Raw genomic sequence first — 144,179 nt, forward strand, 5'->3', positions numbered from 1 at the left:
AAGACAAGACATACTACAAAGGTAATCCAAGTCTCAGCATTTGGAACATTTGGGTGTACAGTAATGTTCAAGGTACCAGGTGTAAGAATAGGAGTGTTCTCAGCACCTCCCCCACCCCCAGCATTCCCAATCCATAGGCAAGAGGCACATGATTAAGGAACACCAGTGGTTGATACAAGAGAGTTTAGTCTGAGTAAAGACAAACTTTGGAGTGGTTGTACTTTAGTTCTGGGTCAGGACACTACAATCAGAGGCCAAGGACAAAAGGAGAATGGTTAGGGATGTTACAGACACTCAGGGTGTGGAGGATGACATTCAGAGGTGAACAATATGGAGGAAAAGAACTCCCAAGGGGCATGCCCAGGGCATAGTGATGAGAGTTGGGTGGGTTTGACAGTTTAATACAGCTAGAGGTGGGGAGAACCAAGTTATACATTTTCTTTAATCTCTTACACTGTTCCATATACTGTGCTCTAGATCACTTATGTCATCTGGTTCTGAGGACAACCTTGTGAATTAAATCATTAATAATCTCATTTTATAGATGAGGAGGATGAATTCAAAAGAGGTCCAGTGGCTTTCTCAAGGTCACTGTGCCACAAAGCCTCATAGACAAGCTTCAAACCAGAACCTTGCTAGCATCTTATAAGTGTGGGCAACAGGACAGTGAAGACAGAGGAGAAAAAAGACCTAGGACGTACACAATAGGCTCATCATTGTGTGCTTGGTTTGAAAGCCAGCCTGCTGCATCTACTGAGACAAAGCAGAGGCTCTCTTTGAGAAAACTGGGGATCCCCTCCTTTCTTCTCTTTAAGATAGCTCAATATCGAAGAAGTTACCAGAACTCTGCAGAAGTTAAATTCACCACCCTACTCATAAGCATGGAAAGACCACTCCACTAATCATTTAAACACCTTCTACCTAAGGTCTTGTAAATCAAATACTTGGTCATTAGGCCCAGGCTCATTGCCGTCTATCAGACTGCTGGAGTCCCATCTGCATGTACCTCATCATGACTCAGCACTCCAGTCAAGGTCATCATGGACAACTTCTTGCTTCCTACCACTGTGTACATGGTTTGCATTTTCCCATCCCACACTCAGTAGTGGTCTCCTGTCACCTCCTGCATGCTATTATTATGTTCTTCAAAATGCTGACTCATCACAGCCAACTCAATTTTACCCTTGGCCCTCTTTGTATTACCCCGTTCTGTTCTTTCCCTGGGTTTTGCTGACATGCCTCAGAACACCACTGCCCAGCAGCCATCTTCCATAAAGCTGTTTTCCTCTGGGTTCCCTACCACTGCCTTGGAAAAGTACTTCTGTCATCTCCTGGAAAGCGAAAGGGTATTTTGAGGTTTCTGCCCTTTGTCCAGACAATCCTCATCCTAAAATGGTCACTGACTCATAACCATGTCTTCATTCACTAGCTACTGGCCTGCAGGGTTCAATCCCTTCCACAAAGACCTCTCCTACCTTTCTCTTGTAGTCAGGAAGATCTCGTCTCTCCCCCAAGAGTCCTCCATCTGCCTGAGCTTTTCATCCTATACATGTATGAAGAAAGTCCAGTCATCAGTTCTCATATTTTCACCAGGCTTTTTCCATCCTGACTACCACCACTAAAAGGTTCAGGCTTTAATGCTGATCGGCTCTACCTCTTTAAGAGACAGACCCAGCCCCCTGACAACAGTCAGGACACGCACAGGAAAATGTGCTATGTCATCACCACGTCACCCACCACACATTACGTCCTGCGTGAGAACTCTGGGCATGCATGGAACCTCGGTGCACATGTGCAGTCTTCCCTTTAAAAGTTCCAACTGCTTCACTCTCTCTCTGCTTCTTCGCTCCGCTCTTCTCTTCTCCCACCTACACGCTTTCTCTGCCTCTCTATGGTGACCAGCCATGGAGGTCAGCCATTACCCCTGTTCCTGTTTTTCTTTAGTCTCCCTACTCTGTCGGGGCCTATAATAAATGATTAATATGTTTCATCTTGCATGCCTCCTCTTTTTCTACAAAAACATAACAACCACCATCAACCTGTCTTCTGCAAAGAGCTTTCCTGTCGGTGTTCTGAGCCCTCACCAGAACCTCAGAGTTCCCCACCTTAAACCTTAGGTGGTTGTTTTGGTTTGAGCATTCTATGGTTTCTCATAACCCTTTGGCTACAGATTTGAGCCCTCAACCCAGCCTACAAAGGCCTGCCGGGCCAGATCCCAGGTACCTATCACACTCATTGCTTCCCACTTTACTTTTTCACTTCAAACCCCCACTACCCTGGTCTTCCACCATTTCTTTTGCCCTGTCTTGAACCTTGCTTGGCCCTAATCACACAGGTCCCTTTTCCATGCTATTCCTTCTGCTTCATTCATCCCTGCCTTCAACCTCTGTCTGGTCAGGGTTACAATTTTGGGAGAAAGTAGATTGCATCTCCTCATAGTGCCTGTCAGGTTTTCTTACAAACACTGTTGGATGGTGGTTTAATTTTTGTACCCTCTAACCTTGATGTACTCATTACTGCAAATAAGACCTCATGTGTGCTTTACACTGAGGTATAACATTAAGCCTAAAGGACAAAAGGATCTGCCCCGTAGATCTGATAGTCTAGTGGAAGGAAACACCAAATAATCCCACTACCTCAGAAAAGAGGACTGTCACAGCTTAGTGATTAACACTAAGGGGAAACTAGAAAGAAATGTGGAGGAGGCCAAGGTGTGTATGTACTAAGAGTTGGGATGGTGGGTGACAGTCTAAAAAGAGATGTCAAGAAGGATAATAAGACCACGGAGGAAGTAAGGGTTGTGGAAACTCCAGACAGATGTCTAGTAAGAATAAAGGGTAAAAGCAGTCCAGTGCCTTCAAAGTTCACATCAGAACACAACTTTCAGTCACAGGCACTGGTAAGTAGAATAAAGGGACAAAGATAGGGTCAGAGCTGACATCAGACAGTAGAGGAAGACGTAAGAGGGAAGCCTCATTGAGAACTTGAGGGTAGGAACCAGCCTACTAGCCATAAGACCTGGACAGTCACTCAAGATGTCATACTCAAGAGAGCTCCTGGTCTAATTAGTAGTCTTCTCTCATCATCTTAAAGCTTTAAAATAAGTCCCTATAAGCATCTGAGTACCATTGGTCCCTCCATCAGGCCAAGCCTACTGAAGATCTTAGCTCTTCCTCTGAATAATATAGAATTAGTTAGCTGAAGGTTTGAAGCTAGCTCTCTCTCTCTCTCTCTCTCTCTCTCTCTCTCTCTCTCTCTCTCTCTGTGTGTGTGTGTGTGTGTGTGTGTGTGTGGTATTGAACAACACTGTATTTTAGCAAGGTAGTAAGTAGTGGCTGTTCTATTAAGAAATGTTAGCCAATGGTGGGTGTGGAAGCTGAGAAGCTGTGAGGAAGCTCTTGCTATAGTCTGAACAGGGGAAAGCTACAGGCAGTTGATAGAAGCGACTGCATCCAGGTTCTAGAGATCACTTAGATTGCGGTACCTGACGTGCGGGCCATGAAGCACGAGAAAAGGAGGCAAATCAAGGGTAGAGTGGGTGATTTCCATTGCCCATCTGCAGGATAAAGTCATCAGGGTTAAATCTTGGGGGATTGAAAGGGATGATGTATGTGGGACAATTGGAAGTTCCCTTTTGGACATCTTACCTTTGAGATACTTGTAAGTCATCCATGTGGACAATTTGAGGTGAGGTACATCTTGGACTCTAGATGAATGGGTTCTGCATTCAATTTCCATGCTCATTAGGTCTTTAGAGTTGAAGTGATATAATGACTGCCTGTTACTGGCAGATGGCAACTGTTTCTTTCTTCTTTTTTTGCGGGGGGGGGGGGGGGGTGGGGGTGGGGTGGGATGGGGGGAACTGGTGAATGAGTGAAGCAATCGAGAACATTAGGAGAACTGGCGCATCCAAATGTTACACGTAGAGAATGAATAAACAACAAGCCAAAGTTCATTCATAAAATGAGATTTCCCCTTTTAAGAGAATCTGTTTCTTAAAGCAAGGTTAAGGGAAATCAGGAGAATTAGCCCAACCTCAGTTGTTCACATACTCCAGAAGCAAGTACAGGTGATGGTGGCACACGCCTTTAAGGGGTGCCTAGAGACTGCAGTGTGTAAGCACCATCTTCTACGTCCTCCATGAGTCCTTCAGGCAGGTTCATCCCCCAGGTCTTGGGTAAGCATGAAGCCAGGAAAAGTCAAACCTGTTTGCTGGCCACAAGGCAAGTAAGTAGTAAGCAAAGAATTCCAATGACCTCATCCCAACACATGCAAAGGCAACTTGTTATTCCCTGGGTTAAGTCCCAAATACCTCAGAAATGTGATTAGAACATTCTTAGGAAAACCATCTTGGATTTTCATGTCCCCTAAAACAATACTTCCTCTATAATGTGCTTATTTTAAATTTTCCCACAAAGTTGTTTGTCCTTTTAGATAACTTGAATGTCAATCCCATGGCCTTTTTCACTTTATTTTCAAGGACACATTGAGTAATTCCTTTCAACTCTATTCAATGTCTTTCTACTCAATGTTCCTTTAAAAAGTAAGTAGACAGGATGAGGCTTCCTGTGCGCTTTTAAATTTTTTTACTGTATTTATTTATGTATTCACGTGTGTACTGTGCTTGTGTGTGTGTGTGTGTGTGCCAGCACATGCCAGGGCTCACTTAGAGAGAGCAGAGGACAACTTACAGGAGTTGGTTCTCTACTTTCACTGTGTGAGTCCTAGGGTTCAAACTGAGGTCATCAGACTTGGCAGCAAGTGCCTTTGCTCACTAAGCCACCTAGTCAGCTCTGGTCTTAGCTCTTTAAAGGAACTAAAGCTGTCTGTAGAATAGCTTCCAAATTTGTAGAAGATTTGTTCCGGGATCACCATGGACGCCAAAAAGCATGGCTATTCAAACCCCTTGCATAACATGGCACATTATTTACATACATGCAACGTGCATCCTCCTGCATACTTCACACCTTTACTAGACTGTTATTTATTTAGAAATCCAATGCATAGAAAAAGTTTTCACACCACATGAGTTAGGTAGTAGAGGCAAGAAGAGTCTGCATATTCTGTACAGATAGAAGTTTTTAAAATATCTTTTCAGTCCATGGATGGTTGAATGTGCAGGTACGAAGCCCATAAATACGGAGGGCTGATGATGCATCATGACTAAAAGTACCCCCAGCAACTATGTTAATATTTTTTCCATTTTTTTTCTAATGATGTGTGTCTCAGAGATATCAAATAATTTTCTTAAAATCCTAGACCAATACATCAATCCCAGATTGATTCCCAATCTTGTGAATGTCAGGACATCCCCACTGAACACCAAAGAAGGGTTTATCACGCTTCGAGCCCACTCCTTACCTGCCATTAGAACTACAGAATCAGTCACAGTTCAGAAACTGGATGGCATTTTTCTGTTTTAATATGCCAGGGACTTCTCCCCCCCCCCCTCAAGATCTCACGGTGTAGTCCAGGCCTGGAATTTACTCTGCAGACCTGGCTGGCCTGGCAGATCCTGCCTCCCAAATTCTGGGATTAGAAATGTAAGCCTCTAAACCCAGCCAGACAAAGATTCCTTTCTAATCAAATGGGACCGAATTTAAGAACTCACTTCTGTTCCTTCTGGAATCAGCTTGTGGCAGAACCTTCTGGATGCTTTTTGAAAGGCTTTCTGTGTGAGGACCATTTTGAATTACCTCACATTCTATCTACATCCTCTGTTAATCTCCCCATCATTCTTACAGATGAATGTAGGCAGACGGAAACTACACAAAAACACAGGAGAGTGCCAAGGAACTTACACTTGTTCTCCCAGAATAAGTGAAGTACAAGGGCTCTGCAAAGCCAGAGGAAGCACGCTTGAATTGTGTTTAAAATGATGCTGAAGAAATGTCTCTGGTGTTAAAAGTACCTGCTGCTTCCACAGATAATCTGGGTTCAATTCCCAGCACCCACATGGCAGCTCTCAACCCCAGTTCCAAGATATCTAACACCTCTTCTGGCCGCCATGGGCACCAAGCACACCTGTAGTGCACATTCACAAAACAAGCATGCACATAAAATAAAAATAGATAAACCTTTAAGGAACAGCACTTGTAAGATGTTTACAGTTTTTATAATTCTAATCCAATGTAAGCATTTAGCCCTGTGTGGAATAAGTGGGAGGGAGACAGACAAGCAGGACCAAATGGGAAATGATTAACCAACAAGAAGTAGAACCTGAAACAAAATGTGGAGAAAGCAATAAACAATAAATAAAAGACAAAATTTTATAATGTTACAATGTTCTAACTAACCTCAGAAATGTAAGCAACTCTCCTTTATATGTGTTCTAGTAGTTCATTTTACTGTGATGTTGCTGGGGGTTTCTTTGTGTGTGTGTGTGTGTGTGTGTGTGTGTGTGTGTGTGTGTGTGTGTGTGTGTGTTTATTTTGAAAAGCTAGAATTTGCTCTGAATGCCAAGGCAATTTCAGCTCTGGAAGAGAAGGCAGCTGAATAGATAGCAAGCAAAATGCAGTCTCTATTATTCTTAGCTTTAAAAAAATTTAAATACCCTCTGAGGAATTTGCATACTAGTCAGACTTCAGTGCTGAAGTGGGTGGTTCCGGCTGAGGGCTGAGAGCAAGCTCTATTCTGGGATGTCTGTGATGAGGCTGAGTAGAACAGAGATTGCTCGGTTCTGCTATGGAACCTATGAAACTGTAGAGTCATTCCTTTTAATGGGGTTCACCTGTCAAGTCAAATTTCCCAAACCTGTGCAAAAAGCTCTCGTAATGAGACATGCCATCTCTTTTTCTTAGCAAAACTCAAAAACTGGACTGTTTCTATCAGTGAAATGGTGAAATGTAGTCTTTCTCTCCTATTAATAGGGTTGATTTCTCTCTCTCTTCAGAACCAAGGCTCAGGGATTTTTCTTTCTTTTTTTAATCCCCTCTCTTTCACCTCCAAACCCACCCCCACTCCTTTTGTTAACAAAAGTGTGTCACAAGTCAACATACTTTCCTCAAGGCAAAACAGGTGCTTTTTTTTTCCTTCTTTGAGTCACAGTGTTATTATGTAGCTGGATTTCAGGTTATGTGGCTCTTAACTACACAATGTCAAGCCTTCATCATTCTGTTACTAGGCAGGAGCTTTTGATGCCTATTCAAACGTTTTCTATTTGAATAAACTCACATCTAAAAGGCAAAAAGACTGTGAAGTTGCCAACATCCCACCTTTCCTTCTAGTGTTCAAAACTCGGGATTTTAGAAATTGAATAAATAAAATAAATTGGATTAAAGCTTTAGTTTTTCTATATAAACTTGGGGAACATGAAACTAAAAATTTCTCATTTTGATTATTATCTGAAACTCTGATTAGCAATCAAAAGGGTATACACTTTTTGTTTGGTTTGGTTTGGTTTTAATAAAAAGGTTATATTTTCTTGGGAAGATTTTAGTCTCTTAATTCTTGGGAAATATGAAGACAAAACTGAATGAAAGAAAGCAAGTGTGAGTTCCACTTAAATGATTCAAATCTGGGTAGATTAACCTGCCTCTAGTCCCTTGGCATTTTAACACACTGACCTGAGGGAAGTAAAAAAGAAAAAAAAAAAAAAAGATGTATTAGGTAATGCCAGTTGATTTATATGTAACATTAAAGTGAATTTCCTGAATCCGAAGGAGAACCCAGGGGGGATATAAAATTATTTTCTAACAAAACAAATTCAGAAATGAATGTGATGTTTGCATTTCAGAAAAATATGGAAGTTGCAGGTAGGTAAGATACAAAGACGTATGTATCCTGTTTTGTTTTGTTTTCATGAATACAGTTACACTAGGATTCCCCCCACCCCCACCCCACTGTGTTCTTTTCCATCAAATTCTCTCTAGGAATCTCCTTGAATACAGATGTGGTTGGAAACAAAAGGCTCCAGAGTGGAAACGGCTCTTAATAACATGGAGACTAGAATGAGGAGGAATGGACTGACCTAGCCAGGCTATGAGATGTCATATACTCGTTTCATATACTGAAATTTTTGTCCTTAAAGAGTCAGAAAGCATATAATCTCATGGTGAATAATGGCTTACTTTAAAACTAATGACTCACCAAGTTGTCATGAAAACCTTCTATAATGTTCTTTTCCCTTCTCCATTAGCAGATATGGTTTTGAAAGAATGACACCCTAGTTAAAGAGCCAGCCATTGCTAAATACTTTAAATATCAAGTGCTTGGAGGAAAAAAAAAAAAAAAAACTACTGACAGTTTCAAACGAAGCAAAACCATAACTCCTACCAGTGGGGCATGGTGGCACATGTCTTTAGTCCCAGCATTTGGGAGTCAGAGGCAGGCAGATATCTGAGTTTGAGGCTAGCCTGATCTACATGATGAGTTCCAGACCAACCAGGACTGTATAGTATGTTTGTGTCAAAAAAAAAAAAAATACTCCTAGGATGAATCCCAAAACCACTATAATGATGCTATCTTGTAAAATTTTAAGGTTATCCCCTGAGAATCCAGTTTTCAACATTGTGCAAATTAGTTAAAATAAATCTCAACTGAAATACATCTGCAATGTTATTGTTGAAAGGCTGAACCAAATCAAAATGATGGCAGTGGATCTCCACAATCTTAAGAGACTGGGTAACAACCAAAATTGAAAGTTTAGTCAGTTTTCTAAATAGATCTCTTTCCCAATAAATAACTGTAATTTGCTGTATGTCAAACTCTGACATCTAGAAAGGAATCATATAAAACAGATGTTCCACTCAAGGCCAATTTTGGTGATGAACGTAAGTTGCAGTGTTGTGTGTCTCGGTAATGAACCTGTGTTCCAGTTTGCTATGCTAGGTTACTCAATGAAGTTTAAAGCTCTGGGATGCTCAAGGAAAGCAGACTCTGGGCATCTGGGTATCTAGAACCTAATAGCTTGCCCAAATTTGACAGCCAGAGAATGTCTAGACCATGTCAGGTAGTTGATAACCATGTCCTTATGGTCTATCCAGCCTGGGTCTTGAGTCTAGAAAGCAAAAGAGGCTCCAAGAAACTGAAGAATGTCCCTGCATTTTTCTAAGTTCCTCCTCCTTCAATGGTTGGAAGTTGCCTAAGGGTGACCTCCTCCAAGCTTGAGGTCACATCAGAGGGTCCCAAGATGCAAGCCATCACCCAGCTCTTGTGGGCCTGCATCTACCACCAACATTCAGAGGTAACATCAGCTACCAGGTAGGACCACCAAAGAGGAAGAACAAACCCAGCAACCTTGGAAACACTCATTTTGATTCGTATTCACTCCCCCCCCGCCCCCGCCCCCGTCAAGATACACACAAACATCTAACGAACGTGAGCCCTAGAGCCATTCATGCTTCAGAAAAGATTTTGATGGCCAAGTTAATGAAGCAAACATGAGAAGTTCACAGACAGCTGGGACTTTCTTTATACAGCCTATGCACTGATGTGCCTTCACTTTATGTGATTAAGGAAGGAAGAAGCTAGGTTAGTCCCAATTTAATGTGAATACCCGACATTATGCCCTTCCTATCAGAGACAGTCATTCCCATGTCCTAGGTTTTCTGCTGAATATATCAGTTTCAAGCATTTTTAAAGAATGATAAAATTAAATGTCATGTATGAGATAATGGTTAGAAAATAAGAGAAGAGGTGTAGCTCAGATTTGAATGGTCTTATACCAACATCCTTCAACTCTATACATAAAATGAAATACGTCTCCTTATTTCACTTATCCCATCCAGGAACTTAGGAAGATAAATATTACCCTGAGAGCTCAAGTTGATTGTTCTCACCCAAAAAGCCTGTGGACATTTTAATTAAAATGGTGGGAGGAGAAAGTGAATCTATTAAATATTACTTCCACCAAGCATTTTTATTGCAATAAATGAATGCCATTTAATATTCATAACTGCTTTGCAGTCATCAATAAAAAATAATTGATTTTTAAAAAAATAAGTCTTCTTTTTGATTTTAAAGATAGTCTGCAGTTTTAGAAATGTCTTCCATAGCTTGTTGAATCTGTCACCTCCCTAATACCCCACCCCCACCTGATTTTATATAATTTAGGACAACTGGTCATGCTCTGGACACCCTCTCCACCCCCACTATTCTTACCTAAAACAGTTGTCAGGTGATTAATGTTTTTACATAGTTCATGTGTTCTGTTCTTTCATGCATTAAGAGTTCAAATTTATTTCATTTATAAAAACAGGAACCCCAAGAGCTACACATGTTCAAGGGCATGTACTTAAAAGGTACATTAACTAATTCAATATCACCATTTCTGTTTCTCCAAGTCGGGTACTGGTTCCAGATACTCAGAAAATATCTGGGGAGGATCTCTTTCCTCTTTGTGTAGCCCACAGGAATGGAGCCAGGCTAATTCAGAACCACAGCATCTTGCACTGTCCATGGCCTCCGCGAATTCTACAGGAAACCGTCTAAGTGGCACTGGAAATATGAAACTGTTATTCATTTTCCTGGGCATTTCTCTGATTTGAGTCTGAGAAATCTTTACAGTGGCTAGGCTTCTTTATGAAAAGTCATTTCTATTATCGGATTGGAAAATTACTCTCAGAGATCCAAGAGACAGTCGCTGCTTTTCCTTACTCTCAAGAACTGACTCTGCACAGAAGCCGCCATCCTCCAGCCTCTGTTCTACATGCAGAAAGGGGGTCCCTGAGCACACAGGTGGTCACTACCCCGTGGTAAAGATGGCTCTCTGGTATGTGCACTTCTACGTATTTCAGCTATCACAACGTTCTTGACTTAGAGGTCACAAGGTTTATGGTCCCTTGAAACCGAAGCGAGGGAGATCTGGAGAAGGTGGAAGCCACTAGCAGCAGAAGGGCATGCAGGCAGCTTTCTCTTGATGGCTATCCCATTACCTTCATGGTATTCCTGATCCCTTGCCTTGTTCTGCTATCATTTAAGCTGAAGGGGAGCGGGGGCGGGGGGGGGGGCGGAGCGGCAGACATAGATGCTAGTTCATGGCTTCACAATTTACACACATAGGATGTTCCTATAAGATCAAGTTTTTCTTCCCAGCCTTCAAGAGATAGCTCTTAGGTGTCATTTGATGTTTCATTCAAAATATTCGCTCTTTTAAAGTATTAATAATTACATCTGCCCTATCATTGAATGGGAATCCATAGAACTTTCCCCTGTTCACCTTACAGCATGACGGAACTGCACATTGACGCCATTGTTTGTGGTGGCTTGTTTGGTTTCTAAAGACAACAGTCAAGAAGACTTAAGTTCCTGCTTCCTGCCTTCATTCACTCATATTGAGAAAAGAAAAGCACCCATTACAGACAAGTAAGGGTAAAGAAAGCCAACAGTCTTCGCTACTTTTTAATTGTTTAACTTTATTACTGTTGCACCATTTATACAATTACATATAATTTCAATGCATCCATTGTACATTTTTTTTATTTTTTGTTTTTTATTTTATTTTCCATTTTCCAATGGGTGGTGTGTTGGTGTCTGTGACACAGACGGCAGAAAACTGGAACTGCAATGAAGGCAGACTTTTTTTTTTTTTTTTTCATTTCCACTGACCAATAAACAGAACTACAGGTGCACCCAACCACGGACATGCATTAACTCGTCATGAGAAATCTAGGTAGGCTAAGTATGATGAGAGAATGTTTGTTACTCCCAAAAATATCTGGAGAGGAAGAATGGAGGGTTGGTGTCGAGATACATGTGGACAAGCTAAGTGGGCTCCGTCTGAAAGTTGGCATTCATCCACAACGTTAAAAAAAAAATACCAAAATAAGAAAGGCTGTAAATTAAAAAGGAAACACAGAAAATACTGCTTTCATAAAGATCTGATTGCCTTGGCACTGGCCCTGTGGGCAAAATCAAACGCTACCCTCCCCAGCTGCATGGCAGGAAAGATGTTGGGATTTTTGGGGTGGAGCGCCAGGGGACAGCGGTTCAGGTACAAACGATGTACTTTCAGACAGTGATCTCTAAACTCCAGGACTGACTGGTCAAGTTGACTGAAGGTATATTAGATATTTCCCCACAAAAATACTATTTGGATTCTCCCCACCCCCTCCCTCCCCTGATGGGACACATCCTCTTATTTTATTATTATTTTTCTTCCTTTTTCCTTTTCCTGTTTTTTTCTTTTTAATCCCTTGGGCAATACATATCCTGACTTCCAATTTGAAACGAGTTAGTTATAGGATAGAGAGACAGAGAGAGGACAAGAGTGAGAGACAGAGAGAGCGTGAGACAGGTCGTTTGCAAGTGGCCTCGTCGGTTCTGGCTAGGCTGTCCCGGTGGGGTGGGTTACTCTTTGACGGCCACGCTTTGCTCGGAGCTGGCGGTGGCTGCAGCGGGGGGCGCCTCGCCCTGCGGCTCCGGGGTGGCAGCGGCGGGGGGCGCGGCGGGCGCGGGCGCCCTTGGCCGCGGAACTGGGTGCCTCCGAGGCCGCGGGGGTCTCCTTGGACGAGGGCGCGGCCTCCGCGCTGCTAGGTTTAGAGTCTGAAGCCGGGGCCGCTGGGTCGCTTTTCGCCTCGGGGCCGGCGGGAGCCTCAGTCTTTTTGGCCTCGCCCTCCTCCTTGGCCGCGCCTTCGGCCGCGCCCGTGCTCTCGCCCGCGGTGTCGCCGGCCTTGGGGACCTCGCCGCCCGCAGCGCGGGCCCGGGCGCGGCCGCCTCCTGCTCGGTCGCCGCCGCCGGCGCGGGCTCGGGCTGCTCCTCCGCGGCGCCCTCGCTCTTCTCGGGCTCGGCCTTGGGCGCCTCCTCCTTGGCTGCCGCCGCCGCCTTGTCGCCCTCCTTCTCCTCGGCCTTGGCCTCGCCGTCCGCCGCGTCCTTGGGCTTCTCCTCCGCGCTCTCCTTGACCTCTCCGGCGTCGGCGGCTGCCTGGGGCTCGCTCTCCTTCGGGGTCCCCTCCTCCTCGGTGCCCGCGCCTTCAGCCTTCTTGTCTTTGTCCTTGGCTTTCTCGTCGTTCACATTGTAGCCCTTCTTCTTCTTGCTCAGCTTGCCTCCCATCTTGGAGTTCTGCAAGGAAGCACAAGGGGAGACAAAGGGGCGTTAGGGTCGGGCAGGCAAACTTTGCAGGAGGCCTCCCACCGAGTGAAGAGTCAAGAATCCCAGTCAATTGCGCAGGGGCTGCGGAGCAGCCTGGATGTCGCATGCATTCTGCCACACCTTAGAAGTAATGCATGGAGACAAAGAACAAAGAAAGGGAAGTCTCAGCTACCAAGCCTGCAAGCCAGTAAGTGGAGGGACTCTTAATGGAGGAGACAACGATTCAATGAGTGGGCCCAAGCTACCAAAAGGGAGTACAGGTGCCATGGTTTCTTATCTGTCTCCTTATATCCAGAACTCAACACGGCATCACAAAATGGCAGGGCCAGCCATTTTAGAATTACCGTGTAGCTGGTTAAAAAACAACAACAAAACTTCATAATGTATCAACAACTTTCTGAAGAATCCGCACAGCATACATGACAAATCTGTCACCCATTGCTTCTGGAAGCACGTTTTTAGTAGCATCATACGCCTGCAAGAAATCACCAACATGTTGCATTCTTGAGAAATTGTGATTGTTTTTCGTTAAAGACGGCAACTTTGAAACGCTAACACTCCAGGGCCCCTGTTGGTCCCCACAGGAAGTGTAGTAGGTCAGAGGAGAAGCACAGTGCAAGGCCACGGGACAAGAGTAGAAACTCTTGGTGAGCTCACCTGCTTTGCTTACTCCCGGCGGGACCCTGAGCTCTCTTCACCCAGCTATTCCCCACCCCTTACTATCATCCATTCAGAACAGAAAATGTGCTTTTTCTTCACTACACCTCTTGTGATCATGATTCATGATAGTGAAATAACCCACATTTTTTGAAAGTCAGGTGTCGCAGAGTACTATTCTTCAGTCAAAATGTGTCTCGCCGTTCTATGCTAATTTCCTGTCTGGGTTGACTTTAAGAGTTGGAGGAGACAAGAAAAGAGAAACAAACACAAAGATGACTAAAATATTCTTCCTATTTTCAAGAAAGGTCTTTATTGTGTCATCCAAGAATTGCTGCTACGTTTCTTAAAAGGGAAAGGAATGGCTTAGAGTCCTAACTCACTTGGAACAATGGGTCCCATTTTCTGTTGGAGTAAATATATGTGGTTGAAACCACAATTAAAAATATTTTACCATTAAGAAATAAATGAAAACATGAACTTGAATGATAAATTAAATTGTAATTTGTAACACCTTCATCAAATTCTTAGAAACGTTACAAGGTGTTGATATTACACATGACTTCAGCACCTATACTCCAAGTTACATTTTGATGCATTAGGTTGAGTCAGGAAATAGAAACTCTGACAGTTCTACCTTGAGATTCTTCTCCCAGTTGTATGACAGAAATCCATACACCAACCTAGGAATTACAGTTTAGGAACAAAGAGTAAATGTAGTCTCACTGTGAACAAAGAATGGAGTTCTGGGTTCTGACACCCACTATATGAAATTCTATATAGCAATCTCCAGAGGTTTAAAGTCCTATTGGTTTACAAACCTAAAATCTAGGATACTAAAATTGGTTTTCTGCAGCACAATTAAAGCCACATTCTATTCTTTGTCTTCAGCCCAGCTGTGACTCTTTTCTGGTAGAAATCGAACACACACAATCAAGTTGTAAGAGAATGTGTCTCAATAATGTCCATTTTTTAAACACAAACAGCCGGCGCTTTCAGCTGATTTACCTGTGTGTAGCAGAGCAGAGTGCCAGGAGGAGGCTTATGAAATGCACTAGAGGTCCAGGAAAGCAGCTGTCTGGCTATTTCCCACAAGAATATGAGTGAACACCTACCTAGCACCCAGAGGGGTAAATTAGAGTTACAAATTAAAATCAAAGGTGGCGGGAACAGTCCTAATCCTAAACACTTTACCTAAATGTTTCACCTTCTCAAGAGCATCATACAATGGTGTGTCATTAACATCCCCCTTTTACTGAAAAGGAAATCCTAACTAGCTGAGTTCCCCCCCAAGCTGTGCAACAAAACAGAGATCAAAGCCAAAAAGAATAGAATGTGTTAATGGGAGAAGCACCACCTGGCAGGTGATGGGGGAACTCAACCCATTAAGAAGCTGATTTGGCAAGGGAGCTGTAAACCTAGGAATGTTACCTTCCTGGATTCCGAAGCAGGACCTCCCAGAATGGCCCAGAGCTCAAGACTTTGAGAGGATACAGGATACAGAAGAGGCTTCCTAGGTAATCTCTACCCTAAGCTTCTCCTCCTATTTGCTAGTGAAGCTCTTTTATTAGATCATTAAGACATGACAACAAGCAAGGAACATGTTCACAGAGTGAATGAGTCCTCTCCTTTCTATGACTTCCAGTTTTGAAAGAAGTGATTTTGTCTAGAAAGTTGGAACACTTGTGTTTTAAAAAAAGTAAAGATAGCCAAAGGGCTAGAGAGATGACTTGACAACTTAAAGGTGCTGGCTGCTTGTAGGGACTGGAATTTGGACCCACAGCCCAGTAAATATCTGTAATTCTAGCACTAGGAAGGTAGAGACTGGGGATGTCTTGAGCAAAGATAGCTAGACTGGCCTTCCCAACCAGCTTCTGGGTGCCATTGAGAGAAGCTGCCTCAACCAATAAAATGGAGAGTAAGACTATCCAGAAAGACTCCGGACAACAACCTTGGGCTGTCACACAAATGAGCCAGCATTTGCACACACACATATGGACACAAACATTTGCATACACACCATACACATACACACATGAGTGGGGTGGATGGAGAAACAGGTATCTTGAGCCAACAAGTAATCTGTCTTGGAAGTTACTTAAGCCTAATCCAAAGTGGCATCCAACGCACCCAGCTTGTCTTCGAATTTCCTCAGTTAGGATGAGTAGCATTCAAAAAAGCATAGGCAGATGCTGAATGCATGGAGTGGAGCTTTGTATGTTGTTATGAGAACAAACACTAGAGTCCATCACAGTTATGATACCTCCACAGGGAGCACCTTCTACAAATTCCAGTGAAAGGGCAAGAACATTCTCTGCCACAAGAGCCAAAACTACAGAATCACAGTTTGAAATACACATTAGGAAAAAAAAAAAAAAAAAACTAGCAAGAAATTGCAGAGGGAGAAAGAGTGCTGGATTCACTAATATAAATAGTGGTCAAGAATGTCACAGGACATTTGGACATGAGGCCATAGTTGATCCACGAATCCTACCTCCAAGATACACCTTCCTTGAATGCTACAAGCTGGTTAACGGACCTTGTTGTGTCTCTATGTCCTGTAAAATAATAAATGAGACAACAGTACAGTGTTTGACATGTCAGAGGTCCACCGAAATCTTGCTTCCTCTCCCCAGTGCTTCATTTTACAATTCCCAGGGAATTCTGCACTTACAAATGCGAACGGGATAGCAGAAATTAGGTTCTCCATAAATGAGTTTTAGAAACACTGGAATTAAAATATTGTTTAAAAAAGCAAACACTTTTAAAAAAATGTCAACGGAAAGATGTTTGATGCTTATGCTCCAAGCAAGCTCCTGCTGTCCTTGCAGATGTGCAGAAGTTTGAACAGGATGCCTGATACCAGAATCAGTCTACCTCTCTGCTTAGAATACTTTAGACATTCAAAATTTTCATGATGTTACAAGTCTTTCTAAACCCACCAATAATCCATTATACTGAGAAATCTGTTTCTAAACAAAGATTTGTAAAACCAAAGTTAGAAGTCAAGCGTAGGTTGTAACCCTGACACCTTCGAAGCTGGGGCAGTGGTGTCTTGTATTCCAGGCCGGCCTGAGTTATATGGCAAGATCTTGTCTCAAAAATAAAACAAAACAATTATATATGCATTATAAATCCATTCCTCAAAATATGAACTAGTCCTGAGTGGTGATAAAGAAAGCATCATTTCACTTTCCACTATGTTCTCAGCACCTTTCCTGTCAGTTATTTCAAGGAAACAAGAAATTCCACTTTTTTACATTAGAATGGAAAAGAATCTACATTCTTTACTTAAAGGTCATCAATTGCTTCAAATTTATATATAAAGGACAAAGAAAAAATCTCTCTCTCTCTCTCTCTCTCTCTCTCTCTCTCTCTCTCTCTCTCTCTCTCTCTCGGTTTTTCTAGACAAGATGCTGGAACTAGCTCTTGTAGACCAGGCTGGTCTGGAACTCACAAAGATCCCCCTGCCTCTGCCTCCCACCTCCCAAGTGCTGGGATTAAAGGCTTTTTTTTTTTTGGTGATTTTCAACACATGAATTTTTTTCTGCAATATCAAAAGATAAAGCAGTGCTTTAGTATGTTTAAATCACTAACATATATATTTGAATATATGCATATATATAATACATTCTAATCTCTCATGACTGTCTTCCATTTTTCCTCTCTTTAGAAACTTACCACTTATTGTCAATCAAAAACTTTTCCTAATGAATGCTTATTTAGGAATTTTTGTGACATGTTCGAGAGAGAGAGAGAGAGAGAGAGAGAGAGAGAGAGAGAGAGAGAGAGAGAGAGAGAGTGTGTGTGTGTGTGTGTGTACAGGTACATGTAAAAATCACAGAACAACTGTGGTGGTTTTGAAAGAGAAGGGCCCACATAGTCTCATGTGTTTGACCACACACCACCATGTCTGGCTTTTTTTAAACCTAACTTCTGAGACGGAACTCAGGCCCTGGTAGCTGACTTAGTGACCTCCCCAGGCCCTTTTGTGACCCATCTAAAGCCATATTTCTTTAGCTTCTTCACACACAAGAAGGCTCATAAAGAAACACCTTCCTAGCCAAATAGATTGGGTACGGTGATTTCTTTTGCCCTAAAAAACAACTGGAAAAAGTAATAAATATCCTTTAAGAACTATGCTTCAGTTCTTCCTCTAAACCAAGTATTAGAGCTTCTAAGGCATTGACATGTATATCTCACACAGGGGAAAAACTATTTAAAACTAATTTCAATTTCATAGGGAGGAGAAATGTGATCTTTTATATTGGTACTACAGCAAACCTGAATGATAAATTGGTTCTTGATCCTGAGAGTTTAAATTCAGAAATTTTATAGCTATACAAAATTTGAATGGGTGCATAGATATTTATCTTTTATGTTTATTTGAAACTCTGGGAGATTAAAAGTGACAAATAATTCAGAACTTATAATCAAGGCATTCTTACAGAGATGGTCTGAAATGCTTTTCCTCTCCAGGAAGCCTGCCAGAGAACAGGAAAATATACCCCTTAGCTGTTCACATTACATAAGTTATGCTTATTTTGTATACATTCCCCAGGACACAGCAGGCCCCAATCGGCTCTGTGCAATTATCTCAGAAGTCCATAAAACCACCCTAGTGCTCACCAACTACAGTATGATTTGGGTGCTGACAAAAATCAGCTCATCCCAAACATTCCTGAGCTCAAATTTTATTTTAATCTTAAAGTAAGCTAGTCTATCAGTGCAGCCAATTAAATTAAAAATTACTTTTTCTGTCTTGAAAAATAAAGGTGGAAAGATCAATCACAAAACAACTTTTATGGAAAAAATAATAAACTATACTTATTTTCTTTAAGACATTCAGTATGAAGTTTGCTAAAAGTGGAAAGACTTAATTATTGAAATTTTACTGTGAATCTGAGCAGGGCATCTTCCCTCTGGATCTCAAATTCTCTGTCAGTAAAATGATGATATTGAAAGTTTATTCAATTCTGACATGGGTTGAGAGGGCAGTATGGATGTTTACAGCACTATATGAAATGCTATTTAGGATAAAAGCATGACATTATGAAGTTCTAGGTGCCTGTGATCATAAATACAAGGCCATTTTGTCCTTAAAAAATTGAACTGACATCCACCTGGGTTGTCACTGTGATATTTATGACACTTGTTAAAACTAGAAATAAGAAAAACAGCAATTTTGGACTATCAAAAGAGTTAAAAATATAGCTATATACATGATCTTTAGAGATGATCTTTACCAAGTACGGACTAAATAATAGAACTTTTAAGGGAATCTCCATTACACACGGGAGATATTTTAATAATGTATCAGCTTGCAAGTGAGTCGGAATGGGAGTTCACACTGAATACATCACAGATGGAATCATAACTGACAGAAAATACAACTTTGATTAGCATCCCTGGCATGGGGCTATTGACAGTGTCATGGTTATTTATAAAAGACAGTTGTTTCCCTTTTCACTACTTCTGGTGTGTCATCTACCACCATCTAAGTTCCTACCCAGCAAGATTCACCCTCTGCCAAGGGAAGGGACATGCCAAAGCATGTGTCCATCCTGTGTCATGCCATATCCTTTCAAAACCAGCTTAAGTGGAAGGATGGCTAACACAATCCCACAAATTAGCATGGCATTCAGCTTAATGTTATATTAAAATGTTAAGAAAAAGTAAGCAGGCAGAGGTTTTGACTCCTAATTCCTATAATGTATCCACCTAACTCTTTCTCTCTCTCTCTCTCTCATAAAGAAAAAGAGGCAATAACTGCTAACCTAATAGAAACAAAGAAATGCAAAATAAGGATAGAACCTGGAAAGCTAAATTAAAACAATTTCCTTTACCCACTCTACATCCTATGAGAACCATTTAAATCTATAAGGTCAGTTTCCAATAATCTAAGAGGAACTAAGAAATCTGTTTCCTGCATATAAAATACACTTGTAAAACATGAATCAACTCTTGTGAATTAGGAACTACCATGCTACCACCACTTCCTTCACCACATCTTCCAGAGTAGACATTAAGGAACTTGTGACCCATGCAAAGAGAACCGGTGTGTTTTCTGAAGGGGGAGGGCACAGTTGGAAATTACTTTCTAAGGGAAAAAATATTCATTTCTAAATACCCATGGCTTCTCTAATAGACTTGAGAATAATGAAATTACCTAAGAAATTCTTATCCATTGATTCTTTTCTCCCATTGGAAGGATAAGTTATTTCTATGTTCACTAAAATGGGAAAGCTACATCAAATGAAACAAGGACACATTGCCATTTTGATAAAGTTGTAAAAAGGCAACATTTTAGGGCTGAGACTGCACCTTGGATGGTAGAGATTGCTTAATCTCTACAGGAGGCCCCGTGCGTGGTGGCCCATACCTACAATCCCAGTACTCAGGAGGTAGAGGTACAATCGTGGCCAGCCTGGTATAGAGAAGACCATGTCTAAGACAAACTTTCTTTTTTAAAGTTTTTAAAAGACAACATTTATTAAGATTTTGTTTGGAATATAAGTCAAAGATTTTGAAGACCACTTGTGGCTTCTAAAGTCAGGGGCCTTGCTTTGGGAAGAGCCAGGCGAAGTCACAGGGACCTGAAGCACCTATCCTTTATTCTCGCCTGAAACTCAACAAGTGAGAATGTCACTGGGAGAGCAGAGTGGGTGAGAGAGCCAATTGTCCACCCCTCCAGATACTGTCTTTGAAAGAGCTTCTGCTCCACACCCAGTCCTCTCTCCTATGTTTACCTTACGGAAACAGGAGTCCCATGTTTACCCTAAAGACACCGTCAGAAGACATGGAGCAAAAGCATGAGGCAGCAGATGGTGGAAGCCTTGGCTCCCTTTCTGACAAAGGTAAAAGCGGTGGTGTAATGGATCAGGGGGTGAACCAGGGTCTTGTCTTTCTTTCTAGGGACCCTAGCTGTGGACAAATTGCTTTGGGAATGGAAACACTCTCTGACTCAATTTCAGGGGTAAAGGACAGTGGTTGTGCCCTTTTCAGAAGACTACACCTGGCAGTAATGTGGTTCCTCAACCTCTGCCAGTAATAACCAGCTAAAATGCATGGCCAGCCCTACTACCTCTACACTCTTTTGGTTTTAGTCAAAAGTAAGTACAGTAGGGCTTTGCACAGCAGGTAAGTGCACTTACTGAACAAGCATGAGGATCTATATCCATATCCCCAGAACTCAACTAAAAAGCTCAGAATGCTTATACACGTGACTGTAATGCCAGACCGTCAGGGCAGGGTGAGAAACAGGAGGATTATGGGGGATTGCTGGCTTCCAGCCAAATTCCAATGGCTGACTGTGTCTCCAGGGAATAAGAAGAGTGATACAGTAGTGATGTCTTCCTCTGGCCTCTTTGTATGCAAAGGAGCATGTACACCTGCATAAAAATGTGTGTATACACCACATGTGTGCAAGCATACTCTCTCTCTGTTTCTCTGTCTCCCCCCCCTCTCTCTCACATACACCATGCTTTAAAAAAAAATCAGAATTTTATGGCTTTAGAAACAAAAGAACTACAGTCATTCAAAACTCAAGAAGTCGTAGCCCCATGTACTAGGATAGTATCTGATCCACATGTAGGTCACCATGGAAGCTGTTCATGTGGTTTCCTGATAAAATGTGACTTTTGTGGGGCTCTTGTTACCGTGTCATTTCTCTGTTCTTTAAATTAAATACATTTAATGGTGTGCCTGGGTGTAGATGAAGGAGAATGGGAGAACTCCAAAAGAAATCAAGCTGTGAGTAGGAGAAACAAGAGTTTTATTAATTTAACAATCCTTCAGCCCTCTGAAACAGGTCTGAATAATGATGTGTGATCAAGCTTCCTCAAAGACCCTTGCGCTGACATGGGTTATCCCATGTGATCCAAAAGCTAATATATCTACTACTTCCCAAGCTATCTCTATTTGTGTCTTGTCTTTGCACTAATAGCATCTAAGCATTTCTTACATAAAAAGCCACCAAACACTGTAAAATTCCTATTTTGAAAATGCAAATTTGGATTAATTGGCCATTTCATCTAGAATCAGCAGAAGAGAGTTCTTAAGTATGATATCAAACATGATTATGCAGACAACTGCATATTTGCAGCAAAACCCAACATGAATATACAACATCCTGTTCAGAGACTAGAGTATTATTTCAAGTTCATCACTCAGGACACACAAGAAGTAATCTTCTAATTGTGTTTCTATATTATAATCAGAAGAAAATATGTATGCCATGAAAGGATGCTAGGCCCCAATCCTCCATTCTTGACAAAGTTTGCTACATGGCTACAGGAAACTACTTCCTTGGACAAGCAATTGTCACTCCGTTAACACAGAGCTGCAAAGTTAAGCAGTTTTAGATACCAGGAAACCAACTATTGACTTTTTTGAAAGCAACATAAAGTTACAATTGGCCCATGAATCTCATCTGCTGACATATTTATCACTAGATAAGTTGGACTTGTAATTACTCAAGATGGAAGAATCTAAGCTATTTGTCAAATCTAGTTATAACTGGGTGTGGTGGTATAAACATACCTATGATTGCAACACTGGAGCTGCTGAGGCAGGGGGATTGAAAGCTCAAGGACAAATTAGGCTACACAGCAGAGATTTCTCTCTTACAAGCATCACAAACCATCACCCCATCCCACCAGTACCACCACCACCACCACCACTGCACTCATGTATGTGTACATGCACACACACACACACACACACACACACACACACACACACACACACACACACACTAGCTGAAGCATGTTGGGAGGGAGTCTCCCCTTACCTTAAAGAAAGAATTAACAAAGAATGAAGAAGCAAAGAATGTTTTTAGTAAGTATAAATAGAAGAAAGTGCCTGTCTAAAATAGATTGTCAGGCCCACCGATTTCTATTTTGAACAAATGACTGGTTCCTTTATTTTAAGTTCTCGAAACTTTTATTCTAGAATGGGGAAATGAGGTGAGGACAATGTAGCCTGCATATTTTGGGTATCCTCACCAGTGTGTGTCCATCACAATGATTTGCTATCAAGTTTCTTCAATGCCTGGTGAGAATCTCCATTATTATTAGACTTACCGTTTGTCACTGTTGGCTCAGTCTAAGCTTCTGTTCAGCAATTCTAACATCACTACCATTCAGGGACAGCAATGTTCTCCAGGGAAAGAGAACTGTATTAAGAGTTGTCAACCCAGTCTAAGTTCCCAAGGCAAACCTTTGAAATATCATCAGTAAAAACTGAGAGAGAGCATTTTGAAGACAAATTATTCCCTTGTCATGATAAAATGTCCCCAGTGTTATGAAAATATATTGGGAAGACAGGGATAGAGGGAAGGAGGGAGTGGGGAGGGAGGGAAGAAGAGAGGGAAGGAGGGAAGAAGAAAGATGTATACATTCATGCTTCTATAACTCAATTTTTTCAGGCAGATGACCAAGATGAATTTTTTTTCTACAAAATCTCAGAAATGTACACAAATACAGAAAGCCTTTGCAGCACAAAGAACAATGGCGTACAAGTGACCTCTCAGTTGTAACTCACCCATCCCAGGCCACCCTACAGAACTTACAGCAGCATATTCAGGGCATCTCTGGGAATCTAAACAAAAGGAAGGAAGGAAGGAAGGAAGGAAGAAAGAAAGAAAGAAAGAAAGAAAGAAAGAAAGAAAGAAAGAAAGAAAGAAAGAAAAGCCCAGCATGCAGGGGAACCTGGAGAAATTAGTATGATTAAAACAGTCTAGAAAAATACATTAATCCAGATGGAAAAGGAGCTTTATTTCAAGCAAATGAAACAAAAGGGAATAAACTTAATATCCAGAGAGAAAGCATATAAATACCATGAGAGTGAAATACAAGAGGTGACAGGTGAGGGCAGAGAAAAAGCATCAAAATTACTTACATATATTTTATTTATTCTCCCTAAGATGATTTTAAAGGTTGATCTTTGTATACATCAATATAGTTACTGTTCTATAAGGAAGAAATTATTACTAGTCCCACCTTACGATGAAGAAATTGATGCAATTTGACCAGGTCAGGGAGCTGTGGACTACTGCCGTCTCCATGACCTTGCTACTGACAGGGCAGGGGGATGGGGACGGTGGGAGGTGGGAGGATGCTTGACTCTCGGGAAGGCCCGGGATAATATCTGAGCAGTATGAGAGGACCTTGCCTCAATCAGCACCAAGAGTCTGAGCAAAGTGATTCCAGGAATCAAGACTATTGGCAAGGCTGACTTCTCTTTTGCAGTAGAGATTTGGGAGGACTGGACACACACACACACACACACACACACACACACACACACACACACACACACACACACACACACAAACACAGTATTAAACAAAGAACTAAAGTGGGAAGATGAGAAAGTATTAATGGAGGAAGGTTCTAGAAGACTCAGAGATGTGTACCTAAACTAAGCTTGTTAAAGAGAGACTTGCTATTTAGAAGGTGGAGGGAAAGAGAAGTAAATCCAACTCTAATGGTTGTTCCCTCATTCAAACCCATTCTTTTCTAGATGACTAAGTGAAATATGAACTATTCAAGGCAAGCACTTCACAAGATTTCTGGATAGTAATGTTTCTCTCAGAGTTTTACCTTCTCATTTGGCCAGACATTTATCCTCTTGGCTCTTTCATATTCAACATAGAAGGCGTTAAGCACAGGGTACAAAGGGGCAGGCAATTCCTCCAGCTGAAAGACTACACAACTGACCTAGTGACCATAAGACATGGGAAGGTCTTGTGACACAGTGCACCAAGTAGCAGCAGAGTCACAGCATTCCCCCTGGTTTCATGGGCTTCTCAGATTTGAAGGCACTAAGCAAAAATTAAAGTGTATATTTTCAAGCAAGACCAAAGGAACTTTGGTTCAGGGAACCCTTATTCTCCTTTATTACAAAACCTGGTTTGGGTCTAGATAAACTATTCATCTTTAGTCATTCATCATTTGATTGTTTAATCCCTTCATATTCTGCTATATTATGTTGAAAGTTTTAGCAGTCAAATAGACCTGAGTAATGACCTAAAGCCTTTCTTCAATATTTATCCAAATCCATCTGATGTATGTAGAACAAAGGTTTTTTTGTTTTGTTTTGTTTTTTTGTTTTGTGTGTGTGTGTGTGTTTTACGGTAGTTACTGTTCAATAAGAGCTTGATAAATACTATAAACTCACTATACATAGAAACATGAACCTCTGGCTATAAAACTGTAAGATGAAAAGAATCAGTACAATGATGTTTACACACTGAATTATGTAAACCCTTTTTCCACATAGCAGTAGAAAAATAAGTATGCTAAGCTACATCAGAGACTTCCATTCCATTAAATGAAACATGACTAGGTCCTAGGCAACAACCATGGCAGCAATCTCTGTCACTATGACCCACAGCACAGTTAGCAAGAAGAACAGACATCCTACAAACAATTATGTCATGTTTTCCCACTTTAAGTAACAGTGTGTGCATTAGTACAATTCTCAAACTGTGCCTTCTCTAGCTGATCTACACGTTTTTAACCATAACAGTCTGGGCTGACTATTGTGCTGCTGCCATGACACTGGCAGGTGAGGCATCTCTTTGAATGCAAAGGTTGACTGGCTTCGGACATCATGCAGAGCCTCTCTTAATACATCCTGCCACATGTGGCCAGCACTCTCAGAACTCATGTATTATGCATCTCCATCATTCGTGGAATACGCTTTTAGAGTCCACTGAGGCATCTCGTTGTTATTTATTTGCACTTAACGAGCAGCCCTTCTGAGAGCACTGGCTTCAGCATCCTCACACAATTCTCTATGAACCACCTGCGCTTTCAGTCAATACGGTAAGTGGACCACAACCTCAGGAAGTGCAGGCGGCTGAGATCATTTCTAAGCCACATTTCCCTGACAAAGACTTGGGAAGGCAGTATGGCATATTACCACAACTAATTTAGAACTTTCAAACTGAATCAGAAATAAAGTATGGGGAAAAATAACTAATAGCAGTTGAGATATTTTTTGCTGCTTATTAGTGGGCTAGACAGGACTTGATAGGTTTGGAGCCATGACAGTTTCTCTCACTTGTAGCCTCCTGACAAAGAAGGAAGGTCCACCAACACCAGGAATAGCTACAACTTATTTCCAATGATCCCTACCCCCAGATATAAATAAACAAATCACACATTTTATGACTGCCTAAACTGGACATGTATTGATATTTCAATGTATCTTTTTTCTTAACTCAACAAGTCTTAAAACCACTTTTCTGGTTTTAATCATTGTCACAGAAAAACATGTTACAATTCTTTATACCTATCCTTAATTATCTAAACAAAGAATGCGCTTTTCCTTGGCATCTTGAGGCACTTTTCTCTCAATTTTCTAGGTAAAAAAAGGAATGGAAAGTCCTCAAGCAAACAGTATGTGCTAGGCCCACGTCTAGGAAAATGCAAAGCTAAGTTCAGATCAGACAACACAGTGCACCATCCGGTTCTTTCTGACAGTTGACATGGCTTTCCCCACATTTCTTCGTCGGCACTCACATTCTCCTCCACACTGTCACCTCCTTCAGATTTGAGCCTCCAAGCTACCTAATGAGACACCATTCAAGGAAGAAATGTTCCAGTGTGCTGTGAGATTTCAACCAAAATGAGGCTATTGCTTCTCACCCGGGGAACCCTGGTGAAGGCCCTCCATTCAGATCACAGCACACAGCTAAAACTCAGGACCACTTTCTAAGGGAATGATGGGAATGGATGCTAGCAGGAATAACCAGATTTCAGTATAAGTTGGAGCATCCCCCTTCAAACTCTTTTACTTTGCCATCACTTCAACACAATGTGTCCAACAATAATAGGACTAGCATGTACCACAATCACTGAAGAGCTAGTAAAAACAAAGGCAGATGGTGGGGTCATAGGGACGTCTCGGGAGATTAACCGGAGGGCCTAGACTGGATCCTAAGAACCTGTTTATGTATTAGTACACAATATAAAAAGCCTAGCACATGGCCAAGGGTACACACTGAGAAGTCCAGACATGGAGTATAAGAGGACATTTGCATCACCCGTACATCCTGAAGCAGCAAAAGAAAACTAGTAAGATTGATGGTAGCTACAAAGAAAATTAAAAATAAATAAGGAAAAGTGAAAGCTAGGAAACCTAGCCTGGTCTAACCCAGAAATGATGAGGGTACATAGAATGTAGTGATATTAGCCCCAGGGAGACATCACCAACTCTTAGGATATCTTACCTAAGTACTTTCTGCAGGCAGAGCTGCAGACACAACACAATTACTATAGCATGTTCCACGATCCAAAAATCCTCCAGCAGCCAATCCCTCTCCCATCCCCTGCTCACGCCCACCCCCCTTGCCAACTCCTTCAGTCAGTGCCACAGTTTAGCTGTGGACACATCATCTTTGCTGAGCAATGCCCTTGACCACGGTGCCGAGAAACCCAGTCTGCATGCAACAGGATTTAGGCAGGGTCTTGTCACCCCAACAGCTTCATCCTTAGTCATGGAGGGTGCAGGACAGGTGTAATTTGGTTTTGAATGATCCCTTCTTACATAAGCCAAGGCTTCGATTGTTGTTCAAGATTTGCAGCCTATGCTATGAGTCAATACTGTTCTCAGAAGCATTTACTTTATGTAATTAGGGTTTGTGTTTCAGAAAACAGGTTTTTCTCTTTTGGTTCAGATAGAACTTCAATGGCTTGAACTCTGACTGGGTATACTCTATACAAAAAAATGTGGGGAATGAGGCCAACAGACCCCGTTGAGATATAAGACTTTCCAGGCAGGAAAGTCAGCCTCCACAAAGCCAAACTTGGCTGAAGAAGACGGGGTCTGCCAGTCACTATGGCATCAAATGCATTTTCTGTAGGGAAGGGAATGAAACAAGCTCATGACACACAGTCGGTCTCCAGTCCATTTTTGTTTACATTCTTCTACCTAAAACAAAGTCTCTGTTGTATTTACATGTAACAGAGTCAGACTGAAATTCAAGTTACCCCTAAAACCCAGAAGAAAATAGCAACCAGACAATTGCTGCATTCACAACTGAGAAACAGAGAGCATTGACTCAATTATAATAAAATAATCACCTTCCTCGACATTATAATTCTAGGTCAGACACAGCAAAAATGCACAATCTGTTTTGTACTGTAGGATTCTAAAAGCAGGTAACGTAAATAAATCTTCCAAGGATGGAAACAGACAACCCACACCAGGAAAGGATGAATACAGTCCATAATACCAAATGGCTGGAGCCAGCATTTAGGAAAATGCCCCCCCAGGCAACAAGAAAGAAGGATTTCACTTAATATGGTCTCAGAAGACAGACTGCTTTCCAAGCTATTTCCATCTTTCTTACTTCAGGTTAGATTAAGTGGCTGTGGCAAAAAGCATGTAACTAAACACCATATTTTCCTGTGCTCAATTCACCTGTTTGAGGTTCAGAACTAGTTTTTAAATTGAACTATTTTTCCCACAAGAAGATTTTATTTTCCATCCAAGGCTGTAAAGCCATATATTTGAGCACTAAGTCTGAAAATAGCTAACAGAAACCTGTTGTCAACCTGTACTAACACAAAATCCAGGACAAAAATCGGCCAACACCATTTTTTCTTACAGGTTTAGAGAAAGCAAGTTAAGAAACTGAGCTTGGAAGCCTCATGTTGCTATGATGGTTCCACTGGAACATGGGCTCCCTGGTTGTTCAAGATATTCAATAGCACCCAAGTTACCCTCCACAGAAAACAAACTAATTTTGTTCACTACATGGGGTTTTTTAATTTTTAAATTTAAACATCTGCTCAGCTAAGGACTGTGCCTCACCACAGCCACGATACTAACCGTTCAGGTTAAATGGGCCACTTTTAACTTCCCAGGATTGGTTACAACAATTGCAGTATAAATGTCCATAATCTCTTAGCTCTATACATTGGTCTTCATAAAAATGTGTGATAGTATTAAGTGTGTCTAATGAGAATGTCTTACAGATCCAAATCCACCTACAGACTTGTTTCAACAACGATCTGAACATCTGTGCTATACCTTGGCTGCCCACTGAAACACAAGGTTAGCCCTGACCTCTCCTAGGTATTTCTTGCCAGTATCACCAGTAAACTCTGCTTCTTAAAGGGTCAAAGGTAATAGAGCAAATGTCATCCCAAGGATCAAAGTCAGAGAAAGCAGCTTAAATTCTTTGACCAAATCAACTAGAGTAGAAAGCTGATTTACTTTGCAAGACCTAGAGTAGAAAAACACATAGGAAGGGTTTCTTCATTCTCTCTTCAAACTTGTGGTTCACTGACTCTCGGTTCCTGGACCAAGGTGTGAGTTGCTAATAAATGGGGTACAATGAGGTGATGTGGGAAGTATGAGGACAAGGGAGCCATAATTGAGTCCCAATGCCAGTAACAGTGCATCTCCAGATTCATTGATCAGGCACAAATTCTTTCTAATGGGTGGAGAAACTCCTAGGCACTCAACCATTTCTCCTGCATGTGGCTATGGCACATAGCCATTCTTGCACCATTCCAACTCCCTACCCTATTGTACTGGCCTGAGTGGTGGCTTACAAATTACATTTCCCTATAGGCCCAACGAAGCCAATGAAAGGCAAGAGATTCAACACAGAGAGCAACCGCACACTGACACAGGGACCAGAAATTTCATACACCCTTCAGATAGTGAGGGAAGCACAGAGACAAGCCTGAGAAGGAGTACTAGTGTATGACTCAGAAGCCTGTCTTAAGGGGGGAAACTCTAGTGAGCCTCTTATAGTATTAAGTGAGTAGATTGTTTCACTGTGTCATTAACAAAAGACAAGAGGGCCTAAAGTAAATTTTTGAACCAAATTTTTGGGCCAAAAACCTAGGACCTGTCTCTCACATATCCCTATCAGCACACACAAAATCTCCTCTACAAAACAACCAAGCTACTTCACTTCAAAAATCCCCATGGATCAAAGACACAATTAGAATAAATATAAAAATTTGGTTTGACTTTGTTACATGCAAGTACAACAGAGCCACTGTTTCCGGTAAAAGGATGTAAACAAAAATTGACTGAAGACCTACTGTGTGTATCATGAGCTAACTTCCGTCCCTTTCCTGCCGACAATCCACTTGAAGGTTCAAACTGGTTACAAGTTTGGGAAATGGATTTCAAAACATTGCTGCTTAGAATTATCACATAAAGCAAGGGGAGGGACCAAAGCAGCATCTTCAGTCAGCTGAAACAACCAAGAAGGTGAACTGAAATTACCTAAGACCATGCCTAAGCCAGGGAACATCTATAGAGATAGCGATCAGACCCAGAATGTTACCTCCTTTGGCGCCAACTGAAACAGGCTGTACTGTGTGATAGCTACTGAAATAAAGATATCTAGTGGTGATGGCACTAAAGATCTGCTTTCTTCATTGGCAATCTCAGGTTCCATCCATTTTCCCACAATAACATAATTTGTTGTTTACGGCTGAATAACACTTCCTGGTCTCTCTCTCTCTCTCTCTCTCTCTCTCTCTCTCTCTCTCTCTCTGTGTGTGTGTGTGTGTGTGTGTGTGTGTGTGTCTTTCTAATATCAATGTACAGATATCTTTGTGGTATGTTGTCTTAGAGTCCTTTTGGTATGTTTACAGATGTAATATGAATAGATCACATGATCATTACAATTTTAATCTGATTGTGTGTGCGTGTGTGTATGTATGTGTTGTGTTGCGTGTGCATGTAGATAACGTGTGTGCCACAGGGAGTGTGGAAGCTGGATAGCGATGCTCAAGAACCAGGTCTCTTTTTCTACCATGTATTCTGAGGCTGAACTCAATTGACAGGCCCCCATGGCCAGCACCTTTATCTGCTCAGCCATATGGTCAGCCGCACTTTTGAATTTTCTAGGAACTTCCATACCGATTTCCACCGTGGCTGAACCACTGTACATTGCTGCCATCCTCCCAATAATGAACAAACACGCTTTAGCCCTGTGTTCTCACAAGCTTTGGTTGTTTGTTTTCATAATCACACACCTTCTGACTGAGGGAAGATATTAAAAGAAGCCAACTCAGAAGACAAATGACATGTTCTCCTCTCGTATGTGGAATATGAATGGTACACAGTGTGATATGAGAGTAGAAAGAGGACACTTTGGGAACAGGAAATGGACAAGTGGGATCATGGACAGGAAAAAAATTATTTATTCTCTCCATTTTCCACTGGTCTCTCACCCACCCCACAAAATCCTAACATGTCTTAGGATTGGAACCAAGTGAGATTTAGACTAAACTGTCAGTGGACGAGTCGAACAGTTCACATTTTGTGATGGCTTCCACCTGGGACTTGCACATTTTGTCAAATTAAATTCTGAAAAATAAATGACAGTTATTTAAACAAATCATCAAGATCTCACTATATACAAGCACTAATCAAACTACCTCATTTTACTTTTGCACCCAGACTGATTTCATCTAACAGTGTGGCCTGGAAAACACACTTAAAAAAAAAATCCACAAAATCAGAACCATCCTCATGGACAAAACCTCGCCCCTGCCCTTAGAATTAGTGAGTAGAACACACCTGGAACATTCCCAGCCTTAGCAGGTCTTCCCACCCCTCCCCCAATCATTCTGCCATGCAGAGGTCATTCACAAGAGAACATTTTTATGCATTATAAACAGGAGTGACACCCATGGCTAGATACATACCCCTACACCCCAGCAATGCATACAGTCTTTTGAAGGGAAAGTAATTTAAAAAAAAAAAAAAAAAAAAAGAGCTTGAGCTAAAGTTGTTTTCACAGAAACTTACTTTTTCAATTACAAGTAAATGTGAATCAACTGCTAACAAAGACTAGAGAAACTGCCTGTGAGTCTTTTAAAAAACGAATTGTACTCATTTTTCCACAATCAGAGTTTATTTGCATAGAAGATACTAAAGTGCTAGCTTGCTCTTTTCTTTGAAAAAGAAAAAAGCCCCTTCAAGATTTGTCTAGCTCAAAATACTAAATACTCTAAAGTACAGTACAAATAAAGACTTCCAATTAGAATACATTGTCAAAGTGCCCAAATGCAGATCCCTTTTATAATGTTTTTTTTTTCTCAAGTAGCCACATACATCCTTACGCACTACAAGCAAATACAAAGCAGCATATGTAGTAATTAACCCTGAAGGATTCTTATGTTCCATAAAGCGTCCTGCATGAATTAGTCATATTCTCACTGCTGGTGGATAGAACGCACACCAGTTGACTAACATTGTGAGAAGTAGAGTCTTGCCTCGACCGTGGATCCCAGCCTGTCGGTACACAGGCATTGACTGACACAGATGTGACCATCAAACTTGGCCTCATGGTTTGGAAATCAATTGAATTCGAAGGGAAGTTTTGAAAGATAAGGTTCATTTTGAGCTACTTGGAAGTTCGGTAGCTCAAGTCTATCGAAAGCAAGCGAGAGGAGTGAAGATGCAGAACCAAAGGACCCTCTCACTTCAAACTACAGCTGTTCCCCTAAAGCAGGATCCACCTATGGAAGGTGACATTGCAAAGACAAAGGATTTTCAGAAACTCAGCTAAGTCCCCTGAATCCTGCAGAGGAAGAATGGCAATGACGGATTTTCGGTTTTGTCAGGTGATTTGATTTGTCTAGAAATTCCAGAACTTAACCTCTTCTTTAAGAGCAGCAAGCAGCAAACTGGAACTCAGGCTTCACCATTCACTGACACTGCCTGTTGCTCCTTCACATCCCAAGGGCGAAGCTGAACAACTGAGATGGACACTGTGTAGCCAGAACACTAAAATAGTGCCTGTCTGGTCCTTTAAGTTTGCTAAGCCAGGAGTGGTGAGAGTGGTGACACATTTGTCATCCCAGCTCTCAGGAGGCTGAGACAGAAAGGTCTCAAGTTTCAGGTCAGTCTGGGCTACATATGCAAGCCCAAGATGATAGGAAAGTGAAGGAAGTAGATTAAAAGGGTTTGCTGAACTGTCTGTCGGTCTTGGGTGAAAGTTCTCTACCCAGTGACCAGATTGGAATCTGATTTGAGTGTCCTGGAGGCTGCAAAGATGAGTCAGATACTAGTTGCCTTTTGAAGGGACTATCATCAAGGGATTCATGCAGACTGCGGACTGGGAAAGAAGGTAGTCGGGGAAGGGGGATGTTTATGTTTTAATGGTATTGTTTTTGTTTGTTTATAACTCAGACTTCTTGACAGCAAAGAAACATAGGATGTAACAGAAACACAGGTCTTGCAGGTCAACACTCTGGGCAAGCCATAGGGGATGTCATATGTGAGAAGTTATCTCTAAAATCTGAAGTGACAGATTTTTAAAAATACTCTCTTTGAACAGAGAATATGTCCTTGTGGGCTGTTGTGATCATATCATGCCTGACCTACTCCAAAGTTAAAATATGCATCTATATGACATTGCATGATATCAACGAATCATCTAATAAATAGTGAAAGGGAGAGAGAAAATGCTATCTGCCTCATACTGTGAGTTTCTTCCCAGATGACTCTCCTCCATTGCTAAGTCTAGCCTGGTCTAGTCTCTCCTGTCCAGGGCTGGATCCAAACATTCCTGAGAGTATCACCTTGGGTTGCGCTCATCCAGTCTTTCTCTTGTTAAGACATTAAGCCCCTCCCTCTGAGTTCCAGAGCCTCTGAGATGCTGTGAGGTCCAGACCACGCTCAGGCTTCACATTCAAACACAATGGTATACCAGATGGACAGCTGTCAAAACACTCCAGCTCAGAGTTTCCCCGAGGGAGAAGACTGCTACCTTCCTCATCTACTTGAACCTGTTCTTTCTCATGTGGTCAAATCTAAGGGATAAGAACCACTAAGCACTCTGCTACCAGCCAGAAATGTTGGGATCTCACTACAACATTACTACCCTTGCATGCAATCTCCTCTCACTTAAACTGCATGTGATCTCCTCTCACTTAAAATCTTCTTGCAATTCTATTGCAAGATACAAAAAGAAAGGAAGGAAGGAAGGAAGGAAGGAAGGAAGGAAGGAAGGAAGGAAGGAAGGAAGGAAACAGGGCATGGTGATGCACACCTGCCATCCCAACAATTGAGAGGGGGAGGCAGGAAGATCAGGAGTTCAAATTTAACACAGAGACTTCAGGGCCAGCTTGGACTACAAGGAGAACTAGTCTTCCAAGAACAAAGGGAAAAGAACAGAAGACAAAGAAAGGGAAGTGTGCTTATATATGCTGCCAGTTTCACTACATATGATTTTTTTATTAGCTCAACTGAAAACACTTACACAACCCCTTTCTCTTCTTAATGTTCTTACTTTGACTCTACCTTGATTGAATAAAGCAGAAAATATTAAAGTAGTAACTCCAGCTGGCTTTTGAAACTTCTCATTAGTTAATGACATCCATCAAGATGTTCCTTGCCCCACAGCTCAGGAGGCAAATGCCACCCCAAAGGCCTGAGAGGGGATGTGCTAGTCATTATGTGGATGAAAGAAAATAAGAGGGAATAGGAGTGCAATAAGACTGACATTGACTGTACCCCACACAGGTTCAGCCCACCAAGAGAAGAGTGGAGCCAAGACCAGCAACAGATGGGATCTGCGTAGGCAGGGAAGAGTGGCCGAGCTCACAAGCATGCTAGAAAGTGGGATCTCCAGTCAGTAAATAATGCCCCCAAACCATAAGGATGAGGACCTCCAGATTTTAATTAGTGTTCTTCTGCAGTAATAGGTATGCCAATTAGTTTTACAAGTCAACAGATTCCTAATTTTGCAAATTAGGTTTAATTTAGGATGTGAGCATATGTTAATGCTTAATAAGATATTAAGCTAGGCTTCCCCCCAGGAGATGGTAGAGCCATAGAACAAGGAACATGAAGTGGGGAAAGGAATTCAGAAGTCCTAAAATAGGTGCACTGGTGTATATGAGCAATATATATATATATATATATATATATATATATATAATATATATAACCGCCAGAGACAGTCCTTCTGTGCCATCTCGTTTGATGTGGACACACGATGACATGCTTGTTTTAAGACCTGGTGTCATCTTGCAGGCGGGAAGTCATTTACATTGTACAGTAGAGCATGTTGGCTTCTTGCCTTCAGAGTTTGAAAGGGCACGGTGGTGTGTGAATTTGGTTTTATTAATGCAATGAGAATGTGAGGACATTGAGTCCTGGCATGGCATTGGGCCCTCATAGAATAGTGACCAGTAAACATCATCACTCCCCAGACTACAACTGAGCTCAAGCTGGAGCGGGTACCTTTGGATGGTTTTCTGCAGTAGCCTTCCTTCAGTTAACAGCAAACTGGATTGATGGTCCAATACAGAAGTAACATGATGATATGCTAACACTTGGAAAAATTCCTAATTGCTCACAGAAAGACAACAGATAATGAGAAAGGAGAACCAAAAGCCTTTTGTAGAAGTATGATGTCACTACTTTCACATCAAATGAAGAAGACTAAAGTCAGGATAAAGGCTGCCTCGTAGAACAGGTACTGGGTATAAACTGGGTCCTTTAACTGTAGCATTGGTCAGGGACAAGGCTAAATCTTCAAGTAAGCCAAAAAGGTTGCTATGGTTACATCTGAAGTGAGAATTCTGACAACACATCTACACACATCCATGTAAGTAAGATGTGATCCCTGACTACAGACTAGCCTGGAAGCATCTGTCCACAAATATCTGGGTGTTTGAGAGCTGCACTAAAATGACAAAAGCAAGTAAAAACAAAATAGCAAGGCTGCTGAGTGTGAGTCTAGGACTTCGTGGCAGCCTGGGATACAGAAGGAGGCAAGGCACCACTGGACAGAATACAGAAATGCCAATCATGGCTCAAGTCCCCTGTCAAACATTCATCCCTTGGTTCACATCACATGAAGTCAATTGTGAACTTAGACATGAAGAGCCAGAGCACTGACTTGGCCTTGCTGCTTATCTGCCACTGTGTCACAGTGAAACCAGGTTCCACAAATCTGAGAGAGACAGTACGCCAATTCAAGGCTGGCTTGAAGGCTGACCCAGAAACCTAACAGGCCACATCAAAGCTGGTCCCCAGCCTCAGACACCATTTGAAGAAGCAACTTCTGTGGTGAGGATATAACTTTGCATCAGTCTCAAGGCCCCACAGGGCACAGAAAACACATTTGTTGGGTTGTCTGGTAGTTAACCTACTTCTTCATAATAAATGAAACATCTATACTTCCAATCCTTTAAACTAACGGAGGACTTAAAAATAAAGACGAGCCTGACATATATAGAAGTTGTGACCCATAGCCCCCAAACTTCAAGGCACATTCACACACAGGGTCACCTAGATCCAAAGTCTGACACCCAGGGGCCACTACCTCAGATGTTAAAATTTTAACAGGCTAATGCTCACAAATCCAAACCATTCATACAAGGTAATCCAAGATTAGACTAAAAATTGGGTGATTCTCAGGGTTCACAAAAAGTTCACACAGGGGCTGGGGAGGGGGATGCAACTTTTCAAAGACCGTTAACAGAAAGTTTGGAAAAGCAAATTTGGAAAATTTATGAAAAATGTGGCCACTCCAGATGTTTCCAAGCTGTCATGTCCTTACAAACCTGTGCTTGAGAGAGATGGTTCACCCAAAGTATACTTCGAGGCCTCCAGTGCTGACTGATATTTAATAACGTTTAACTTAAGTAGCAGTAATGTAGGTAATAACCCGAACTGCATTATAAATCTAGGTTACACTTCTCAAGTTAATTAGACCGTTGTCTGTCATCAACGAGCACACCCTTCTCCCTACAGGATCTCAGGAGTCTTTTGTAGATTGGGAACCTTGGCTCTATTCCATTAGTTGGTAGCCAGGATTTGATAAACAATCAGTCCCAGCAGCTTCCTATCAACACTATGCCTGATCTTTTCAGGGTTGTCCCAGATTCTGCAATCTAGAACCTGTCCACTTCCTGGGAGTTTCTGTGCCTGTTGGGGCAGTTTCTGATGTTCTCCAAGGGAGCCAAGATCATCCCCACAGACTGCAGCCAACTTCCAGCAGAGAAGTATCCCAATGATAACATACTTACCATCTTCATAGTGGGAGAGTGCAAACATTGATTTTACTATTTCTTATTTGATAGCCACAATGTGGGGAGGTTTTATTTCTAAATTGGTTTGGGTATAAATTTTATAAACTAGAGAGAGATAGAGAGAGAGAGAGAGAGAGAGAGAGAGAGAGAGAGAGAGTTGCCTGAAATGATAAACAGTAGGAAATGACTCTCAGAAGTCCTCAGAACATGCCCAATGTCAGTCACCAGCCTTTGTAGTAATTAACTAGAACATAGACTCCTAGATACTCAAGAAAATACATACATACACACACACATACACACATATATTCACAGACATACATACTAGCATACAAACACACATGCATACCTACACACGTCCTTCAAGTAGAATGTGTTTTCCTGTCTTATATCTCTTAGTCATCTTTAAAAGTCAATAAACATTTTACCTGTACACAAAAAATAAGCCAGACAAAATGACACCATTCCAAATCCTGTGTGTAAAGCAGATCATGCAGACACACAAATCTAATTATTAGCATGATATAAATTACTTGAATGACAGACAGTCAGACCCATACCAGACATTGACCAGCCACTCACCTCATCTGTCTCCAGACTTTGGAAATGTGTAATGTATTCATTCCTATCAGAAAGGATTCTGCTTTTAGAGTCTCATCACATTGAACTCTATCTCCCAGTATTTGAGAACATGAGACATCAGTTATGAATCTCTAACTCTGCTTCACAGTTTACATTGTAAATACACACAAAGAACTAACTCACTCAGTTCCTCAGTACCCAGAACCTGCTGTGTGTGTGGCAAACACTTTGGCAAGAGCTACGGTGCTCTTCGTTGGCAGTGGTCAAATGTCTACCGAAAACCAAGTTGCAGGGTCTCCAAGGCACAGCCATGAAGACAAACACAGGGCCTGATAGCCCAGTGCTTACACTGCAGGCTAGGGAAAAGATGGTAAGTCACACAACAAGGCAGGCTTTCCAACCCCAGCAGCCTGCAGTTGCCCAACCAAGAAAGACCAAGTTACCAACAGAATACTCAAAGTGTGCCACCAGTGCTCCAAAGAAAGCAAAGACCCAAACTGGAGGAGAGAGCAAGGAAGTCAGGAACAGCACCCTGCAGGCTGTGTGCCTGGCTTATCTTTACAACAGCATGAGGCAGACACCACAAAGTCAACTGGGAACGGCTAACACAAGCAAAGGAAGTGGGGTGGGCTCATACCAAAGCAGATACAAAGAAAGGATGAAACAGCAGCTTACAGCCAGGTGGGTTTATCATCATCAACCACAATAGCCTGATGGAGACTATATATTATAAGTGTTCCAGAAAATTCCCTTTTACATGAGACATAGAAGCTACTCTACAACCCAGATTTCATGAAGCGCACAGGTTTATAGCGTTGGAAACACTGACACAAAGCATAAGCACATGTCCGCTTACTTAGCTACTCCCTAAAATAAATCACTTTAAAAGGCAAATAGGGTGGGTGTGTGGGTGTGGGTGTGTGTGTGTGTGAGAGAGAGACAGAGAGAGAGACAGAGACAGAGAGAGACAGAGACAGAGAGAGACAGAGAGGCAGAGAGACACAGAGAGATACTCAGAGAGAGACACACAGAGAGAAACAGAGAGAGAGAGAAAGAGAGAGAAATTGAGATAGAGAGAGAGATGCGTATTACTGGGGTTAAGACCTAGTATTCTATGGATGAGCTATATTCTCAGTCCTTTTATAACTTTTAACATTGAATCAACCAGGACCAAGTTTCCCAGGCTGGGCTTGACCTTGTTCTGTGGCCTAGGCAGGCCTTGGACTTGCTGTCCTCCTGCCTCGGCCTTCTAAGTGCATACTGTATATATGTCTGGGCCAGCAGCCCTGAGTGCCTTTTGTTAACTAGGCTGACTTGTTTCTGATTTACCACCACCCTAGAAAGACATGAGCAAGTGCAGCTAGTCTGTGCTGTTTACAAATAATGCTATTGTCTGTGATGGGAAGCCGTAATTGGAAACAGCACACATTCTTTAAAGGGGCATAGCGACCTAACAAATGCACTTAAAACCATTTAGCCTCTCTTAAATTAAATGAGCAGTCCCAATGTGAGCATTTATTCCGAGACAAGCATCAGGAGATGTAACTGAGCAACACACTTGGCCGCATGTGCACGACCCAGTCCTCTAGCCCCAGAACGGTAAGAAAAAGAAGAGAAGAAAACATGGTGGACATGTAATAAGCTTGTTATAACCCACCCAGTGTACAAGAGTAAACACCAACTCTACTGAAAGTATGGACTTAGGTTGTTTAGCATGCATCAGTGTAGGTGTGGCAAAGTACCACTCTGGTAGGGAACGTGGAGAATGGGGGAGGCTGTGCATGTGTGGGAAGGGAGAACATATGGCAAGTATCTGAACCTTCTGCTCAATTTAGCTGCGAAAATGAAACTTCGCTGGAAAATGTTATCAAAGAGGAAGAGAGAAAAAAACCACCAGGTCATTCTTACCTCTGCTCGTTACAGATGAAAATACCCTCAAAAACTTCCACCGTTTCCTGCCTTTTTTCTCCTTTGCCTTTTTTATTAACTGACTCATTGACAAAATTTAGAAGCAAAAAAGAAACTACAGATTTTCTACAATTCCCTATAATTGTTAAAACTATCACTGTAAGAATGAGAATGACTTCCTATTCCAGGGAACAGCATAATAAAACTGTGTTCCTTTCCCTTCAATCAAGAGATTGGGAGTGAATGAGAGGGGTGATTTCTTCTAAAGATACCCACTTACCCTTGAAATGTGGTACTGCATTTAACAGAGGTATAGTGGCTCAACATCCCAGTTCAGGTACTCTCTCAATTTGATTAAAAACAAACAAACAAACAAAAAACTACGTCTCAGAAAGCCTGAGTTTTTAGGTTGCCTCTAGGTGCTAGTTTTCTGGCCTATTCTTAAATTGTCCAGCCTCCGACCTGCTTCTGTGATGTGCCTGCCCCATGGGCCAGATTCCCACCCATAACAGTGCAATGGTCTGGTGAAAAGGGCCTCATTGGGAAAGCGCATCACTTGAGTTCTGACACTGACCTAAAAATTCTCACCCCCAGTATTGCAGCCAACATATAGCACCTGCTTAAAGAATCAGAAAGTTTACTTAAGCTGGGAGCAGCAAATTAAACTTTACTTTTAATTGACTGGAATATTGCCAATCAATGAAAATCATAAAGTAGGATATCTCGGTCACACTGACTATGACTCCCAGTTTCCTCCTCTATACAAAGAGGCTGTCTATCGATAGAACCTGCCTCCCCAGCTGTGCATTCTCTTAAACCATGCAAGACTGCTTAGAACACAGAAAGCACAAGGCAAGGGTATGTCCCACAGACTACAAGACTTTATTTTATTACATTACAATTAAAAGAGACCATACTTGTTTCTTAATTCTATTTTAAAAATAAATCTTCGACTAGCTTCAATTTCCCTAAAATAGTAGTTTTATAGTATCTGCTTAGGATCAAAATTATGACAACCTGGCCTCCTTATCAATCCCTTGTCTGTCTTCTGTCTTAGTCTACTCCTATGCCTGTAACAAAATCCTTGAGTCTGAGTAAATTATATTTCTAATACTCTCAACGCTGTGACATCTACAACAGAGAACAAAGAGGAGAGGATGTTCTTTTTGACCTCTGTAAGAATCCTCATCTCCTTGGTGAGGGTGGAGACAACACACATCCTGTTATGTCATTGGGTACCAGGCTCCAGTGTATAAGTTCTGGAGAGAGACAATACAGTGAAAGCACAGCACAGGTTCAATTGTTTACCTGGTCTCTATAAACGGTGCTTATTACTACTGAGACTACTCAAGAAAGAAAGCAAATATTACCCTCCTACTATATAAAGACATCCTTTATGGTGGTTTCCAGACTACTCAAGAAAGAAAGTGAATATTACCCTCCTTCTGTATTAACACATCCTTTATGGCGGTTTCCTGAGAAAAAGGTTTAGGTCAGTATAAACAGATTCAGACCAAGAGTCTTTATAATCTGTTATTAGGGTAAATTAATCACAGAGGATGATGGGGGCCTAGAGAGATGGCTCAGTGGTTAAGATCACTGGCTTCTCTTCCAAAGGTCCTGAGTTCAATTCCCAGAGACCACATGGTGGCTCACAGAGGATGATGGATTGATTTCTTGTGACATATTCATATCTGTATGTCATGCTCTGGTCAACTCACCACTCCCCATTACTTCCTCTTCTCCTCCCTTCCCACAGCAGAGGAGTAGCCTCATTTCACCAACTCAAGTGTGTGCTGCCAACCCTGAAAGGACACCATCACAGGCAAATACAGCACACATATCAGAATCCCTGAGTCGCCAACAGGCTCAGCACACTTCAAGCTCAGCAAAAGGAGAATGATAACTAGAAATCTTTGAACAAGTGCCAAAGTCACTTCTGCTGCACACACTGAGCATGGGGCCATGACTCTCTCCAAATTTATGGCCCTCTGCTTTGTCTACTAACAATGACCTAGTTTGCAGAGAATGGTGGTGCACGCCTTTAATCCCACCACTCTTGTGCTAGAGGCAGGAGGATCTCTGTGAGCATCAGGGCAACCTAGTCTACAAAATGAGTTGCAAGACAGCTAGGGCTACACAGTGAGACACTGTCTTAAAAATTTAAATAAAGGCCTACTTTAAGCATACTCCATATCTTCATTCAGAAAGCGCTGAAGGCCATGTGTAATATTTAGACATGTGCTGACTGATTATTCAGATAAAGAAGAGTTGTGTGGTTTTAGTTTTCAGTTCATTCACACATTCTACTAGGTGAACCAAGCTAAGCAGCCTTCTTCCATGACTAAGAGTGGGGACTAAACCAGTTTTTCTTCTTTCCTAACCACGTATTATCGGAGATGGGAAGTCCCCATTTGGAATGACAAGGAAACTTCGATGAAGATTAAACAAGGCTAAACAGAAGATAGGTGTGAAATAGTTGACACCTCCCTCTAAGGTAATTCTACACAGTCTTTGAAAACTCATGAAGTCCTATCACTAACTAAATATAGGTCACAAGTCACACTAGAGTAGCTTTATACCTTGGGTCCCACATTACATATTCATCAGCAGTTCTGTCCAGTTCACAGTGCTGGGAAGGAGACAGCATGGAAGACAACAGAAAGGGGTGGGGGTGGGCAGTGAAACGTCTTAATCTCAGATGGGAACTAACCATGGCAAAGCTTTAGACATTCCACTAAGGTGACCTGGGGACTAGACAAGCATTTATATCCCAGCTCTCACAGGTTCCACAGATCTTTTGAGTGTAAAGTCTCAACACAGACTATTAAAAGTCTATCCACATTGTCCTGCAGCTGGCAGGAATCTCTATTAACACACTTAACTACAGGTTTCATCAAATAGGCATCATATTATTTCCAAGACAAACATCAGGAGGTGTTAGTTGAAAGGGAGAGAAGGGAGGCCCCGGGTTCTTCCAATTCTTTGAAGTTTTATTTTAGTGAAATAAAAACTCAGGGTGCCAGCCATGAAGTTGAGTTGAATGGAAACAACAACCACCTTTACCTGCAGAACTCTGAAATAGTGAGGAGAACCAATGAGTTGTAAGATTTAGAGAAAATCCCATGCTGTTCTGAAAAAAAAAGAGAACAGCTAAAACACACACACACACACACACACACACACACACACACACACACACACACACACACGGCAGAGAGAGACAGAGAGAGGCACCTAGACAATGGGTTAAATATTGTTCACAAAAAATATCCTAAGTCAAAGCCCACACAAGATGTCCTGGGGATTTCCAACTGATGGGTGATTAGATCACTCAGAGAAGGAACACTGCTCAGAGCAAGACAAGTGCCTGATTCCCGAATAGATACTTAAGGAATGGCAGTGTCCTTTTTGTCTCCATGAGGCTTAATGACACCAAACCATAAGCACTCCATGTCAGGAGACAGTCGCATGGAAGAGGCAGGTTACAGACCACTGGAGTCCCTCATTCCCAGAGTCTCCAGCTGGAGACTTGGAGAATGGTCCTCGTAACTGTGCAAGCCCCTAAATCATGTTAAGAACAGACCTTCAGTATGTGCCTTAGTTCAGAAAAGCATCCCAGATGAACTCTGAGAGTTTTTTGGTCCAGGCTAGACAGGCTGATCATTTTTCCTAATTTCATCTCCATGAAGAATTCTTGGTTGTCTATTGCAGTGTGGGCTGGAAGATTCCACTAGGGAGCTTGCAAGGTATGCTGAAACATCCCAGGTTTTTTTCAGTTCCAGAATTACACACTAGCATAAGCAGATTCTTTGAGATAGAGAACTGTGTGCAAACTAGAATGATCTATTAAGAAAACAATGAGGATCTATTTGAACTATTCGAGTTTCATATATCAGTGTCACTAGATGAATCTTTCATCCCTATTATTAAACTATGTCTGCTTCTTTTCCAATAATGTTCAGGATGTGCTTTCAGGGCATAGTAACCATGAAACTACATAGCACTAATCTCCATTTATCAATCTGGAAAAAAACACCAGATGATTTGCCCATGGTTCCCACCAGTGTAAATAAAGGAGTAATAATAAGTTGGTTTTGCTTTTCTTCTAGCAAGGTAATAAGATTGCCTTAAAGTTCACATTAAACAACTACACTGGGCCAAGTGCTATATGAGGTTCCAGGGAAGAGAAGACCAGGAAGACAGCATTAAACATACAGGAGTTTCTCTACAAAGTCAACCCACTTCAGATGACAGGAAATAGAAAGCAGAGTAGAAGGTGAAGGCTATACCACTAAGAGCCTGGTTACTAACTTCTCTCCAAATTTGATGAGAAATTAAAAGAAAATAATGCATGACCAAGAGACCAATATGAAGTTATTCTGAAGTAAAATTAAGCCAGCACGTTGTTATGAGAGAAATCACACCACATCTGTCTGGACCCATACAAAGTGCATGTATGGAAAACAGTTGTGGGTCATATTCTGGTATCAACACTAGCCTTGCAAAGAAACCTACATGGACAGTCTCAGATCACATTTTATCAAAATAAAAAGCTCCCCTTGTATAGACACCCTCTATCCTTATAGGTCAGAGTCCTTTCCACAGCCCCAGCCACTACACTTTCGTCTAGATTCAGAAGAAAGAACAAACATTATTCATTCCTTGGATTTGATAAGAACATCTCTACAGGAAGAAGTTGAAAGATCTTATAAATGATTGGCTGCTTTTCTTAAAATTTTGAGGGTTGGAACCACAGCAATTTTTCCTGTTTTCCAAACCAAGTGGCCTATCACCTGGAACGTTTAGGGACACTTCCTCAAGAAATCCAACAGCTCCAAGAATTCACTGCCCATAGATAAAGCACGCTGTCACTGTGGTTTGATATTGGCAGGCTTTTCCTTCTATATCTAATCCCCTAAAGGTCTGAGTTTTAATGGAAACTTAAGATACTTAAATGTCTTTTCATTTCTAGTGATTAAGACCTTTGAATTAAATGGAATCAATTCAGAATTCGCCTGCATTGTCTAAAGAGCTCTTTACATTAAACTCTTCCAGTAATAGATAATTGAACTTGGGCTATCTCTGGTGGCTTAAGATCCACAGATAGCCTGCAGCAAAAGAAGCAGGGCAAGGTTAGTGACTGACAGAGTTGATTTAAAGCCTGTTCTAAGGTGGTGTCTAGTAAATCTATAGGCTGATACTAGTCTCTCTGTAATTGCTGGCTCACTTGCTTGCCTGTAAATTTCTTTTTAAAAAAAGATAATAAATCATTATGTTTCCCAGATCCATCAACAAATAAAAATTAATTCCACAACATTTTACTGTGGTTTGTATCTTCCCATGTTGAAATGAATAGAGTAGAGACATTTCTTCATCATAGATTTCCAGGGCAGACTCAGGAAACACAGGGACCCTTTTACAACTGCGATTCATCTTTAATGCAGAAAGGGAATTCATTACCAAAGTAAAGTTTGCAATGTTTAGCTACATGAGAAACATGTTTACTTATAAAGTCTCAAATGCTTAAGTGTGTACCATGTTCTCCTGACCCAATGACAGTGATGAGTAGGAACAGGACAATCTTCCCACATTCAAAGTGAGGAGAAGGATCTTGGCTATCCTACCAACAGACTGAGGCCTGTCCATGGGGTTACCAAGAGGGTAGATGCAGCACAACCTTAACATCCACACTGGTCATGCCTTCAGACCCCTAGTGGTCCATGGTGGCTTTTCTTGCTGAATTCTCCAATTTTAAAACTAAATATCATCATCAGAAGTTTAAAGATGGCAGGATGAGGAACGAAATGAAAAAAAAAGAAAGAAAAACTACCAGATGCCTGGAAATAGATGTCAAAAATGGACTTGTCACCCAGATACTAGCTAATGTTATTATCTGCAGCTCAACCATTATATTGTGTCCTTCCAGCTCCTTAGACAAGTGTAAAAGCCATACGAACCAAGAACAAATAACATACATGGAACTTGGTATATGAAGAATCAGGAGAAGGAATGGTAAGTCAGGGACGCTAAGCCTAGTTAGGATAAAATACAATTAACTATAAAGAGCTATCTGCTCTATTGCCTCCATTTTCTCTTTTTATTCTATTAGTTTAATCAAGCAGACTTGACCCTATGCATTAGAATCAAATGCATAATGATTAGATGATCATTGATCCCTTTCCCCATGAGCAGCTCCTTCAGATCTATCCAGGGAGTGTCCTGAGATGTGTTAGAAGAATACCAGAAAGGAGGAAGATAAAGGAGTCCCAGTGGAAGACACAACTGGACAGTTTATGAACTGATCTCATTTCCAATGACACAGTTTTAAGAAAAGGTATTGATTTAATAAAATACCAAATGTTTGTTTGTATAAATTATGTAGAAGTCATGAGACTGTCTTGTACCCCCACCCTACAGTTACATCAAGTACAACTACAGTCTTTTTACTCAAAAAAGAACCAATTCAATTGTTTAAAGAAAGTATCTAGAATATGTATAAAGGGCATCCCTAGAAAAAGCACATCCACTGAAACAAAGCGCTGTTATTCTTCAACCAGAAATTACTTCAGAAACCAAAGCCATGCCACAGTTTTAAAAGCACAAAACTACTAATATCATAAGCACTCCGCTGATAAGAATAAGCTTAAGAAAACTAGACATAACGGATCTGAAGAGATGGCTCTGTGGAAAGAGTATTTGTTGCTCTAGTAGAGGACCACGGTTCAGTTCACGGTACCTATGTTGGATGGCTCACAGTCACCTGTAACTCCAGCTCTGGGGTGTGTGTTTGGGGGAGAGGGTGCCCAATGCCCTCATCTGGCCTCTGCAGATACACTGCATGCCGCAGACAGACACATGTACACGTAAAGAATATTTCTTTAAAAAAAAAGAAAACTAGAAATATTCTGTGATAGTTTACAGGATAGACATAAAAAAATAACTTAATCTCTAATAGTTAAAAGTAAAGCCAGTGGTACTTATGAATAAAACAATGGGAAAAGCATCAGGGCAGACTGTCAGGGAGCACATCAAAACCAGAGAGGAAAGGGACAAATCACAAATGGCCTTCTGTTTGTTTGAAGTAAAGCCAAGAACAGCTTTCTGCGACAAGCCTTGTTGGTCTACCCTGATGTATGTGGCAATGAAGCATGCCCTTCCATGCACCCAGGCCTTTTCCAGGCCACAGGTGCCGTTAGAAATGGACTCATAAAGATGTCATGACACCGTCTCAAAACTACAAAACTGGCAAAGTCCTGACCTTGAAGAACTCACAAACTTTAGAATAATCAATCCTAGTGTGGCGTCAGGGAACAATCATTGTTCCCTTAGTAGGTTTGGAAGTGACAACTGCGTAACAGTTTCGAATCACATGCTCATCAGCAGGCTAACACTCCCGTCTTTACAAAGGCTGGTTAAATTGCTCAGTACTGATCGGCCCAAAGCAAACGAATAACACTCAGTGATTTGGAAGAACAACAAGCAATGCCCATGCACTCTGCCCCAGCTCTCACTGAGTTGTGCTGTGCAAGGTTCCCACAATGCAATATTATTTGTTGCCCACAAATAGCAGTTTTATTCTTCATTTGAGACTACCTTAGGAGGAAGCGCAGATGCATGAACCATCAACACTAATTACTTGTAATGTCTCAGGGCTTTAGGACAATTACTACTGAGGTTACTGCCTGGAAACAGAATAATTATACTAATTGGAGTTCATCAGCTATTCATCTTCATAGTAAGCACAACTGATGAGGTGAAATTTAGTGTCTCTATATGGATGTCATCTCAGCTGCTGTGAGCAACCGGCTGAAGACATGTGCCTGCCACGAATATACTGCATGTTGGACAAACGCAGAGTGCTTGGGGTGTACCAAATCCACACAGGATACTGTAAGAGTTAACGAGAGTGGCACATTTTTGCCTCCTGGGTATTTTGATCTAGAGGAGGAAAGACATCAAATAAGCACAAAAATGTCCACAGCACTCTGAGAAAGTGTCACTTAACCTTTCAGTTGTGGAAAGAATATCTCAGGCAGAGGAAACAGCAGGCACAATCTTGGAGCGAGGTAAGAACTTGAGTAGGCATTGTAGCCAGGCCACTGAGAGCGGATGAGCGTGCAAATGAAAGAAGTCAAAAAATAAACATACAGGGCCTTAGAGATTGGACAAAGGCCTCCAGGTTTTACTCAAGATGCAACAGAGAGTGATGATTGTGAGTATGGGGTGGAGAGATGTCAGGCTGGAAAATCTGGGTTGCCGTCCTACAGAAGGATGGGCACTCCACACCAGCTATGGCTCAGGCATACGACAGTGGGCAGATGTGAGAGGCCACGGTGCTTTGGTACCCAGGATGGGCCTTAGAAAGAATGGCAGCTCTTAAGCCTGAATGGAAGAAGAAAATCCACTTCAGAAAGTGCACACTTTAAGAGGACCACTGTGGTGGCCTAAAAACAAACATTGCATACAGTGAAAATGTTGAAATTTTAAAATAATAACATCAGATATTTTCTATGGGAGTTAATCTACCTATGAACTTCTTATAAAAGATACTAAGTAGAATCACCTTTGAAGGGCCCTGGGCTTGTGTATTCCATGTAGTAAGACTAAATTGTCACCCCTGGTTTCACAGTGGGCTAATGAGGTCGTATTTGCATTCCTGTAGTTAAAACTACCTGAAATGACTTGAGATGGAAAACCAGTAACTAATGGCTGACTCACTTGAGAAATCACCCTCCTCAGCTGCAAACTTCTCTTTTAAAAAGCGCAAGTGGGAAGGGCAGACATACCTGCAGCTGCACCTGTTGAGAATGCCCCTCAGAAAAACCCCTTTATGTATCACCACTTGTTTTGTCACATGGAAAGGCCCCAAGTTTTATTAGTCTTGGTTTGTGTCATCATTAACATAGGCCACAATGTCCCTATCTTAATGTCTACTGATCTGAAGCCTGCCATAAAATCCTAGACTCTTCCTGATACCTGTTTTGGCTAGAGTCCCCATCTTCCAAAAATAAAAAAAAAAAAAAGATCATCCCCCAGTAAAAATAAGTCTAGTGAATTCCTACCAATAAGCACAGATGGTGGGGTGGGACTGGAAGTGGCTCACATATCTGCTAAATATTTCTATCCCCACCACCACCTCTGCTGATAGGACTTTACAAGGATAACCCCGTTCTACTCTAGAAAACTGAAGATTGGCTCCATCTACCCACACTGAGAAATCCCGCCTCTTGTCCTTTTTCTAGTCTCTTGCAGTGAAAAGCTTTATAATACAACATCAGGAGGAAAACTAAGTTTTACTCTGTGTTCTAGATAGCTACTAGGAAATGTCAGCTGCCTACAGCACTAGGTTAAGATTCTGAGGCCCCTCTGGCAGTGGAACCAGGATGTATCCCTAGTGCACGAATGGACTTTGGGAGCCCATTCCCTATGGAGGGATACTCTCTCAGCCTAGATACACGGGGGGAGGGGTGGAGCCTAGGCCCTGCTCCAAATGATGTGACAGACTTTGATGATTCCCCCCCCATGGGAGGCCTCACCCTCTCTGAGGAGTAGATGGGAGGTGGGATGGGGGTTAGTGGGGGGCATGGGAGGATGGGAGGAAGAGGGAACTGGGATTGGTATGTAAAATAAAATTGTTTTTAATTTAAATAAAAAAGAAACCCTGTCTTAAAAAACAAACAAAAAAGATTCTGAGGCCCTTCCTGTGCCCAAGTCCTTCCTGAGAATGGTACAGGTAATGGGACCTACACACCTCATTTACCATCCTTGGCCCAGTAGTCTAGGAACCTGACTCTGAATCCTAAATCAGTTTTGTTCAGTGATGAGAACCTGAGGAAAATGACTTTTCCTTCATCCCATTTGGTGCATGCTTGGCTCCCCCTGAAGAGTCAACCAGGGCTCTAGCTGCTTCCTCTTGAGACCCTGAGCTTCCAATGGTTTCCATAGAAAGTCATCTGTTTTGAGATAAGTCAGGAACTGTCATTGGCTGAGTTATACACCCCTAAAATTGCTAAGTTGATGCCACACCCTCTGGTATTTTAGATTGTTACTGTAATGGAAAACAGGGCTATCATGAGGTAGCTCAATGAATACTGGAGCTGGTAAGGCAGAGTGTAATTCAGTCTGGCCTGGGCCCTTACCAGCTTCTTGATCTTGGATGCCAGTGTCCAGGAACCACAAGGAAAGAGCTTTTTGCTGGTGAAGTGACCCCAGTCTATGAAGCCTTGTGCTGGCTGCTAGAGAACACTAAGAGGAGAGCAAGGCACAGATGCTCCCACTCCCCTGATGTGAGTCTTCCCACCCTCCCTCCTCTCTCCTTGGCTCCTCCCCTGCCCTCCTTTATACTCTCCCCTTTCCTTCCCTGCAGACACTATGAAGAGCCAATGGTGGTGCTGAAATCCCAGAAGTCACAGATTGCTGACATCAAATGATGTAGTTTTGCTTTCTATATTGTACTTATCAGAAATCCTGCCCACATTAGGGGAATCCAGGCACTTCTAGAAGCAGAACAGAATGGCTTTTCCCTCTCCCCTCCCCCCCATCAGAAATGTGGCTGCAGAAGTACCCCAGCTCAGACTTCCCTCATGTTGAGCCATTTCCTCCTTTGCAGAAGGGGTTTTACCAACATCTCTATTTACAGAAAAGCCCTACTACTCATAAGGCCTCTTCGCCCCCTCAAGACTGGAGTTGTAGGGTCAGCTGTAGGGGCAGATAAATGTGCTACCAGAAATAATCATGGAAAGACATCCCAGCCATTAAATGTGACACTAGCCTATGTACACTAGTATTCTAGAACAGTTTTCTGATTGTTGGCTATTTCCTCTACTAGGTAAACTAAGCAAACTGTGGCTAATATGTCAGGGCATGCTGGCTTGCCATGTGTGCGCGACTAATATTAGCAATTGTCTTAATACCCTAAAGACTTTTTTTTAAAGATATACCTCCTCCAGTTCTCACCTTCCTCCAATAGAAATCACACCCAACTCAAAACCAGCTATGGTTTCACTCCTCCTACAAACAGCAATTCACTTGGGGAGGCGGGTGCTACAGTGCATCCTCTGGACTCCTTTGCCATTTTTCTAAGCTTCTCAGCTGGGTGAATTCACTTAGTAGAGATGACAAAGGCCCCTGTGATGGTGTGCCTAGCCAAGCAGTATCAATAGAGGATGGAGATCCATCAAATCCCACCTCTTCCTGCAGAGAAACTCCAGTACCACAATCCATTGTCTCAATCCATCAAATGCCTTATCTTTCCCGTCCTTTTCTCCTTAACAGCATTTGTTGCTAGAAACAAGGATACAGTCAAAGAATGTGCTGCTGCTGGCTGCCTTAGTGTTTCAAGAATAGCAAAGTGATTTTTGTTAGCTAACAAAAGTGATTTTGTTATCCCTTGAGATGAGAAGCTTGTTGACTTTTGCATTTGTTCTGTTGTTATATTGGTTTTTTGTTTTTTTTCTGTTTTTTTTTTTTTTGAAAGTCTCAGCTTTCAGGGGGTCATCAGCTAAACATAACCTTAAGTAGCATCAATAGAGTTCCTTTTCCTTGAGCAATCACAGCTGCCTTACCTTAGTGAGATCAACTGCTAGCCTCCTGTGGCATCCTTTACCCTGCTCTGCACTGTAGTCTGGTGAGTTCACCCATACCCTGCACATCCGACACTTCAGTGCAGAGGACTTCAAAGCCAAGCTCTCTAGATGGCAGAAGCAGAGGCGGTCAGAACCAAAAGGCAGTGCTGGGCTAAGTAAACAAGTAATGTTTTTTGGGTTTTTTTTCCTACCTTTGGTTCATCCACCAATGAATGGATACCAAACCTTCCATGAGGCTTTTCATTGGTTGGTCATTGAACGGCAGGAAGGAACAGAGTTCACATTCTGTTGTAAATTGGAAGGAACATACACCATGGAGACTTCCATCAATCAGATGAACAATACTTCTAATTGTTTGCAGAAAAACAAATCACCAAGCTTCTAAAGTCCAGTTAAGTGAGTCCTGGGAAGTGAGAGCTTGGAGTGTCAACAAAAGATCACCAGAGTTACTGAGGAAGCCCTGGTACCATCATAACCCCTGTCAACAGGGTGCTACTGGGCATGTTTATCTAAGGTTGTGTGGTTAAAAACTCCAGGAACTACAGTCACCACCAACTGTTAACCCAGATTCTTTGCATTGTCCTTGAGAACATGAGTCATGCAATTTCAAGATACCTTAGGTGATCACGTTAGTGTCTTTAGCAAACATCCAAGTAGCCCCCTAACTTCACCCCAACCTATCCATGAAACACAGGACAAAGGCATGGGCTAACTGTGCACCTATAAGTCACAGATTTCTCCCTCTTTTCCTTCTTTCCAATAATATTTGAGGATCCTAAAAGCAAATACAGAATGCTGACACTGTTCCCCATCTGAAACAGCTGGGGACATCTGTAAAGGTCAAAGACAGCAAACACCCCCACACTACTCTCAGTCTCTGAGCCAATCTCAGATGGCCTAGGCTATGGAAGTCTTGTGAGACTCAACTATCCAACCAGAACTCAGTTCTCTGTATCATTATGGAATAGGAGCAGGGCACCACTGTTTTCCCTTGTGATATACTAACTCCCCTGAATAGAGGTTGTTAGTATTTAACTCTCCTCTTGTCTTAGTCTGTGGTAACAGTGTTTTGAATAGGTCACCAATGGGAACTAGCTGTGCACCTTTTCAAAGCCACTCTACCAGGCAATCCAGGAAGATCATAATACACAAACTTCAATCAGCCAAGCTTTTCTTGTATGCCCATTTCTTCCTCAACTTTGAATAAAAGTTTAATTTCAGTTTACACTAGGAATACATTGACTTCCAAGGGTGCATGAATAAGTGATTAAAAGCACAAAACATTCTAAAAGCTGTGAAGTCACTTACATACTGAAGACTTCTCTGGAAAAAGTGCAAATTCCTCAAAGCTCCAGTCACACAAACTTCTAGACTGTTTTAAATATGAACTTAAGAGTTTCCACCTAACGGTTTGTACAAATCTGAATACATGTAAACAAAAGTTGCTAGAAAAAAGTTCCAAACACTCCAATATTGAGCTCCATATTAAGTTCCATATTTAACAGACTACTTCAGAGTGCCATAGCTCTTTCAAATCCCTAAATCAGCTCAAATAGCATAACTGGGAATTCTAAAGAAAAGCTAAGCCTCTTGTTTCCTAAGCCTCCAAGTCAGACCACACCAGCAATTGGACACAAACACATAACCTGTCTACAAAAGTGCACATACTGGATGTCCCCAGAGGCCTTGAAATGTTTCTACATCATTTTGACTCAAATGTGTACCTTCTATCTACCACTTAATCCTGCAACTGTTATTCACAGGGGAGACATGGGAGCAAAGTCTGGTGTTATGAGTCACTCTGGTGCACGATATTAGTCTTTGGAATATGGAAAAAAATCACATGCATAGAGTGCAAAAAGTAGGGACAAGGAAGCTGAAGGAGATGGATGACAATGGGAATAGAGGAATAACAGGTAGTTTCTAGAAAGTTCCCCATGTGGGCAAATGTGCTGTAACAAAGGTGGGAGGGCCCCTTTAGAGAGAAACAGAAATACAGGAACCCAACTGACTGTGAAACAATAGTAAAAGGGCAAAAGAAGTGGTATGAATTTTTTGTCCTAAGTTTCAGGCCATGAAGATTGGACATTTTGGTTTTTCCCTGCCCCACTCTCTCAGTTTGATGGGATACCAGAAATGACAGCTATATTGGGAAATAACCTGGCTTCCCCCTTAGCCACTAACCAGCTCATGTCACCCGTGTGCAAACCACTGACTTCTCCAAGACCCTTTTGAGTTCCCAGATAAGCGTTTTCAGTACTGAGCCTTCCAACCTTCTACTCCAATGAGGCAAGCATTTACAAAGAGCCGAGGTTTGGATAGTAACTAGAGGCATCCGGGGAGTTTCTGTATGTGTATCCTGTGTGAAGGCAGATGGGCTAATTCTAACATGGTAACCCTAAATGCACAAATGGAGACAGGTATGGTACTTACTACTCCATCCACATCTCCAGAGCCAAGTTCCAGATAAGATATTTGAGATATTGCTTCAACCTGTGAGGTAGAAGAAGGCAAGGGAGCCTTCAGGTGAATCCACACTTATTGAAAGCCTGAATAACAGCAACCATCATCATCACTGATGTGTGTAGGACATCAACCCCTACACACACGATGACAAAGGCACTTCTAATCAATAGGCCCTACCTGTATCTCAGCTTGAATATGTAAACTGTTCAGTAGATTTCTTTTCATTGAGAAATTTAGTCTCACTCACTTTAGGGGAATATTGAGGGTGTTCGCATGTTAAGAATTACTTAGCTCTAAGAGTCTGTATTACATAAAATAAAATGGCCAATTAGCCCTGGTGAATGAACCAGGGCTGAAAACCACAGATCTTAGGCACACCATTTAAATCTCTACTTTCCATTTATTTACAGGTGAAATACATATTACAATTAGTCTGAGGGGATTAAAATTCAATTATGACATGCTTCATCACAATGTAACATCATCCTGGAACTAGGAAGTGTTCTAATGGCATACTCAAGGAACTATAGCTATGAATTTTTGGTTTTGTTTTTTGTTTGTTTGTCTGTCTGGTTTTTTAGTCATTGATTTCTAAGTTCTTCCAAAGACTTCCCAAGGCATCCTCAGGGGTCTGGCTTGTAACACCGACCTCGTTTGTAGAAGCATGTGACTAGCTATCGACATAGACGATGATGTAAAGGAAATGGGTGTGTCCGCCACTTTAGAGTGAATGGGGACTCAAAAGACATGCTGAAGTTGGATGCGCCATCATCCTAACTTGATAACTTCCTCTCATCCTTACAATAACCCTGTATTCCATTCTCTACTTCCAAGTTAGGCACACTGAAGCTAAGTATTTTGCTAAAGTTCACCTAAGTAGCAAGGCCTAAGGCACCTGAGACAGGATTCTATGCAGGTGACCACAACCCCAGCCACACCAACCTATAGAAATCATATTCTCTAGATACCATATCCCATACACAATGCCCAAACTAATGCTGAAATCTGTATTTCAGAGAAAGGTCTTTTTAAAGCTACTGAAGCACAGGTCCTCTCCTCTCTCATCCAAACTGAACTTTTATTAATTCAAAGTTCATAAAGTGCTTTTAAGTGACAAGGAGAAAACACCACACAAAGGTTTTGCCTTCTCCACTCTACCCCACATTCCTATGTCATCCTGAAGTATTTCCTGGTGTTCGAGTCTCCTGTTGTGCTCACAAATAGGTTCTCTTTCCAAATTTCCAAAGCTTGCAGGAATGCCTTCCCACACTCCACTCAGTCATGCCCTGTCTGCACCAAGTGCCTACACTGCTCAGACTTCTCTATGTGTTTCCTTGGATTGGTACCTGAATCCTCTTGGGCACAGAGGGAAAACCCACTACTGGGCTCTCTCTGCCTCTTACTTCATCCCATGCCTAACTTCCAGAGGGAAAGGGAGAATGCTGTTTGACACCTTCTGTTTCCTACATTGGTGTCTCCTCAGAATTAAAATTGACCTGCACCCTCGTGAGAACATGATATGATTCTATTTGCTCTCAAAAGATTCACCATACAACCTTCTCATGTGACATTTATCTGCACATCTGTCTTTCTAGCTACAGAAGGATTGACAGGTAACAGCAGTTCTCCTTTGGAAGACTAGCTATGGCTGTGGTTTTGGGACACGAGAGGGGTTTATGTAGTTTCTCAAAATAACCTAAATGGCCTTCTTGGTTTTCATAAGCAGCTCTGGGATCAAAGGGGCCGGGCTGAGACCATGCAACCCACTTTGGAGAAAATACACACAGTGCCCACAGAATTACATACATATATCACTCATATGTATATATCACATATGTATGGTATTTACATATGAAATTTCTGACCCTTTCAAATTGAGATGGGCTGTTTCTGGTTGAATATCACTAAGTATTCAAGTATTCATCTGCCAGCCTGCATCAGAAATTCGTCTCAACATGGTAGAAACTGGTGAATAATGTCAGTTCCATTTACTACATCAAACATCACAGATAGATTAAGGAACCCTCTAGAGCCAGTCACTATTCTTAGCCATTAATGAACATGTGCAATCCTTATTGTAACTTGAAAATGGACATTACTATCTCTATTCCACAACTGAAAGAAAAAAAAAAAGGAGAATTCATCAAGATGTGACGTCATTTGTCTCCAGTAGACAAGCCACTGTCTGAAGACCCTCCCACACCCAGTTTCTTTCCATTAAACTCTGGGGAAACCTCCCTGCAAATTTTCCCCAAGACACATACTTTTATCTGTAAAGCAATTCTGCCTGTTGGCAACTCTGTGGTTTCAAAGAGTAAATCCCATGCTCCCCGGATTTGCTCAAGTGTTGGGAAAAGAATGAGTTGGAAAGGACTGAGTTGAGAGAAAAGTTGAGACGGTGCCTGTCCTGGAGAAGGCCAACTTGTCCGTGCCCTTGCAGGCTATCTTCAGCAGCTACCTAAGCTACCAGCTAAGACCATCATGGTGAAAGCTGCCCCCACCAGCAAAGGCCTATGCAAATCCAAAGACCCAGATACCAGAGCACCTGCTTTGACGTAGTTCTCAGGACTTTTTTGGACAGCTTTTGAAAACAAAATTTTGTAAGAGATCACAAAAATAAGACCAAAAAAATCTGTATTAAATCCTTTATTTGGTGGTGTTTGTTCCAGCCTTTACAGTCTAATGATCGTGAAAGTGAGTTTGAGGCCTGCAAATGAACATCTTAGCTAAACCCAATGCAAACCATTTTAGAAGTATTGGTAAGGAGTGTGTTTGTAGTCTACTATGACTTCCCCTTTCAAATGTGTATTTATAAAGACAGAAATCAATTGTTTTCCAAAGACTAATATAAAACCACTGCAAAATAACATTCTACACCAACCCATTTAGTATTGTCATTAATAAGATAGCATAGGGTATACATGTAAACATTCATGTATACATTTATGTGTGCATGTGTATACACATGCTACTTGAGTTGTTTGAAGAATGATTCTCATGTGCAATGTTTTACAGAACTAGCACGCATAGCACAGACATCTATTTTACAATGAATAATATTCCCAAAAGGTAAGCTTTTCTCTGACTTCATGCACCATTTATCTTAACCATGAAATGCAAATGGCTTGATGTTAAAGGGAAATAAAAATAAAGAAAACGTAATTAGTACATTTAAAACCATAATGTGATTTGCTCTGAAAAATCCTGGAGGATTATAAAGAGGCCTCCAAGCACAGGGAACCTAAAGCTGGGGACTCTTCTACTTAACATTTAAATTAGGGTAATGGAGGAAGATCCGTTTCATAAGCCACGGACAGCTTGAACACCAGTTAAGGAACATAAATGCCTCTGTCCAGACAGTCAATATAGTCAACTCCTGGTGCAGCATATCAGGATCTTAAAGAGTTCCCTTCTCCATCTACTAATGCTTGGCAAAAAAAGCTGGCTAAAGAAAAAACAAATAACATAATATTTTTAATTGATTTTAAAATTATTTTGTTTAAAAATCTAAAACTCACTGACTTGAAAGCTATTGATTTTAGAATATATTCCAGCACTGTCCTCCAAAAACACTACCTGGGGGGGGACTTTATTTAAGTACAGATAGCCCTCTAAATTATACTACTCAATTCATAATTCATACAGAATGATAGAGAACTCTAAATACATAAAACTCATTGCTAAGGATAAGAGGATAAAACCCTTGCCACTTATGAGTCAGCCAGACACCCTACCAGTTAAAAGCTGTGATATAGTAAACTCGGTCAATATTTGAAGGTATCTTTGGTTCTTTAAAGAACAAAGGGGAGGAGGGGAGGATTGCCGTTTTCTGCCACGTGTTATTCCACCAGGACATACTGGAAACCCTTTAGCATGAAATCCTTTCAAACACAACCCACCATAGCAAAAATAGAGCATCAGGCATCTGAGCATCTGATATGGACAGTCAGTCCTATTTTAAATAGTGGAGGTAAACCAGCCCCCCCCCTCAAAAAAATCTGAAGGGCCACAGGCTGGGAAATAGATGATTTGAAAGACAATCTGCAATCAAAGGACTATCAAGGCTGGGGTGGAGGGAGGGGGAGGGGGGTGTACTATGAACTTGGTGCTTCGCCATCTTCTTCCCAGCAACCCTAGCTCCAGTCTTCCTCTCCATCTCAGTGGGGTTTGCCTCTTGGAATCCTTAATGAAACAATAAAGTAGGAATCAAGAGAATTCGGAAAGGCTTAGACTGATGAAAAGGTAACCATTTTCTCACGCTGGCTTCGGTAGGCCATCTTGTTCGTTTAAATGCCAAGATGTCTTAATCTGTCCCAGGTGGTATCACCACGGGCAACACCATGGCTAGTCTGAGACTAATGTTCCTTGGTCAAATGACCCGCAATAAAGATCTGTCAGGCAAACAGTTAATTGATGCAAACTAAGAAAACCACCATCCCTGCAGCGCAGCGCGATATATGGGAACAGAAAGAACAATGGACAGTTCTAGAAAGAAAGAAAAAAAAAAAGCAGTGTGCGTTTAAAAAAAAATAAATCCACAATTTCCCTCGCTAGAAAAGGCTGATGTATTGGGGGGGGGGGACTGAAATCTATAAGAATGGGTAAGATGTGATGGCCTGGGGGGGGGGAGAAACACGCACATGACCCGGGCGGGGAGGGGGTGTCTTTGGTGTCCAAGGGTTTCATGAAACATTTAGGGCAAACGCCTTTGTTCCAGGGCTCGAGAGAGGAGTGGGTGGATGGATGATGGGGAGATCAGATGGGGCTGCCTGGCCCTCCACACCCTGCTCTCCGGCGCATGCGCGAGGCCAAGACAAAGGAATAGGTAATTACAGTCCCGATTCATTCATTTTGCCCGCAGTACAGGAGGTCTGTGAGCCCTTGGTAGGTTCCCAGGGGTGGAGGCCAATCCACACCCCAACAGCAGGCCCTTTAATACATGTGTTTTATTTTAACACCGCCACGCAAGTGGCCAGTGGTCTTGGCCAAGACAGAGGTGTGTCAACCCCGGTGCAAAACACTAAAACTGCACCCATGTGCGTTGGGCTCCTTTGCTCAGAGAGAAAATCACTGGGGCAGAGGCCGTCCACGAGTTCGTTTCAAGGCGGAAACGTCTCGGGGGAAGCAGATTAGGAACAGGGCCAAGCGTTCGATGAATATTCATGAAAAGAATGCGGTCCCCAGGCACGCATTGTGTGCCATCGGACCCAGGCATTCTGCAATTTTTCTCTAATGGTGAGGGGAAGCGGGAAGCGGGCGGTGGGTGGTGGCGTTTGAGCTGCGGGCAAAACCTACAGAGATCTTGTCTGGCCGCAGGGCTGAGCCCGTTTGGGCCGCGCGCTGTCAGGTTCAAGCCCACACCCCCCAGGCTGGGCGGCGGTGGAGGCGCAAGGCGCGTTCTCAGAGCGCAGGGCTCAAAAGAGAAAATGCTGGCGATGTCTACAGGTTAGTGGGAAAACAGCTCAGTCGCAAACCGGCCTGGGGCTTTGATCTGCCCGGGACGTGCACACCGCCTGCTGAACCTCGTGTTCCTCGGTTACCCCAAATCAAGATCCAGGAGTCCCGCGGGCGAAGCCAGCCCCCGCCCCTTCTGATCGGACCAGATTCCGTGTCTTCGTTCTCCCTCCCCACCCCACCCCCATCCTCCATCTTCCGCTGCTGCGCCCCTCAAACCGAGCGCCGTCTCCGTGGCTGTGCGGGTTCCGATGACACAAGGCTGGGTTCAGCCCACAGAGCCGTGGCTGGTGGCTTCGATGCGTTTGGAGGGTTTTGCATTCGGTATCTCCCGGTCACCAGCAGCTTCCCATCCTCCACGCCCTCCCTTCCGAACTCGGTTCATCAGCCTAGCCACCACCCACCCCAAGCTCCCCACCCTGCGAGAGGCCGAAGCCGTCCACCTGGGATGGGGGGACGGCATCACCCTGGATCCCCCCCGGTGCCACAGAGCACCATGGAGAAGCCCCACGCCCACTGTGTCTAATCCCGGCCGCACCCGCCTGCACCGGTGGAGAGCCCCGGGCTCCGGGGTGGGGCGGGGCCCCTGGGAGCCGATGGCCCCGAGTCCGCCGTGGCGTTAGGGACCCACGGCGCGTCTCCTTACCGGCTTCGGGTGCCTGTGCCGGCCCTGGGTGAGCGCGGTGCCTCCAAGGGGCCCGGGTGGCTGGCGTCGTCCGGCCCGGTGCTTGGCTGCTGGGCGAAGGCGCTCTCCCGGCTCGACGGCGGAGCCCGGAGGAGCGTGGAGGAGCGAGTTGGAGCGCTGCCGCCGCCGTCGTCGCCGCTGCCGCTACTGCCGCCGCCGCTGCAGCCTCTGCATTTCTCGCTCGCTCCCCCTCCCCTTCCTGCCCAGCGCCCTCCCCCCGCGCGTGCCCGCCCGCCGCTCGCCGACCCCGCCCGCCTCGCGCCCGCCCCTCCTCGCCAGGCTCCAGCAGGGCGTACCGAGCCCCGCCCGCTCCGTTAGCGCCCCGCTACCCGGGGGTCCCCAACTTCTCTCCTCCTGCTGCAGTCCCTGCGCCCCGAGATGCCCCGTGATCCAGCGCCACCCCCCTCCGTCACCACACCCGCACAGTCACCCCCACCCTCTCTCTGTTTCCTTCATCCAGATCCCTCCCCTCCAGCCCTGTGCCATGCCCCCCCACCTCCCCAACAGTTTCTGCGGGTCCCCCCTCCTATCCCCTCATTGCACGCCCCTCCATCCCCCCCCACCCGCGGCGGGACCGTCTGTGGATTTTTTCTGCTCTCTCTGTCTCACACACATTTTATTTGAAAGCATTGAATAAGTAGCTCAGGCTGCCGTTCAGACTTAAGGGACTGAACTACGCCCCCGCTGCAGCCCTCTTTCTCTGCACCCCAATCCAGCCCGCCCCAGACGTCGGGCTGAGATTCTGCAATCGCGTAGGCAGCCAGGCTGGGGGAGACGCGATGCTTCCCTTGAAACCATCAAAGCAGATGTCCGCAGGTTTTAGGGTGTTACCCCCCCCCAGGCAAGCACATCTGGGGCGTCTCCGGGCAGATGCTCGCCCTCGGGGCCGACCAGGAGGCTGCAGCTTTGCCCCGCACCACCACCCAGAACCCAGGTCCGGGTAGAGGGGTGGACGGCACCGCCCCTCGGGGGATGCTCTCCCGACTTCGGAGAGGAAGAAAGGAAGAAATGCTTCGACGTTTTGTGTCTGTGCTTTCATGGAAGTCACCAGCTCTCGGGCTGCCTAAGATGCTACTCAGAAGCGAGCGCACCCAGCCAGGCTGTGGCCAGCCTTGCAAAGTCCGCGTGTCCCTGTCGGCGACCACTTAGGGTAGCACCGGGGTACACAGCAGCCATCAGGTTTAGGAGATATGCTCGTCGTGCTTACCTGTTGGCAAAAAAAAAGGGAGAAAGAAAATGCAAAATAAAATTTTAAATTTGGAAAATAATACATTGGTGACATCTTTGAGAACCACGGCTTTCTTCAGACAAAAGCCAATTTTAACCATCCCGAAACCCACGGAGCCCTGGAATTTCCTTTCGCGGCACTCTGGCGCCCTCTGGTGGTGCTAGCGTTGCTTGTTTGTTCTGCTTCTTCCCAAAGAATAGGGGAATGGAAATGCATGTTGTTCTCTTGGTTGGATCTACCCACAGGAGAGGAGCAGGGATTCGAAAGGAGCTTGCCCTCCAGGGTCGCGATGACAAAACATAACCAAATTTAAGGAAAAAAATGCCAAGAGGTAAGTGCCTGCCATCAGTATCTCACCTGGGAAAGATAAGTCTCTCTTGACAGGAAAATAAATACTAGAACTTTAATAAGAGTGGTGATGGAAGTATCAAATTGTAACCGAAAAGTGATGGGGAAAAGGTGAAAATGTTTTGTGATGACCAATTCTTCTTCTTCTCTTCTTCTTCTTCTTCTTCTTCTTCTTCTTCTTCTTCTTCTTCTTCTTCTTCTTCTCCCTCCCCCTCTTCCTATTCTTTTCCCTCTTTTCCCGATCCTCCCCATTCTCAGCCTCCTCTTCCATCCCTCTCTCCATCTCTCTAAATTGATAGGTAGATAGATAGATCTTTCTTTCAACATCTCTCCTCTCCCTGCCCCATCCTCCTACTACTTAAACTAATTAAGAAACAAACAGCACAAGAACAGGAAATCAGATCACCAGTGAGATTTGTTCAATTACACATTTCTTTCTCTTATGGCAGTATACCACCTATGAAGCTAGACCTATTTGGAGTGCTGTGGTTCCCACACTATAACCAATTATTATAACCAAAACTGTTTCCAGGTATGGCCTAATGTCCTCTGGAGGCAAAAACCATGCCAGGTTGAAAGCCAACCAATGAATTATTTTTGTAACTCTTAAAGCAAGCCTCTGTTTCACTCTGTTTATGAGATGAACACTTATAATTTATGATATTTACCATTTGCTAAAGAAACTAGGTATGTGGAGGTGGGGTAAGGTCAGTGGGTGTTGCACGGTACAGCATCACACCGTTAGGATTCAGGTATGTTTTATCTTGATGATCATCTTAAAATTAATAGATATCTCTACTATGTTTTCAGGATGAGCCTCTAGGTATTGTCTTCCTTTGTGTATCCTCGTGTTTAACTTTTTTAAAGTAACAGATAAGGTAATTATTATTCAACACCTCTGGTGCTTATGGCTAGGTTTTTAGGATGGAGAGAGAAAAACAAGCCTTCTAAAGGTGTGACTGGAATACAGATCACTGGTTTCCATGGAAACAGGAGGCCAAAGCTTGTACCAATGAACAGAATTGCAAGTCTCTCTTCTTGATACTGTCTCGAATTGGATTTAGCTGTTCACCCCTTTTTAATTAAAAAAATTACAAGCAAAGAAAAGGGGAGAGGCCAAGGGTGTGGCTCAGTTATGGAACACTTCCCTGGGATGCTGGAGGCCCTGACTTCATTCCACAGTACGATACATGTGAGTGCATGTGCTCACGGATGGGGGAGATTGCATACAGACAGAAAGGACAGTGAGGGTGGATTAGTTTCATCTTTAGCAGCTCCTCTAACATCTCAGGACATATTATATTCAAAACGTCTCTAAAATACACTCAGGGAATTAGCAATCAAGTGTATGAAACTATGAATTTTACAAAACCATTGTACTACCAGTTGTGAATGTTACAGACCAATGAATTTGGGAGCCTAAAGGGTTAAGGATATAGTTAATGGTAAATTTAAATAACTTTCACCATCACAGCCATGAAAAGGGGATGTTTTCCTTTCCAAAAGAACGAATGTTAAAAGAGCAAGGCTAGACTACACAGCTCATATACTGAGTCACAGTCATTTAAATTGCCTATATAACTTGTTCCAATAAGCCGTAACCTACATTGTAAAGGTTTTCATCAAAAAAAGACAAATTGTTCCATAACTATTTATTTTTGCTAAATGACTTGCCACAAAATTGCTTGCAACAGAAGGGACTCTTTGTCACTAAAATTATCCAGTTTCCAAAAAAAAAAAAAAAAAAAAAAGTCATCCACGTTTATTCCACTTTTTAAAACCTGGCTATGCTGAATTCCTGACAGACCTCATCTCACCTCCCAGCCTCACCTGTGACTCCCTTTCCTGCCTTCGCCACCACCCACCAAGGCCGTTTCCCAAACAAAACAAGATGCTTAAAACAAACACAGTGACAATAGTGTTAGTCCAGCCACCTTTGTGTGAAGTATCTTTGAATTATACCTGTCCATGTCACTAGAGTGACCCAACCCCCCACCCAGAGACCCATTTTGAAAGTGTATTCCATTCTACTAGTATAAAATTCAGCCACAGGACTGACAGATCCATCTACATATTGCAAGCAAAAGGTTAGTCAGTATTATACATGACAGTGCCGGCTCTTTCCCCCTACATACATTTAAATTTTTCTTCAAAGGAAAATCAGTGTGTTGGTTTCATCCTTTTTCATTTCCCTCTCCATCCTCAGCCTCACTGTCCATGTGACCATAGGAAAGGGTGTCCTTGATTTAATAGGTGCTATGAGTTGTCTTGCTTCCCAGATAACATTTGGCAATATCACCTGAGAGTTGGAGGGATGGAACTGTCATATAGTTGATAGAGGCCTGCAGACAGTCCCACAACAGTTATCCAGCCCAAAATATCAATCATTGTAATAATGAAAAGGCTGAGAAACTCTGCTTGAAGATTGAGTATGATGTTCTACCCAGTTGGGCAAGGCAAGAAATTTTTCTTTAAATTTTGGTTGGATTTGTTCGATTTTGGTGATCCTGGGCACAGAGGACGCTGCTTTTTCGCAGTGGTGTCTTCCCCAGGGCATCACAAACAGACTGGGGCTGGGCTTCCAGTAGAGAGTTCCCTTTACCAGCCCTTCAAAGCCGCCTCCATCCTCTGTCTGCAACACAAATCAGGCAGGTTGCTTCAAGAACGAGGGCAAAGATTACCACTGAGGAATTTGAATTCCACCCATGTTACTACAGACTGGGTAACTGAAAGCAAACAGCTTAACTCCAACTCTCCATTTTACCTGCTCTTTATGTTTGTAAAAGGAGAGCCGAAAACCTGAGTAGACACTTGTTTACAGGGAAGCACGGGGCTGAAAGTGGAAGAGGGAGGGACTGGCTGGTGTTGGTATTGTGCTAGCAAAATTTTCTCCAGATGAAAGAAACCTGATCTCCCCCTACACCCCCCCCTCCGCACAGTTCTCATCCCCTCCCATCGCCCATAATTCTCCCACAAATCCCTCTGTTCCCAAGTACATTCTATTCACCAGCACTTTGTATGAACAAACCATGTAAAACCAAAGGGAAAACAGGGTCTGCTTGCCAATCAGCAAGGGCTCTTCCAAGCAAGGCATGCCTGTTGCCACAAGACGCCAAGCAAGGGATTAAAGTGCAAGGGCTTTAGTCTGGGAAAACAGTCCTTAATTTGGGGGCTCCCTTCCCCCTTAAATCCTGTAGAGGATAAGCTATTGTGGCATAAAGAATGTTGTAAACCATCCACCAGCTTTTCTGAGACTGTTGAAGGGGCCTGGAGCACGGAGAGTGGGACCTGCTTCTAATCAGACCAGCTCCCGCAGGGTTAAACTAAAGAAAATCCTTCTGATTTAAAGCCAGTGCAAGGAATGGTGGAAGGAGTAAATCGGTAAATGCAAAACCAAGTTGCCAGCAGAACGTGAAGGACTCACCGTTCTGTCATAAGCAAATCAGAGGGCGCTGCATTGCCCACATGAAGCTCAAGCACTGCCCAAGTTGCAGTGTCTGCCTGTCTCTGCTCGCAGTGGATCCCAAGTTTCTATAATGCTCTCGCCTCTCAAGCCCAGGCAGCTCCTACTCAAATAAAGCTGAATGAACATGAGAATGAAGACTTTTTCTCCAAATAAACAAGAGGATATGAAACAAGAGAGCCAGGCTGAAATGAGTGGAGGGGAAGCAAACCCCGTGTGTGAAAATGAAGTGGATATTTGTATGAATGTACCCGGGGAACTTAACACAGTAGAAGAATCTTAGGCCCCGTGCTAGAGTGTCAGTGTTCTTGGAAGACTTTTTTTTTTTTAAGTTTAATTTCCTTTATTGATTGAATCAAAGCCAAGCACAAATAAAGACATCAAAAGCAAGCCATCGTGTTCCTAAAGCCAATTGCTACACAACGTATTGTCCCATTGAGGTTATAGATAAATATGGGGGTGTGTCTGCAGGGTTTGTCCCCAGATTATTGACAGTGGAGCTCCCTGGGAATTGATGTTACTTCTGAAGTGGGGTGGTGGAAGGTAACTTAGAATTCTGTGATGTCTAATTTTATGTCAACTTGACACAAGCTTGAGTCATTTGAGAGAAGGGAATTCAAATTGAGAAAGTGCCTCTGTGAAATGGGGCTGCAGGCAAGCCTGTAGGGAATTTTCTTAATTAATGACTGATGGGAGAGAGTGCAGCCCATGGTGGGTGGCACCACTCCAGGCTGGGGGATCTGAGTTCTATAAGAAAGAAGACTGGGCAAGCCATAAAGAACAAGCCAAAAACAGTACCCCTCCATGGCCTCTGCATCAGCTCCTGCCTCCAGGTTCCTGTCCTGTTTGAGTTCCTGCCCAGACTTCCTCTGATAATGAACAGTGATATGAAGTAGTAAACAAAATAAACCCTTTCCTTGCTTTTGGTCAGTACGTTTCATCACAGCAAAGTTACTCTAAGACACTTTTTAACGCCATGTTATAAAATTCTATGTGTAGTGATGAAATTTTGCACTCGATCGTTTATGGCTTTAGTGACTAGACTATGAATAATTGGGGAGTAACTCAGGACTAAGAAATATCTGCTAAGAGCCTCTCTTCTCATCAGCTCTTCCTGCACTGACTTTTTCATGTCATGCCTCCTACATGTTTCTGCTTCACTTGAATCTCTCTGTCTCCACCTGGATGAAGAATGTGCCTCATTCTGACCTCAGAACAGGAAGACCTAGCTTGGCCCCTGGACTTCCAGAGCAAATGTTCTCTCTCTCCCAGCTTTTCTTGGTTTTAGGGTGACACATCAATGAACAGCAATTACAGGAACAAGGAGTTTTTAGCCTGAAGTTAGCCTTTCCTATTCATCTACATATGAACCTTTTTTGTTGATGAACCCAGAACACAGCACAATGTTCTGCTTTCTGGGCAACAATTTTGCTTCTTCTTAGCACTATCTGAATGGACTATTAGACAGAATCTCTGCCAAATCAGAGAAGTTCAACGCTGTATATTGGCAAGCCATTACTTCCCTCTTTCTTGTTCGTAATAACCCAGCTATGACAGCTTTAAACTTCAAAAGGTTTTTTTCACCCTTTGAAATAGTCTATATACGGGTCTGGTATTGAGTCTATCAATCACAGCTGTGTTGATTTTTATGGTTTCTGCCCTCCAATAAGATTAAACAAATTCAGTACAATCAAAAGAACTTAAGAAAACCAGTTTATCCAGAACTCTTCTACCAATACAACCAACCAGTAACTCTTCATAGGTACAAAGTGGTTTTAAGTTGCTTATATTTCTTTTTCCTTTGTTTACTGATTCTTGAAGAATTTCCTACAATGTATTTTGAGGATATTCATATCTCTCCCTCAAAGCCTCCCAGATCCATTTCTTTCCTTACTCACCCAACTTTGGGTCCTCTTTTTGTTTTCTTAAGCCCATCAAGTACATCTGTGTTACACATGTACTCCTGGATGTGTGGCCTTCTACTAGAGTGTAGACCACTGACTGCCAGAGGTCACACAAGGAAAACTCACTCTTCATTTCACAGAATATATCATTGCCTGTAGTTCCTTGGTTATAGGTAGGATTTCATGCCCACCCCCAACTCCATACTGGGATTTTGTCTAGCCTGAACTTGCATAGGTGTTGTGCACACTTCCCATACCTCTGTGAGTCCATACACAGGACCTGTACTGCTGTGCCTATAAAATACTGTGTCATTATTGTCACCCACTGCCTCTGTCTCTTACAGTCTTTCTGCCCCCTCTTCCACAATGATCCCGGAGCCTTGGGGGGAGAGGATGGGGTGTAGTTGTCCTATTTAGGACTGAGTGTTCTGCAGTCTCTCATTATCTGAACCTTGACTGTTGTGGGTCTCTTTTAATTACATCTATTGAAAACAGAAGCTTCTCTAATAAGAGATGAGAGATTCACTAGTCTATGGGTATAACAATAAGTCATTTGGAGTCGGTTTCCTTAAGCAGCTAATAGTAAGAAGTTCTTCTCTAGAGACCATGACCTCACTACCCACAGGTTCTTGGCCCCAATAATTAGTGACAGGAATGGGTTTCACCTTGTGGAGTGTGACTTAGATCCAATCAAAGAGTGGTGGGTTGCTCTCTGACATTCATACCACTATTGCGCCAGTAGGCATGTCTTACCAGGCTAGTCATTATTGCATCTCTTAGAATTCACAGCTGAGATTGATGGTACATTTCATTACCAGTAGATGAGGCCTCATTTTTCCAATGCTGATTCATTATTTGCGCCTTACTTAGCTTAATTAGTAATCTGAGTCTCTTGTGAAAGTGTTCTTACCAGTTCGGTGAATCAAAAATTTCTAACTGTCCATCCTTTCAATCATCTTTTTCAATGGCAGAATTGATTATATTTATACACAGTAGTTCTCTCTCTCTCTCTCTCTCTCTCTCTCTCTCTCTCTCTCTCTCTCTCTGTCTCTCTGTCTGTGTGTGTGTGTGTGTGTGTGTGTGTGTGTGTGTGTGTGTGTGTGTGTGTGTAAAGAGTGGCTCTCTGAGATACCCACTCTTCTCCATGAAAGCATGGCTAGAGAGATGGAGCATCTTGGGACTTAAGTAAACAGGTTTGGCTGTTAGAGGATGAGTTAAATCCCTAATTTAGCCTCTGCTTTCTAGATTTTCAGCTTTGTGCAAATTCCTTCTGCTGTATGACAAAACTTCTCCTGGGGAGACGCAGCATAGGGATTCCATGACAGAACAAATTATATAATACCAAAGTCCAACTTGGCTAGCCAATGAGTTTTATTGGGGTTACTTACAAAAGTACAGGTGATGATTTATTTACAGGAGTAAAAATGAGGCAAAGAGAGCTGCATCACCAAAGCCCCACCCAGAATGGGTGACATCACAACATCCGGGAACCTGGAGCACAGCCTGCAAGCAGTTCAACAAGTTAGAGATTATCCTTTCCAAATTCCTCTGGTCTAAACTGCTTTCCCACCCACCAGTTCCCAAATTACCAACACAGAACCTCAATATTAATTATAAATGCTCACTCATTAGCTTGGGCTTATTACTAACTAGCCCTTACAACTTAAATTAATCCATTTCTATTAATCTACATTCTGCCTCGTGGTATTACCTCTCTTTCAACCTGCCCCTCCTATTGCCTCTCCGTGTCTTGCTGGTGACTCCTCTCATTCTGCTTTTCTTTCAGTGCACTTAGTCTGGTTCTCCTGCCTTTCCAGCTATTGGCCAGTTAGCTTCTTTATTAAGCCAATCACAGTGTAATTTACACCCTGTACAGAAAGATTATTCCACACCATTCGCCCTTTTTGTCTAAATGAAAAAAGGAAGGTTTTAACTTTGACATAGTAAAATTTTATACAACAAAACAGTTATCAAGTGAGAAGTACAGTTATAGTAGCCAATCCATTTATATTTGATGAAATCAGAGAAAATATTTTATTACCTATCTTATTTTGTGACTCTAAAATTTCATGTCTAACTTACCTTCTTATCATAACTAAGGAAAACTTAGTTATGAAGTTAACTAAGTTTTATTAGTTAAGGAAATTAGTTAAGGAAATTAGTTAAGGAAAATTAATTATTTTGTTTTTAACTCCATCAACGGCTCCAGAATGGTGAAATGTTACCTACTGGCAGGGACCTCTGGCTGCCTGGACAATTACCCTAGGTTCTTTTGTAACATTGGGGCATCTAACTTTGGCCTACACGCCTCGTATATCTGACAGACATTTTCGAGAAGCAAGGAATGTTGAAGGACTTTCCTACCTTGTCTTGACAAAATTTGGCAGCTACTTCTTTTTTCCATCCTGCTGGTCCAATTTGGACAGTATAATGTCAGCAATTGAGGCAAGGGCAGTTTCTTTGCCCAAATGGCTAGCTTTGCCATAAAGAAAGTAAACTCTTTACGGTGGTTCTTTGATGTCCATCATCTTCTTTTGAAGTAAATGGGTGCTGTCAGGAATAGATGTGTCTCACTGTCATGAAAAGCCTTAAGTTATTAAGCATATTAAATGCCATATTCTGTGGGTCTTTAAAGTGTTTGAAGACCAACTACCTAAATATATGTTTAACCTTGAAAACACACCAATATGAGTATAAGTTTGATTATTATAGATGATTAATATTAACCTGTATTTTTTTTTCTTTTTTTCAAGACAGGGTTTATCTGTGTAGCCCTAGCTGTCCTGGAACTAGCTCTTGTAGACAAGGTTGGCTTTGAACTCACAGAGATCTACCTGCCTCTGCCCCCCCAAGTGCTGGAATTAAAAGCATGCACCACCCAGGTTGTATTTCTTAATTATATGTTACATTTTTAAATAAGTTGCATAAGCACAATACCACAAACAAAGGTAGAAACACACACATATATATATTATAATATATATAATAGCAAAAATAAGTTTAAATTTGTATCAATAAACCAGAATCCATACCAATGTAAAATTTTTAAGACTAGTAGTTGTTCTTTTAGTTTAAAAGTAGATTGAATAATCTACCCCCTTTTTTCCTTTAGAAAGAGATCTTTGAATTTAACTCTCAATTAGCTTTCTCTTTTACTAAGACCCATAATAATTTGTAACTACTCCCCTTTAATGATAGCAAACATCTATAACCAATCTTTGGGATATATGGGAGTTGTTTTTCCTCAACTGCTTTCTGTTGTCTGGGTGCACTGGAATCTTTAAAGAAACCTTGAGAAAAATCAGGATAATTGTTAAGTTTTGGCTAGAGTAGTCTAAGGCTGAATCATCTCAGCCAGCAGCCTTAAAACTGTTCTGGATGCAAGATCATCTGGGCAATCCATTTTTATTGGTGTCTGGTCCCCTTGCTCTGAAAATGCATAAACTTTTAAAAGTAATATGCATCTCTACATTAATACAAGTATAGACTGGGCAGTGATTACAAGTCAGCCAAAGATGATTTTTGTTGTTTTGTTTTTGAGCAGTTAAAATATTCAATCTTGCTTGTAATTCAAATATATAAAAAATAAAAAACTAAAAAAATAAAATATACATCACGTCTTGTAGTTCTTCTAGGTTTATTTCTTCATGCTTGTAGTCAGGATTTTCAGGGGAGTCTTCCAGAAGTATTTTTTAAGGGACATTCACTAGCTGGATGGACTCAGAAGTATCCTAAATACCTTTTGGGAACTTCGAGATCGAGGCTGGAAGATAATGAATCTATCATCCCTGTGGAGCCCCCTTAGCATAAGGGATGCTACAGTGCTCTTAGAGAATGGAGAATAGGGACACACACACACACACACACACACACACACACACACACACACACACACACACACACTTTCTCCAATGAGAAGAGGAGTGTGGGCCAAGGAGATGCTGAAAAACGACTATAGAAGTTTTGCAGGTACTGCCTCTACATAAACTTGAGATGAAGCTAATTATTTAAGTTGCCTTCTTTACCTACTGCCTTCTTTCATGGACTGCATCCCTCAGAACCATATGCCAGATATAAGCCATTTCTCCATTGAAGTTGCTTTTGGTCATGGCATTCTATCACACAGTACCCAAAAAATAACTAAGACACCCACAGATGAACTGAGGTGATTACTACCATATGGATTTTGAGAACACACAAACTGAATGTGTCTAGAGAGTCAGAAACTAAGGCTGAACAATAGAGATTCAGCCATCACCAAGTGGAGAAGGCTCTTGCGGCAGTGAGGTCATTCCCAGATAGTCATTTCTCTCTGAGAAGTGGTGGACATCAAATGGGGAGCCAGTTTGTGATAAATGCTCAGGGACAGCAGCATCTCCTAGCATGAAGCTGATGCCCGACTGAAGAGAGCCATCCCTGTAAGGATGCAGAGGAGAAAGCAGATGCTGAGCACAGGGGACAAGCATTCTGAACCTCTAAGGCTCACTGGAGCGAGGAAGAGAGGAGCAGTGGTCCTCTAAGTCCAAAGCTGAGAAACAGGATGAGCTGAAGAAAGGAAGGTTTGGAACTAGAGGTGATGAGTGGATGTGGGAGGGCAGTTTCAGAGGAATGCAGATAGCGGAGGCTGTGGATGAAGGAGCTCCTGAGGACCTGCCTCTCCCTAAGGAGGACCTGCCCCTCCCCAAGGATCTAAAGGCAGCTAAGATATTTGCTTAGGGAGTGTGGCCATCAGTAAGTTCTCCATGTTCCTGTAAGTAACCCTAATTAAAGCATAATAATAAAAGAAAAGAGTTGTTGCTTCATCATGGACTGGGGTTTGTATCTGGCAATCACGGATCATGAGGGACTCAGAGACAATCCCCGCCCTCTCCCCTCCCCTCCCTTCCCTTCCCCTCCTCTTTCCTCCACAATCCCCTCTAGTGGATTCTGAGTGGAGAGGCAGCCACTATCTTCACCTGAGTGCCAGGCTCAAATGAGTGTATGGCCACAAATGACCCTAGTTTAACTCAGTGTGTCACAAGACAAAACAAAAAGACATGACAATGAGATCTCTGTGAGTTCAAGGCCAGCCTGGTCTACAGAGTGAGTTCTAGGACAACCTCCAAAGCTACAGAAAGACCCTTTCTGGAAAAACAACAAAAATTGAAATTAATTATTACATACATGTTATTACATATTTGTTGTAACCAATAATATTTCTAGCATTTTGTTTATTTGTGTATGTACTTGTTTGGGGTTGTTTTTGTTATTTTGTTTTGTTTTATTGACATAGGGGCTCACTCTTAGAGATCCACCTGCCTCTCCATTCCAGGTGCTCGGATTAAAGGCATGCACGGCCACACCTGCCTTCCAGCTTTCTTTTTTAATCCTAAGGGCTTCTTTTGTTTTCCTGTGCCAATCTTCTGGCCTCACCAGCGGAAGCTTGAACAGCAGCAGTGGCGGTAAGAAGTCTCCGTTTGCACCATCACATTTCAGCTCATGTAATCCATGCCCTAAGCTTCCTTCGTGTAGAGAACTTTACCAGTTTGGGAGCCCTGCGCTCCTCAGTTTACAAACACATCTATTTCGGACTGGTTCCCTATTTTCGTGTATGGATCTCATTTACCCGGGCTGGTTTTCCAAACAGCCACGAGGTGGCAGACTCATTCAAGAAATACCACGGGCACTCATTTGGTTGGTTTCTACCCTGTAAAGAACACTAAGCCAGAGGAGTGTTCTCATGAACAATCTAAGAACAATCTAACAATCTAAAAACAGCAAGTGTCAGAGTTAAGATATGTCCTGTGACCAGCAATACCTTGTGCACAACCATAGGAAGGAAATGTGCTTCTAGAATTCATGGGGAACGTAAAAGCTGTTCTGTTGATAGGAAATCGTTTCCCCTTAAGAGATTTCTAGGCTTAGGTTTCTCCTGCAATAGATGGGAACAAATTCAGAGGCTCATAGGTGGGCAGTGAGCAGGGAATGAGAGACCCTGGAACACTCAGTCTAAATGGGATGTCTCCATCAAAACCGTCCCCTGAGGGCTCAGAGAATGCTGTGACAGAGGAAGCAGAAAGACTGTTAGAGCCAGATTGGGTGAAGGACACTCTGGGAAGCAAGGTCCTCTAGACACAGCAGGACTGATGCTGTGAACTCACAGATTGTGGCAGCATGCACAGGGCTTATAGAGTCCCCCACCCTTAACTCAGAAGTTAACTCCAATGGATAACCGGTCACAAAGGAAAAATTAGTTTCCACTCGGTATGCAAACCACACTTAAGGCCAGGCCCGGTGACAAGCAGTAAGTAGATGGCCAACAAAAACTTGGTGGTATTTTGGGAAGGTTTTTTTGGTCCCACAGTGCTTTGTCTGGTTTTTGTTGTTGTTTTGGCTTGGATTTTTGTTTTATTTATTTATTTGTTTGTTTGTTTATTTTCAACCTTACAGATTTTTTGCTTACATCTTCTGGTTTCCAATTTTGCTTTTATGTGTTTTCTGTGTGTTTGAATGTGTCTGTCTCTGTCTATGTGTGTTTCTTGTGCTTCTTCTTTGGCGCTCTCTCTTTCTCTTATTTTTTGCTCTATTCTGTTTTGTTTGTTTGCTTGTATTTTTATTTTTGGAGTTTTTTTTTGTTTTTTTTTTTTTTTTTGAGACAGGGTTTCTCTGTGTAGGCCAGGCTATCTGAGAACTTGCTCTGTAGACTAGGCTGGCCTCAAACTCTGAGATTCTCCTGCCTCTGCCTTCTGAGTGCTGGGATTAAAGGCGTGTGCCACCATGCCTGGCTGTTTGCTTTTATTTTACCTTATTTTATTTTGTCATTATGACTATCTTAGATGCCTGTTTGTATTATAATAAGAAAGAGAAATAAAGGATATGGTTTGGGTGGGTGGGGAAGATCTGGGAGTAGGGAGAAGAAAACACAATTGGAATTTACTGTATAAAAAATCTATTTTTAAGTAAAAAAAGAAATTTCTCTCCTTAAAATAATAATGTCCTTTTCTTCTTGGCTGAATTTCATCGACTTGGTAAATTTCAACATTGTGTCATAAATCTAAGAGACAAGAGATTCTCCAGTGTGAACAAGACACTCTACGAGTCCTCTTTGGATATGAGATTTTTGAACCTGAGTTTTCTTTGTATAGAAATGATTAGGTTGGAGGGTGGTGGTAGAACATGTGTATGGCATGCCAATGGCCCTAGGTTCAATACCCCAACAAAAACAAAATAGGATCCCACACAAAAAAATAATAATATTAATATTCTGTTTTCCTTCTTCAGTGAAGTAATGACCCTGAGATAAAAATTGTTTGTTCACTTGTTTGTTTTTCTCTCTGAGAAAATGTGGCATGCAGGATTTGACTCCAACAGCTTTTGAGATTACATCTACTCTACTGCAGCTCTGTTTTCTTTGACTTTGCTTGCATTTGTTTCTGCTGTTTTATTATTTTGTTTTATTTTTGAGACAGAGTTAAATATGCATCCCAGGCTGTCCTGGAACTCAGACCATCGCACAACAGCCTCCTAAACACTGGAATTGAAGTATATCATGTGAGCATCTTTTAAAGGAGATGCTGTGCCATTGCTCAAAGGCACTGCTTGGCTCTGATTCCTTTTAAGACATCACTGTTCCATTCTCAACACTCCCTAGCACTTTGTTCTAGAATTCATGAGGCTAAATAAGTCTATTTCTTTTCAGCTGGCTGATAAAGACACACAGGTCTCCAGTGCTTGACACGAACTGGCAGTCATAACTGATAAAGTACCACATGCCAACCCATTGCGTGACTGAAATTCCATGAAGAAAATGCAATGAGTAAAATGCACAGCCTGACTGAGGTTAATAACTCAAGATGTGGGGCTTGGGAGGACACAGCAAGATGGCACAGGGGTAAAGGCACTTGCCACCAAGTCTGATGATATGAGTTCCATACCCACAACCCACATGTGCAACAAAAGATCCAATTCCTGCAAGATTCTCTGGCTTCCACATGTATTACATATACATACTTTCACACATACATACATACATATATGTAATAATTGTCTAATGTTGTCAGTTGGAAATAACATCAAATATGAAAATTATGACCGTCAGGTATCAGGAAATGTGTGGAACACAGTCTCAGAACATTGAAGACTCCTGCAGCCTTCTGTGGCTGCTGTAACAAGTTCCAGCAACTTGGTTGCTCAAAGCAACAAAAATATTCCCCCAGACCTGGAGGCTACAAGCCAAGGTGTCAGCATAGCTGTGCTGGAGAAAATGTCTCCTTCCCTTGATGGGAGATGTCCTTCTGCATATATGTTTCCATTATTAGTTGTAAAACACTGTTTGGCCAATGATGGAGGAAGATTGTAGGGGAAGCTGTAGCCACGCCTACTTAGGGGCTGGCTACAGGTGTGCCTGACCACGATTGCAAGGGAGTGGTCAGGGTGACGTAGAGCCATACTTGCATGGGACTTCGTTTTCTCTTTCGGTTTCACTTTTGTACTTGCTGGACAGACTGCTGCCACGCCAGCTGGCTAGGTTGCTCCTCTGTAAGTAAGGCTTTTCCCTATTAAATACCCTTATATTTCTACTTTGCTCCGTATTGGTAATTTCCCACTATAGAAGATAGGCAGGACAAGGAGACAAGGAGAATTCTGGGAAAGGTAGGCAGAGGAAGACCATGAAATAGTCGCCATGTGGGGACCAGGAGGAGAGGATGTACCAGGTGTCCTCTGATAAGATAAGGCCATGTAGATTAGTAATTATGGGTTAATAATTAAGACAGAGTTAGCCAATAAGAAGCCCTAGTCATCGGCCAATAGTTTAATAACTAACATAGTGTCTGTGTGTTTATTTGGGACTGAGAAGGGCAGCAGGACCTGGTGGGGACCTGGTGGGACAAGAAACCTTCCACAACATTACCTCTCTCTCATTAACACTTCCTGGCCATCAGTATTTCCAGAAGCCATCAGCATTTCTTGGCTCCTGGTCACACCAAGCTGATCTCTCCCTCCTTCATGTCACAGTGTCTTTTATGAGGGTTCTTGTCATGGATTTAGGACCCACACAAGTTATCAAGAATTTGGGAGCTTTACTGGTCTCGAGAGTGAGTGCCAGGATAGGCTCCAAAGCTACACAGAGAAGCCCTGTCTCGAAAAAAAAAAAAAAATTGGTAAGCTCAATTCTTTACGTTTGCAGATGTCCATGAATTCTGGAGATTAGGCTGGGGGCATATCTTTAGAGGGCATGTTCAACTTTCTATATCTCTGCTATCTGAAACCAGTAGCCAAATGACTAAAGACAAATTCAGAAGTTCAGGACACAAACAGCAGACTGAAGGACAGCATCTGCATTCACACGAGAGAAACAAGAACATTAACCCCAAAGGCTTTGCTGTGTTGGTCATAGAGTTCTGTAGACCAGCTGAAACAAAACATGCCAAAAGACATCAAGTCTAGAAAAATGCCAAACAAATATATTTAGAATAAAGCCTTCTAATTCTTTTTTATCTTGTGTGTGTACATATGTATGAGTGATGTGTGTGGACATATGTTTGCATGAGGGAAGCATGAATGTATGTGTAAAAGTCAGAGGTCTGTGCCTGGCAACCGGCCCTGACTCCTTCCTTCATGAGACAGCCTCCCCTTGTTGTGCTCTGTTGCAAACACAAAACCAAATGACCTGAAGCTCCTCGGAATCCTCCAGTCTCAGCTTTGCATCTTGCCCTGGGAATCTGGGGTTACAGATAGCCTACTTTTCATGACCCCTGGGGGATCCGATATCAGGTCCATGAACTTTCAAAGCAATCACTGAGTCCCCTCAGCCATCTCCACAGCCCAACAAAACCTTTAAACAGTGATAAAGAGTGTGAGCCTGAGGGGGAAGAGGTTGACCATCAAATTAAGGGACTCAAGTCCAACCAAGACTCTCAAAAGGGGAACTGTTGATATTGACTCCTCTCAGGACAGGTAGGCACACTATTGACATTACCCGGAGATGTTATGCTTTACAGGATGTCAGGGTGTTAGGGTTAGGAGTGACACGCATGGAGTCCCAGATCACCTACCCACCTACTGGGACACTGGATTGCATGGCTCATACCTACCATCACCCTTACAGTCTCGATGAACCTCCAGCTGCCCTTTGCCTCTTTGAGGCTAATTATCAATTTTGTAACACAAGAAATTCAACCACGTGATTTTATCATCTTCCCAGGTCTAACTCGGTGAACACAGGGGGTCTGTAAATTTCCTTCCTCGGAGACTGCGAACTCTTTCGCCTGAAGTCTCGAATATGAGACACGTTCCAGCTGTCTGTAGGGATTCACATAGGGAGGGCACATGCTGGTGTGGGGGCGGGTACCAAGGGTCTGGAAAGCCTCCACAAACCGAGGCCAGCAGGGAACACAACATCCCCTTACACACAATGTCCCCTCGGCTCTGGTTCTAAACACACGCTTTTACAGAGGTGTCTACACAGCACGCCAGAGACACAAGGGTCTGCTCCCAAAAGCTCGTCCATTTAGGTGGTCAGTTCTGAATCTACATCATGCCATCGCATCTCCATGGCTATGTCCTCACACACCCATTTCCCATTTCCCATTTCCTTTCTCCTCTGAGGAGGAAGATAGATTTCAGGGTTTGTGCATGGAGTTTTACATCCACACACTTCAATCCTGAGCAAGTCCACTGCTGAGCTATACTTGTGGGTAAATGAAACTAAAGCAAGAGGCAAAGTCTTTGGACCCAATGTAGCCAAACCATGAAAAATCGATCATCCAGAGCAACCATGAGTACCACAGATGCCGCTAGGGGGAACTGTAGTTTAAAAAACCCTCCACAACAAAGTCAAAACCCCTAATTTGGGTAAACATGAGTCATCTTACTAACTGCCCAAAAGGAACTGTTTCTGAAAAATGACATGCCAACGTGCCTCAGACTTAGCAAAACGATTTCACAAGGAACTCCTGAAAAAAAAATCATTTTCTGGCCTCAGTAGCTAAAAAGTAGCTGACTCAAGTGTGCAGATTTGGCCCCAGCTAAGGTCAGTGTGGATGCCAGCAGGAAACCCAAGCCAGCCCAAGAATGCGTGCAAGACTTCAGGACCGAGATAACACAAGGGTCTTGTAAATGTCAGATTTGTGGCTCTGCCCTGGTGAAAACAGCCTGCTCTCAGGCTACCCCCACCCCACTGTCACCCCACCCCACCTCTGCTGACACTAGAAAACAATAAGACGTAGACAATTCACAGATACTTAAAAGTAAGGTTTAGGAGTGGAGGGGGTTTCATTTCAAATGTGTCTGTCCCATGTTGCCAGCTGCAGCTGAGTGAGGACACAATCTCCGTGTGGAAAGGGTTGCTGTGATGGGAAAAAAAAAAAAAAAAAAAAAAAAAAAGGCCAAGTAGGCACTTTCCTTGTAGCTGAATCAGATGCATGTGAAGAAAAATAGCATGCCCGAGACAAAAAACTCATGCTCTGATTCAGTCCAAATTGGGGTTTTTTATTAGTCATTTTCAAAACATATAAATTATTCGTTAAACTAAAAAATAAATTCTTAGACTAGGAGTTGAACGCCCAAGGGCCAGGACAAGAAAAACGGAAACCAGGATAGAAATGCCACACAAAGCTCATGCTATGTGCGATTGAGGATGCCACAGAGCTTGCTGTTGGCTGGCCTTCCCTGCCATTGGAGGCATTGTTCTCACAGAAAACTTCCCAATTCTCCGGGGCCAAGGGACCATTTCTGTTCACCAGAGCTGTGGTCTGGATAGCATTCCAAACAGCACGAACACCCCAACTGCCCCGTCCTGTGAGTGTGGTGCTGTTTGGAAAGAGGGTCTTAGCAGATGGAATCAAGTTAAAAGGAGGTCGTGGAGAGTCCTGGTCCCATGTGACTGCTGTCCTTCTGAGCAGAGGTCATTTGGAGAAGCAGAGCGATATGCCATGGAACAACAGAGGCAAAGACTGGAACGTCAGGTCTCTAACACAAGGATTGCTGACAGCCCAGTGGTGTGTTGGGGGGGGAAGTGCAGACATAACCCTGCCTTCGAGCCTCCAGAACCATCCCTTCCCGTGTCTTCACCCAGTGTCCTAGCCTCTGCAACTGTGAGAACGTACAGTCCTGTTATTCCAGCCACCCAGCTTGTGGGATTTGTTCTGGCAGCCCCAGAACAGTCTCAACAATGTCAGAAAAAGTCAATGGAATTGAGGAACCCCTGTGAAGAGACACTTCACTAACACAAGGTACTGGGAAATTCTCTCTCCCTGTTTCCCCTTGTCTCTATTCAACCCCAGTCATTTTTAATAGAGGGCATTGGTTTTAGTTCTCCCCAAGTGAACCACTCTGGGTGATTTCTGGAGCCATGTGTGTTACTTTGCATATCTCCTTAAAGACCTGAAAACCACGAAGTCTGGTGGGCATTTTAAATGACTGTGCTCCCTTGAATCATCCAAAGTACTTGCTCTGTTTTTTTTTTCTTTTTCTTCAAAAAGAGAAAAATAAGAGGAAGGTATTTCAGACATAAAGCAAAAGATACCAAGCCTACAATCCATAACCCCAGAGAAGCCAGAACCCTCTTCCAGAAACAGATGGAAGCAGATGCAGAAATCCACTACTAACCTTGGACCAAGCTCCTGGAGTACAATCAAAGTGAGGGAGGAGTGATAATATAAACAAAGGAGTCAAGACCATGATGGGGAAATCCACAGAATCAGCTGACCTGAGCTAGTTAGAGATCACTGACTCAGGTCTGACAAATGGGAAACCTGCATAAGACAGAACTAGACTCTCTTAATATAGGTGACAATGGTGTGTGACTGGAACAATATATGAGACCACTGGCAGTGGGTCCAAGATCTAACACTAATGCACAAACTGATTTAGTGGAGCCCATTCCATATGGAGAGATACCTTGCCCAGCCTAGACACAGGGGTGTGGGGTGGAGAGGTGCCTTCGTCCTGCCTCAACTAGATGATGGGACAGACTTAGTAGACTTCCTAGGGGAGGCCTTACCCTCTCCATGGAGTAGATGGGAGGAGGGGAGAGTGGAGGATTTGGGAGGAAAGGAAGGAAGGGGAACTGGTATTGGGATGTAAAAAATTAACTTAAAAAATGAACAAAAAAAGAGGAAGGTATTTAGACTGTGGCTATAGGTCATTGGCAGAGTGATTCCCTATCAATCTGTTATAAAGGAAAAACAGGGAGGGAGGGAAAACAGAAAAAATACAAAAGAGCTCTGAGAGTGCAAAAGAGATGAGTTTCCTAGTCACACAGTCTTACAGTGGCTGAACAGAACAGACAGGTTTTCCAAGCTCCCCATATCACACAATTATGCTCTATTCTTAATTTCCTTTAGTAAGAGTGAATGAGTGTTCCAAATGACAGACAGTAAGTAGCAGCCTCTAGGAACTCCTTTGTGCATGGTAACATGCCACCCGAGGACTTTTGTTGGTGATGAAATGGCAGATGGGTGCAATGGGTGTCCCATAAGACTCAGTGCCGGAGGGAAAATCCGGCATCCTAACAAGGTATTTCCTAGAAAGCATTTAGGTATGTAGCTTAGGCAAGCCTGTCTCTGGCTTCTGAGAACTCATAAATCTGAAACAGAATGGTCTGAGGACATGGCCATGCTCTCATGTTCTGCCGCCTACAAGAATTTCTCTTGCTGCCTATTCCATTCTGCAGGAGAGCCACTCCACCCAGAGAGCAATAGGAAGCAGCAGGCACAGCAGAGACAGAGGAGTCCTTAGCCAATATGTCTAGGCTTATCTCTGTACCACAGTCACTCAGAACTTCTTAGCTGGTGCTCCGCATTCCCTCTCCCAATGGCACTCTCTCCGAGAGGAATCCTGTCTTAGAAGTCTGACCCAAACTAGAACAACATCCCTTGTAACAGCCTCTCCAGATAGGAGAGTCCCTTGTCCTTGCGGGCTTCTGCAGAGTTGCAGCACACTGGCGTTTCTAAATATTCTAGAGAAAATTCAGGAGAAATTGGAGAAAATCATAGGAATGCAATCATGTGCTGAGTTTTCCCACAACTCACAGGGCCTCTGCCATTTCTCATCCAAACTCAACACACAACTCAGACAGTAAAAATGCCTATGGAAAATGCCATCTCACCTCCTCCACCAAGCACACACCCTTTGCAACTCACCCCATGTGATCAAAGGCATTGAAACCTAGGGCCTAGTCTCCTGATGAGTGGTAGATGATCAGATTCTTCCCACATCATCAATGTTGGGGATTAGAGAAGTAGCTTTGGGGAGTGGCTCAGCCCCATACAATCCCATATAATAGAATAATTACTAGCAATGCAATCACAGAATAGACATGACACTCAGGCAAGATGAATCACAGACACATCATAGCCTCTGTTGAAGTCAGTGAAAGCGAACTACCTGGCAAGATTAATGATGCAGGATGAGGCCACAGAAAGATAAGGATACAAGGAACAGGAGACAGTTGCTACCAGCAAGGAGAAGAAATGAGATTTTAAAACCTGTGGGTAAGGAGTTAGGCAGCTGTTAGAAAGTAGCAAAGACTTGTGTGAGAGCTGCCTGTCCTAAAAATAAGGAAGGCAGCAACTCTCATGAGAAACAGTTGTGTTGGGGTCATCCAGATAACACACAAGCAAAGACGTTTGTCACCATACCTGACAATCTGAGTTTGATCCCCCAAACCTGCAGCAGGTTGGCAGGGGATAATTCCTGCAAGTTGTCCTCTGCTTTCTCATGACCACCATAACACACTTGCACACACACACACACACACACACACACACACACACACACACACACATTCACACATACACATATCACCACCACATTCACTAAATGGTACTAATCTCATACAGAGTAGGGGAGAAGGGTCTCACACATAGTAGAAGTGAAGGGTCTCACACATAATGGGGAGTGAGCAGTGTAACACATACTGGGGGTGAAGGGTATGACTCATAGTGGGGGTGAAGAGTCTCATACATAGTGGTGATGAAGGTCTCACACATCATGGGGGTGAAAGGTCTCACATATAGTGGGGGTTGAGGTTCTCACACATAGTGGGGGTGAAGGTTCTCAAACATAGTGGGGAGAGAAGGTTCTCACACATAGTGGGGAGTGAAAGTCTCACACATAGTGGGAGTGAAGGTTCTCACACATAGTGGGGTTAAGGTTCTCACACATAGTGAGGGTGAAGTTTCTCACACCTAGTGAGGGTGAAGGGTCTCACACATAGTGGGGGTAATGGGATACAAGAATACTCACAAAGCATAAAAGACTCAACAGAGCACATACAGTGCCAAAACAAGGAGCATGTTAGACAGGATGTGACCATGGATTGTTGCTATAATGCACTTACCCAGCCCCGTGGGGGAAATTTGGTCAAACGGAAAATGGGAGCGTAGACAGAAGGGACTTCAGGTAGACTGGGGACAGTTAAGAGATTACTCCCCAAGAAACAAAGACCCCAGACAGATGGCTGGAGAGGAAGAGTGTCAGGATTCCCTAGGACAGCAGAGCTGTGACCACTGAGGGATTGCAGGACTCCAGTAATTCTTGCTGGGGGGTGGGGGACAGGAATGAGAAAGCCCAGAACAACTCACCAGAATCCAGAGTCACTCACGAGTCCTGTTGCTTCCTTGTCCCTTGAGATGCCAGGACACTGCAGCACTCATGGGCCAGTGGATGGGTTAAAGGCAGAAGAGGAACGCAGGGCCTCAGACTCAAGGAGGAAGGAAGGAGCATTGATCCCCATTGCTGGTGGCCTGGAGCTGCCAAACCTCAAAGGAGAATCAGCTGTCTAGGAAGCTCACCCTGGTGCTCACCCTGGTGCCGCAGGAGAGGAAAGCAATCTGCCTAGAGTGCATTCCTCTTTTCCCCGGAAAATCCAAAACAGAACCATTTGCTTGGAGTGTGGTTGAACATGCTGCTTATTTGGAATAGGTAGGACAAGACACTCCCCCCAAAGAGCAGGGCCTACTAATTACAGTGTCAAAAGCCTCAAACTAGATCCACAGCCCCTGGGAAAGGTGGGAAGTACGTGGCGACCGAGTGAATCATCTCAGAATCACCGCTCTGGGTCTAGTCTTCTGTCTCCTGACTGTCTCTTTGGTCAGATTTCGATTTGGGAACTGTCTCACTCACCCAACCACTAACCGTGTATCACAGACTTTCCCAATCATCTTGTACTCCCACCTCGTCTCACCCCTGCTGGACTGGAACATGGTAAAAAACAGTTTGTGAGAGTGGTTTGAAGGTTCCAGGAAAAGGCTTTGTGAAAGAGTCTCCAAGGAAAATGCTCTTAAATTAGATGCCATTCGCCTATTCTGTTCCCTTCTCCTGGATGGCTCTTTACAATGGAGAACAACCACTCAATGTTAACACCACTAACATTGCAATAAACTGATCCTTCTTCTCGGCTTCTTCACCAGTCTTTGCTTTCTCTTTTCTCTTTTTTGTTTTTTTGTTTTACTTTTTTCCCCCAGATTTGGAAAGGAGACACTTTTTGATGGAAATGAAGCAAAGATTTACCCAAATAAGCAAACTATCTAAATTTGGAGACGATCCCTCTCAGCAGATGGGTCTGTATAACTGAGGGGGATTCCATAGTTCTAAGACATGTTTGACCTCAAGGAATGACAGGTTATTTTTATCTCTATTTGATGCAGGCCCCTGTATCATAAGGATCATTCCTGCCTTCATAAAGAATGGGGATCACCTTGAGTCACTATGGTAAACTATGACCCTGACAAATTATCTTTTCTTATTATTGTGTCAAATGTATACAATAAAACAAAGGGGAAAAAATCGTTAGTCTCTGTCCAGTGTCAATAGCCAGCAAACATCCACTCACTGTGACTACTGTAACCAGTAGACATGGGAAGGAAGAAAGGGATGGAAATAGAAAAGAGCGAGGGAGGGAAGGGGAGAAAAAAGAGAGCCAAGTTCATTGCAAGCTACAGCACAGTCCCTGCTCCCACCATGTTTGTTCTCAAGTTTCAACCCACCCTGAAATGGTTTCTATTACAAATTACATGCTATTCGTCTGGCAAAGCTCCTCTAGAGTAATCATTTCAATTAAGATTTCAGAGAAATCATTAGGAGCCCCATTACCAAGCCATCCATTTCATTGTAACTTATTCTGAATGTGACACTAAAACAAAACTGATTATTTATGCCAAGATCCCATTTTGCTTTTTGGGGTTTTAACCTCACTCAGCAAATTCCAGTAAGAAGCTTAGAAGTTTCCAAACCAAAGAGATGATGACAGTGGTGGAAATGGCAAGGGGCAGTGTTCCATAGATTTCAGAAAAGTCTGGCCAGGTCAGGGGCCTGTGCAGTGCAGACTGTTTAAAGATAAAGGTTTGGTGAGGAGTTATTACAGGATGAATCAGTGGAGACAGTTCTAGGGGCAGCCTGAGGTATCAGAACTGCCTCTGTTTGGGGCAGGGAGCAGACATTGACATTAGAAGTTTTGCTGATGTAGAACATGGTTTTTTCCTCTCTGACTCTTCCACCCCCTCTTCACGCTCCTTCCTCCTTCCCTCGCTGTTTTCTCTCCCTTTATTACCTTGTTTTAAGAGCATGCCCTGGCTTAAAAAGAACACATTACCGTTTGTGTTAGCCTTACAGAGTTTCAGCGGGGAGCCCGTTAAGAAGATGAAAATGAAAGTGAAAAATACAAGTAGGGAGCACCAACTTTAGCTCATGGTCTTACCGTGTCATTTGTTACCAGAATCATGAAACCATTCATTATGGAATCTGGTGAACTCAAATGACCAACCCAAAATACTGTCCACGTCTACAACTACAAACATGGGTTTTACAAGACATTGGTCAGAGCCAATGAAATCTTGGCCAGCAAGGTCTTCAATTCCACATGGAATTCTCCCTAAAGTAAATGCTTCTGACAGATGAGAATGCAGAGCCTGGGAAGATGGGCAGACACAAAGTTCCCCACCTCTTTCTTTCTTTCTTTCTTTCTTTCTTTCTTTATTTATTTATTTATTTATTTCCCCACCCCTCGCCCTACCTCATGTTTGTTGTCTCAACAGATAAGCTCTCAGCTTCTGCTCCAGTGCCATGCCTGCCTTCCTCCTGTGATGCGCCACACCGTAAGGGTCATGGGCTCACCCTCTGAAATTGCAAGCCCCAATTAACTCTTTCTTCTATATGTTGCCTTGGTCATGGTATCTTAGCACAGCAGTAGAAACATCACTAAGACACATGTGTACCCATGCACACTGATAAGTACATATGATAAATGTACACACACACATACACACACACACCCTTGTTTGCAAGATTGAGGAATAAGACCACCCTCCCCAGAAACCGTTGGCTTTGGATGTGTGGTTTTGCAAAGACTGTAAGTTCCAGGATGACTTTCTTCAGTTCTCAAGCAAAGAGAAGGCTGGACAGTTTCCCCAAGGTCAGAAGACACCAGGAGCCACTAAACCACATCAGAGATTGGCCCCTTCACTCACAGATTAAAATCTAGGTTGTTCGAACATAGGGAACCCATTTGATTTCTTCTCTGACTTAGAAAAGGAACACCTGTGTCACAGACCCCTGTAAAAGATGGAATGCTTTAATACTATTAAAATGCCTGATTTAAAGACTACATCACAATGTCAGCCTGATCTCATTTCAAGCATCACGGAATCTGGGAAGCTTCCCTTTCTGGAACACAAGTTAATAGTCGAATCCAAAATACTTCCCACCATAACTCATTACTCATCAAAGCACAGCAGGCATACAAATTTGGGTGAGTACTACCAGAAATACTCAGGCGCTAAAAGTGTTACATAGTCTATTGTTTTCATTTATCTCTCTCCCATATTTGGTCCGGGTTACTTATAACTAAAAGAAATGACAGCAGTTAAACCAAGTTAGGAAACTGATGCCTTTACCAAGTTTATGTTGCTAATTAAGGTTTGTAGCAGATCAAGAACAAATACTGAGTTCCAGAAAATATTTCCTTTGATCTCAGGCTTCAGTACTTTGAAGGCTGCTGGAAGGCTCTCACAGGGTGCGGGAGTCTTCCTTTCCTACCAGGAAGGGCTCCTGGCACAAGGAAGACAAGGATCCCAGAGATTCTGTGGCAGAGTTGGGGGATGTCTTCAGTGATTGGCCTGCCCAGGCCAGGCTCTGACGTCAGATGACTCAGGAGGGTGGTGAGTCAGAAGATGCGGACTTGAAAGCTGACTCTACCATTGCTCATACCCCATGAGAAAGTTGCTTGGTGTCTGTCTTCATATTCTTCTGTGAGGAATGGGACTGTGACATCTAACCCACTTGTCTTGAAAGTGATGCTGGGAGTGAGACACACTGAAAAAGACTCAGAAATAAAACTCTAGAGGAGGGCTCAAGCCATTGGCTTTGTCTCTCTGGGAAGAAATGCCATAGGCTTGTATCTCCTGTGTTTTGTACACAAGATATACTCCATAACCTTGAGTGGAAGGAAGAATGAAGACTGTGCTGAGGGACAGGCCCGGGGACTCTCTGCAGATCATGTCCGTCCTCCCGTCCTCTGGAATTAAGCACTTGCTGTGCTATTGCAGCTCTGATCTCAACTGAGCCTGCGCTGAATACGACATCCTGGCAGAAGTAGATATTTGATGGAGACTGTCCCTTTGCCTATCAGACCATTGAGTGGATGGCTCCAAGGGACTGAAATTTCCCCAGGAGTCTTGTCTGGCAGGAGGAAAAGGCTGAAGCGTGGTACTACAGGAAGAGCTTGTCTCCCTGGAAGAGACACCACCATCAGACCACCTTTCAGGATAGTGAAGCTGAAACAGTGATGACTGAGCCACATCTCATCCAGAATTGCTTAGACATGAACACCTCTTGCTCTCTACTTAAACCTAAACCTTGTGTCAGGACCCAGGAAGATGAATTCTTCCTTCCTCCTCTCAATGAGACTATTCTGCATAAATCTTTCTCTGCTTTTCACTATTAAATGTGTTTTTAGTTTGTCCACTGAGGATGAGTGGCAAGCCTACCTTTAATAATGGGTTGTCAGGGAAGGCAGAGACTGAGAGTAACATATCCATGACTCAGGATGTCACAGGAGCATCGGGGAGGGAGAAGGCAACTGGAAGTGCTTGAAGAAAGGGTCATCCCTCAGCCCATGGAAGACTCCTGGCAACTGTGAAGAGGGGAAAATGTTTCCTGTAACTGCTCCATGTAGGAGGCAGTCTCATGCCAGCTCACTGCATCCCTTGCTATTGAGTAAGGGTTCTCAAAATCTCCCTTGGTTCACGTCTACCTCCCACTGGGCTGGACATTTATCTGTTTCCATGCTTTTGTAAGTCTAGATGTCAAACTCAGCTTATCAGTGAGGTCATCCTAGATGCTAACAAAAGACAGTTGGGGATACTGGAGAAACATAGCCCCTGACTGTATGATAAAAAGAGAATGAGTAAGGACTGAACACAGCTTCCGTTTAGAGATGTTGTCAGACAACCTGTACCTTTGAACAGTTTGTTCTGATATTTGGACAAAGGTTTTTTGCTTTTTCATGTTTTTTTTTTCCCAATTTGAGATAAATGAGCTGATACCAGGAGGCAGGCTGAGCTTGACAGAATAGGTCACCAATGGAATCCTCTTGTTGGCCCCATCATTTGGAACTGCAACATTCATTGCTGTTTCCAGCCTTAGATGACTTTTTCTTTCTTTGATGTTGAGATGGTTCCCAACCCACAGCCACAGTGAATCAGCCCTTGACAGAGGACTGAGGCCCTCAGGTACTGAGACAGGGCCATTTTCAAGTGCCCATTATCAGTGAGGACGTGTGAGGCTGTGAGTATAGGAGACGGATGTGACCTAATGTCGCTTCAAACATAAGTTCATGTGCTTATCTCACTTAACAAGAAGTCTGGGGACAGGTGGACAGGGCTGTGCAGCTCTCTGCAGTCATCCCTGACTGAGAAGACAGCTATGGTGTGACAAAGAAGAGCAGCGTCTTGGCAGTATCTTCCAGAGTTTAAGTGCTGTGTTCCTGGGTTATAAAGAGCCTGTGAGCTATCTACCACCCAGCCTCAGTTCCTCCTCTGTCAGTTAGACAGAATAATACCCCCCTTATGGCCTCACTGCTAGCATTAAGTTGACTAAGTCATCTAATTGCTTATGCAGAACTTGACATGGAATAAGTACTGTGCAAATGTTAGTTCTTACCATTTTCACCAATGTAAAGCTTCTGCTTAGCATTACGAGACAGTTCCAAAGCAGAAGCCTTTCATGGGGCACATGGCAGTGGGCACACCCAGAAACAAAGGAAGGCACAGCAGAACTGGAGAGAAGTGATGGTGGCCTGAGCTTCTGGGACTTTCTCTATTTCAATAAGAAAAGAGTCTTCCCCAGATCACCATCCCTCACTGGTGGATCCTCTAGACTGGCTCACGTGGTAATTTCCAAGCTGATTCTTGGCATGGGGATGCAATTATCACGGTTTACACTATGTGTGCTATTTAACGTGAGAGTCACCAGTCATATGAAGCATTTTCTATTTGTGTTTTGGAGACTGCTTTTTAATAAATGTTTATCTTTATTTTATTGTGCAGATATTTTGCCTGCATGTATGCATATGCATGTGTGCAGTGTCCACAGAGACCAAAAGAGAGTGCTAGATCCCCAGGAACTGGAGTGGCAGATACTTATGGGCTGCCTGCCATACAGGTGCTGAGAGCTGAACCTGGGTCCTCTGCATAACAAGTATTCTTGTCTGCCTAGTTCTGTCTCTCCAGCCTGAAATTTCCATTTTAAATGAAGTGAGATTAAACTTTCAGTTGCTGAGTAACAAAGGTGCCAGGTTAGGGGTGCAGTCAGCTCATAAGCTGGTGTTCTCGGTCATGGATGTCAGACACAGAGACTGATAATCACCATCCCAAAATGCTGAATTGAAAAGAACTACAAACAGAGTTCATTCCTGGGGCTGGATGAGGAGTGAACTCTCCAATGCCACATTTTCCTGTGTTATCTGGACAAAACGAGGGATGTGTTCGCAAATCAGGGGAGGAGGGAAGCTGGGAGCTGGAAATCAACAATGAAGAAGTATTAGAATGGAAGTCCAGTGCTGCAGTTTGTACCTTGGTTGTCACTCAAAGGTCCATCTCCCCATTCCATGGCACCTGTGGGGGTCTTTAGGTCATTGACAGTCTGACCTTTGAGGACAACACAAGATCCTAGTCTTTTGTCTGTGTTTTGATTCCTGGCCATAAATGAGCAGCTTTGTTTTACCATGGGGTCCCCTCCCAAAGAACCAAACTAATCAATCACAGACAGAGACCTCCAAAGGACACATGGAAAGAAAGCCTTTCTCTCCCTCAGATAATTATTTCGGGTAGCAAAGTCAATGCTTGTGAGAGCAGGGAGTGTGAAGCTGTGTAAACAGTGGGTGTGAAGCTAGTATGAACAGTGGGTGTGATGCTGTGTGAACAGTAGGTGTGATGCTGTGAGAACACTGAGTGTGAACACAACCTGCAAAGGAGGACAGAAGAGTGCTGGACTTATGTTCACCACACTGGCCTCTCTAGTGGCATCTCTACACATGAAGCCAGCTGACCAAATTTGAGGGGGGCAGCAATGATTAAGATCCCTTCCACCCAAATCTGTTTTAGTAACCAAAGGGGGAAAGTGATGCTTTTTCCTGCCTGCATCCTGGAACTGATGTAGTAATAAGATTCTGTAAGTTACCATGCTGACCATTTTTATGATTGTTCCATAAAATTTAGCAATAAAAACCACTTTCTGCCTCACATAATCACTGTGAGGCACAGTCTATCACATTGCCCCAAGGAAGGATTACAGATCTGCCTGCCAAATGCAACAATGGGACATCACTGTCTTACCCAAAGGCCCTGGGTAGCATTAAAAGTCCCCAGAGCACAAATGTGTGATGTGCTGGTTCGCTGTAATAGCTGTGCAGCTTGTGTGCAGTTATGCACAACTATATGGAGGGCACTGATCTAAAGCTTGCAAGTGAAAGGTTGACTGCACCCAGACATTCCAGTGCCGAAGTTTGACACTCTGCCACAGATTCTCATCGAACTCTAGATAAGCAAATATTCTGGAGATGAGCCAAGATAATGGTTCTTGAATGCATGCATACATTAAAACCATCTGGGAAGCTCTGATACACAGCACATGGCACTCATGAGCCAGGATCAGGAGGACTGTGAGTTCAAGGCTAACCTGGGATGCATAGGGAGTTCTAGGCTAACCTGGATTACATAGGGAAACTGTGTCTCCAAAATAAAAGGAAAGACTACTGGGCAGTCAGGACACAGCAGTAGGTTGCTCCTGCCAGCCCAAGAGCATTGCTTTGAATGACTCTCTTCCCAACTGTATATTTCAAAACATCATGTTAGTGTCTTGAAATCACACCTGCCAGAGAACTTAAACCAACTACAACTGTAGGGCATGTATTCCCAGAAGGACCAGTTGCTTTTACCAGAACACCATTAGCTATTCTCCATCTTCAAAGTCTCAGACTGAGTGCATCTTATATGGAGATCTACATCTCCACCAAGTTCCTGGGCAATACTGACTGATCCTCCAGGAGCCTCACCTTGAAAATTACTTGGAAGAACATTTATCAGAACCTTAAGTCAGACACTTGATTCTTCTTTCCTGACTGAATTGTAAGCCGTCATCAGCTAGGAGCATGCAGGGGGTGGGGTGTTAAAGAATGTTACAGATGATCAAATATCAAATCAGTGCTACTAACAGCCAAGGCTTGCAGAACACTGACTAATAGTCCAGCTGTTGTGTGATGCACTCCCAGCATTGACTCATTGAACCTCACAGCATCTCCAGACTCCAGGTCTTACAATATAGATGAAGCTAAAGCAAAGATCAGTTACATGACTGACCTGCCCGAGTTTATGAAGAGAGCTGTCAAAATACAGACATAAGCACTGTCATTCCAGGACCTATCAGTGTAGCCACTGCACCACAAATCACAGAAGAGATCTGACTGTAGTTCTGTCAAATGTTAATATAGGACCAGTTCCTTTAAGGGAAGCCTGTGCACTAGAGAGACCACTCAGAATTTAAGACCTCCTTGCTGTGCAACCATGAGAGTGGGAGTTTGGGTCTTAGCACCAATGCAACAAACTGGGCACCCTCTACACACCTCTAACTCTAGCTCAAGTGAGGACCTTGTTAGCTCCCAGCCTAGCTGTGAAAACATGAGCCTGGTGTATGGGGGAAGATCCTGCCACAAAGGAATAGATGATAAAGGGAAGTACTCAATCACCTATTCTGGTTCTGTATACATACACACACACACACACACACACACACAGAGAGAGAGAGAGAGAGAGAGAGAGAGAGAGAGAGAGAGGGGGGGGAAGACTTCCATACACATATGTGTAATACACAAATAAATAAATTTTAAAAAAATAAAAATAGAAGTTCAAAGAAAATCCTAAATGAAATTTTGAATCATCTCTCCCCAGTTAATGTTCATGACCTCAAGAAAAAGTAGACAGAGATCTTTTTAATTCCTGCCATTGCCCTCCCTGATGGGAGAAAACACCGCTGGTGTTTTATGAATATCCAGCCCAAGGTTACAACTCTTTTAAATTTTTTAAACATGAGGTTTGAATAACCTTTTGCATTGAATTTAATTGGCAAGATTTCTACTTGTCTCTCATTTTTAGCTTATTGCATTGCACCGACTTTTTAAAAAAGATTTTTAGGGGTGCTAGAGAACTCTCAGTTCAGCAGTTATGAGCATGTACTCTTGCATAAAACCCAAGGAAGTTCCCATAATCCAGATCAGGCAGCTTACTGCCTGCAGCTCCAGATGTCAGGGATCTAACCTCATCTTCTGGACTCTGAGGGTCCCTGCACTCACATGTGCACACATACACACATACATTCGCACCATTTAAAAATAACAAAATATTCAAATAATTTAGATTTATTTGCCTATGTATATATATGCATGTTGTGTGCATACAGGACCCTCAGAGGCTAGAAAGGAACATCAAACCCCCTAAAACTGGAATTACAAACAGTTCTGAGTCCCCATGAGGGTGCTGGTAACTGAAGGTTAGTTTTTTTGTTTGGCTGGTTTTTTGTTTTTATTTATTTATTTTGGTTTCTTGCAAGAGCAACGAGCACTTTTCATTGCTGACCCATTTCTGTAGAGCTACACTAGCAATGAAGTTAAATAGAACACCCTACAAAGAGTTGTCTCTTCTGGTATTAACTTAACTTGAATATTGTTTCCAAGGAGGGCCATATAAGTTAAAGTTTAAAGGGATAGATTAAAAAAAAGCATTTGGTCAAAGTATAACTCATAGCAAACGGGACTCACATCACAGTAGATGGTATATACCATAGTTACTTAAACTTTGAGTCATAACCTTCTGTGTGGGTGGGTCACATAACTGAATGTGTCAAGTGACTTTTATTCTTTGATGACAGGGGTGACCATCCTACCTCCCACTAATACTTTTTTCTCTATTGAGACCCATTAGGAAAAACTCCTGGTCAAAATAATGGAATCTGTCTCTAGTCCCGATGGAGTCATAACATTCTATCTTCCCCAAATATTAGAATGTTACATACTGTTGTCTCCTCTTTTAAGAGTTAATCCAGCTGGGCCTATCAGTCGACTAGCCAGGAGATCACTCTTCAGAAAGGCTGATTTACCAAAAATCACGCTAAGAGATGGAAGGAATAATTGTCCCCTTGATGAGATTATGTACATTTGCAATTAGCAAAGAGCATGTAAGGCAATACTCCAGCCCACAAATGTCTTGTTTCCCCAGCAAAATTTCTTCTAATTTTAGCATCCATCAAGGACACTTGGCTGAAATAATTGTTTCAAAATTTTAATTTTTCATTCAGGGGATTTTATATATATAGAAAAAAATCCATCCTTCTATTCTGTACAGTTCTTCAAGTCTTGGAAAACACACATGTATTTGTTTAACCATGACAACCATTAAGATACAGCATAATTCCATACAACCCCTCAAATTCTCCGGCACCCCAATATAGTTCACACCTCCCCCAACTCCAGCCTGGACAGTCACTTGTCTGCTCTCTGTCCCTTTGGACTTGCTTTTTCCAGAGCATCACATACCTAAAATCAAATGTTTATGTGGCCTTTTGAGTCTGGCTTCTTTCACTTAGCAAAATGCATTTGTGATCCCCCAGGATTGTCGCTAGAGTCTACAGTTTCTTCATATTGCTCAATAGTACTTCACTGCGACAGTTGCACTATTTAGTCATCCCTGAGAGGTAGTTGGGCTGCTTACATGTTTTATTAGCTATGAATAAAATCCTATAAATGTTTTGATTCCTGTCTTCATGTGATCAGTGATCATAAGTCCTCATTTCTCCTAAGTAAAGTCTCAAGCAATAGATTCGGTGCATTATCTAGGAAAGTATGGTGATCGGAAGTGAAATCTTTCTCCATGCTAGCTGCACTATGAACTGTATAGCTGTTTGTAACATCTAGCACCCTGTCTACTTCTCAGTTGGCTTTCCTCATGAAGCACAGCATGTCTTCATCACAGTGCTGTTTCCACACAGACTGCTGACACACCCCATGTCCTTACCGATTCACACAAGGGGATTATAGTAGGTTATGTCCAGGAACAGCAAACAACTTGCTTTGTTTTTCTCATTTTCCATTTCTTTCTCTTTTTTTTTTTATAACCATGGATTTAGACATCTTTATCCTGCATTTTTTTTGAATACAGCTTTTGCTTTGCTGGTTACATTCTCCTGAATTTGTGTCCTTGGAAACTGAACTGTAATCCTATGACTTTGGCATGGTCTCCTTGGCTTTTGACACTTTTTTGCTTGCTGACCCAGTGAGATTTCCACTCTCACTTTGAATTTGTCAGACCACAGTCTGGAAGTAGCCAGTCCCCCAGAGGCCTGACTCTTTAATGAATTCAGAACAGAATGTTGACTGCAGGTATCCTATGGCCACCAGGGCTTCATCCATTTTAGAATCTTTCAGTAGATACATACACACACCCCAAATAAAAACTAGGATATGAACATGTTTGCCTCATGAATTCACATCTCTACTTCCAGCTAATGTTAGCCTCCTACCACCTTTGATTTTTGTTTGTATGGCTCTTTCTTCACACCCAAGATTTGGTTCTTATTAAAACTAATATATCCCATCATTATCTGTGTCCAAACACAGATCAACCAATTTCACAGTCACAAAGCTGGCCTCTTGCTGCAAAGGAGCAAGTTGGGGAGGGTCAAGCCCCTTCACAGTTCTTTCTGTCCTTAACACAAGTAAGGAATTACAGTTGGAGTGCTGAGTTCAAAAGACAATTCTTTCTCCATATGGTTATGTTTCCAGTTTGGTATGCAATTGTGTGTTTTTGTTTTCCATTTATTTTCACATTTAGGAAGTGACATGAATATATTTTCAAAGCTCACCAAAGTGAAGACAGGTAAGGAATGAGAAGCAATAACTCTCTTTCTTTCTCTCTTTCTCCCTCCCCCATACTCCCTGTTCCTACCCCCATCCCTCCCCCACTCTATCTCTTTTCCTTTTTCTATTTCCATGTATTGAAGTAAGGCGTTCTCCAGCTCACTTTCTACACCCATAGACCTTGCCTTGATCCCACCTGTCAAGGGAGGCGTTTCCCTCCTCTGAACTCCAATGGCTATTCACAGCAGACATGCTGAAATATTCCTGATTGCAGCCCTATGTCCAGGATCAGCAGATGGTTTTTCTGAAGGGCCAGATGAAACAGTTTCAGGCTTCTCAATCACACACATCTACGGACGCACTTTCCTTTCTTTGATGAACCTTTATCTCCTTAACTAGTCAGGTCTGTAAAAAATTGATGGCATCCTGAAATACATAGCTCCCTGAGCCACACTTCACCAACACCTTCCTTACACCATCTTCCTAATCCAGGCACATTGTGGGCAGGAAAAGTCTCTTACTCACCCCTGTATGCCCCACTTATAGCACAATGGGTGTGGGAAATGGTCATTGGATCCATTTGTGTTCTGTTCTCTTACAGCATACTTACAGAGCATTGTTTAAACTCTAGACATTTGTGCTGTACAAAACTAGAAAAATGGTACATGCAAATGTAGTGTGTCAGTTATAGACAGTAACCTGTGCATATACACCAGGGGCAGGCCCAGCCAGCCATTTGCCTAAGGTGAGACAGATGACAGCCATGAGGCTGATCCTTCCAGATTTGGGTTCTTGGGACCAAACACAAATATCCAAGGGAGACTCCCTGGCTAAAAATGTACAGAAACATTTTTGAGAGAGAGACTGAAATTCTCTCTGTGTAACCCTAAAAGTGGCTAGCAGCAGCTGTGAAGATGCAGGTAGAAAGGACATCATGTCTGCAAAGTGCTCTTTTTAAATTTGGAGATATTTACATACACATAAAAATGATATCCTTGGGAAGAGTCTAAACACAAAATTCACTCAAGTTTCATGTCTATTTTACACACATTCTGAAGACAATTCTACACTGTAATTTTAATGAGTTGGCTTTTTAGCTGTGATTTATCTGAGGAATTTTCCACTTGTGTATCCAAAAAAAAACAAAAAAACAAAAAAAAGCTTTGCATGGCATGTTTTGCATGTTCAGATTAGCGATGCTGAATTGCATCCTCCTTCTTTGAAGGAAGAGGCCAGTGAAAGGACCTGGAAACTCTGGTTTCCAGAAGCTACCATCCTTTTCTATCTATGTTTGAAACTGTAGCAAGATTAACACTGGAGACAACTCAAGGAATGACCTGGCGCTGGTGCCCGGAGCTTTGGCACTTGTGTCTCCTAGAACTCAGAAAGTAGGATTGAACTAAAATTTCTCCCTCGGGCGACTTTCTAAACCAGCTCCAGGTTTTCACCTTTTACGGAGGGGTAGGGGCTGGGAGTGGGGGTGGGAGGATGCGGTGAGGAGACACGGGACAGGACACAACAAGACACGGATGGAAATGCTTCTTGGCAGTTTTCTGTCTGTGCTCCAGGAAGTCTTTACTGACACCCTTTCCGCCTCAGATGGAACCTCGATGCCCTGGAGATGCTACTTCCTAGGGCTCAGACCTCCACCCACCCCAAACAACTCACATCTAACAAAAAATGCTTTCTTTGAGGTCTCTGCCAAGGAATCTAAGGGTCCGTTTGAAGCATTTTTATCCTAAGAAAATTTATTTCCACATGCAGTTGGGATGAAAAGTACGTGAAACCCATCCAAAACAAAGGTGCTTTACACCGTTTGAAGTTACGATGTTGTTCTTTCCCTTGGCCCATCTTAAGCCACATGTTGCAAGTGGTTTCCAAGCCAAGTTAATCCTTCTAGGGGTCCTTGTGACCAAAGATGAAGATCATGCCGCTGACTTTTAAGTCACAAACAAGTTAAACATCTGAACTATCTCTGCTGTCTCTAAAATATTAAAACGCAAGACGGTTGTGATATTTGTTGACGTTAGTTATACTTCTGATGAACAATTAGCCTGCAAGAATATTAACAGGAAATTCCATTCGGGAGATAAGCAGCTGTCGCTGCAAGCCTTCAGCCAAATCATGGGACCCAAAATCTTCTTTATGCGGCTTCTGTTTGTGGAATAGTCAGCATTCCTACATGTCTCAAAGGAAATGCATTTAAAATAACTTTTATGGCTAATTTTGACTCACAGTTTTAGAAAGAAAAAAACAGCTTTTAAGGTTAATTTTACTCCCATTGTAGTTTGTCAGTTATGAACAGTTATCAGGGGCCTTTAATTACCATATAAATTTCAAATACCAGTCTTCAACCAATGACTGACCCCAATAATTACCAAACTGATTTGCAATCCTAAAGCTGGCCTAGGAACCCAGATTTCATAGCATCGCATACTGCATTAATATTTTATCCTTGCAGGAAACTTCTAAGAATAACCTCTCATAAAAAAAAAATACTAAGCCTTCTATTTTTAAGCTACTAAAACATGTAACATAACACTTAGATTGCAGCAACTGAATTTCTGGGACCACAGTTTGAAATGACTAAAAAGAATACAGCTAAGAATGGCAGAGAAGCCAAGCATTGGTGGCGCACACCTTTAATCCCAACACTCAGGAGGCAGAGGCAGGCAGATCTCTGTGAGTTCGAGGCCAGCCTGGTCTCCAGAGCGAGTGCCAGGATAGGCTCCAAAGCCACACAGAGAAACCCTGTCTCGAAAAACCAAAAACCAAAAAATAAAAAATAAAAAATCAAAATAAAAAGAATGACAGAGAAAAGGAAGATAAATAAAGGACATGGGTAAAAAATTTAGCAGTCCATGGATTTCAAAGACCATAAACTACTTAGCTATGAAAGCACACATCTATATTCAAGAATAATTTTCAGCCTGGTGGTGGTGGTGGTACACACCTTTAATCCCAGCCCTAGAGAGGCAGAGGCAGGATGTTCTCTGAGTTCAAGGTTAGCCTGGTCTACAGAACAAGTTCCAGAACAGCCAGAGCTACACAGAGAAACCCAGTCTCCAAGAAGAAAACAAAGAATAATTTTCAACAAACTACATAGGAAGTGGTTTCTTTTTTTTTTTTTTTTTTTTTTTGAAGTGGTTTCTTTTACATGTTTTCCCTAGAGTTTGGAGAATCTTGATATCTGGAGGTAACTATTCTCGATTGCAACCTAGTATTATTGGGGAGCAATCCAATCTCAGGGCTCCTCATTTATGCATATGCATGGTTTTATATAAGTTCCGGTTAACAAGTGATTCCTTTGTATTTACAATATAAATCCTATCCAGTATATATAAAGACCCAGTGGGTATTTCGTGTGTTGTGGTCAGCCTGCTGTTTGTATTGAATTCCCTACTGACAGCAATAAGAAAACAATACAAACTCATCCATATGAAACACTGAATCTTAATCACACAGTGAAACAGAGGTGTTGGTGGGAGCCGGCACCCCATCCCGGTGAAGTACATTACAATAGCAGAAAAACCAATGGTAGTTTTGTGAAAGTATAGGGCATTAAGTTTTTCACAAAGAGGTGAGGGCTCCTCCGTAGCCTCCTTCCTCAATGCCATCCCCATCTGCCCTCACAATCCTCCTGCTTCATGCCCTCCTCCCCACACCCCCACACCTCCACACCCCCACACCCCCACACCCCTGTTACTGAGGCCCTCTGCCTCCATCTAGCCTGCCTGTTTCTCATCCTCTGAGACACCAGTGAACTCAACCCTCCTTGGGCCACATGCTCTTATCACTAAAATACTTCTGAGCAGGCATTTCCTGAGTGATGTTTATTTATACATCATCCATGTGTACCCCTTACTTTCAAGACATGGATCAAAATTCAGCAAAGTTAACATCCTTCCTTTTTTTTTTCAAATTAAAGAACACACATGTATTCAATTCTCTCTTTATTTCCTCCTGTCCTATTGGGTACAAGCCTCCTTTGCAACTTGGGCGATCCCCCTTCAAAACAGCCACCACAATAACATTTCTGAAATAATAAGAGATCATAGTTAAGATCCTGTCTTAAATTCCACAATTGTGGTCTTCAGGTTTTACTCTGAAATAAGATGACTGCCACTCCAGATTTCTGTTTGTGTCCGCACAGCCTCAGACTTAGCTATAAAGATAAACACATATACTCATGGGTAAACAGAGCCACGGCTGTGAAAGAGCTTAGTCAGTCAAATACTTGCAGCTCAGACACGAGGACCAAGTTCAACATCCAGAACCCACATGATAAAAAGCTGGACATGGCGGCGCACAGAAAGAAACGGGCAAGTCCCTGGCTCCTGGGTCAGCCATCCTCTTCTACTTGACGTGTCCCAGTGAGAGTCCCTGTCTCAAAACACAGGGTGGAGGCACAGTTACTATGGGTGCCTGTCTAAGCATGGATTCAGATTCTCCTCCAACCCGGGGAAAAGCAGCAGTGGGGGGTTCAGAGAAAGGCAGATCCCTGAAGCTCGTTGTCCAGCCTAGCAGGATTGACAAACCCCAGGTCCCGTGAGACACTGTGTCAAAAAATACGGTGGAAAAAGTAATTAGGGAAGACACAGAGGCCAACTTCCAGTCTCCACATGCATGTGCACACATGTGCAGGCACTCCACCTGCACAGACATGTGCAGGTACCATATACAAACACACATACAAAATAAAATGAATGGCACCTTGGGAACCACATCTGAGGTTAACCTCTGTCCTTCACGTGCAGGTGATGCACACACACGCACGTGTACATCCACATCAACATGTGTACCCAGAAAAAGACCAGTGGAGCTAGGGAGACAGAGCTTGTTTGCCATGGACTCAAGAGCTCCTGAATTTGGTACCCAGAACCCAGCTAAGAAAACAAACAAACAAACAAAAAACAGGCAAGGAGGCTTCTGGGTAATTGGGAATTCTTTTTCCTTAGGGGTTTGGTCACTGGTAGGTTGAACTTGTACCTAGTGGATGACTCCACACTTATAAGCAGATGGGAAGCACTAATTGGACTGGGTGGCTTGAGGAGAAGAAGGAAGAGGAGGAGGAGGAGAAGGAGAAGGAGAAGGAGGAGGAGGAGGAGAAGGAGGAGGGAAGGAAGGAAGGAAGGAAGGAAGGAAGGAAGGAAGGAAGGAAGGAAGGAAGAAAGAAAGAAGAAAAGAAAGGAAGAAAGAAGAAAGAAGGAGGAGGAGGAATTGGGGGAGGATGGGGAAGTCCTATCATATGATAGATAGCAAAAGGGTAGCTTTTAGCAGGCTCTGGCTGGAGGGATCTTCCACTCATCAATCCGAAGGCAATCCCATGTACATCCCAACATATGCCATGACAGTTCATTTACATGAGTCACTCTACCTTCTTGCTGATCATTAGCAGCCACCTCTCTATCTGTGGAGCCACCAGACTCCGCTTCTTTGCAGAGTACCTCACATTTGTGCTCTGTTCTCTCTCTCTCCTTCATGCACACACCCATTTACCACCACTTTCCCTCTCTACATCCAAGAAATTTATCTTTTCTTTTCCCTCTGTGGCTAACTAACTTAGGCTTTCAGCATTCCTTGCTTCAGTAATTATATCTGTTTGTCCCACCAGCCTCCAGGCTCTTCAAATAATAGTTCTAGCCCAGTTATCTTCCAAGAGAAAGTTTAGCTTACATGATTATTCCCAATTAACAATATTTATTTTATACCATAAACCAACTCATGCCCACCTACATTTGTTCTAAAACTTGTAAAAATCAAAAAAGTATATAACTCCAAAATAGGACTATCTGCCTCAAAATTATAAACATATATGACTCCTTTATCCTTTGTGAGCCAAGTAAAGAGTCACCTGCTCCCATGACATAACCCCTTACAAAGTCACATCTTCCCTAAATTTTTATAGCATTCATGCAAATCTATTATTTAAATGTTAACTTTTGTTTGCTTGTATGCTTATTTGCTTATCCAGTTAAGGAAATTTATTATTGCCCCTACCAGCTCCAGCAATTCCGAGAAATAGTTTTATTCTTGCATAAAGGGTAGAGGGTGGAAGCAGTCAACAAAAGATAGAATTCTGCTTAGTCCATGAAAGAGAATAAAATGGGTATAATGAGTAAGGAAGAGAAGAGCAGAGATGGGGAAAAGGAAGACAGAAATGTTTCTCAAAGTGGTGGAGAATGAATTAAAGTGTCTTGAAGAATAGTGGAGTCTATTACTTTATTATTGATTTATTTATTTTGTCTGTTGGGTATATGTATGTGAGTGCTGGTATGCCATGGAGGGCAGAGAGCAAATCTTGAGAGTAGGTTCTCTCCTCTACCTTGTGACATCAGTCCTCTACACCTGAGCCATGTCTCTGTTTCCATTGATAAGTTTTAGATTGATTTCTCTATGTCTCTGTGACACAACCTTCCTTGTTATCAGACTACTGGAAAAACACACCCCATCCAGCTGATTCATGTGTATTCACTATTTATTTATTTACTTATTTATTTTCATGTGTACCTGTGGGTAATGCATGAGTTCATATGTACCATGTGCATGCAAATGTTCCAGGAGGCCAGAAGGGGGCATTGGATCCCCAGGAACTGGAATTGCACACTGTGAGATACCACATAGGTGCTAGAAACAGAACCAGGTCATCTGCAAGAGCAGAAAGCATTCATGGCTGTCAAGCCATTGCTCAAGCCCCACATGCACATTGTACTTGATTAGAAGGAACAATAATCAAGGGTCAGCATTTAACTTTGGGTTGACTCCCAGGAAAGAATAAAGGAACAGCTGCAAGACAGAAAACAGAAGTCTAGTGGAAGCTGGAAGATGAAAGCAGAAATGACTACACATGACAGGTATGGACAGAAAGTTTGCCAATAGCTTTGACCTTCTGCTGTCTGCTGGCTGGGAAGTTTGAGCAGATCGAATCTAGATCTCAGATGGGGTGAGAATAACCGGTTGACATCTGGCTTACTCTAAGGTGACTCCACTGTAGCTGGATCTCTGCCTAGTTGACATGCTAAGTGGCAAATGCTTCAAGGACAGGAGTCATAACTTTGGTATTTTTAGTTACGCAGAGTGCTTGATTTCTGAAAAGTGGTGACAAATATTAATACATTATAAGTTTCAATTACCTAATGAACACTAAGAAGTTATTTAATCAGGATTGGTAATGTGGTGGCTTGAGTGGGAATTTCCCCTATAGGCTCATATGTTTGAATGCTCAGTCCCCACTTAGGGGAAGTGTTTGGGAAGGACTGGAAGGTGGGGCCTTCTTGGAAGAGGTGTGTCACTGGAGGTTTCTAAAGCTCATGCCAGGCCCAGCCTTTCTCTTTCTCTGGAACTTCTGGATCAAACGTGAGCTGTCAGTTACTTCTCTAGCACTATACCTGCCTACCTGCCTACTGCCACATTTCCCATCATTATAATGAACCAACCCTCTGAAACTATAAGCAAGCCCACAGTTAAATTATTTATTTTAAGAGTTGTTTTGCTCATGGTGTCTCCTTACAACAATAGAACAGCAAGACAGGTAAGCAAGTATTCTGCAACTGTTGATCAGAACTATTATTATTCAACAACATGCTGTATTTTTCTATTAATTACATACTAAAATTAATTTATTTATTTTTAATGTTTTCCTAGGGTTAAAACACTCCTTATGCTTTTACATTGTGTAGCAATCTCTCTGCATCATCATTGGCCTTCATTTTTTTCTTTTCTATTATTTCTTTATTATTTGAAACAACTTTTAAAATTAAATATATTTTGATCATATTTCTTTCACTCTCCCAAGTCCTTCCAGATCTTCTCCCCCTCCCTACCCACCAAACTTTAAGTGCTTTCTCCAAACAAAACAAAAAATTACAAAAAAAGAAACCACCCAAAACCAAGAAAACAAAATAAAACAATACCCAATAACAACACCAAAATGTAACCAAATAAAACTACACACAAAAAGAAAGGAGAGTAAGAAAAGGAAAATTGTGGAGTCTATTACATGTTGTTCAAATACTCTTGAACATGAGACCTACTGGGAGTAGTTAATATAGCCAGTGTCACTCCATTAGCAAAACCTGATTTTCCCCTCTCCCAGCAAATATAAATGGCAGATCAGTTGTTAGCTTTTTACCCTAGTGGCTAGGTTTTCATTCAGTCACTAAAAAAAAAGAAAGAAAATATGATAAGATAAAACAAAAATTATTACATCAAAGTTGAACAAAACAAGACAACAAAAGAAAAGGATCCAAGAGAAGGCACAAAAACCAGAGACCCACTCATTCCCACACTCAGGAATCTCACGAAAACACTAAACTGAAAGCCATAATAGAAACACAGAAGACCTGGTGTAGACCCGTGCAGGTCCTGTGAATGCTGCCTCCATCTCTGTGAATTCATATGAGCCCTGCTCAGTTCACTCAGAGGGCCTTGTCTTCTTGGTGTCCTCTGTCCCCTCTTGCTCTTACACTCTTTCTGCCTCCTCTTTTATAGGGATCCTTGAGCTCTGATGGGAAAGATTTTATGGAGGCATCCCATTTAGGGCTGAGTGTTCAAAGGTCTCTCACTCTGCATCATGTCTGGCTGAGGGTCTCTGTATTTGTTCCCATCTTCTGCAGAAGAATAATTATTAATGAACCACACTGAGTAGGACCATTGCTGTGGTATGGATCTTGAATATTCCCAAAGGCCCACTGTTAAAAGTTCCTGCTTCCTAGGCAGGTGATGAAACCTATGACAGCAGAGCCCTCTGAGGATTTCTCAAGTCACGGGAAATAGAGCTATGATGGGGACTGTGACCCTTGGTTCCATTCTGTATCTTTGCCTACTGACTCATGATGTGCTAACACACAGGCCCACTTTACCAATGGACCAAACAACAAATTGGTTTGGAGCCTCCAGGATTGTAAGCCAAAACAAATCTCTCTTCATAGGCTGATTATCTCAGATATTTTATTACAGTAATGGAAAGCTCACACATTCAGATGACTTGAAGTTTAGGCCCAACGACCATCCAGGGATTAGTACACACACACACACACACACACACACACACACACACACACACACACACACACACTCACTCACACACAGGTGTACCAAAAGAAAAAAAGCATACCTACATACATATATATAGTTTTACAGACTGAAGTGAATGCCACTACAATTGAAATGTTATCCTTTTAACCTCCAAGAATTCCTGGATGTTATGTATTTAGAGATCAGGCTTTTACAGAAGGAATTCAGTACAATGCATCCTTGGGCTGGACTCCGATCAGCTATAACTAGTGTTCTCACCAGAAAAGCAATCTAAGAAAGAAACATGTATGTGTGTGTTCAGGTAAAAGCCCATGTAAAGACACAGAAGAAGATGGGAATTAGTAAGGCAAGCGGGGCTGGTTTAGAAGAGATCAGTCTTGCTGACACAATTGATCTTGGGCTTGCAGCATCCACAACTATAAGAAGATTAATTTTAATTTCTTAAGACCAAAGTGTGTGGTATTTGGTTATAGCAAACCTAGAAAACTAATTCGGGGATCACATTTTCCAAACTAAGAATAAGGGCATGGGGCTTCACAGTACAGATAATTCATAAACACAGGGACTGAAATACCTTTGTTTAGAAACCTAGCCATGCTTACTCCATCACTGCTACATAGTCTTTATTCCAAACAGAATTTTGATCTTAGGAAATCTACCAGCCTCAGCTCAGAAATTAAGGCTATATTGACATGCAACCTCTTCAGGTCACTTGAAAGACAAATGAAGTGTATTTTAAAGAGAAAGAAGCAGACAAACCCAACTTTTTCAGCTTTAACATTAAGTGTGGTCTAAATTGTTGTAATGCCACATGGCTCTATTTTTACGAAAACAAGCAAGCTAAGAATCTTGCATATGTCTATGAAGACAAGACCTTCGAGAGAAATGGCAAAGGATAGCATTTGTAGGCTCTGAGGCCAAAAAGCTATAGAATTAGAATAGACCTGGGTGGAGAGAAAAGGATTCTTTAAAAAAAAAAAAATCATTATTCAAGATCTAGGTCCAAGAAGGAACTGAAAGTTGGCCATAGTTGTTGGTACAATGCATATTGGACACAATGCCTGGTTTTCTCCCTCAAAGCTAGAACTAAAGAAAGAAAAAAGGAAATTAAAGTTCTCGCTTATTAATCGTTCTCCAAAAATGTCAACATATATATTTAAAACCCTGCTGGGGATTGAGAGAAAAATGTTAACGCATGTGGAATCCTCATGAAATGCAAGCCAGGTGTGAATTTCTTTTGTTTTTCTCCAGAAGACCAGACTCATAGGACTTCTGTTATTACTCTGTCATTCAGTTCTCACCATAGGTTAAAGAAACACAGCTAAGTAGAAAGAAAAATTAAACTCTGGATGTTTCTGGACCCAATACAAATATTCAACTCTGGGGGTAAGATGACAAAATAGAACCAAATATAAAATTGCCCAATTCACAAAAGGCAGTGAAGAAATAAGCATAGCTGGAGAAAATTAAATTACATCCTGTTCTTAAATAAATCAAGTAGGGAGGTCTCATGCTAAATCGTTGAAAGGCCCAAAACCAGGTGTTTCTAACCTCATCATTCCCAAAGCAATAAAGGATGAGGCGATAAATAGTTAGGTGAAAACCATCTCCAGTTCAGAGGGAAGATACTGACAAGAATCGGTAGGTGGCCAGGGGTAGTGAAGAGGAATGTCTCCCTGGAGAACTCACCCAGCAGGACTAAGGGAATGTGTGAATTCCTGGAGAAGGTTATCTCTACAAACAAACTGCCCTTCCCCTCACACAAAACCACACTTGCTTAAGAGGGAAAGCGGTTAAAAAGAAACTCACTGAGACTAGCTGGGTCCAAGACACAAACTGTACATAAATCAAATTGAAAATCCTCAGCCTTCCAGTAGATTAAAATTGCAGGCCCAGAAGACGGAGCAGAGAAGAACTCTATGAGAGGCAGCTTCATAGCGGGACCACAGGCACCAAGTCCTCTTCTGGTCCTGACCAGGGGCTTGCACAGGCTGCGGCACACTGCCAGCACCTGGGCTCCCATCTGTGGAATGGGAGCTAATATCATACCGATGCTTGAAGATAAAACTATCTGATTTAAGACAAGTACCACAGATGTAGACTTCCCTTTTTTTTCTCCTGTTGGCCAGGGAGGAGCAGAAGACCCACCATGGGCCAGATGCCCGGTAAAATACTGGTGATTTAAGATTTAACTCCCAGACCTAATGCAATTCTGTGTAAATTGTGTACCATTCCCCACCTTCCCTGCTCTAGTTCTGTCTGCTAGCTCCCAATCCTAGCCAACTCCTTCCTCAAACGCCTCATGTGCAATAATTTGCCACTTAATCCCAGGACATCAACAAAATTTGTGTCTTAAGCCCTTGCATCACACTCAAAAGCACTGAGTGTTTGTACCCCTCCGCTTGTCCTGACTTCATCCCACCTGAGTCAGCTCAGCAGGCTGGCATATACATATTCTGCACGTTACATTCTTGGTCCTCACAGGCCTTTTCCAAACTCCCACAGTCCTTAAGGAGAAAGAGGAGAAAACCAGCTTAAAAGCAGGGTCATGGTGTTTAAATGTACCCATCATGTGCCATTTGGCAAGCAAAGTCCCTGAACTGGTGCAGTCTGTATCTTGAACATCCTGGCTCAGGAGCTCTGCCAATGTACAGAGTATGTGTGTGCACCACTGAGGGCCATCAACTCTCTTTAACAAGATCAGGATCAACTGCACAAAACAAGGAGTCCTCGACCTGGGAACCCTGAAAGCCCCAGGACCACGTACAGTCTTTATGGCTGGCACAGAAAGGATGAGTTAAACTGGGGTAAAAGATGAACCCAGACACACAGTGTGCCAAGTAGGATCTCCCAGGGCAGGACAATGGGCTCATCTGAATCCTTAAAGCACTTTGAAGCTTTAAAAAAAATTAAAGGTATGTGTTAAGGGCTACCGCGTGCGCTCAAAGATGAACTGTAGTCTGTGATGGTAAGACTTCTTTATTCAGGTAAACACCAGAGCAAAACGCAAGCCAGAGCGAGCTCACAGGAAGCAAGCTAGTGCGGCCAGAGAGAAAGGGCCAGGGTCTCCACATGCAGCCCTTAAGAACCTCCCTTACTTCACCCTGACTTCCCTTCACCCCGCCCTCATGGGAGAGTCCCGTTCCACCTGGCACCTGTCCTGGTTGCCTGGGGCGGGGCTAGGGTGTCTCCGTACAGGTATGCAGAGCAGTGAACCTCCACCCCTCCACCCATGACCACAGTCATAGTTCATAAATTTTCGCCAAGCAACAGCTTGAAGATGGATTAAAGATCCCAGAGACAGCAAGATAAACCAGTGGGTAGAGTCATTCTATAACCCTGAGAAGAGATGAGTATGACTTAGAAAGTAAGCAGTGTCTTAATCACATTTCTATTGCTGTGAAGAGACACCATGACCAAGACAATTCATAAAAGAAAGCATTCAACTGGGGGCTAGTGTACAGTTACAGATGGTGAGTCCATTACCATCATGGCAGGTAGCAGGCATGGCATCTGAGCAAGGAGGAGATAATATTGTATAAGGATAAGGTACAGAGGAAAGGAGACCACAAAAGAAATATGTGACACTCAGGGGCTCAGTGCATAGATAAATAATATGCAACTTTAAAGAGCAGAAAGGCCAGAAAAACCTAGGATACATTGTGAAACAAAACACAGGGAGTGACATTTGCTAGAAAGGAGAATGTGCAAGGATAACACCGAGAAGAAAGATGACAGTCGGGTGTGTTGGCATGGAAAGTCCAGCACGGGAGGGCTGAGGAAGAGGGGGAAAGGAGACACGGAGTAAACACAGGAACTTCCCTCCAGCAATGTGGCTGGGAGTGAGCTGAGGAAGAGAGAAGTAAATGTCCAGGAGGATTCTGGAGAGAGGAGGAACAGCTAGACGAGCAGCTGAGAGTTGTTTAGAGGACAGAGATGAACAAGAAGGAAAAAAACAATGAAGTAAACAACGGAGGCGGACTTCCATCAATTTGTAGTGGCACCAGTTTGCCTGGATGGGCAATTATTTCTCACCATGATAGTCTGAGTTTAGCTGGGAAATCCTCTATTGTGGTTTAAAAATGAAGAAGAAAACAAAAACATAACAATGAAGTTAAGCAGCCCGAGAGAAAATGTTCTAATTGTCTTTGTGATTCAGGTTCCACGTGGTATGAATTTGGTCTCTGAGAGTCCCGTGGTTACTGAAAATGGATGACTCAAGTGACCAGAGGCCTCGGTGACAATGAGCTGCCTGGTAAGAGGAGGCAAATGGCTGAGAAAGCCGAAGTGAACAGGGAAGCAAATGTGGTGGGATGCCCACACCCCTGCAAGAAAGCCAAAGTGAACAGGGAAGCAAATTCGGGGAGGTGCCCACACCCATGCTGCAGCTCCAATTGGTTCTTTGCTCTGGCCAGACTGTCATCTGCTCTTGATAACTTGCTTGCAGGACAGGAATGGGCAGTTATGCCCCAAGAAGAAACCCTGATGGGTGCAGATGGATAGCTGTCCCAGCATTGTCACCTCCCCATGGTGAGCTAACCGGGAGATTTTCTCCTGCTCCTCAGAGTTGCCCAGATCTCTGTCTCCCAGAATGAATTCCAGTTGCCCACAATGAGAACTTGCTTGGTATTCTGCCTTTTGTAGTTTAGCTACCTTTATTGTTTGAATACTCCACCCTCTCCTAGCAGGTTTAATGGCCATATAAATTCCCTGTGCTTAAAATCTGCCTCTCAGGCGACTCATCCAAAATTCAGATCTTGTTGCTGTAGTTTTTCAGAGGTAAATCTGTTTGGAGCTGGGGGGCTAGATCTTAAATGTCCCCCAGAAGTTCATGTTTCCAAGGTATGCTTGGTCTGCAAAGCAACAAGGTTCTAGAGTGGGGCCTTCAAGAAGTCATTGCATCACATTGGCTTTGTCCTTAGAAACATACCAACCTCTTTATGGATTCTTTCCTTAATGGGTTATTGAGAGGTGCTAAGAACTTTAGGAGAGGGGGCCTAATTGGGGCAAATACATCATCCACCCGAGATGTGTCTTCAGGGGGTCTATTTGTACTTCCCCACCTCAGCTTTCTGGTCTCCATGAGGTGGTTAATTTTCCTCAGAAACACTATTGTTATGGTGCTATGTCTCACCAGGAGCCTCAGACAGAACTGTGGGCTGGAGCCAGGGGGGTCAAAGTAGCCCTCTCTTCCAAACAGTTTGTCTTGAGTAATATATATACAAACAGATGTATTTATAAATACTTAATGTCAAGTGTTCTGCTACATTAGTACAAAGATGAGCAACTCAGAGCTGTGAAGGGATTAGGGTGCTAAGATGAAGTAGAAACAAATGCTGTTAGCTCTGAGATGAAGAAGCATCCATCAGAGTCATGTTTGGGTTGTCTGCATGTATGTTCAGTTGGCCTTGAATGTCACAGATGTTGACCTAGACATGGAGACCATGAACCAAATCTTTCCCTAAAGCTTTCCGATATGTAAGTGATCAGAGGCTCAGCAGACAGCAATAATCTTTTAGTGGGTGGGATCAATTAGTCCACAACATTGATCAAAACCAAGGGGGTTTTCTCACCAGAGAAATGGAGCTGTGTCCAGGCACAGAGAAGAGAATGAGGGCAATCTTTATTGCCCTCCCAGGTTCAGGACGTGCATGAAAAGGAGTAACCTCCACTCCAATCAATATAAGCTAGGAAACAGTGTCCCTGTCTGAGACCCACAGATCTGCCCAAGGTTCATGGAACGTCCTTGCAATGAAAATGACAGGGGGTTCCTGATAACCAAGCAGGGGGACATAGAGAAGGACTTGAACTTGGGGGACATAACAACCAGACACTGTGAATTCTGAGCAAACCTCTAGGTGACAGTCTCCATGAGCAGCGCCTTGGAGGGAGGACAGCTACCTCTGAGATATAGTCCTGGCATGAAGCAGGAAACACGGGCCCCTGCTCACTCAGCAAGTTTGACATGGACCCTGAGAGAATGAGCTGGTAGGATGACTCTAGACCAGGACTCTACATCAGAGATTATTGACTCTCTCAATGGCAAGGATATATTTTTTCTTTCTTTTTTTGAGACAGGACTTTTCTGTGTAGCCATGGCTGTTCTGAAACTCACTCTCTGGCCTCAAACTCAGAGATCCTCCTGCCTCTGCCTCCTGAGTGCTGGGATCAAAGCTGTACACCACCACCCAATTACAACTTTATTGTTTATATCACATACTATTTTAAAAATTTAAAAAACCAATGTACAATATAGAGATGTGTGGAAATACTCAAGGTAAGAAACTAACAATAGTTATATCCATATTCTGGTGTTATTGTGTTTTAAAAAATATCTAGGCCTCTGTTTTCATTTCTAACTTCAAATTCCTATCTAACTAAACAGCACTGGAATTCAGCAGAATGGCCTCTCTCAAGATTGCTATTATCTTTCTGGGATTGTTTTCAGAGAGGAACCTGCTTGGTAGAGGCTTCTGATCCAGACTCAGCCTCTGCTCTCTGAGGCAGACCAGGTTAATGTAGAACATTTTGAACTAATAATCACCAGCTCAGATGGAGGCAGGGGTCCTGGGAAAATGACCACACAGACTCGCCCTCAGGAAACAATGCTTTCCTGCTAACAAACCCACACCCTCTGGTGCCAGCCCCCTCTGAAGGTCACAGGGGTTCTCTGGGCTCCGACTCTCACTTCTTCCCAGGATGCCCACATTAGTTCAGAGACTGATGCATATTCCTCTCTCCTCAACTGAGCCTGTCAGGGCTGAGTCACAGGTCCAAGTCTCCCTCACTTAACCCTGTGGTTTTCCCTTCCTTTTCACTGACATTAGTCCCCAATACTGAGTGCTGTGATCTGAATGTGCACCCCAAGTTTACATGTTGGAACAGTCTCCCAAATACATTGATGGTATTTGGAAGTGTAGAATTTAAAAAGTGAGGCTCCAATGATGGTACTAAAGGATTTGCAAGAAAAAGCACAATGACCTATGATGGGAGATGCCATTCTGTAAAATATGTCACTCTTATTGGTTAATGAATAAAACACTGTTGGCCAATAGGGAAGCAAGATAGGTGGTATTAGGAGAGGAGGATTCTGGGAAATGTAGTAAGGCGTAATTGCCATGTGATCCCGGGAGGACAGGATGCATGAGATATGACCTTGTAGAAAGACATATATTAGTAGTTATGGGTTAACACTTAAGACAGAGCTAGCCAATAAGAAGCCCTAGACATTGGCCAACAGCATTGTAACTAATACAGTCTCTGTGTGTTATTTGGGGTTGATGCAGCACTGGGTCCAGACTAGCAGGAAGAGTTACCATAACAGACCTGAGCTTGCTAAACCAGCTCATGAAGCAGCAACAAGGCTTTCTTTCATCAGGTTAGCAGGTGGCAACACCAGGCTGTTGGTCCTTCCTACAACCAGAATTCAACTATTTATATATTTACCTAGTCTCAAGTATTTTGTTAGAGCAACAGAAAATGGACTAAGACATTAATAAACATCCTCCATTTAATCTCCTTTTCATAGTTGTAAGGTGCCATTTTAATGACCCTTGAAAGAATGGAAGCCTGATCTGGTGCTGTGGTTTATAGGAAACAGAATGGACATTATTTGCTAGATACTGAAGGACAGGGGAAGAGCTTGCCCGTTCCTGTGGGCTCATATTTTCCCAGGGAAAGAAATAGTTCCCAGAATAGCAACACCAAGTACAAGAAGGATCTAAAGGATAAGATCCAGGCAACAGAAGTTCTGTTCTTGTCTTGACGTGCTGGGGATAAGTAGCTATATCCTCACAGGCCTAGATCCATTCAGCTAAGTGAGTCATCTCTCAGGTAGCTTCAGTTGTCCAGGTAACTCTGGCTGTCATTTGGAGCCCATGCTACCTTCTAACGTCCTGGCAAAGCAGCGGTGCACACTTTTTCTGAAGACAGATCTATCATCTCAACTAGAGCCATTCTGGTGAAGTATTTAAAAAAAAATGTTTAAAGTGATGAAAATCCACTCTTACAATTGTCCCTTACAGGTAAATACAGGTAGTCTACAATCTTTGAACAAAGTGTATTGTAAATGTTTATAGTTCAAAATCCACCACCTCAGGGAAACAAGAGTATAAGTAGGGGCCCCCCATTCAGTAAAACATCCTGAAACCCTACCATGTGCCCATCGTCTTGTAGACATCAGAGTTACCAGTTGTTCTCCTCTGAGGGCTATTGTCTCACATAAATCCTGTTTAACTTGTGCATGCTTCCAGAGCTTCTACGTCCTTGAGAGGCATCTGGTTTCCAAGGGGGAAAAGATGTAACTTCCTAGACCTCTGGATATTGGAAATGAAGCACTCTTCCAACTCCTGAAAAAGCTAGAGAAAGTCCACAGATGCTTCTAGAAGCCACAACTCACTAAATTGAAAGCCTTTTTATCTTACTACCAAAGATTAAAAGGGCAACAAGAATATCATTTCCCAAGTTATGTTCAGCCACATTAAGATATAGTGCCCAAGGTTCCCATGCACAATAAGGTTGAGTGGAAGTTTGATTTTTTAAATAAACTTTTATTTAAATTAAAAACAATCTTATTTTACATACCAATCCCAGTTCCCTATCCCTCCCATCCTCCCATGCCTCCCACTGACCCTCATCCCACCCCTCCATCCACTACCCAGGGAGGGTGAGGCCTCCCATGGGGGATCATCAAAGTCTGTCACATCATTCAGGACAAGACCTAGGCCCTCTCCCATGTATCTAGGCTGAAAGAGCATCCCTCCATAGGGAATGGGCTCCCAAATCTGTGCACTAGGGAAAAATACTAGTTCCACTGCCAGAGACCCCATAGACTGCCCAGGCCTCCCAGCTGACACCCACATTCAGAGGGCCTGGTTTAGTCCTATGCTGGTTCCCCAGCTGACAGGAGAGAGTGAAAATTTTAACAGGTATCTTTCCTGAATAAGGCCTCCATGTATCATTGTGACTTTGATGTCCCTAACAAGTGAAAACTGAACAGTACGGATGCACTTAATGTTACTGAGCTGAACACTTAGAAATGGTTAAGAAGAGGGCATCTAACTCATGTGATTTTCACCACAAGTTTTCTTTTTCTTAAAGGTGACAAAGGAAGGTCCCTCTGGACTCCTTCCACTACTGACATCTGGTAGACTGTCTTCCTGTTAGCGCTCTGAACAGGATGGCCATCCTGGTTTCCCAGGAGCTCGATGGCATCAGGGAATGCTGGGAGATCAGAACAATTCCCACCCACTCTGGGAATGATTTGGAAATGCTGTTGTAGGTCAGCCTATGGTTTGACTATGAAGTGTCTCCTGTAGGTTGGTGGACTTGGGGACCACCTGCCAGCTGATGGGCTTTGAGGAAGTGACTGGAAACTCAGGACTCTGGCATGGTCAATGAACTAACCTGTAATGATCTGTAATACTGTGACATGATTGGGCGATGATGAAAAGTAGAAGGGGGTGTCTGGTTAGAGAAATGGATTCCTAGGGACAGGCCTGGAAAGATGCATCTTGTCTCCTGTGTGTCCTTCTCTCCTCTGTGTCCTGTCTGCCAAGAGGCCTCAATTTTCTCCACTTTATGCTTTTCACCATGGTACTCAGGCTCAGCAGTCTAGCCAGCCACTGTGGGCTGAAACCACTAGGAACTGTGAGCCAAGATACATCTTCCCTTCTGGACCAGCAGTTCCCAACCTTCCTAGTGCTGTGACTCCTCAACACAGTTCCTCGTGCTGTGGTCACCCCTAACTCCAGCACAGTGGCTGTGCCTTAATCTACAGCTATTTCAGATAGGGGCCAGAGATACTGGCCTGCTTCTTCCTGGCTGCATAGACTGCAGTCTAGCAGGAATTCTGTTCCCAAAGGGACCAGCTTTGGCAATGCCGCTAAAGGTAGCTTTAACTAAAATCCTATCATTCTATTTATAAATAAGACTCGAGACTCAAAAGCTGGGATGAAAACCTGCTAGCTTAGAGAGGCCAAGTAGCAATAGCTAATCTTCTCTCTTTGCTGGGATCTCCCAAAGAGACTCATCCTTCCTCTCCATCCAACAAAAAAGTCATACCATTTCAAATTCCTTCCTACCACTTCCAGTGTGTCTCTCTATCTCTCCTGGATGCTCTATGATTATTTTCTATTAACTAGTTGCTAACTCAGCCTTTTGACCCAAGGTTAGTTTTCTTTAGTTAATGCAAATGTAAACTCAAGGTTCACAGTGCAATCGGATATCCTGCAACACCCCATAACTGTAATTTTGCTACCGTTATGAATCATAAGTAAATATCCTGTGTTTTTCCATGGTCTTAGGGGACCCCTGTTCATCATCAAAGGCATCCTGACCAGCAAGTTGAGAAATGCGGTTCTAGACTGTCAGTCTCATGTAACAATGAGTTGAAGACTGACTAAATGCAGTTGGGAAATTTGGTAAGGCCCACAAGTGAGAAACAAAGGCAATGGCTGGGTTGCAGCTGTTGGCTTTTTCCTCACCCACCCACACCTCTCCTTCCCCATTGGTCTCTGGAAGTACAGGCTTAAGCATCCATCAAGGCTGCTTGAGTGTGGTGGATATCTCATTGCTTCTTTGTAGTGGTGATGAGAATACACAAGAAGGAGACTCCTAACTTCTCCTCTAGATCAACTAATGCTCAAATTATCTGTCTACCTGCCTAGGAATCTGAAAAAAAAACAGCATCAGAAACAGTATTGAAGCTCAAAGAAATAGCCAGGCAGTCATGGCACACACCTTTAATCCCAGCACTCAGAGGCAGAGGCAGGTAGATCTCTGTGAGTTTGAGACCAGCCTGGTCCACATAGTGAGTTCCAGGACAGCCAAAACTACTTGAAGAGATCCTGTCTTAAAAATAAATAAATAAATAAATAAATAAATAAATAAATAAATAGTGTCAAGAAAATCCACTTATTTCTATAGGTAACTAACTGTAGCTAAAATAATGATTAACATATCTAGAAGTCATAAAAATAAATAAAACTAGATAGCAATGTCCTCGACTGGCTCAAAGTTAGCCCCTGCTTTATTTTGTCAAGTGCTCCATGAATTACAGCATTACATCATTACAACAAAGGCCTGTCTGCAACCTTACTCAACACCCTACAAATTCATTGAGAATACACAGAAGCAAATTGCCTCTATCCTAAATTGTATAGCCTTGTTTTTTATTTTTATTCCTTCACTAGTATGGTATAGTGACTATGTTAACATATGGCACTTTACATTGTACTAGGAGCCACATGCAACCTAGATGATTTAAGGTATATTATAGGATGTGTGTAGGTCACAGGCTCGTACTGTGACATTTTATAAGAAGAACTTGAGTATGTAGATTTTGGTACCTGCCACACCTCACCTACTGCACTGGATTCAAATCACTCCGTTTCAACTGACACTCCGACCAGAGCCTCGAGTACTGACTTCAATCAAGTTGAGGATTTCAACCTAGATCTTCAATCAAGCAAATCCCATCTAACATGGACTAGAGATAATCCAATAGAGACTTTCCCTGTGCTAACATTTTTTTCCCCCCACAGGACCCCACATGGCTACCATTATCCCATTTCAGCAGGAAGTAACTTAAAAGATGCTACTCCCCCGTTCCCCATTATTGTTTATTAGGATAATGTAAACCTAGTTAGGAATGACCTTCCTATTGTTTAGGGATGGGATTGGAAGGAGGTGTTCAAGTTAGACACCCCTTTCAGATGACTTTAAGACTTAGCTGGAATAGACATAGTTAGGATGTGCAATAGCAGATTATTGTATCTTCTTATATTTCACTTTTATGATTGCTAATTTTGGATGTTTTACACTATTAAGTTTTAATCCTCTTTTACACTAAATGGGGAATTGTAGGGAGACACGGTAGCCCCGCCCCCAGGTAACCCCGACAGGTGAGCCAGAACACACCCGCCCATGAGGGCAGGGTGAGGGGAAGTCAGGAAGGCTTCTTAAGGGACCTCGGACACGTGGACCCTCCTTTCTCCTTGCCCATCTCCCTGATCCCTCCTCCTTGCTCTGGCCTTGCTGCCCTGGCACACTTGGCCTGCGCTTGGCTGATGTATCTGAATAAAGAGACCTTTGCCCTATTGACTGCTGGTTGTTCACTTTACAGGTACCCACAGGAATGTGTCCAGTAAGAGTGCCCCCAAATTATCCTTTATATTCTTAAATACAGGATATTTAACTCAGTTCGTTTTGTTGTGACTCATAGACCCATGGCCTTTTTGTTTTGAAATAAGAGGAGATGAATGCATGCATTCATGTCTGAACAATCACATGCAGTCTCAAAGGGGGACAGATTCACTACAGGGAATACAAGCCTGCCATCCACATCCGGGACCCAGACCTATGCTTTTCCCACAGTAGGCATTCAGTAAATGCTTCCCAGCAAATTCAACTGCATCCTTCCTCCACAGGTGTCCAGCAGTGGATGACTTTGTAGGTGTATGTTCTGTGGCTAACTACCAAGAGAAGGCTAAAACAGGGTAAATGCAGACAGATTAAAAAGGAATATTGGATTGGTAGATCCTGTTCTTCCTGCCATAAAGGAAGTCCCCTTGTGGCTTCGGGTCCCCAGAGCCCAGAGGAAACTCTGAAAATGCTCTCAACATGAATCATTGTATTAGGAGCACTGACCCTTACCAATGCAGCCATCTACCGGAGAGAAGGCTCAGCACTTAGGGGTACTTAGTGCAAAAGGCTTGGTTTGGTTCCTACCACTTACATGGTGGCTCACAACCACCTGTAACTCCAGCTACAGGGCAACACCCTCTTCTGCCTTCCCCAGTCTCCTCCCCAAACTCATGTAAGCACACACACACACACACACAAAAAAAAAAAAAAAAAAAAAAAAAAAAAAAAAAAAAAAAAAAAACAATGAGGAAATCTTTCTTAAAATCTTTCTTAAAAATTGTCACTCAATTGCTTCCCAAACCCTTCAGAGGGATAAGACTCTGTTACCCACAGCCAGGTCCCACACAGATTGCTGTCTCAGGACATCACAATAAGGAAAGGTCATTGACTTTTTCCCGAGAGAATTAGAATACAGAGTCAGAAAAAGGGAGGAATCATAAATGAATAGGTATGTCCAACATGCGTAACAGGAAGCCAGGTAAACAGAAGGTGACGTAATGCATTTATTCAAGCACAGTTTTGCACAACACTGCAGTCTTCCTATTGCCAGAGTGACTTGTCAAAGTTCATGCCTTAACTCAGGAAACGGCAGGCAATATAGTACAGGCAGGCCTGGACACACAGGGTCAGATGATGGACTGAACAGGGAAGACAGCAAAGCTTGTCTTCTAAGCCTCTCCCCAGCCTCTCAGTGCTCTCTGAGGTCTAGAAAAACCTCTCTGAAGCAGAAGTAGTATCCTCCACCGCTGGACGAGACAGGGTTTCTTTGCAGCCAGATCCAAGAGAGCAAAAGGACAGGGAAGGGCTTTGGGGAAAGGGGGGATTTCTGATTTCTATAGCTTTACGGGGGCGAGGGGGATGGCCACACTTGTGGCTTGCCTCGGGGGAAAGATGAGAAGGTTTGAGCAGAAGGTCAGAGACAGATTTCCTCCTAAAGCTCTAAAGATGTTTTGTGAGCTCCAACATTGGTGAAGGCAATTTTTCTTCATGATGGATATTGAGGAAATGCACTTTGGAGAGAGTGAGCAATAAGGTCATAGGTCACAGATCCTGTTACAAGTGTACCTGTAAGTATTCAGTCATTTTGCTGGCCTGCCCCTGTCACCTGGCAGAATGTACTCAGGCAGCGTCCTGGTCAGCCCAGGTGCAAAGGACCCCTTTAAAAGAAAGACCTCAGGCTGCTCTCTTTGCATTCTCTCTTTCCCCATCTCTTTCCCAGCCAACAGTTCCCCTGGGGCAGACAGGACTTTTCCTGACTCCCTCTTCTCTTCTGTCCTTTCTCTGTCTCTCTATCTCTATGCCTCTCTTCTCTTTCCTCTTCCCCTTCCCTTTCTAATAAAACTTCTCACTTAAGCTCTGTCTGCCTGGTGTGTTTGTTCCCCAGCCTCAGTCACCCTCGTCTGCCATGGAATCTGTCAAAGGTTCCCCTCTAGATTTATCATAACAGGACCTTCACCTCCAGACTCTGAGAAAATGACATCTACACCTATAGCAGATACTCACCGCTTTGAGTGAGTGACATTTAACGGAGAAAGCAGCCACTGGCCAGTACACCCGCACCCACCCACTGAAATAATTGTTTACTTACTCTCAGATTTGTGACTCACGCCATCCCTGCTATTGTTACAGCAGCCCTGTTTTGAAGAGTTGGTTATAAATCCATTGAATGTCTGGTTTGGTAAGAAGTCTTTGGTCCCAGCTCAGGTTTTGAAAAGAATAAGGTTAAACTCAGATTAGGGTAACACCTACCTACAGGACAAAATAAGGGGAAACAAGGTTCTCATAAGTAGCTGACTGCTAGTAGTAAGACAGTCCACACCAGTGGACACTGTTGTCTGAACCTTTTATTCACTACACGATACTGCTCGGCTCCATTGTTAAAATGGCAGTGTGAGCATGTTTTTTCTCTAAAAGAAGACTTTTATTTATTGTGTATTCATTAGGATATCGTGCATGCACACATACACTCTCACGGTTATTGTCTATGCTACATTAACATGAAATAGAAAAAGTGAGTATTTCGTGTGTTTCTTGTGAAACTGGTTTTCTTCCGTGGGGGGAGGGAGCAGGGTGGCATTTCAAAATACATCTCATTCCATTTCATCTTACAATGAGATTAATACTATCTGTGAGAAAATATTCTCTACACTAGCCAAAACAAATTGTTTTAACCTTCAAAAGGAAAGTGACATATTTTTCATTTTTGCTTCTAGATTTAATAGAGATGAAAAGCAGGCTTTACGGGCAGACACTGTTTTCCTAAGGTGGGGGTGGGGCTTTTCATTGCAAAGACCCATAGAAAGCGCCTGGCACTTCATAAACCCGTGACTAACCTACGGCAGCATTAGCTTTCTGCATTATAGGTGCTTGAAAGCAGCTAGCTGGTGTGTGTGTGTGTGTGTGTGTGTGTGTGTGTGTGTGTGTGTGTGTGTATACACGTGTGCACATTGTCTGAGATACTCTTCTTCTTGGTTTTAACTTCCTTATGTTCATAATAGCTTCTGTGCATGTTGCTAGGAAAATACATTATTAACATCCAAATTATGTATGCATTATTCATTGTATAAACCAGTGGTTCTCAACCTGTGGGGCTCCAAAGGCCCTTTCACAGGGGTTGCCTAAGACCATCAGAAAACATAGAAATTTACATTATGATTCATAACAGTTACTTCATAGCAGTTATGAAGTAACATAGGAAATAATTTTATGGTTGGGGTCACCATAACATGAGGAATTTATTAAAGGGTTGAAGCATTAGGAAGGTTGAGAGCCACTGGCTATATGTGAGAGGACTCTACCCTTCCCTTGCTAATACAGGGTAATAGATGTCCTAAAGTACATTCTGGTCCCAAAGAACATTGACAATGCTTAGAAAGTTTTCTGTTGGAAGAATGAGAAGCTACTTTCAATTTTAAACATTTCACCATTTCTGGGGTGACATGTTTAGGCAGGTAGTAGGTGAAGCATGATGTGATATTTCTTTTTTCTTGTGGGTTTAATTTTTCCCTGCATTTGAAATGTATCTAGATTAAAAGACTTCAAAAAAACAGCTGTCATGGTGCCTTACTTAGGGGGTTTGCTATGTAGCTCTTTTGCTTTAAGCTCTTCAAAACACAAGGATTTTGTTTTTGTTTTTGTTTTTTGAATAACTAAACATAGCTCTCAAGGATAACATAATAAAATAGCAACAGAAGTCAGCTCTATCTATGAGCCTAGGAATTGCAATAATTTAAAAGTTAATATATTTTGAAATCCAAATTATAAGACAAGATAATTTGCACAATTGCAACAGAAGATTTTTAAATCTAAGTACACAAATGAGCTTAAAAAGGAATAGGATTAAAGATAGTTACCTCTCAACAGTTTTTTTGCTGCTTAGCAATTTATCTGAATGTGTAGAGCATCAAACCATAAATCTCCATTGAGCTGACAATTGTGGGAGTCAGTAAATTGGGTTGGGCTCAGCTGCTGCTGTGTAATTCAGTTACTTGTGTATGTAGATGACTTCTCAGTGTTGACTGTTTCCCACCAGTTTCATTCACACAGTTGGCACGTCCCTGATTACCTTACTTGTCTTCCACATAGCTTCTCATCCTGTAGATGAACAGGTTAGTGGAGAGGAGTGCAGAAGGAGTAAAAAGAGAGAGAAAGGGATATCAAAAATTGCAAAGTCCCTTGAGCATTCAGCTCAGTATTAGCATAAACCCCAGGTTGCCAGACGATCTGGAGTCAACACCATCTCTTTTTACTTTTTTAAAAGATTTATTTTTATGTGAGTGTGTGTCTCTATATATGGATCTACAACACCTGAATGCGTGCAGGGCCCACTCTGAGGCCAGAGAGGGCATTGAATCTTATGGAACTGATGGAGTTACAGATGGTTGTGAGCATCATGTAGGTGCTGGGAAGTGAAGCCATGTCCTCTGCAAGAACGGCAAGTGCTCTTAACCATTGAGTCATCTCTCCAGTGCCTTTATTTTTCAGTCACTTGTCTTTATTCTTGAGAATTTCATATACGCATATGAAGTATGTAGGCACGCCCCATTTGCCTTCTCCAGCTTCCATTTTATTCCGCCACCCAACATGTCTCCCTCCCAACTTCATGTCTTTTTTGGTGGAGGGGGTTAGGGTGAGGGTTAACCTACTAACTCCAATTAGTGCTGCCCATAGAGCTTGAGTGTGAGGCCATCCAACAGAATATTGGAAAGCTACCAGTGGCTAAATCCTTAGTAAAGAATAACTTTCTTTCTCCCAGGAGCTAGCCACTACCCATGGTGCCTCAGAATGAAATGGGATCTTGACCCCCCACCCCCCACCCCACATCACCACCTATACCAGAATTTCAACTGCCTTGTGCAGGTAACTGCAGCAGGGGTGTTCGTGAACGTGATCGCCATTTCATATCCAGATGATAACATTTCACGGAACCCCTTCGCGTCCTCTTACTCTTACATTTTTTTCTGCCTCATTTTGCAAGATTCCCTGAGCTTTGATGGCTGGGAGGAGGTTGATAAAGACGTTCCATATAGGATTGAACACTCATGGACTCCATCTCCATTCTCGTTGCCACATTGCAAGGGCATGGATGCAGGACAGACAGATTTGTGACCACTTGTACAGTCTGCCATAGCATCAAATTGCTTTTAAACTAGCAACATTCAGATGCTTAAAAACTCTGCTCCAAGCACACATTGCAGTTGACTTTAAACATGATGATAAATGCACCATTTTGCTTGAAAACATGAAGCTAGAATCTAGATTAGCCAGTTCCTTAGTGTTCAGATCATACTTGAAAATACTGGAAATCAGTAAGGAAGTGGAACATGAAAGAGGAGAAATTGAAGGGAACAAGCTGGGATGGGGGAACCTCCCACCTAACAGGTCCTGGAAATAAAAAAAAAGTGGCAACAGAGGTTGAGAAAGAAGGAAAACAGAGAATTGTCCAAGTCTTATTCATCAGGGAGAATGGTGTGAAATGCTTCTGATGGCTGAGGTAAAGTGTGAATTAAGCATAAACCAGGACATCAGGGCAGAGAGGTTCTTGGAGGTTTGAATCAAGAAACATGGGGTGGAGGCTTGGACGAAGGCCTCACTGGGAAATCTTTAGGGAGCAAAGAAAGAGAGGACAGAAAGGATACACCATCATTATGAGGATTTGGGGTTTAAAAGGAAACAAAAATGAGCAGCTCATCAGGGAGGTGAGGTCCAAATGGCCAGTGGATATCCATTTATAGTAAGCAAGGCTGACGAGTAGAAGGTAAAAGAAGACTTGGATCCACGAAGCTTATCTGTGACAGCTAGCAGAATGTGGGTATGGAGTGGAAAGTCAGCCAAGTGAAGCAAAAGTGGAGGTGTCTGACAAGATGGCTGCCACTGAAGACGAGGAACTCAGACTGCTCCATGAACACTGTGCCTGGGGTCAGCAGGTGAAGGAGAAGCCTAACCTTCCCACAGTCTTTGACGTCCAGACACACAAGGCAGGTTGAGAAGAGAGGATGTCTGGAGAAAATCACTGGGAGGCATAAACGGGTGAAAAAGCAAGAAAGAGTTCAAGCTAAGGAATGAGCAGAACTAGGGGTCATAGTTGAGACTAAGCCTGCCTGAGTGTGAATTTTACCCGGGCCTCTTTGGGGACATCTGACATTGGACACATTTGATTTCTCTAAACTTTGCTGCCTCCATCTACAAGCAACTAATACCAACAGGGTTATCTTCACCAGGAATATGCAGTGACTTCATGAGGCAATCCATGCAGTGTGTCACTCCAGGAAATTCCCAGGCTCCTTATAAGCACATATTATTAGCAACTACTAATTGTAAAAATACTTGGTTATAGCTTGGGTGCATTCTCTTTTTTTTTTTCTCTTCTTTTGTTGTTGTTCTTAAATTAAAATTTTCATAACATAACATTAACCATGTTAAAGTTTACAGTTCATTGGCATTACTACACTTACAATGATGTGCAACCACCACCTCTTGCTCCAAAATATTATTATGGTGTCAAAGGGGAGTCTGATCCCAGGTAAGCATCATCTGCATTGCTCTCTCCATGGTCCCTGACAAGTGGTTTGCTTCTTATCTCTGTGGATTTACCTCTTTTGGATGCTTTGTTTGGATAGAATATTATAATCCATGCTCTTTTGTGCCTGTTTTGTTTTCCTCAACATGATTTCAAAGCTCATCCCCAGAGAGGCATATACAGAACCTCATTCCACTTTTGTAGTTGAGTTATAGTAGTGCGTATTTGCCACATTGTGTTCACCATTCATCGGTGAGTAAGGGTAAGTTGTGTCCACCTTTAACTACATGATAGTACTCAATGCAGGTCTATGTACAAGTATTCAATTGCTGGGTCATATGGCCTGCTCTTTTGATAGCACAAAACAAATATATAGAGCACATTTCTCTATTTGTTCACTCATCTGTAAAGCCCGACAGCCTGGGAACCTTTCCTTTGCCTCCTGGAACATGGAACCCGATGGGTCTTTAAAGAATATCCCTTAAATAAATAGACATTGTTGGGAACCAAAGATCTCAGGGCTTGGCATGAAATCCTAGGCCATTCTTGGCCAGTCACATAGTTGTACATTAACCTTTACATAGCAGCTCCTTAGAACCTCAGCTCAAGCAAAGAAACAACTTGACCCAGTCCTCCACCCACAGGCTCAGTCACCGAGGCAACCCTTCCTTGACCTCTTACTCATAAACTCTTTACCCTGCCAAACATCCTCTTTGTGGCTTCCTAATACCCTGCCTACACCTGGTGTACAAACAACCCATTCTACCCCTCCCCATATCCTGCTCTACTGGCTATATAAGCTAGCCTGAGAAAAATAAAGTTTTCCACTTGATCAGAATCCTGTCTTGTGGTCACTCTTTCTGCGTGTCTTGTCCCCATTCCCTATCCCTGACTCTTTTGCCCCTTGATGTCCTGTAGGTCAGGACAAGACATGTTATCATTGTTAGACATTGGCACACGTAGGAGATATCAGTGTGTTGAATATGAGAAGAGATTGTGTGGACATTGTGTCTCAGACCCTGGACTATTGTACAGTTCCCTGAACCACATGAAAAGAATGGAGTGTTTGTATATCCTCTATCATGATTCCTACATACACACATGCAAACATGCTGTCTTAGCTACTTTTCCATTGCTGTGAAGAGACACCATGACCAAGGCATATTACAGAAGAAATGGCTTATTGGGTGCTTAGAGTGTCAGACTATGATACTGGTCATGGCAGCAGGCAAGGCAAGGCAAGGGAGTAGTAACTGAGAGATCACATGTTGAAAAAACAGCCATGAGGTAGAGAGAAACAGCTAACTGGGAATGGTGTGGACTTTTGAAACCTCAAAAGCCACCCCCAGTGACACAACTCCTCCCCAAAAGCCACACCGCCAATCCTTCCTCCCAAAAGTGACCAATTGAGGATTGATCATTCAAGTATATGAGCCTATGGGGGCATTCTCATTCAAACCACCATACAAGCCTACACACACATACACTTAGGACATGAGTCTTAGAAAATCTCTTGTAAATTGTAATAAATACTTAGTGTGAGAATTGCATAATTCCCTGAGGTGGGAATTCCCACTTTTAGACATATTAATTTCTTCCCAGAAGTGAGATGGGGCATTCCCCCTTGTGTCTCCATATGCCTTTCTCCTTATTTTTGCTACATGACTTAGTTTGCAGAAATGAGGGGATTTGATCCTAAAAGTTAAATAGTGTTTTCCAATGTTTCAAAATGCAAATACCATTCCTAGCTCACAGGATGTGCAAAACAGAGAACAGGGCCAATTTTAACTGGTGGGTGGTTGCTAAAGAAACCCTCATGAATCCCATATCATACCATATTATACTATATTTAAAAGTGGTACAACTTCAGGATGAGTTTCAATATATACATTTCCAAAGTGATAAGTGTATATATACACTTTTACAGGCAGAAAATATGCCTCAGATATACTTGTTGGGACAGTGTGTGTGGGTTACAAAATGCCAAGACTTATGAACTGTAGATGATGTGACATCAGGGAAACACAGACTCTACTGGGACATTACCTGACTTATTATGAAAGAATCAAATTCCATTAGATACTATGCGAACAGAGGGAGGAGTTAGGCATCTTTGATTGACACATGAGAATGAGTCCCAAGAGGAAAGAACAGAATGAAAGAGAAGACATACGCTTGCAGGTCTCCAGTGTCCATGGCAGACTGAGTGGAGAGAAAGTTCAGCGCCTTCATAGAGCCAAGGAGCCAGAGCCAGGAGAAGTCCCTTGAATCAAAGAGTGGATACACAAATGAGGTGTCAGCAACAAAGGCTGGTTGTTTCTGATTACAATAAAAGTTAGAAAATCCTGTGGCTTTCTTACATTCTTTTCCTAAAATTAGATCTAAAGGATAACTAACCTATTGACCCACAAGTGGATCTTGGAAAGTCTCTTCATGGCATGTTTTGCTTTCCTTCACCCATCTGGATGCCAGCTCCTCCCTTGGCCACCTCCTGGGAGCACTTGTAACTACTGCACTGAAAACAGGCTCTGAGGTGAGATCCCTCCCCTGTAATCCAAGCCTATGTCCACTAATTTGGTCTTCCAAAAGCTGATAAAGACCTGACATACATTGACCACACCAAGGTTTGTCATTTCCCTAAAGATGGGCATTAATCCTTCCTGAGCCTGCTTTTCTCTCAGATACTCTCTCCCAACCCTTGACACTTTTATCATGGAGCTGTCATCCTCTCAAACACCTTTTGTGTCTCTGGTTTCTCCACCTCGATTTAACAGCAGAAACAGACAAAAAATGTACCTACTGGTGACATTTTGGCTGAGTGCCACACTTGTCAAGAGAATACAGAAGGGAACGAGTCCCTTCAACACCCCATGCTTTTCAGGTTCACACTGCCGTTTTCCTTTTGATTTTCCCCACAGTATCATGTCTGTGAAGAATGTCCACTCAGTTAATACTCTTCCCATGCAAGTCATTCTGTCAGTAAGCTTGTACCTTGTAACAATCTAAACAGCAACAGGGCCAATAGCAGTGTCTAACTTTATTGCTCTGTGTGCACAGCTAGCAACTGCCTTACTTGGTTGGTCTTCCATTTTCTGCATTTTACAGTGAAGAGCTTACTTGGAGAAGTGTGGGGACCTGCCTGGTGTGTGCCTGCATAGGAGTGCTCACACCTGGTTTGCGATCTATGATGAATCTCTGGGCTCGCTCTTGAATGTCATGTCTTCTCAGTCTCTGTTTATGGATTGTAATTAACAGCACCTGCATTCATCATCCCTAGCCCCTGCAACAAAAGTACCAGAAACTAGATGGAGTTTCAAAGTAGACATTTCTTTCTCACTGTTCTGGGACCTGAGTCCAAGGTACTCTCCAATAGATGTGGAGTTCATGAGGGTACTTTTGCTGATGTGTAAATGGGAGCCTAGTCTTCTTGTTGTATCTTCACATGGCCAGAAGTGAAGAAAGGACCGCTAAGTCTCTTTAGTCTCCTCCAATAATGGCATGAATCCCATTATGGAGACTCCACCCTCATGATCTAATCTAACCCTATTATAGTATACTATAGTATAGTATAGTATTGCTCATAAATAATCTATGACATTAGGCAAAAATGGATCATTTTCCTATTGTTCTTTGTCTATCTTCTTGTTAATCATAATTTGTCTTAACTTCTTTCAATTATAAAATCATGTTTTATTTTGGCTTTGATTTTCCGTTGCAAGAACATTATGAAGGGAACGTGATACAGTGTGATTGTCACATTTTAAAATAGATGAAATGGCGTCACTCCTTGCCTCAGGAGACATGTGCCCACATTATAAATGATGAAGACTAAGAAGGGCATGATGGATTGCAAAGGAGAAGAGATCACTTGAGGAAGAGGAGTGAGAAATGGAAGGCAGATCCACCAGAAGATTCAGTATTATTGGATTTAGCTTTAGTGATTCTCTCTCTCTCTCTCTCTCTCTCTCTCTCTCTCTCTCTCTCTCTCTCTCTCGTGTGTGTGTGTGTGTGTGTGTGTGTGTGTGTGTGTGTGTGTGTGTGTTTACAGACAGGGTCTCACCACATAACCTAGAACTCAATATGTAGACCAGACTGGTCTCAAATTCATAGAGATCCCCCTGCCTCTGCTCCTGCTTACCAAATATGGAGATCTAAGGCGTGCCCCACTACTCCCAGTGCTCTTTTCACCTTTCTGAGTGTTTGAAATTTTTATAATTTTTAGAAGAGGTGAAAGAAGGAAATTAATTGAACATGAATTGGCAGACTAGAGCAAGGGGAAATTTTAAGAGTATGGAAGTCTAAACTTCATTCCGGAGCTTGCTTGCTCAGATTCAGGTCTTCTTTCTCTAACTGTAGAAGAAAGGCATTGTCCTAGAATAGGAATACGCTAACTGTAGTCCTCAAAGATTTTTCTGGAACATCCCCATGCCCATGCTATCACATAGAGTCCATCTCTGCTTTCATTCTATAAGGGCTAAGTTGAGCAGCTGCCAAAAAGGGTATGACTGAGAAAATATACATGGAGCTCTACAGAGAATGCTCCTTTTAGCAACCATTCAACCACTTTCATCTAATATTCAGTCATCCCAGACTGTAGCAGTAGCCGTTCAGATACCAAGACTTTTTTGCACTGGTAGTGGGGTCATGAATGTCTATCGTTCACACACAAAATACTATCAGCAAGCATGTCCATTGTGTAAGCCTGAAGAAGCTTTAAGAATTAGGAATCAGGTAGCAAATGTTTTGCTATTGTTCTATGAGGATGTAGACACAGACATCCTCCCCTGGGAGGGATCCACCCCAAGTTGAATAGAAGGAAAACCCATAGTCCCCAGGCACATTCTAAGGGTTTGTAAATGGTTCTACTTTGTGGGATTTACAGAGGCGAGTTTTAGAATAGAGTATTGTAGGTAAGCATAAGTGAGTCCACTAGAACCCTAATAAAAGGATATCAGACATTTATTGGGAAACACTCATGAATAACAATAAGGTAGAGAGCCACTGTGGTCATCCGCTCTGCCCTGGGGTCAATGGAATCTGCCACCAGATCTCTGACCACCACACAAAAGAGAGAGAATCTTCCTTATAAGCGATCACATCTTCACACAGAAACCATGCCCTAAGACTCTTCCCCCAAAACTATTGGCAGAATGAATTCCCACAACAGAATATAGACACTAAATCTTGCAATAAAACTTCTAAAGTGAACAGAAGGGCCATACACCAAAGCAGCACAGAATTATGATTCAACAGCAAGAATTCAGGAGTTTGATGTCAAAGACTACAATTCTTCCTTGTACCTTTGCTGCTTGGACATCTTGGGCACTGTGCAGAACTTCTCTGTTAATATGAACCTCACTGGGTTTCTGCAAGGGTTGTATGGTATCATCCACACACAGTATTTAGCCAGGAAAGTACTCATTTCTGTATAGGACCTGGCTAATAGTTATCTCATTGAGTTGCTGAAAGAATTAAGTGATAGTTTTCATGGGCTAGCACTTAGAACGATACAGACTAGATTAGCCACCATTAGTGGTAGCTATAACACACAGCACAGAATCTAAAATGTTTTCAAAAGCACAACTTCTAGTGATGCTTTCAAGACTGGCGAAGGAGCTGGGAGAAAAGGAGAAGGTGGAAGCATATCTATAGTAAATGAAAATGAAGAGAGGGCAGAAGTCAGTCCTGGGGCTTATCAGTTGGCAAAGGCATCCAAGAGAAACAATGCAAAGCATTCCTGACTCCTTGAAATGGACCCCATTACTAAGTGGTGTCTGGATGGTTCCATGATGAGAAGTCTCAGGATCTCTTCTTGGCTTCACAATTCAACATCAAGTCATGACTGCTGCTGTAATTTTTTGGAGGAATTTGTCCTGTCCAAAGGACTTGTTGAAACTTAGTCCCCTGTGTGATGGTCTTGAGATGGGGCCTAATGGAGGTGTTTGGTTATGCCAACAGAGTCATTTCTAATCTGTTCTATGATGGAGTAATGCTGCTATAGATAAGGGTTTGTGGGAGTGCATTTGCTTGTTTGTAAATTCTCCTGGCATAGAGGATATGCACACTTTCTTTCTTGGGGATGTCACAGTCAAGCAGTCACTTTAGATGCAAAGAAAACAGGGCCTAATTTGCTGGCACCTTGACTTTCAACTTTGTAAATTGCAAAACTGAGAGGATGAATTTTGTCCTCAGTAAATTACTCAGTCTTGGGCATTTTGTTATGGTAGCATAAAATGGACTGATCTGTGGTTCAGAGACAGTTAGGGGTGTCTGGAGGGAAAAACAGCATTATTTCACCTTTCACACAGTCTTACAGCCTGATCCTGAGGAAGCTGCTTAGCCATCCCAACTTCTATTTCCTCACTGGATATCACCATATCATTAGAAACATAATTTAAACTACATCACTAGTTTTGTCTCTTCTGTTAGTCACAGTTTAAAAAGTAAAAAAAAAAAAAAAAAAAAAAAAAAAAAAGTGGATATAAATTCATTTTACCAGAACTACAGTATATTTCAGTGGCGGTGGGGCTCAGCATGTGTACGACATAGAAATTTACAGGGTTTTTTGTTAAAATTATGAATGGGGGGATACATAAGTATGTATGCTACTTATGCTACAGCATACTTATGCTACAGCCTAAGTATGGATATCATGATACAATTTGCAAGAGTCAGTTCTCTCCTTCTACCATGTGTGTCCTAGAAACTAAACTTAAGTAACCAAGTGTGGCCACAGTGCTTTTCCCTACTGAGATAACTTGCTGCCCACCCAAATAATAATTTTAGTAATTATTTTATTTTATACAATGTATGCGGAAAAGTATGATCATCTCCATGCACAACCAACACAAAATTACACTGACATACTTTACACTGTTTCTGTCATAGCATCCTTTTTCATAGTGAAGCCTCCAGTTTAGTTTTCGTGTTACAAAGACATCCCCAAGTCCTACAGGCTCATTCACTACAAGTGGCCCCAGCTCCCATGTCAGAACACACCCAAACTCTTAGATAACCATTGATCCTAAGGAGCCTTTTTGGGATGAGGACAACGGCAAGGACAAAAGTTGGATGTCACTGTTCCATTTATGAAGACAATCCACAGCAGGAAATGATGACTATTGCTATAATAAAGTGTCAGAATCAGAAAGACCGGTGTCAAGAGGGCAAATCCATGAAAAGCTCCGGAAGGAGATTATGTGTGATTAAGTAAAATGGCTTCCAGCTGAAGACATTGCCTTGATTCTTAAAAAAAAAAAAAAAAAAAAAAAAAAAGCATTATTTGGTGTGGCTTGAAAGAAAATAACCCCCCAAAGAGAGTGGCACTATTAGGAGATGTGCGCCTTGTATGCTCAAGCCATGCCCGGTGAGACCGTTCACTTCCTGTAGCCTGTAGATCAAGATGTAGAATTCTCAGCTCCTTCTCCAGCGCCATGTCTGCCTGCATACTACCTTGTTCCACCAAAATGATAACGGACTGGACCTCTGAACTGTAAGCCACCCCAATTAGATGTTTTCCTTTATAATAATTGCCAGTGGTCATGGCTGTAATATAAACCCTAACTAAGACATTTGGTCTTTGAGTTCTTCCGGTACACTTTTGGAACTTGGGAAAGCTTGGTATAAAAATGTTCACAGCAGAGAGTATCCAAAACAGCCAACCACTGGAAGCAAACCAAATGTCTTTCAAAGGTGGAATGGAGAATCTATACCATGAACTATATAACTCAGTAATAAACCAGAAAGAATTATTGAGATATTGAGCAACTCAGGTAGGTTAAAGAAATTACAGGTAAAGGCAAGTTCATCTCAAAAAGTGTAACTCCATTTGTACAACACATTCAAAATAAAAGCATAGAGAAAAAAAAAAAAACACATTGGTGATTGTCATGTGTTCACATTTGTGGGAAAGCAGGATGTGTGCTCACAGTGATAGCATGAGAAAGCCTGGTGGTAGAGGCACAATTGTGTGTAGACTGTGGCTGAGATGAGATGGATACATCCGTATGATAATGCTGCACGACTGCCTTACACTCACAAACACACAGATGAGCATGTGTAGGGAGCTGAAAGCTGAACAAGATTGTCTTAGTTTGGGTTACTATCACTACGCTGAAACACCATGACCAAAGCTACTTGGGGAGGAAAGAAAGGCCTTATTCAGCCTACACTTCCTTTCCACATTGTGCTCTATCATTAAAGGAAGTCAGGACAGGAACTCAACAGGGCTGGATCCTGGAGGCAGGAGCTGATGCAGAGGCCATGAATGGGGTGCTGCTGACTGGCTTGCTCCCCTTGGCTTGCTCATAATACTTTCAGAAAGAATTCAGAACCACCAGCCCAGGGATGGTACCACCCACAACGGGCTGGACCCTCCCACATCAGTCACTAGTTAAGAAAATGTCCTATAGGCCTGCCTATAGCCTGATCTTACTGAGGAATTTTTCCAACTGAAACTCTCTCCTCTCTAGTGACTCTAGCCTGTGCCAAGTTCACAGAAAACAAGCCAGTGCAGCAGTCTTGTGTACTGTACTAAAGTCCTACCTTTGCCTGTGTACTGATTACACAATGAATGACCACTGAAAACGGTTAGGTGAAAGGTAATTGACCTCTCTAGCCGTTTGCTTTTCTTTCTTTTGTCTTGCAGCTTCCTATGACTCTGTCATTCTTTCACTTTACAAAAGAAAAAAGAAAGGCCCTTTAAGAAAAGTAAGAGCTGCCTAGAACAGGCCACACCGTAAAGAAGCAGCTCAGTGGGAAGCCAAGATCAGGCTCTTCAGGAGACAAAGGAAAAAGATAAATTATCCCATCGTCTGTCTATGAATTTAGGACCAACATGGGAGTGTAGGGAAAAAAAGATGGATTTTGTCAAAACCCAAGTATCTCAGGTTCGAGAGCCCTCTGCTCCAGCTACAGGACTCTTCTGACTTTGGGTCCACAGCGTGTGTGCTAGAGCCTTCATGAGCCAAGCAGTATACTCACTGTGGGATAAAGCATGTAATTTCAAAACCCACAGAAAGGGATAGTAGGAAACACACACAGGGCCAGCTAGTTGGCTTAAAAAAAAAAACTGCAGCTTACACAATATGTTTCTTTGAGATACCCAGTTCTTTCAGAGCACTTGTGAAAAAATTATTTTGTGTGTTTTCTACTTTTCCTAATGGTAAATAATTAGCTAAAAGAAAAAAATCAGTATTAAAGCTTAAAGTGTTAGCCTAGAGAAAACTGACCCCTCGAAGTACACAAGAAATGCAGTTTGTAATTTTTGTAATGGCCACAAGAGGGCTTCTTTTAGTCTCAGTGAAATCAACCAGAGCAATCTTTGATTTGAAATTTACAACATTTTGCAAGGAAGGAAAAACGAATTGAAAACCAAGCAGTGGGTATCTTGCCCTCATTGATATTTGGCTGAGCATACAGTTTGTAAAATGTGAAATTAGTTGAACAATCTCCAACATATTCTTTAAAGTTGGCTTCTTATTTTTAAGTTTGGCATCCTCCACGATGGAAAAGAGCCACCCTTTAAAAGCATGCATTCAATTTCATTTCCCAGTCAGCAGATGAAGCAGAGTCAAGCATTGTCTTTATTTCTGTCAATTTTTTATTAACATATATAGATCTGCATATTATGCAGTTCAGTAAGAGTTCTGCAGACATTGGCTCCTTATTTATTATTTACGGTAATTCTGTCAGGATGGAGAATGAATTTCCCTTATCCTACCTCTGCTCCCACACTCCCCTCTGTTCAGTGGTTTCAGTCCATTTTATTGTAATCCTTGGGGAGAAAGACCCATGTTGTTCCCGAGATTCGACCTAGGTTTAGGAAAAGGTTTGGGAGCAGTTTGCTTGACTGGCATTCATGATGGCCTGGGTTCCACCTCCAGCACCATAGAAAACTGGACATGGTGTGCACACCTGTGCCCAACACTTAAGAGGTAGAAGAGGAGGATCAGAAGTTCAAGGCTACCCTTGACTACAGCCTGTATAAAAAACTCTAGACCATATAAAAAACAAAGCGGTTTGGAGTCATATTTCTGAAATGCTAACAAGGAAGCGCCAGCCTTGGAGACCCTGCACACACTTCTGGGGTTTTGTTTTCAGCATTTGCCTATGGGTTCTCAATCCTGCCTAGGGCTCCCTCTCTACACATGCCTCTCCTTAAGCTCAGGTCCTAATCCTCTATTAGTTTACTACATAAGATAGCCAAGAGAGCTAAGCACAGCACCCCAGCAGTCACAAACCGCTATTAGTTTTCTGATTCCTTGCCCAATTTATAGTCGTTTCTCAGTTCTACTGAAGTTTGGCAAAGCTTGGGCAAATGAAACCAAGATCACCTCGGATTTTGTTGTTTCATCAATTTTCTCTCTCTCTCTCTCTCTCTCTCTCTCTCTCTCTCTCTCTCTCTCTCTCTCTCATAGTTTTGTGTTTGAGACAGGATCCCATGAGATCTTGAATGCATGGTGTGACTCAAGATGACCTTAAATCCTCTAGTCTTCTGATTCAGTTTCGAAAGTCCTCCCAACTTGCTGGGATTATGACGGTGTGATACTACCTGGTGGTGGTAGCTCATTCCTTTAATCCCAGCACTGCAGTGGCAGAGGCAGGCTGCTCTACAGAATGAGTTCCAGGACAGCCAGGGTTACACAGAGAAACCCTGTCCCCAAAAGAAAAAGAAGGAGAAAAAGAAGAAGAGAAAGAAAGGAAGGAAGGAAGAAAGAAAGAGAGAAAGAAAAAAGAAACTGACAGAGGTGTGTTACCAACTTGACTAAAGCCCAAAGTTTCCTGATGGATTTAGCGGAAGTGGTTGAAAACAATTGAATTGTAGGGTTCATAGGAACTGAATCGACAAATACAGACTCTATGGATGTGAGCTAGGACCTCTGCATATACCTCATTGATGTTTAGCTTGGTGTTCTTGTGGGAGTGGGGAGCTTTCTCTGACTCTTCTGCCTGTGTTTGGGACCCTTTTCCTTCCTACTGGTTTGCCATGCCCAGCCTTGATATGAGGGTATATGCTTAGTCTTATTGTATTCTGTTCTGTGTGTATCCCTGGGAGGCCTGCCCTTTTTTTTAAAAAAGGGAAACAGAGGAGGAGTTGATATGGAGAAGAGGGGAGTTGGGGGGAGGGCCTAGGAGGAGTGGAGGAAGGGGAAACTACAGTTGGGAGGTAATGTATGAGAGAAGAATAAAAGTTTTTTTTTATAATTAGAACATTTTTGCTAAATAATGAACTATAAATAAACTTTCTGTGTCATTTATCGTAGTTGAAGAACATTAAAAAATAAAATAATTATTGTGATCTATAAAGTAGAATTAACAATTCAATCAGTTCAGTAGACAAAGCTCTGCTGGTGGCTTGCCTGTGTGGTTCCCACTGAGCCGTGGATTTAATCTTTAGCACTGCATAAACCAGGTATGGTGGACCAACCTAAGATCTACTTCAGCACTGGTAAGGTGGAGGAAGAAGGCTCAGAAGTTCAAGGTCATCCTTGGCTGTATGGTGAGCTGGAGATCAGCTGGGGATACAAGAGAATGTCTAAATAAAATCTATCAATGTGTTAGAGAGAAACTAGAATTTACAGGTCCTTGACCTATAGTCAGTTTTGTGAGAAAGTTGTAACAAATGAACTACATGTGCCTCTTTGTCCCCTACTCTGGAGAAGAAATCAGCAGGAGCTTGCCTAGTAGGGATGGGACGGGGATAGTTTCACGGTCTCTTCAAACTCAAACTCCACCTTCACCTTGTTGGCCATAATTGACATTCAGATGGGATTGGGATTAGCCAAAAGGAAGCCTGATTGTGTTAGCATGCATACCTGCTAAAAGCAAAAGCAGGAGTCTGCACAAACACCTGAGACTGAGACATGAGAGTCTGGGCTCTGAGACCCTAGCCTGATATCGTGTGGCTCAGGTCTACACTCTTTGCTGAAGACTATTTCTTTACTACTGTGGCATACACTGAATATATAAAAGGTGTTTGGATAATAATTCCTCAAGATCATCTAGAATTGAGACTCATTTTATGCTATGGACAGCCCAACGAGTATTAGGTCTTGATGGAAATGCAGAGTACTTTACCAAATTTTCTCCCTGTGTGAGTAGTTTATGTTCAAAATTAAATAGCCTAAACCAACGTCTAGGAGGTGTTTTCAGCATTCTCCTAACTTTAAACCCAGGAGGACCTCCCCGGCAGGACAGAGCTTGAGAGATGGCCTCAGAAAGAACAGAGTTCTGATGTTTGATATTTCCAAGGAAACATTCGAGTATCTCAGTCAAGTTCAGTCCCGCCTAAGTGAGAAATCTTAGAGTTTGCTTTCCAACTTGGTTTGACTTTAGTGGGGATTTGCTGTGTGTGTTTGTTTTGTGTGGCCCTGTGTGCAGAGAACTCCTTCTCAGCACCTCTTGGCTCTCCCCTAACATGAAAACCAGCAGCCATGGAACCGCATGCTGCAGGAATGTGCAGCCCTTCATCAGCCACAACCTACTGCATGAACCAGATCATGGTGGGGGGCAGATCCTCAGCCACCACCCATACCGGGGATGTGCAGGGAAAATACCCACACGGAGCTTGACTCCTTGGCCTTCTATTCTGATTGCTTCTTGGCACATCTTAGAGCATACAAGATGGAAGCCAGGGCACTGGATACATCCATCACTCTATTCTGAACTGCTTGGTTTTACTCCATGAAGTCTACAAAGCCTTCTATTTGGTTTGGGTTCCTGTTTGAGGCTTCTTTTTCTCTATCATTGTTGCCTAAGCTTGACTGGTTAGTCCTCTTGGGAACTGTTGCCCAGGCTACAATCCATGGGCTGGTAGACACATAATAGCACAGAGCAGAAGAAAGGGAGCTCATGAAGGGAAGGCACCAAGATAAATGCCTGCTTAGTTCAAGTAAGACCCCTGTAAATATAAGATTCTCAGCATTCTCAGTCTTCCAGGTCATCACAAGGACCAGACAAGAGGCTAACATTAGGGCTATCAAAACTCTCCCCAATAGGTCACATGACACAGAAAGGAATAACTGTTCACAGAATTCAGAATATTGCAAAAACGTAGTCATTTTTACTTTGAAAGATTCCTAAGTAGTCATATCAAAATGAGAGGACCCACCTGCTATGGTGGGAACTCTGCTAGAATTTGAAAGATTTTACCTTGTCATACATATATTTTCTTTTTTAATTTTTTAAGGTTTATTCATTTATTATGTATTCAGTGTTCTGCCTGCAACCTGCAGGTCAGAAGAGAGCACAAGATCTCATTAAGGATAGCTGTGAGCCAACATATGGTTGTTGGGATTGAACTCAGGATCTCTGGAAGAGCAGTCAGTGCTCTTAACCACTGAGCCATCTTTCCAGCCCCTATTTCTTTCTTTTTTTTTTTTTATAAAAAAGCATTTGATTTCTTTGCTGTATCCTGTAGTTTGTCATTTTTTGTAAGATTTCTCTTCTTGCTAGAGCAGAAGTTTAGTGAGGATGTGAAAAGGAACTTCAGGGAATTTGTAAAACTCTACTTAAATAGGGTCATTAATTCTCACAATGAGATATGCGTATGTAAAAACCTGATTCATTGCCTAATACACGTGTGAATACCCATGCCAAGAGCCTGAACATGGAAAGGAAGTATGGAAGATTAGGACTAAAAAGGATTTGTACACGTTATGTAGTCTCAGCCACAGAACAGTACTGTGCCATCTTATAGGTAGGGGAACTACAGCACACAGGAACTAGTTAGAGTTCATACAAGCAATTCATGAGGGATCAAGTATTGGAAGGTTGGGCTCATGTGCTGTGGAAAAGCTGGGTTTATATACAGAAAGCAGAGGGGGGTTAGAGTCCCACTACTGGACAACTGTGGCCTTCAGATACATGTCTTGATCCATCTGTGACTCAGATCCCTGGCAAAGTCCATAACTTCAAGCAAAGTGCAAGTCTAATTTTTTTTTTGGGGGGGGAGATAACATTTATTCTGCTATGCAGGTAACTCAACAATAGAGTTAAGTTTATTTATTAACTACCATCTGTGTCCTCTGTCAGTACTGGTGTGGTGAAGCACTTAAGGGCACTGAGACCAAATCAGTCTTTAAACCAAGTTTAAAAGGAAGCAGTGATGCTGAGATAAAATGGGTGTTCACTAATTGAGGCCAAGCTAAAGATGATGAAATGCATCAATCTGTCATTCTGTGAGGTTTGATAATCTTCAAGTTTTAGAGCTGTTTACCACTCCAGAAAGTTCTCCTGTGATCCTTACAATCAACACCCATCTCTGTCTAAGGAGGTAACTACAATTCTGGAAACCCAGCTACTTCTGGAAGGCAAATGGCAAATGGAGTCTGGATCACAAGATTCTTTAGCAGAATGAAGGATGTGTTATCTGAATTTGTTTCTTCTCCCAGGAAGCTTATAAATTCCTTAAAAACAAGATTGGTTTTTTTTTTTTTCATGCTCTACCCATATAGTGTGCATGTCTCCTTCTTCATCTATATTTATGTAAGAAGATACTCCTAGATCATCATTCATTCACATATATTCATTCATTCAACAAAAACCTGTTATCATCTAACTATGTGCCTAGGACTGTGCAGGTGCTGGTTTTTAAATGAGACCCACAGAGCTACATCCTTTCAGGACCTGTAGTCTTTGTTGGGGCCATGACTCCCTGCCAATTATAAGATGCAGGATTAACAGAGCTCTGTTGGCTGGATCAAGAACCCAAATTTGAGCTCAAAGCCAGGTTTCACTACTCACCCCATTATTTATTCACAGCCTGCTACATGCCAAGGCACAGTTCAATACAGCAAGAATATAAAAAGAAACTTCAAGAGGTTTTCCCTTTCAGGAATTATTGATCTTTGGCAAAGTGTCCCTCCTTTAAAAAAAATTCTGTCTGCTTTCTCCAGGACCTCTGGAAGTGCTCAAACATCCTTTTCAACAAATCCACATTTCCATACCTTTCCAAGCTGCTTTGGATGGGAGCTTCTGGGCAGCTCTGAGATGGAGGAAGCAGCTCTGCCAGGCAAAGGTGAAAGACCACTTCCCCACAGTATTTCTGGCTTTTCCTGGTGCTTCAGTCAGTTTGCCATTAGCAGAGGTTTTCAAAACTAAACTACATGCTTTGGCTATTCTGACAGTCCTTTGAAAACAGACTTGCCCAAGTCCCCAGCTCATAAAATCAACACCTACCCCTCCCAGGGCACAATCACACACATACTCGGTCTCCTACTCAAGGTTAGGGGCTATAGCTTCGACAGGACAAAAGTTTCAGATGTGGCTGGGTGCTCGATATCATGTACAGAGCTGAACAATCGACTCCTCTTTGGTGGAAACTTTCCCATTAGTGTATCAGAAACAGCACAGGCTCTGATTGCAGGGCCAGTAAATAGGACATAATGGGTTTTCAATAAATGCTGCTGAGCCAGGTTCCAGGTCTGTTTGGAGAGGTTTGTCACGTAGAGCCTGCTGGGGGAATTGAAGACAGACCAGTAAAGGGAGCTGAAGTTCACAAAATGAGAATTGGTATCTGCAGGGGTGGAGTGAGGGCTGCACATACACAAACTGCGAAGATTCAAAACTTCTGACTGGAACACTCCAATACTGAGCAGCACCTTCACCTGGAGTCTGCCGTTTTCTGAGAACAGTCTCGGCCTTAAAGGGAGGCAGCACCTATAAAGGTTTTTGAATCCTGTTTTTATTTTAGTTGGGGGGTGCGCGGGAAGCAGTGGTGTAAAAATAAGTTTGAAGTTGAGTGTAGTAAAGCATCTAAAATCACATAGTTGGCTCAGAAGTTAAGAGCACTGACTGCTCTTCCAGAGGTCCTGAGTTCAATTCCCAGCAAACACATGATGGCTCACAACCATCCGTTATGAGATCTGGTACCCTCTTCTGGTGTGCAGATATACATGGAAGCATTATGTTGTATACATAATAAATAAATAAAATATTTTTAAAAATCACATAGCTGATTGAACTGGAGCCTGGGCTCTCCATTCCCAGACCTCTCTCTCTGTGTGTGTGTGTGTGTGTGTGTGTGTGTGTGTGTGTGAGAGAGAGAGAGAGAGAGAGAGAGAGAGAGAGAGAGAGAGAGGGAGAGAGAGAGAGAGAGAGAGAGAGAGAGAGAGAGAGAGAGACTTGTTTTGTTGTGTTTGTTTCTTGGGTTTTATTTTATTTTGTTTTGTTTGGGGGTTATTATTATTTTGGAGTTTTTGTTTATTTGTTTTCAAGACAGGGTTTCTCTGTGTAGCTCTGGCTGTCCTGGAACTCGCTCTATATACCAGGCTGGCCTCAAACTCACAGAGATCAGCCTGCCTCTGCCTTCCAAGGACTGGAATTAAAGGCGTGAGGCAACACCACCTGGCTGACCTGTATGTTCCTAACCCACATAGAATAGGGCCTCACAGAAGGCATTTGACATTGAGAATAAAAACAATGTATTTTGTTCTATCAGATCAAAATTAGTTTTACTGTGTCTGGGTGTCTTTCTGATTTCAATCAGAAATAAATTAACTTATGTGTACAGTAGAGCATCTTTTGATTTAAGTGTCTTTAATGTAGAATGCTTGGTGGAACAGATGGCTCAGTGGTTAAGAGCACTTGCTACTCTAGCAGAGGACTGGGATTCAGTTCTTAGCACCTACTCACAACATATAACTCTAGCTGCCGGGTATCTGGATGACTCTTTGGTCTCTTTGGGCACTCACACTCATGTAGCATATACTCACATAGACACACACATACACATAAGTAAAATAAATAAGTCTTGGGGGAAATGTAGAAAGGTGAATAGCTGTTAAAAGGAAGGCACTGCTGCAGATGAAAATGTACTTAGGCATTTTACGTAAAACTTACATATCTAGGTGCTGGTTATGCACAAGACCGTCAGAGATATATACCCTCGGGGGCAAGTTGCAGAACAGACTGTCCTCAGAGTCTCTTGGCTTAGATGTTAGCTCTGGACAAAAAAAAAAAAAAAAAAAAAAAAAAGGTAAATAAAAATGATGAACAAAAAGCTGGCATATTGGAAATTATGGCACAAACATTGTTTCTTTGGTCTGATTCCCTAAATGCAAGGTCTGAGTCTGAGTCCAGGGTCCTGTTGTGCATCAAATCTGTCAAGGGACTGGTTTCAAGGCAGTACATGAGAAAAGTGAGCAGTTTTCACCACACCAGTTCCACAGGCTGGTGTCTCTGCATCAGGAATCTGTCCCCACAGCAGCGAAGGCTTTGAGTCTCAGATCTCTGCATCTCAGATCTCTGCATTGCATCGCTAGGCAGGTTTTTCCCGAGGTCTCTCTCCTTGGCTAGCAGACAGCATCCCCCTGCATATGCTCTGTGTCTCTCACATCCTGTCTACTTTCCTTGTAGGTTGGATGAAGCTAACTGCCTCATAAAGCCTCATGAACTCTCAAAACAGACACACTTGGGGTCCTGGGCGTCAGCACCTCAACATTTGAATCTGAGGGAAACCATGCAGCCTATGATACAGAATGGGAGAAGTGGGGGAGGGGGGGATGGGGTGAGGAAAAGGAAGGGAGGATGTGATCTCCAGGGAAGGCTGACTTCAGCCTTCAGAGTGTGTGAAGCGGCTGACTCTATGCCGTCCATCATCAAGTCACCTACTTACTGGTAAGGAGACTTGGTCTAAATGTTAGTCCTCAGGCTGCCACCAGTGAGGGGATGGCGGGGGAGTATCTATAAGATATGTTCAGAAAGGAGGGCTCCTACGAGTCAAGAGCATTTACCAGAGGTTGACACTGGGGTGAGTCACTTTTTAGTGCTTCAACATTTGGAGACAGTCGCCCTCATCCAAGGAGGCTGTGAGTGAGACAGCAACACTATTCACAGTACACACCTAGCTCCTCGGCTCCCGGGTACATGACAGATGTCACTAACCTTATGTCTGCATGAGTTAAAGTCACACTTGAAGTCTGAACAGAAGACATATGACCACCAAGAAAGGAGTAGTGACATTTGGGGGCGGGGGGGGGGTGGGGGGGGGCGGGGAGGGTATGCCAGACCCCTCTCATAACCCAGTGACCCAGCCCTGAATTCCTGACTTCAATCATCATTAAATCTTTGAGACCCAGCTCCTCATCAGCCTTGAAGTCCATTTTATTTCCATTCCCATTGCCATTAACTTGGTCTAGGGAATCCAGCATTTTTCTCCCTTGTGTAGCTAAAGCATTGTATAGACCCAATCTCGATGCTTCTAGTCTCAGCTCAACTGAATCTCAATTCACTCTGCTTTGGGAAAAGCAAAGATAAAAAATCTGTCTTCTGAGTAATGATTCCTCCAACTCCAACCTCTAAAATCTGTTTTACTAAAGTGTGTTCATGTACACATACATGCTCTGGAATGCATGAGACTGAGAGAGAGGACAGAGACAGAGATACATAGAGACAGAGAGATCTTGGGCTGTTTTAATCTTTCTGTGACTGCATGATGTCCATGAGGAATGTTCCTTACAGTCTGGACTCAGTGACAGATTCTGAGTAATTATAGCAGCATCCAGCACACATCATGTTCACATAGTGTGTCCACATCAAGGCTACAAGTGGCCACAGAAGGGCAGTTCGTCTCTATAGCAGAAAGTAGAGTACTTGGCACTTAGATTGAGAAAAATGGAAAACGCTAGATGTGTCCTGGCCATAAACTAAATTAATATCATTTTTCCTCTGATAGTTTTGCAAATGCTGAAACCAGGAGTTCCCATGATCCCAGTGTCAGCCTTAGTCACTGACTTCCAAGGTAAATATTTAAAGTTACATTATAGTTGACCTTAACAGAACACATTAACATTAGATAAGGGAAGGAAACCAACAAAATCATTTGAAGAAGTGATAGGGTTACAACAAAGCACTGTGGTTATACTTGGTGTTAACTACTGTGTCAAGGGATGAAATCCCAGCATGGGAGTGCTTGGGCATTTTCACCATGCTATCTGGCTAGATAAAGCACAACCCAAGGTGGAGTGTGTGTGTGTGTGTGTGTGTGTGTGTGTGTGTGTGTGTGTGTGTGTATGCATTTCCCTTGACCTCAGTAGTCTCTGTTCTCCCTGTAACCCATTCCAACAGCATCCGCTCAAACACCAGTCTCTGCTTGCTTACCCGCTGTTGGCTTCTCTGTAACAAAACTGTCCCTAGAGCCCCTCTCTCCTGTCTGACTCCTCTACTTCCCATATTTCCCTCCCTTCTCTTCTGCACCAAGCAGGCTGCACAGAGCCTTCTGGATAACTTGGTTGTGATGCCTAGAAGAGTCAGTGAGTGAATAGCATGCCCTGCACACAGCCGGTGTGGACCCAGAGTACATAGGTACAGAGTTTGCAAGCTGACACCAGTCCACTTCCCCTCTGCCAACACAAAACCAAAAATGACCAAAAGCAACTTTAAACCCAGTCATCTGAGCACCTCACATCTGTCCCAATGTCATCTCTAGGCATCCGTTTCTCTGCTTGCACATTTCCTTCTCTGTTACTTATGCCTCATTCCTTCCTCTCTTCCTCCCTTTCATTTCTCCTCCTCCCTCCTTTCTTTCAATGATTTAATTCCGTTTTCACATTACATGTATTTGTGTGGGAGGGAATGTGTACATGTGTACATGGGTGCAGGTTCCCTGGGGAGGTCAGATCTCCTAGAGCTGGACTTAGGACTATTGTGAGCTACCAGATGTGGGTGCTGGGAACCAAGCATAGGCCCCATCTAAGAACAGGAAGTTGTTTGGGAATATTATTTTCAGGTGTGTGACTTTTTTTTAATGATGCAATTGTTTAACTCTGTGAAGCTGTGATTCTTTGCCTGTCTAAAACACCTAATGGTTCTAATAAAGAGCTGAATGCCAATAGGAAAAGCAGGAGCAAGGATAGCCAGGGCTGGCAGGCAGAGTGTATAAATAGAAGGAGAATCAAAGGAGATGAAGGAACAACAAGAGAACAAGGGGAGGAGAACATTAGGGGCCAGCCACCCAGCCACCAGCCACCCAGCCACCCAGCCACCCAGCCACCCAGCCACCCAGCCACCCAGTCACCCAGCCACCCAGCCACCCAGCCACCCAGCCACCCAGCCACCAGCCACATAGCCACCCAGCCACCAGCCACCAGCCACCAGCCACATAGCCACACAGCCACCCAGCCACCAGCCACACAGCCACCCAGTCACCAGCCACCCAGCCACCCAGCCACCAGCCACCCAGTCAGCCACAGAGAAAGAGTGAAAGACACACAGAAGTAAGAAAAGGAATAAGCCCAGAGGCAAAAGGTAGATAGGAAAATTTAAGAAAAGCTGGCTAGAAACAAGCTAAGCTAAGCCTGGGCAACTATAAGAAAGAATAAGACTCTGTGTGTGATTTGTTTGGGAGCAGGGTGGCTCCCAAACAAGAAGCCAAAAGATTAAAACCTCAGATGACAGAAAGTCCTACTGACTGGTAAGTTATCCATCTCTCCAGCTCACTTCCTCCTTCTTTTCTTTCTTCCCTAGCTTACTGTACAGCTCAAGTTCTGTTTTCTTACTGAGTTTTTGAAGTTGTGTAAACACACCTATATAAAAAGCAGATATAACCAGACCCTGTTCATATAGAGCTATTTAACCTGAAGACATTCTTCTGTAGAGTTCTGCTGTCCCTCATGTTGACAAACACAGGAGTAAGAGTTGTCAATGAGATACTGTTGCCAAACCTATCTTCCTCTCCAAATCTCCCCAGTAATGAGAAACTGGCTCCTGACATTTGAGCAGCATGAACATAAGTTCTGCACACAATGTAAAGCTGGGTATTGGTCTTACCTTTGGCTTTCAAACCTCAAATATATAGAACAGAGACGAATGAAGTATGATTTGTAGGAAATAAAATACAGGCTGATTCAAAAGGGAAAACAGCCGGGCGTTGGTGGCACACGCCTTTAATCCCAGCACTCGGGAGGCAGAGGCAGGCGGATCTCCATAGTGAGTGCCAGGATAGGCTCCAAAGCTACACAGAGAAACCCTGTCTCGAAAAACCAAAAACCAAAACAAAACAAAACAAAAAAACAAAAAACAAAAAACAAAAAAACAAAAGGGAAAACAAAGGCCAAGTGGTACTAATGTTATATGCTTTCTATGATTTTTAAGACAATTGTCATTTTAAGAAGAATGCAATTGTCATTTTAAGAAGAATGCATGAGTGAATAAGAAAGTAGAATGAAAGAGTGCCCACTGTCAAAGTGTCATGTGAGAGGAAGATCAATTAGCCACAGTGACATGAAGCTGAAATGAGATGGAATGGAGTTCATAAAGACAAGTTCAATCAGACATTACCAAAAGCTCTCCAAGTATGAGGAGAGAAGAATCTCAGGCTCGGCTGACAAGAGAGGTGGCGAACACGTTAGTCCTGAAGATTGACGCAGGAGACACAGCAATTAGAGGCTCTAGGACAAGACATTATTCTACAACAACAGATAAGCTAGCGACAAGCTTGCCAGACCCCTAACTAGGAGCTCCTGTTCTCAGTGGCTTTCTCAGGAGTGAACATGATGATGAGGCCAGCCTTCCACTCCAGAGAAAACACAGCCGGTCCCTCAGAAAAAGGAGTCCCAGAGCAGTCTATCTCCAAGTTGTGCTCCCCAAGAAGTCAAACCAGGTATGTCAATAATACACCTAGCACTGATAAAAGTGTTGTTGTTGTTGTTGTTGTTTTGTTTTTGTTTTTAAAGATGGATCCTTGGAGTGTTGAAATCAGAAAGGATGAGGCATATGTAAAGAATCAACACAGAACTGGAAAAGCCCATTGATGGTTCCCATTTACTTTTCTGCTTCCTCCACTTCCACAGCTATCTAGAGTGAATTCATTAATAATTCAGAAAAAGTTTAACATCAGAACAGGCACTGTGGATCTGTCTTCTTCTCCCGTTTGTTTTAATTTGCAGTTGCTTATTCAGTGAGGGCTTGAGGACCGAGTGCCCACTCTGCAAAGAGCACTAACTTCTCCAAGCTGGAGTTCCTGAAGCCACTTCTGGCCCAAGTCCCCTCCAGGCACTGTAACCTGCTGAGGTACTAGCCCTCTATGTCCTGTTTCTGAGACCCGCCATTCACAACACTCAATCAGCAAAGTAGCCTGCCTTTACTCTGAACCAGGAGGCATGCTCCAGAGACTCAGCAGTAAATCCCCAAACAAACTCCCTAACTTACTCAGTGTACTTCTTGATTGCAAAAGCTTTGAGAGGCAAAGAATTTGCCCACATGTGAATTTGCATTTGAATTCTCACTCAGAAGGAAGGTTCAGCAAACCAATTAACTAATTAAACCAATTAGCGAAATGGGTAATTAACCTTGAAAACAGAAGTGTCAACAAGCACAACAAAGAAGTTACCCTCCCCTGGGAACTGCCTGATGGTTTTAAGCCTTCTGGTTTTCTGTCTTAAAGGGGTACACACACAGAGAAAAGAATCTGGGCATGGGCCTGGGTGCCAAGCAGCCTCATCATTGAGATGGGAGTAAGCTAAACCGAGGGTGTTAGTATTCAGGCAGGTTTCTGACAGGGTACACCCTCAGCTGCAGCCATTAAGAGCACCACCTGTACATATTCACTATGTTCCCTTTTTAAAGGGCCCTGCCCACCTCCAATCCTTTCTTTCTCCGCCTCTGACTGTTTCTCTCTCTCTCTCTCTCTCTCTCCTCTCTCTCTCTTCCTCTCTCTCTCTCTCTCTCCTCTTCTCCTTCTCTTCTCCTCCTCCTCCCCCCCTTTCTTCTCTTTCCCCCTCTTTCCTTTTTCTCTGCTCTCCTGCT

The 144,179-nt window shown here is 42.7% G+C and overlaps 2 protein-coding genes and 1 long non-coding RNA gene across 4 annotated transcripts; 1 reads left to right on the forward strand and 2 right to left on the reverse strand.

The window, feature by feature from the left end:
* Nucleotides 1-11,334: 11,334 nt before the first annotated feature.
* Nucleotides 11,335-59,582, reverse strand: LOC113833947 (brain acid soluble protein 1-like). The gene is given in 4 exon segments (XM_027400036.2): nucleotides 11,335-12,399; nucleotides 12,401-12,634; nucleotides 12,637-12,999; nucleotides 59,367-59,582. Coding segments are annotated over 3 exon segments (699 nt in total). The 5' UTR covers nucleotides 12,991-12,999; nucleotides 59,367-59,582; the 3' UTR covers nucleotides 11,335-12,288.
* Nucleotides 57,864-59,723, forward strand: LOC113833942 (basic salivary proline-rich protein 4-like). The gene is made up of 3 exons (XM_027400016.1): nucleotides 57,864-57,867; nucleotides 58,507-59,201; nucleotides 59,277-59,723. Exons 1-3 carry the CDS (start codon nucleotides 57,864-57,866, stop codon nucleotides 59,721-59,723), a joined length of 1,146 nt encoding a protein of 381 aa, XP_027255817.1.
* Nucleotides 59,724-67,701: 7,978 nt separating this feature from the next.
* On the reverse strand, nucleotides 67,702-82,368 carry LOC107978951. Of its 2 annotated transcripts, XR_003482122.2 has the most exons (3): nucleotides 81,915-82,368; nucleotides 68,713-68,898; nucleotides 67,702-67,851 (listed from the first exon to the last, which is right to left on the reverse strand). It is a non-coding gene; the product is annotated as an uncharacterized LOC107978951 (long non-coding RNA). The 2 variants fall into 2 exon arrangements; XR_004768582.1 differs by lacking the exon at nucleotides 81,915-82,368 and having other exon boundaries at nucleotides 68,713-68,917.
* Between the last annotated feature and the right edge of the window lie 61,811 nt (nucleotides 82,369-144,179).

Source organism: Cricetulus griseus, chromosome 2, assembly GCF_003668045.3.
Source record: "Cricetulus griseus strain 17A/GY chromosome 2, alternate assembly CriGri-PICRH-1.0, whole genome shotgun sequence".
In the NCBI taxonomy this organism is placed as follows: domain Eukaryota; kingdom Metazoa; phylum Chordata; class Mammalia; order Rodentia; family Cricetidae; genus Cricetulus; species Cricetulus griseus.

Coding starts and splice junctions, on each gene's coding strand:
- LOC113833942 (XM_027400016.1), top strand. Junction 59,202..59,276: donor ATCACCCTGGATCCCCCCCG/GTGCCACAGAGC, acceptor GCACCGGTGGAG/AGCCCCGGGCTCCGGGGTGG.